The sequence below is a fragment of the Clarias gariepinus genome, chromosome 23, assembly GCF_024256425.1.
Source record: "Clarias gariepinus isolate MV-2021 ecotype Netherlands chromosome 23, CGAR_prim_01v2, whole genome shotgun sequence".
NCBI classification, from domain to species: domain Eukaryota; kingdom Metazoa; phylum Chordata; class Actinopteri; order Siluriformes; family Clariidae; genus Clarias; species Clarias gariepinus.
Window position 1 is genome coordinate 15,051,402 of NC_071122.1, and position 144,179 is coordinate 15,195,580.

The following is a 144,179-nucleotide window of genomic DNA, read 5'->3' on the forward strand; positions in this document are numbered from 1 at the left end:
GAGAAATTTTATTATTTTGTCCACTAAATGTCTCAAAAAGTTGGAAAGGGCAACAAAAGGCTAAGAAAGCAAGAAATTGTGAGAACATCTAGTATCAGTATCCAACATGATGCAATCCAACATGATTGGCTATAAAGGGGATGTCTTAGAGAGGCAAAGTCTCTCAGAAGTAATCTTTCACCTATAGAGAACATTTGATGCATCAACAAAAAATATGTCAAAGATGACCTTGGACTCTTTAGCAGGTGGAAACCTATATCAGGCAAGAATGGGACCAAATTTTAACGGCAAAAATGAAGAAAATCATAACCTAAATATCCAAAGGAGATGTTTCACCATGGTAAACATGCCCCTGTCCCAACTTTTTTGAGACCTATAGCAGGCCTCAAATTTTAAATTAGGTCATTTTTGTGCATGAAAGAGTAAAATTTTAAACATTAATGTTTAAACATTTATGTTCTCTACGTTGTATTGTGTATATAAAATCCTGCCTCATGTGATTTGAGAGTCTTTTGGTTTTCATTTTATTCAAATTTTAAAAAACGTCCCAACTTTTCCAGAATTCGGGTTGTATATTTTATAGGAGTTAAATACAGACAGGAATCAGTCTAATGTGCTTTCCAAAAAAAAAAAAAAAAAGAATTTTTATTGCTACATGTGCTCCCTGATCCACTAGGAAATGTGTTGAAGATTTGTTTTACTTACTGAATCCCAACTCAACTATTGAACATCTGCAGCTCAATTAAGTCCAAATGAACTAATGACCTCATCATTCAGCTAATACAATTGCAATTCTGGCAGACATACAAACATTCTTTCAGACCAAGTAATGCTTTCTCTGGTAACTACCTTACAGCTACTTCTCCATGTACAGATGACAAATTTACCCATGGAACTTTGCCTTAATACATATAAGCCTAAGGTAAATTACCAAATCTTCACCAAATGTCACCCCATTCATAAGGGTTGAGTGAAATGGGTTATCAGTATGTGGATGTGTATCTCTAAAGGGACCAGCAAAACATGTAAACAATCAACAAGAACATTAGTGGTCATTTTGAGCTAATCTGTACTTAACCAAACCAGTATTGTGAGCCCATAATGAGAATCACACATACTAAGAAAGATCTGAGGCATAAGTGGTTAGCAATGTGGCCGTTTGTGGGGATCTCAGCTGAAAGAAGGCTATAATTTTCAGCTGCTCAGGCTTTTCTAGCAGTGATAAAGCTGCCTGTCACATTTTTGTCCCTGACTACAGCAGCTCCCATTCACACCCCAGACCCAAGTGAGCCCTAAACTGCTTCACAGCCACCCTTTTCTGGCCTTATTTCCATTCAAATGTGCAAAAAACCAAAAGGTGACTTTCTCTTGCAGCTGGGTGGAAAACTGGATTAAGCTGAAGTGACTGAATCCTGCCAGCAGGATGTTGTGCATGAGTGTGCACTTGTGTGAGAGAGATAGAGGCCTTTCTGAGTGTTTGCAAAAACTTGCCTTTCAGCTTTCAGTTCTTAGTGGCTGACTGCTGATGGCAGTGATCTTTTCTTTTTCTCCTAATGTATCCCCTAAACTTGCAGCAGGCTTATTTTCTCATAATTGACACACGTCGAAGAACTGTACTGTATTATGGGTCTTTGCTTTTTGTTTATCAACATCAGTTTCTTTTAGTAAAGTTATATGGTTAGCATTTTATCATTTATATACTATTCGGTTACTGTGAAACATTTGTATGTATCTTGCTTTCTCTTTCCTTTTTAACAATGTGACTACTGTAACAGATTGGAAAAAAAAAACGTTAAATCTCAAGCCCTTAAGGTTTTTTTATTTTTATTATTTTAATTGTCCCCTCAGAGGAACTCATGAAGGTTTTATGTAGAACCCTTCAGCAAAGTTTTTCTCCATCACAAAGAATTAGAACCCTTTCTCATTTGATGTGGTTCACTTAGACAGGCAGAAACATAGCAATAACACTTGGGTGTGGATCAAATCTACCTGTCCAAGACTGCCTGAATGAGGTGATATCAGTCAGGTTTTAAGTGAACCATAGTGTGAATTAATTGCAGTCTGAATATAGAATTTGGGTAATCGCAGGAAGTGAATATAATGAATATAATTCAGACATGACTCTTATGCTCATACTCACAAGTTGATGAAATCCTGTTTACACAGCTGCACATTTTGACTATAAATGTATAGTATAAATTTATAAAAAGGGAAATGATTTTCATCAAAATATCCTGTGCCACCCTGTGAGGAGGACAGATTACATTTTGAGTCGGGATATTGTCAATGTTTCTTAGTAATAATACAAAACTTTTAGTAAAACTGCTTTGCAACAATGTCTATTGTTTTATTGCTATACAAATGAAATACAAATAACATTTTCTTTGTCAGGGGTTTGATCATTAGGGAGCCAGCAATAAATGAAAAAAATATTTTTTGAATTGAAATTCACCTCTAAAGGTGTTTTATGACAATGTTCATTGTTACAAGCACTATACAAATAAAATTACATTGAATAAAATCTAATTCTAATCTTTTTTTCATAAACAAGTGCTTCACCACTAATATGTAGAAATAGTTTTTCTTAGCTACATAAATTATGTCACCTGTGCCCTGTTTAGCCTTTTTTTTGGCATATCAGTTTAATCTTTACAACAGTTAGTTTTATCGAAGTAATCTGATTGGATGAGAGGCGTCCCACGAGTGGTGATAATGTATGGTAATACTACTGGGATGTTTAACTGTATGTATCACTCCACATCCCTGGGGTCCTGTAATAGATAATTACACGGTCGCAGCATGGCTGAAATAGGTTGGTATGGACCACACTATACTACCGCGGTGAAGTTGGTTTTATATTGGACATTCGCCACACATTCAAGATTATCTCATCTGTTTATAAAGAAATAAATACCCAAAAACGACAATTCGCATATTTTCTTACTTTCTTAGTAGACAGAGAAGCTATTACAAATAAATGTATTTTTATATCCTCTCCTGTTACAGCCTGCTGGACTTAAATATTTCAGAAACGCTGCTTACCGCCGCTTTATAGCGATGGAGTCACTAAGGGACCGTCTAAAAAGTGCATGACCAAGACCCAACCGTACAAAGGAATACACAAAATTACACAGAAATACCTCACAGGACATCAAACATATTACACTGTTAGGCTATAGTATGGATTATTTGTATATTTATTTATTTGTTTGTTTAATTGATTAATAATTATTTTAAGGTACATTATGAAACAAATGATTATACAGACAATTCCTGTGCCAAAAAAGAGATTTTGTTAAATGAGAGTCGGGTGTGATTTATTATAAAAATAATAATAATAATAATTAAAAAGGTGTGTATGAAAATGAATGCACTTTGGTACAGTCTAATATGAGTTGCAAAAAATGACAATTAAATGAAAAAAATTCAATAACTTTTTTGCTATAAAAATTTCACATGTAAAATTAACTGTACTATAATCCACTCTATCATTGCTAATAACTACAACCATCCCCTTTGCAATATTCAGTTTAATAATTTTTTTATTAATTTTTTACATAAAAAATATGAATTTTCAATAGCTTTTTCGTTAAATGGATTACACATGTAAAAACAGTTGTACTATAATCCACCCTATCAATGCTAATAACTACAACCATCCTCTTTGCAATATTCAGTTTAAAAAAAAATAATAATTTTTTCCTATAATGTATATTAATTTTCATTTTAAAAAAATTATGAATTTTCAATAGCTTTTTCGTTAAGTGGGCTACACATGTAAAACCAATTGTACTATAATCCACCCTATCATTGCTAATAACTACAACCATCCCCTTTGCAATATTCAGTTTGATAATTTTTTTATTAATTTTTTACATAAAAAATATGAATTTTCAATAGCTTTTTCGTTAAATGGATTACACATGTAAAAACAGTTGTACTATAATCCACCCTATCAATGCTAATAACTACAACCATCCTCTTTGCAATATTCGGTTTAAAAAAAAATTTATTAATTTTTTCCTATAATGTATATTAATTTTCATTTAAAAAAAATTATGAATTTTCAATAGCTTTTTCGTTAAGTGGGCTACACATGTAAAACCAATTGTACTATAATCCACCCTATCATTGCTAATAACTACAACCATCCCCTTTGCAATATTCAGTTTGATAATTTTTTAATTAATTTTTTACATAAAAAATATGAATTTTCAATAGCTTTTTCATTAAATGGATTAACCATGTAAAAACAGTTGTACTATAATCCACCCTATCAATGCTAATAACTACAACCATCCTGTTTGCAATATTCAGTTTTAAAAAAAAATTATGAATTTTTTCCTATAATGTATATTAATTTTCATTTTAAAAAATTATGAATTTTCAATAGCTTTTTCGTTAAATAGATTACACATGTAAAAACAGTTGTACTATAATTCACCCTATCATTGCTAATAACTACAACCATCCTCTTCGCAATATTCAGTTAAATATTTTTTTTATTAATTTTTTACAAAAAAATTATGAATTTTCAATAGCTTTTTCGTTAAGTGGGTTACACATGTAAAACCAATTGTACTATAATCCACCCTATCACTGCTAATAACTACAACCATCCCCTTCGCAATATTCAGTTTAATATTTTTTTATTAATTTTTTATAATGTAATTAATTTTTTATTTTTAAAATTTATTAATTTTCGAAAGCTTTTTCGTTATGTGGATTACACTTGTAAAATCAATGGTTGTAGTTATTAGCAATGATAGGGTGGATTATAATACAATTGGTTTTACATGTGTAATCAACATAATGAAAAAGCTATTGAAAATTCATAGTTTTTTAAATAAAAAATTTATTTAAAAAATATTAAACTGAATATCGTAAAACGAATGGTTGTAGTTATTGGCAATAATGGAGTGGATTATAGTACAACTGGTTTTACATGTGTAACCCACTTAACGAAAAAGCTATTGAAAATTCATAGTTTTTTTTAATAAAAAATTTATTAAAAAATTATCAAACTGAATATTGCAAAGGGGATGGTTGTAGTTATTAGCAATGATAGGGTGGATTATAGTACAACTGTTTTTACATGTGTAACCCACTTAACGAAAAAGATATTGAAAATTAATATTTTTTTGGAGAAAAAAAAATAATATTTTTTTTTTAAACTGAATATTGCAAAGGGATTGGTTGTAGTTATTAGCAATAATAGGGTGGATTATAGTACAATTGGTTTTACATGTGTAATCCATTTAACGAAAAAGCTATTGAAAATTCATATTTTTTATGTAAAAAATTAATAAAAAAATTATCAAACTGAATATTGCAAAGGGGATGGTTGTAGTTATTAGCAATGATAGGGTGGATTATAGTACAATTGGTTTTACATGTGTAGCCCACTTAACGAAAAAGCTATTGAAAATTCATAATTTTTTTAAATGAAAATTAATATACATTATAGGAAAAAAATTATAATTTTTTTTTTAAACTGAATATTGCAAAGAGGATGGTTGTAGTTATTAGCATTGATAGGGTGGATTATAGTACAACTGTTTTTACATGTGTAATCCATTTAACGAAAAAGCTATTGAAAATTCATATTTTTTATGTAAAAAATTAATAAAAAAATTATCAAACTGAATATTGCAAAGGGGATGGTTGTAGTTATTAGCAATGATAGGGTGGATTATAGTACAATTGGTTTTACATGTGTAGCCCACTTAACGAAAAAGCTATTGAAAATTAATAATTTTTTTAAATGAAAATTAATATACATTATAGGAAAAAAATATTTTTTTTTTAACTGAATATTGCAATGATGATGGTTGTAGTTATTAGCAATGATAGGGTGGATTATAGTACAACTGTTTTTACATGTGTAACCCACTTAACGAAAAAGCTATTGAAAATTCATAATTTTTTTGTAAAAAATTAATTAAAAAATTATCAAACTGAATATTGCAAAGGGGATGGTTGTAGTTATTAGCAATGATAGGGTGGATTATAGTACAATTGGTTTTACATGTGTAGCCCACTTAACGAAAAAGCTATTGAAAATTCATAATTTTTTAAAATGAAAATTAATATACATTATTGGAAAAAATTAATAAAAAATTTTTTAAACTGAATATTGCAAAGAGGATGGTTGTAGTTATTAGCATTGATAGGGTGGATTATAGTACAACTGTTTTTACATGTGTAATCCATTTAACGAAAAAGCTATTGAAAATTCATATTTTTTATGTAAAAAATTAATAAAAAAATTATCAAACTGAATATTGCAAAGGGGATGGTTGTAGTTATTAGCAATGATAGGGTGGATTATAGTACAATTGGTTTTACATGTGTAGCCCACTTAACGAAAAAGCTATTGAAAATTCATAATTTTTTTGTAAAAAATTAATTAAAAAATTATCAAACTGAATATTGCAAAGGGGATGGTTGTAGTTATTAGCAATGATAGGGTGGATTATAGTACAATTGGTTTTACATGTGTAGCCCACTTAACGAAAAAGCTATTGAAAATTCATAATTTTTTTAAATGAAAATTAATATACATTATAGGAAAAAATTAATAAAAATTTTTTTAAACTGAATATTGCAAAGAGGATGGTTGTAGTTATTAGCATTGATAGGGTGGATTATAGTACAACTGTTTTTACATGTGTAATCCATTTAACGAAAAAGCTATTGAAAATTCATATTTTTTATGTAAAAAATTAATAAAAAAATTATCAAACTGAATATTGCAAAGGGGATGGTTGTAGTTATTAGCAATGATAGGGTGGATTATAGTACAATTGGTTTTACATGTGTAGCCCACTTAACGAAAAAGCTATTGAAAATTCATAATTTTTTTAAATGAAAATTAATATACATTATAGGAAAAAAATAATTTTTTTTAAACTGAATATTGCAATGATGATGGTTGTAGTTATTAGCAATGATAGGGTGGATTATAGTACAACTGTTTTTACATGTGTAATCCATTTAACAAAAAAGCTATTGAAAATTAATATTTTTTTTGTAAAAAATTAATTAAAAAAAATATTAAACTGAATATTGCGAAGAGGATGGTTGTAGTTATTAGCAATGATAGAGTGGATTATAGTACAGTTGATTTTACATGTGAAATTTCTATAGCAAAAAAGTTATTGAATTTTTTTCATTTAATTGTCATTTTTTACAACTCATATTAGACTGTACCAAAGTGCATTCATTTTGATACATACCTTTCCAATTATTATTATTATTATTATTTTTATGATAAAACCCACCCAACTCTCGTTTAACAAAATCTCTTGGCACAGAAATTGTCTGTATAATCATTTGTTTCATAACAAGTACCTTAAAATAATTATTAATCAATTAAACAAACAAATAAATAAATATACAAAAATCCATACTATAGCCTAACAGTGTAATATGTTTGATGTCCTGTGAGGTATTTCTGTGTAACTTTGTATTCTTCTGTACGGTTGGGTCTTGGACATGCACTTTTTAGACGGTCCCTTAGTGACTCCATCGCTATAAAGCGGCGGTAAGCAGCGTTTCTGAAATATTTAAGTCCAGCAGGCTGTAACAGGAGAGGATATAAAAATACATTTATTTGTAATAGCTTCTCTGTCTACTAAGAAAGTAAGAAAATATGCGAATTGTCGTTTTTGGGTATTTATTTCTTTATAAACAGATGAGATAATCTTGAATGTGTGGCGAATGTCCAATATAAAACCAACTTCACCGCGGTCACTATACTGAAGACAGCAGTTACATGCCAAAATGCACTTTAAAACGACTTACGGTCGTTCCAAATTGTCTCCGTGTTGTTATTGTTTATTTATGCCCAAACTGAGCAAACTAGCTTTTAACACAAGGCTGAAACTCAAATCCCTTTATAAACCCTAATTAAGTGCATACTTGGTATGTTAAGCAAGATATTGTGCACCCTAGTGTAATAGCATTTCATGCTAGCACTGTTTGGGATTCAGCCCTGGACCACAACATGAGTTGATATTTTAAAGCGGAACAAGTGGTTTTATAAAGATTAAATGACGAGACGTACAGAACAGGAATAAACCGCCATGGTTTATTCTCCTCACCTTTTTGCTCTTTTGTACTAGTAAAAAAAAAACTGTCGGTTACAATTCCGGTTATTTTGTTTCGCCAGTCGCTAAAGGATATGTGTTGGTGGAGCGAAATACCTGGTTAAATAAACAAACAAATCATAATCTGTTTATAATAAATGGTGTATTTAAAACTTTTCCAAAATGAAAAAAAGGAATTAATTAATTAATTAATTAATTAATTATTTTACTTTGTCTGCTGACAAAATAGATCAGTTTGTGTGTGAGAGAGAGCATTTACGTGCCCCTGGATGTGGATTACATGACCTCTCTGTTAAACAGACAAGTGTTGAAGTGGGGTACTGCTTTTTGGGACCATGTACACCATGGGACCATGTATATATACATGTATTTCCATTAACTGATAAAAAGGTGTTAAGACACATTTAGTGGACTTCTCAGGCTATTAAATGATCTCCAGAACCCACAAATGAAAAGGCGGTTTCCTTGCCAACAAATATATTAAATAGTAATTAGGTATATATATATATATATATATATATATATATATATATATATATATATACCTATATGCTAGGTCAACAAAGTATATACTTGTACTCACACTCAACTAATTAAAATTTACCTCCAGTTTTAATCAGCTCAGTAAGTGAAGAACATGACCCAGAAAGTTCAAAATGTAGAAATGCCTTGGAGCCTGAATAAACCCCACAGAAGAGCCTGGGGAAACAGAACAATAGGAAGTAGGGTCTTTGAAAGAGAGGAAGGAGTGAGGAAAAGCAAAAGGACAAGGATTAGAGGAGAAAGGACAAGGAGGAGAGAAGATAATTGGAAGAGGTAAAAGAGAGGGAAAATAGGCAGAGGATAGATAATAGGAAGAGGAAAAAAAGAAAGCAGAGGCAGAAATGGGTGGAGGGGTAAACAGACAAAGAAAATGGATCTCAAAAGAGATTAGATGCAAGCCACTCTTACTGACCATGTCCTGAACCTTGACAAGGGCAATTTCATGGGACCATACACAACAGTTCCCCCTACATTTTCCCCACTGAATTGATTAGTGATATCCTAATGTAACAAAACCAGGGCCAGAAACAACCGAATTCTGTTGAAGACGTCTCTTCCAAGAGATTGAAAGTATACACCAGTAGCTCACATGAAAATTTCAACAGCCTATGGATGCTTGAGAAAGTGTTTAGTGTTTTTACACCACAGACATGGGTACACCATTTTTCCTTGAGAAAACCTATTGTGTGATCAGGAAATCCAGCTTAACAGAGATCAAACAAATCCAAGTTAAGATAACTTGTCTAGTCTTGTAATTTATCTATTTAGCCAGGCATGCATTTTATAAACATTTAAAGTTCAAATAATTTTAATTGGCAAACTAATCTTCTGTTAAAAAATAAAGTGCCACTATGGGTAGCTTAGTGGTTAAGGCATTGGACTACGGTTCGGAAGATCCCAGGTTCAAACCTCACAACCACCAAGTTGCCACTGTTGGGCCCTTGAGCAAGGCCCTTAACCCTCAATTGCTCAGATGTATAATGAGATAAAAATGTAAGTCGCTCTGGATAAGAGCGTCTGCCAAATGCCTAAATGTAAATGTAAATGGCACAGTTTGGGAACAGTTTTTTGGGAACATCATCATCACCAGTTCTTGAATTTGATGAAAAAGATAGAACTACCTACCGTACTCCAAATAAAATATCAAATTTGGTTAATTGAAGATTTGCTTCGGAAATGCTAGAGAAAGGGCTACATACTCTCGTTAAGTACTCTAGTAGGTACTTTTGGTAAGTACTGCTTACTGCACATCCTTCTACATAATTTCAGAGATTACAGTATAAGGTGATTTCATGACAACAAATTCTTGCAAACAGTTGTAAACAGTAGATGAAAAACAAATGAGAAATTTCCGTATACAGTCGTTGATAATTGGTGCGTTGGGGTGTTCTACAATTCTTCTGTCCCAGTGTCACTTTGACATGAGGCTCAGGACCAAGAGTGCCATCTGCAGGCTCTGATGATAACCATCCTGCACAACTCTACTAAGGATGTTTAGAATGCTTTACTTTGTGCTTTACTTCGTTCTTTACTTTGATTTTCAAGATCATATAGAAATTCATAAAGAAAAATCTGATGAAAGATCTATTTTGATCCTGAGTATACGGGCATGTCCATGCAAAGACCTGAGTTATCAAAATAAAATGTTTCATTCACACTGTATTAAAAGATATTTAAAGGGGTTCTATTTGCAGGCTAAGTATTGGACATCCTAAATGTATATTGCAGGTTATAACATATACGTTTATCTTTTGATGGCATTCTCCTTCCTAATAATCATTTAGCATGCACCATTTTCGAATTTAGCAGTTCAAGTTTGTGTAAAGTTGATCCACAGGATTTTGGAATAAATTTGACAGCATTTCTAAATTTCTTTGGGGTTAAAATAAAGAAGTAATAACATGCAATTAAGGATTACCAACAGATTTTTTTCTTGACTCTGTCAGTTTGGGGAAATTCTTAGTAATTGAGGGACTATCAGATTGTTGAAATCAGCTGTGTTTACCACCACCTTACAGACAGTAGAAGGTATTATAACATGAACTAACATCAAATCTTCACAGTCCTATGGCTCCACATGTTTCAGGAATAAGCAAGTGTTTGTATTTTTCTCAAAGGATTTGATTTGAAAGGTAACACGGTGGCTTAGTGGTTAGCACTGTCGCCTTGCACCTCCTGGTTCTGGGTTTGATTCCCACCTTAGGTCTGTGTGCATGGAGTTTTTATGTGCTCCCTGGGCTTGGTGGGTTTCCTTCAGGTGCTCCGGTTTTCTCCCACAGTCCAAAGACATCACAGATTAGGCTTTTCAGAATTGCCTGTAGTGTGTGAATATGTGTGTGGTTGTGTGCTCTGCGATGGATTGGCACCCGGTCCAGAGTGTAACCTGCCTCATGCCCTAAGTTTCTTGGGATAGGCTTCAGGCCCCGCGATCCTGTATACAAGATAATGGGGTATAGACGACGACGATGATGATGATGCCGATTTGATTTGAAATATGCAACAGATATTAAAACTGTTTATCAAAACGCATTTAATGTGGTACATTGGTTTTTATACAGAAAGGGACTTTGTAGGTCCCTAATACTACTATCAATACACTAATGGTGTCTACTAGATATCTGTTTAAGCAAACCACATGCCTGTGCCAGTCTAATGCCACCTGCCTTCTCTGAAACTTAACAGACACACAACCAGCATTCAAACCTATACATCATACTGTATTCAGCAATCATGGAGAATGATCTTCTATAAATATGAACAAGGCATATATAAAATAATAACACTAAAAAGAAATAATGGTGTTCTATTACGAGAGACATAAAACTACAGAATCTCATCCTGGACAGGTCATTAATCCTCTTTCCACAATAAACAAGAGCTGAAACTCAACTTTCAATATAATTAGCTTGGCATCTACCCAGAGGAGATATTTGCATGGTTTGAGTGCTCAAATAACCAACATTATTACAATTAAGCTTAGAAACTGAGAGATAGGGATTAGCAGGGATAAGCAGAAATGCCAAGAAAACATTCATTCGGTTTTTCTAAAAGCAGTGATTAAAACTGGTGTTTGATTGTTGATTGAAGGGTGTTTTCTTTTTCTTTTAAATTAACAATAGTGTACCAAAACCCATGAAAACATCAGAGAAGATTCTTTTAATGCAAATTCACCTTAAATGCCTGCATTGCATCCAGGTAAACTAGTACAGATATTATCTATGTTGATATAGAGGATTGTTTATATAATCATTCATTTACTTTTGACATCTAACTGGCAGCAAAATATCCTGACAGCTAAGAAAAATGTCAGTGGATTACATGTTCAGGCCCCAAATCTGCCCGCCATCTCAGTGAAGTTTTCAAGGAAAAGTCTACACCTTCACCTACAGCCAATTTCTGAGCAGGTATATTGAGAGCTGTTTCAACAGATTGTAGGAATCCTTGGCTAATATGATGACTCTGAGTCACATGAGTCATTGCTAATATAATATATTTCTATGGTTTTGATGAAAACATTCAAACATATTCTTTGTCAGTTTTAATTTTATCACAATTTTATTGAACTATTCATCCACACAGATGATGTAATGTTGCAGCCTTTTAGAGCCTTTTATACTTATCATCATTATCATCATTATCATGTATTCAGAAATGAAAACCTAGATTACCAGATTCCCATGAACCTGAGAGCAAATAAACCAGCAGATTTTTTTTTCTTTTAGAGTTGCAGAATGCCATTGATATTCAAACAAAACTGTGGCCCTACAGCGGGAACGCCATTATCAACAAATTAGGTTGTTCTGGGAGAGGACCACAAGACAACAGGCAACCTGGAAAATGACAAGGGGAAAATATACTTTATTATTTTATTATTTTATTTTTTTCCACGGTATTTTTCTGCCAAATTGTTCACCTGCCAATTTCCATCCTTCAACTTCTCCTCCAACTTCTCATACTGTACATGAGCTCATACACGCCCATGAATACGCCCATGTTTCTGTGACTGACTGTAACCTTGACATCTTGGTATGCATGCCTATAGCATTTGTGATATTTAATATGGATCCTAGTTTTAATTCAATGATATGAGAAAAGAAACAGTCCTTCATTGTGACCAGTGCCCTCATTGCTAATGACTGTCCAGGATTCCCTCTGGACTTTGGTTGGCATGTCGATAGCCATGCATTAAAGGAGGCTATGCCAGGGAATTATCTTGGAAGCACTGAACTACAGCTCCAATTAGCCACCACTGGTCACATGTCACTGCGGTCATGAGTACACTTGAGTCTCACTACTTAAGTATTTCAGTTTGTATTTGTCATGTTTATTATCTGTTGTGTTTTGTGAGTTAGTATACAATCTTTGTTTAAAGCACATGTTCACAGTTCTTGCTTTGTGTGCTACTACTGTCAGAATTGGGATTCCTCACTCGTACTCGCCTCTGAATACTGGAAAAGAAAGCTAGACTGACCAATGAATGCAGTGGAAATGATCCAGAAGATCTAAATGGGAAAGTGGTGCTTCCAAACTCTTACCCTGCCAAGGCTTTTTGGTAGCTCTCTCTTTTCCTAGTGTCAGTCAGAGTGAGGCTGCCCAGAAGCCACAGTGGTATACCAGTAATCTTCAAACCAAAGGCCAAAAACCAGAGGCTTATGTTTGTAGAAGTATATGTTTGTCTAGTATCTGTTGTGTTTAGTAAGATCACAAGTTGTTGATGTTCACAGCCCTTATTTTCAGTTCACAGTCATGCTTTGTGTGTTAGTATTGTTTGTTTTGCAAGTATCCACGATAATGAATGATTCCTCACTTATGCCCACCCTGTCAGTTTATTAAATCTACATTTTTGTGACTATCATTAGAAAGCTATATCATCTTACATTACCGGCAACTTAAAATTTGTGAAATGTGATTGATTTCAAATAATTACTATGAAATAATTACAATAAGCTACTGTATGGTGCATTTGCAATAATAACCGTGTTAATGTTTTTACAGTGTAAGTTGCTGAATTCTTTATTGTTTGTTTTATTTGTTTGTGTCTTTATTGGTTGATCAACTACATTCGTTTGTTGTTGTAAAAAGCTGAATTTTTTAAGATTCAAGATTCAAAGAAATGTATTAATCCCAGAGGGAAATTGCTTTAGTGCCTTCTGTTTGACAATGACTTATGACCTAGATACAAATCAATGATTTAAAGAGACAATTAAACATCAATTTTAGTATTGCACAAAGTATTGATTAAACATCAGCATAAGTATTATATAAAAAATAAGAAAAAATATTTAGGACATTTTATTTATGTAATTGGGAATACAAAATATAATATATTTTTACTATAAATATATTTCAATTAATTTTGGCAGCATTAAAAAAATGCAATTGCTTCTCCCATTTTTCTGCTGTAAGCAAAAAAGGTTTTGTATGTGACTAACTGGCTGAGAGAAACAAGAGGAAGTAGGAGACAAGACAATATTTGCTAAGAGAAATGGAGATCTTAATTAAGCAGCACAGTCAACACAGATCAGTGAAGGAGTGGCATCTCAGAATCTCTGCCCCTGATGCTGAAAGACTAATGGTGCTAACTTGAACTTCCCAGATGGTATGGTTTGTCCATCAACAGCCCAGGTAAAAGCCTAAAGACGGGACACCTGAGAAGCACCGCTCCATGTAGCAGAGCTCATTAGGAAACCCTGATAACTGCACTGTTGTCAGGGGTTGTTCATGGTACCAGTGTCATGTACACTCTGGGTGTCAATGGATAAATATACACCTAGTGTTAGCAGTTCAGTACTTATCAGATAGTTCTAATGGCAAACAATGTGGATTGTGTGTGTAGGAATTTAATCCAAAACTAATATATGGTAAAATGGTAAAAACAAGAACAACAAACCAGATGCATTTATTGATGGGTAAGAAAGATAATTAACATAGTTGTAAACATATATTACTTATAAATACTTTTGACATTGAGTGCGGTAAAAAAATACACATTGATTAAACTCAGATTATTGTACTAAAATTGCACACTCGTTTCCCTATTTCTTTTTTTTTTTTTAACTGTAAAGCTGCTTTGTGATAATGTCAATGTTATATAAATAAAATTTAATGAAGTTGAATTATTCAATGTTTGCCATTAAAAAAGGATCTGCATTTCAATGGGAAGGTGCATTCCTACAGAAACAAAGCTTCACCATATAACCTCTATTCCAACCCTGGAAATTCACTCACTCAGTCACATATTTTCTATAATGTTTATATTCTGTACAGGGTCATGGAAGGCCTGGAGCCTATCCCCAGGGATGTGGGGCACAAGCCAGGATACATGAATGGGCATGGATGGGGTGCCACTCCATTGCAGGCACACAGTCACATACTCTAAGCAATTTTGAAATACCAGTCCAAATACCCTAATCTGCATGTCTTTGGACTACCGGAGGAAACCAGAGCAGCTGGAGGAAACCCACCAAGCATGGGAAAAACATGCAAACTCCTCACACACAGACCCAAAGGCAGAACCCCTGAACCTGGAGGTGTGAGGCCAGAGTGTTAATCATTACGTCTCCTGGAAATTTACTGCAAAACATATTTACAGAAATAAACATTCTGTATATAATTGAAAAATGAATACTTTTTTCGATTTAGCAGTTTGTCCCTAATGATCAAGCTGGAAGAAAAAAACTCCCTGAAATGAAACAGGGAAGGAACCTTGAGAGGAAGCAGACTCAAAAGGCAACCCATGTGATACTAGACAGCATAAAGAAATGGTCAACCTTGTTTTAAACTGTAAACTTGTTCTACCATATGGGCAGTTTGAAGTATATATCGGTACATTAGACTGTACATTATTTTGCCATTTATTATTATTATTATTATTATTATTATCACTTAGTTCTAAAAACCACTTTAGCCAGACAAAAGGGTTAAAATCTTTAGAATTAAAAACATATACTGTAGAAACCATGGGTTATAGTATATTGAACACACTCATTATTAAAAATACACATGAAGTAATGGAATGAACTGGTCAATCTGTAGATAAGCTGTAGAAAAAAAAACCTCTGACAGAGGGAAACAGGAGGAGAGGTGTTGTGATGTTAGCTTAACACACCTTGAAGAAAAATATTTAGCCCTGTATTTTCCACTGCACCTTTTCAGCTGTTCATTAATAGCTGTGCCTCTTAATATTCCACTATTCCACACTAAGCACTGCATCAACAATGAATGCACTTTTTCTCTAATGTGATGTGGATTCTGTACCTGTAAGAATAAGGTGCTCCCATTGCAGTTTACTCCTGTTGTGGATTTTGGCACGTTTGGAAAACCCCAATTATCTCCTTAACATGGACTGCCTGAAGCCAGTTACACTTTTCAGTTAGTATTTTGACAACTTTTTGTTTTTGATCAAAGTGAGATTGGAATTTGGGGAAATTTTAGGAAATTTAAAGAAACATAAAACCATTGACCACAAACACAAAGAATCCTATTTGAAATGAGCCAGAACTTCAAAGCAACTGTGGTTCCTTGATGGAAGTTGAACCTATCCTGTGCTCGTAGCTAATTATGTCTTCAGAAGCACAATCAGTTCCGACAAACAGGAAAATTAGCAAGTAGTCAGAATGACCCTGGAGGCTGCGTTTAGACAGCTGCCGGAGTTGTGAGTCTATCTCTGACCAACATATTGATGTTGGTAAAACTAGTATTAACGTAATGCCTGCAATGTAAGAGTCTCTTGTTATAGTACTAGTTAAGAGCAAAAGAGACAGTAAACGATAAGATTACACTACAAAATCAGAAATGATACACACTTGAGAGGCAGATCAATTTTCGGCTTTGTCTACACAATTTTCTAGTACAATTTCTCCACTCAAGGGTATTCTAGCTAAATTAGACTTTGTCAGGCTTTCTGATTTCACTGAGAGAGGGAGCGGGTTCATTCCTTTTCTTCTAAGGTATCTTTCCTATGTTATTTCAGAGAGTTTTGTTTTGTTACCCTAACCTCGGGTTTGCTTATTAATAATCTACATATAAGTCTTTATCTGAGTTTCTGTGCAGCTGCTTTTTGTCAATGTATATTGTTAAAATTGCTATACAAATAAAAGTCATTGAAAATAAACTGGTTGTACAGTAGCTGAAAACAATGTACTTCTTGATGAATTCAACTTATTAATTGATATTTTATGTCTTTGATTACAAAATTGATTTTGTATTTTTGTATTTTTCATTATTTATTTGATTTTTGTCTAAAAAAAAAAATCTGATCCCGAAATGTTCTGGTAGTTTAATAGAATGAGCCACATTACTTTCATTTTTGCATGGCTGAATGAATGAATACTGAGGCAGGACCACTTAAACATAATAATAGGGGGCAATGGCAGCATTCGACAGGTCTGGTTAATATCTATGTTCAGGAAGTTCAACACCTGGTCCAGGTCGCTTGCTGTCCACATTGACAGTCTGTGTATGTGCATGCTGTCTTCCCAAATTATCATGTCTTTGTTACCCGACTCCTTATGATTGATCTTATGTTCATATGTCATTATCCTATCAGCTATCCATCTCTACTGAGAGATATTAATTGGTTTAATTTTGCTTTAATTATAGATCATAATGTGCTGCTAATGAAAGGGCAGGTCTGTTTGCTTTGAAGAGAGATTGCTGTCACCTGGGAGATGAATAAGCTTTGATCCTGCAGTTGGGGTTGCGTTGCTTAACATGATTCATTTTAACTGTAACCTGCACCCACGTTGGATGGTTATCATTTATAAAGCAAATATTTGGAGTCGAAGATGGCTTCAAAAAGTAAATTTATGTTGTGTACAAATGGATGAATTATCTTTTGCCCTCAGAATTGTACTGTTCCTGTTACAGACCAGGAAGATGAATATACTTCCCCCAAAAAATCCCCAAATAATAAACAAGATTAGTTTTTTTAAAGAGACTATCTACATCTCCAATAGTGAGGTCAGAACTTTTTTTTTCCAACATTTTCCTTCCTAGGGACTTTCCTTGTCCACTACACTGTACAACCAACAAGATACTAATACTCCAAGCAGCTCAGACACTGATCTTTAGCTAGATCAGATTAAGATCAGTACCAGCAATGAAACAATGTAGCCTTTATCTTTTTCTTAGTGATGGGGATACACAAGTGTCTGTCAGTGGACCCCCCCTCCCTTTCCAAAATGGCCTGCAGTCATGCAGACCTACAGGTCACTCTCTCTCTTTCACTCTCTTTCTACCTCTCTCTCTCAGGTGAGTCTCACCTGCTACTGAACTTTCCATTACCTCCCTCTATTTTCTCTCCATTCTCGGTCTTTCTGTCTTACTCCACAAAACAAACGGAGAATTCCAGCACCATGCCTCTGGGCTCTCATTCTTCCACTGCCTAATATGTTTCTACATGAAGTTTTTAATCAAGATTGTTCTCCTCACAGTCCAATATCTAGGAAGGGATTAGACTACAAAATGTATGTGTGCACAATTGATAAGAGGATGTAAGGCTTCCTCTGGGGAAGTGCACAATAATCATGATGTTGGGCTTAACATGGATTAATTATTGTCCTACATTTATTGCAATTTAAAACTACATTTTAGTTAAGTAAGCCTAAAATAGCTCTGCAACAAATGTTCTCTAAACAGAGAGAACAGAACTGAAGGATAGAATTAATATATAATGTAACATCCTCTAAAAGTGTCCTACATGTAGGTCCTTCAAATTGACGTTTTAATATTTATTTATTAAAAGCAGGATGTATATCCTTACTGGGATTGATCTTTCATCTGATGACAGCTATTTTTCCAGTCTGCCAAGAGTCTGTCAAATTTGCCACTGATTAATGATCCGTGGCATTTGTAGCACAGATCTCCTTTGATGTTGATTTATCAATGGAAAGCTTCCAGTTAATTGGCTATGACAATCACATTTCATTTGATTCATTTTACAAACTCTTTGATCTGAATTGACAGAGAATAAAAAAATAAATAAATAAAACAGCTCAGTACTTAAGGTTTAAGGGACGTCCTTAAAGGCCTTCTGTCAGTATTGAGTTTCAACCTCACATTTTTTTCCCATCGTTGATTGGGATTCACTCTGTCTAGGATTAAGCAGGAAGTTAACATATATGGCAACATACTATAAAAGCTATATAAACAAGCTATAAAAACTTTCTACATATTTTTAAAACCTAATACTGTAAAATATCTAAACACCTTTATACTCTCGGTTTGTGCAAGATTAAAGAAACCACCTGGGTGAACGTTCTTGGTCATGGCAAAGGAATGAACACTGAAAATGAGCAAATGTGAAAACAAATTAGTTCACCTCAAAGCAATGCCATTAATCTGTGCCAAGTATAAGGATAACAGTTTATTGCATTTTATTGTTTTACTGCCCTTATAGAAAAATCTCAGACATGATTATACATGATTATACAATTTACATGATCATACAATTTTTTTGTTAACAACAATATGATCTTGTGAGAATAAATTATTCACATGAGAAAATTACATGTGGAAAACATATTAACAATAAACAGGTGAAAATAAATTAGTCACGTAAGAAATAAAGTGAAAATAAAGGAATATAAATAAATATATATCAATTATATATAATAAATAAAATCAAGAAAACACACACACACACACACACACACACACACACATATATATATAAGAATAAAGTTTTTGTGATGTTTTTATATATATATATATATATATATATATATATATATATATATATATATATATATATATATATATATATATATATATATATATATCATGAACTTTCATGTATGAGGTTCAAAACTTTCATGTATGAGGTTCATCTAAATTTTTAGCAAGGGCTTGAAAACCTTAACATGTCTCTTTCACATGCAGGAGTGTCATCAAACCAGTGTGTTTATTATGATATGAATGATGATGTGATTCCTAGTAGCTGAACAAGGCCTAAATAATTCCTCCGATTTGGAGAATGTGATTGATATGCGCAAACGGATGATTTAACTGAAATGCTTAGTGTTGATGTCTTTAATGCCAAAGGGTACTGTTTAGAGGGAGTTGCTTTTTACCAGTGAAGGCACGACCGAGGTGAAATTCCTGAGTCGCATTGTGTAGGACTGTTAAGTCTTCAGTAAAAACAGAGTGGGAGAGTGTGTGTTGTACTGAGGTATCTTTCAGAAGCATGCATGCATGCGCACACACATACAGGTTATAGTGTAAAGTGGTGATGCATCCAGACGGATCTGTCACCAGCTGTTTAGTGAGTTCCTCAGCTGTTGATGGCTACCGCTGTTATGCTTTGTATTCCCACCAGCAAACATATAGACCTCACATTTAGGACTTTCTCAGTCTGAAATAGTCAAAAATCTCTCCTTTTGATAAAAAAATATGCCTATTCCTGATAAAACTGCAGCATTTAAGACATGCACCATTGAGAGTGGAGTGAGGGTGGACACTTGAGTCTAATGACTTAATATTACAAGAGTGAATAGTTATCTTACTCATTGCTCAGGCTGAAGAACACTACAAGTGTTTATTTAACATTGCAAGCCTTTCTACTTCCCCGCTGAGAGCATACAGTGTAAATCACCCAGAAGAAGACAACCTTCCTCCTGTAACTCTCCCCAAGTTTGGCTTTTCTTACAAAACGTGTTGTGGCACAGTCCACAACTCTATGCTGATTCCACCTAGCAGGAGAAAAATATCTTTTGTAATAACAAATGCTCAGAGTAGACTTGCTGCCCTAGCCACAATGTTTCTTTGGAGGCATGCCCCAACGCTTCAGTATCATTATGAAACGTGTGCTTCCATTGCAGCAGCTCTGGAGAATTTATTACCCCAAATCCATTTTCAGACTGACATGCATTCCATGGCTGATTTGTGAGTGAGGGCAGTGGTAAATGGGCTGGGGTTTTCAGGAATGCTTCTAACAGACTGAAGAGAGATATGAGGAGGTGTCTCTGAGACCAGAGGAAGTGGGACAGTGTTGGTGAAGGTACAACAAATCTAATATATTAGATGTTAGTTAGTCAATTTGTTGCCCGCAAGCCATTTGTTCTTTCCATTTAAAAAAAGGGATAATAATTGATTGTAGTAATATGGATATTAATAATAATCACTTACTCGTGCATGGTCTATACCACATTATCCTGTATAAAGAGTCGCAGGAGGCCTGGAGCCTGGACGACAAGCCAATTAATTACCACTTTATTATTATGTCAACACAGTGACACTCAAAACATTGCTTATTATTTCATTTTATTGTTTGTTTTGTTATTGTTGATGTTATTATTAATTTAAATGCATATTTAAAATGAAACTTTACATTTAGGATACATGATAAAATTAATTGGTATTGCATGTATTACATTTTACAGTACTTTGTTTTTTCAGGAATTTTAATGCAATTGACATCAGCTAATTTAAAAAAACACAGTTCCCCACTCATCAATCAATATTTCTGTGATTTGATAATATATAATAATAATAATAATAATAATAATAATAATAGTGATATAATAATAATAATAATAATAATAATAATAATAATAATAATTAATATTATTATTATTATTATTATTATTATTATTATTATTATTATTATCTTGTTGGCTAGATATTTTCTGTGGGAATAAACCTGACAGTGGGAACTAGAGCAAGGGAGCAAGCTTTCTCAGAGCCACAAACAGGCAGGCTGGACATGCCACACAGAGAGAGCACAGCATCGTCCATCAACACCACCATTATCCTTTGTTGTAGCCAGACTCACCTAAGTCAGGTGATGAAAGTCTGGGTTAAAGTGCATTCGTCTGAACCAGCTCATGCTACTCTCCAATTTCCCTAATCCCCAAATTAATTCCCTCTTATAAAGACTCAGCAAAGCAAAGGATATTTTTGTATTGATTACAAAGCTGCATGTTTTCCTTAAACAATTGCAGCACCAATGACCTTGAGAAAGAAACTTTTTTTTTTTTTTTACAAAGTGAGTCAGCAGAGGGATGGATTTCAGACATTTTTTTCCCAAGGAGGAAAGTGACTGCAGACCTGCAGACACCTAAGACTCTTCATTAAAGAATTAACATTGCTTCCGCTTAAATATATAGGAAATGGAAATGAGAATATTAAAAAATTATGAAGTATAAATAACCATTTTTAATTGGGATCGAATAGTATGACATTTAACTTACGTATAAATAAGCCACATTAATGACTGTCTGCCAATTCATGTCAATTTGCCTCCTTAGAATACAATTATTGCACTTAGCTTATGCATAACTAGTAAGAAAACAGTTGTAATAAACCAATAATATGCAGGTCCACAGACAAACAGAACTATATTTTTATTAAAATAACCGAGCCAAATGCTGAATATATGTTGAATATACACACACTGCTTTTACTCAAATGCAAATATTTAAATACATAAGGAAAATACAGTTGATCTCAATATATTCAACCACACCTATTCATGAACACTAACTTTTTTTTTTCCAGTCCTTACCTTGGTTTTGCTCAACACATCACAAAAAAAGTTTTTGAAACTCATTAATTCCTTGTAAATGGTCACAGTCAACTGAACAACTACGAAGATTTAATTTTTCATCAAGCATATTAACCACAATATCTCAGAAGGCCACCCAGAATTATGGCTTTTCATAACACAGTTCCCATTTCTGCTGATAAGCTTAGAGCCAAGGTAAATAAGAACATGCTTCTCTGCCTGGCCCAAAGCTCCAGTGTAAATAGTGCAAACATGCGCAAAGAGATTGGTCAACATCTTCAATCTGATGTCTGGCTCACCAAAGCCGGATATCACAGTTTTACGATTAGTAGCTTTATAACTGCTGCTACCTCCCAACACCACTCACATTATGTAATTGGAAGAAGTTAGGGTACACTGATTTCAGCCATGTGTCGTCTGAGGATGCTGTGGTACCTGACATGCTAACGGTTTATGTACTGAAGTATTTAGCTGCCACATTTAATTTGACTCCCCATTAAACAGGAAATTGCTTAGCTCGATTTAGTTTTAAGCAAAACTTGGACTAAACCTTTTTAAAGATTTGTCAATTCAGGTACTGTAGCATCTGCCAGAAGTCTAAGCATTGTAGTCTAAGCATTAATTAGGATTTATTCATTAATTTTTTTTTTGTATTTACACAGGTGTACAAAACTGTGACTCTGATTTAAGTACAAACAATTTCAGCATATTTTTATTAACATATAATTTTAATGATGCCTTTAACTGGGATACAGCAGCAATTTATCTGTTTTGCTGTGTATTAGATTTGATTCAAGTTTATTCTCACTGCACATGTAGGTACAAGGCAATGAAATACAGGTAGCATCCAACCATAAGTGTATTTTCACAGTGCAGAATAATTTGCAGTAAATAATAAGTAAATTTGAGGTAAATAATATACAATATACTGTATATACAATATTTTATATATATTTTTTATATAATAATTGAGATATAATTTTCTTGTCACATTCAGGCTGAATATTTGCTTTTTAAAAATGTAATTAAATTTAAAGACACATCAATAAGTTTTTTTGTTTTAGACGGATTACGTTTCTATGTAAACAGCTACTGGCAAAATAAAAAGAGCCACGTTATAAGATATTTTAACAGGTTTCTTTTTATTCTTATTATTAATCATTCATTTGATTTTATAATTTTTCTTCATCACCCACTTGTTGATTAGCTCAACAAAGTACTTTAACCTTATGTTGTATACTACTATCTGGTATCATCATTATTGGTATCTTTTACAAGTACAAATATGAGTATGAAAATGTGTGTGCTATCGATATGTGGCATCGAATACGAGTATCAGAACAAGTACTGATCTTTCCATTTAAAACCTTGTTAATCACCAATACTCCTAATGATCCAAATAATTAAATGAGCAAACATAACAACATAAATAATTAAATTTATTGAAGTGCATTGATGTTTATTGAGCTTAATTCATGTAGCATCTCAGTATCCTCTCTGGGTGAGACATCATTTGTCTACTCAACTTCAGACACTGCAGCCTTCCCTGATGTGCTAATGGCTCTGACATGAAATGCATTCTTTAACGCCTGCTGTGGCTTTATTAAACAGAGAAACGGACGCCTGCCACTCACATCTTAAAGGTGGGAAAATCTTTGGGACTCTCTTTTAAGAGGGAGCAGTGACGGAGTTTGTGTCGACAGACAGCTCATGGAACGGAATCAGCAGTTGGCTTTGTTGTCTGGTCAGGTGTCATCCAGTCATTCGATTCAACATTGAGCAGCTCAGAACAATAATCTTGATGTGCACTTTGGTTTGGTTCTTTTAAAAAACGATTATTTGTTTAAATATAAACCCATATATACATATACATTTAGGAACCTCTGTAGTCCAACTAGGGACCATAGAGTCCAATGATGAAGCTTGTACAACCATGGTAGGACTGTGGGAGAAAACTTGAGAACCTTGGGGAAACCCACCAAGCACAAGGAGAACATGCAAACTTTATGTACACGGACCAGACGCAGAAATAGAACTCAGGACCTACAGTGTGTGTGTGTGTGTGTGTGTATAGAAGATATAACAAACCATGACTACAGGAATATACAGTATTGGCATAATATGGCATACTTTTGTGGGAAGAAATATTATTCCGCCTATATCTTGGGTTCAAGAGCTTCCATGGTATACACTTTGTGATGTCTGGACAGCTGGAAAGATGTAGGAGGCACATGGCACAGTTCCATCATGAAGTAAACAGACTTGCAACCATCAATCACACAAATCTTGGTCTTACAACTTCTGCTAACAAAATGTTTTAAATATATATTTGCTTACATATGAATATAAGGGAGATTAATTTGATAAAGTGTTTTAAGAAACACCACTTACACAATGGTAAGACAAATTGGTGTAAACTGAATTGCAAAAAAACTAACACCTCATTCTAGAGAAGTGTTACTTGGTATTACCTGCAACACTTACTTCCCGCATTGCATCATTCTGTGCAAACATTCCTGTAGGATTTCCTTTCGCAGAAGTTTAACCTGCAGCAACACATCCATGCAAATGAAGGTGTTTGAGTTCTAACAGAAGTAAACATATCATTACAATGAGAAGTAACCACTTCAGGTAGGTCTTACCGGGGCCTCATTCAGCTCTATGTCACTGTGGTAGATCTTAAGTTAGACAATGTGGTCTTTCAGTCTTAGCCAAGTTGGTAATTTGGAGATAGTGAGCTGCTGAGTACCTGAACTAAGCTAATGGTGCAGCTACTGAGCAGTTTTGAGCTTAAAACTCCCCCATGATTAGTGCTGCATGTACCAAGTGAACACTGGAAGCTGGAAACCCAATCTTCCCTGCAGCTTTCTTTGTGTGAAGGCCTACAAGATTAATTTCAAGGTTTGTGCCAATTATCGTGTAGGAACATAATAAATTTGGGTGTTATTGAACATTAAAAAATAAAATAAAATAAATGACCCGTTAGTAGTAATGTCTTGTGGATTAGGAGGATTGAAAAGCACAAATTGTGGGGAAAAACATAATAATTCAGATTTTCAGAGAAAGATTTGATTTAATGAAGTTCATTTTCCATAAACTATGTAAAAGGATCAGGCATTATTCACAGACCTCGAAAATAAAATATAAAAATTAAAGTTAAAAATAAAATAACTATACAACAAAAATACACAATATAGAATATATATGAAGAATATATGGAAAAAAAATAGAACAATAAGAGCAGCTGTACGAGTAGGTATATATTCATGTAATTTTTGTGAGAGTTAGAATAAATGGTAATAAAAGAATGGTAATGTCCAGGATTGTGCAATCCACATATTTAAAGTGTATTGTGCAGTGCAAATATGCTTAAAAGTGATTTATTTAAAGTGACTTGTGATGGAGTGATTTGATGACCACGAAGTGTAGTTGTGCAGTGTACACTAGTGTAATCGAATGTCCAGAATGTCCAGAATGTCCAGTGTGTGTGTAAAAACCATATGTGTTGGTCATGGTGGAGTGATTGAGAGATCGTATTGCCTGCGGGAAAAATATTAACTAAAAATGTCATAGTTCACTTTTGCTAAATACCATATGCAACAAGTACAATATTGTTATACAGGTTATGTTGTTCTAAATGTTTTATTTTGTATATTTATTCTCATATTTTAACACTGATTTTAAAAATAAGCATACAAAGTACATATACTGTATCGTTAATAATTACATTGTTTTTCTCTTATTAAAAATTAATAAATCTGTGTGTTGTCAGACTAGCTATCTATGCATCGATTATTCTGAAAGTTGTGATAATTGTGGTATTAACTGTAATTTTCTCCACATTTTTAGATTCCTTTGGACTAGTTAATCACCCCCCTTTGCTTTTTTTCAGCTACATAATAAGCTGGGGAGGGTAAAGATAATAATATGTCTTTCTTTTGCTTCCTGGCCACAGATTGCACTTTTGCGAATTGAACCTGCGATCTGCCAACAACAGGGCAACTCTTGCAACACTCTGATGTGCCACATTGGAGCCATAATAACAGCATGTGATACCAAGATGGACCAAGATATTATCTATATAAAAGAAATGTGCCTAGTTTTTGCAAAATGTCCTACAGTATATACATGTGCATGACTGCTATTTCGTATTCGAACAATAATAGTTGTTTCTCTTCACACAGAGGTTTGTAATGTAACAGGCACATGTGTATTAAAGAAAAAAACCCATACAATTGCACCATTTAGAAAAGAAGGAGTTAAACTATTTAGCAATCAAGTGAGGCTGAATGACTGTCCAATGGTCTGTATACTTAGAAACCAATGTGTTGAAGAGTCTAGGAGGAAACCTGACCCTAAAAAGACCATTCTTCATCCCATTGTGCTTCCCCTTCAACGTGTGTATCAATGATGTGTGCACTGCTCAAATTTGAACATTCCCCAAGTTTTTTCCTCTTGTGTACATAACACGCCTTGGGCAAGAAATCAGACGACAAATGAGACATGCTTGATCAGACTCGGGCAGATACATAGAGCTATGAGTGAAGTGTTGAGGTTATCACTGCAGTGGAAATCCCCTTTGTGATTTCTACTGAACTCTTAACATATCACCTGCAAATGAAGGCTGGATAATTAAAGTAAAATCAACATCTGGGGGGCTTTTACACAAAGCTGAATGAGCCTGAATAGCTCTAATCAATCATTATTATGAAATGTTCAGGTGTTGTGTATGAGCTTAAGCTGTGGGTTATGAAATGTTTTCTTGTGGGTGCATTAGGGTGGAATGTGGCCCAGACAGCACAAAATGCTATAAATAAAACTATAATTCTAAGATATTTTAGGTGCCTTGTATGTTCTTTAATTTTATTTCAGCAAAGAATTCCAATTTCACTTGGGTTGCAATCTAAAACAAACAAAACCAAGGCAATCCTTGAAAGAACCAAGCATCAGCGAATCATAAGGTTTTTACACACCCACCCACACCCACACACACACACATGCACGTATACACACGCGTATACACACACATGCACGCATGCACACAAACACACACTTAAAACGTGCACGAGCTATTAGATAACAAGCCATATCCTCTGCCACATGTAATGGTGCAATGCTGCTGTGATCTCAGTGAAAACTCTCGTCAGTGCATTTCAAAACAAAGCATATAGATCCCTGGAAAACATACATTATCCGCACCCAAAAAACAAACATCTCACTCTTTTATCTATAGCTGTCTTAAATTTCTTGCCCCTTATCGTCTTCAAAACATGGAATCCATGGATAATTATTATAGGGTTGTCTGTGAGAAAAATGTCACATTTTGACCATTATCAGTCAACAACATGTAACACAATCCTTTCAGATCTTCCTCCAGTAGTATTTGTAAATGTGGTTTCTTTTGATGATCCGGTCCCCCACACATCATGCACACACGTCAGGGCTTGAATCTCTTTGCTTTGAGAAACATATTGGTGCAATTTTGCCATCTTTCTCAAAGATGCACTGCACTGTGACTGGAGAGGATGGGAGTCCTGTGTTATTACCACTTTGACTTCAAATCTGTTGCACTGTTCTTTTTTCTGCACTGTGTTTTCAGGTTACAACAAATGACACAATATGAGGAAAACAGGTGGATGAAATTATCCACCTGATTAACTTCCTTTGAACTGTGCTAATTTAAATAAAGTGGAGTTGGAAATCCAACAACACCAATACTCATGTACTGTACATGAAGTACTCTGTGTAGTGACACTTATTATCCTGTAGGTCTACATGCACTGAAATTCTATGGCTGGATTCTCAAAGACCTCAGGCTGGTCAGTACAAGTATATTTTGAATAGACCCATTCCTGGAATAAGCACCGAAAAGTCTTTATGATTACATCAGCAGCTCTTAGTTAAATGTCAACAGTATCTGTCCTCGTGGATCCGTGACCATCATGCCCATATGTGCTTTTTAAACATTCCTTTTCAGATTTATTCCTTTCTCTTTGTTGTTTCAGTTATCTCCAGTTTTTGATGAAGGCTTTTCTCTAAATTTCAGAACGTTACTCTGGGGATCAGCCCATTCTTACCTTGGCAAACCATGTCTACATGGGCCTTGTCCCGCTGCAACAAACACTGCCCTGCTGAAATATGTTTCTATCCAGTGAATGGACATTTTAATGCTACAGCATACTAACACATGCTATATAATTATGTGCTTTGTGCCAATAGATATCACAGTATGAATGTGACCATCATGTGTCCACAAATCTTTGTCTATATAGTATAAGTAATTTGTAGCATTCTATGCTAAATTTCACTTGAAGTCAAAGTACTGTGGATTAAATAGGGGTAATATGGTGTAATATTATCATAATTTCTGGTTTTAATAAGCAGTCAGGCTGCTACAATCTAGAATAATTCGAAGCAAGGTAGAGGAACAAGGTACAACAGGTAGGGGTAACAAAATATTATTTTACATGAATTTTTCAGCTTAGCTTAATACATTCTGTTTGGAGGCCAAAAATGGGTCATTTACTGACTGCACGACCAATAAAACTCACCACCTGGACTTAAATAAGCAAATAGGTAAAAAGCGTCCATTAGATAATTATTGCAGTGATTAATATAATTTAGAAATGAGTAGGGGCACAGTGGTAAAGTGCTCGCCCTATCATCCGGAGATCGCTGGTTCGGTTCCCGGGTGATGCTGTAACCTCTCGCAGCCGGATGTCTAGAGAGAGCTGATTGGCCGAGCTCTCTCAGAGGGGAGGGATGAGCTGTACATTGTGCTTCCTCATTAATTACGCCTCTACAGCCAATTAGGGGCGTCTGTGAGCTCACGCAAGTGGAAGGAGCGAATAGCGCTGTCCTCCGAGTGTGTTACGCCACTTCCAACAGTACAGAGCGAGCAGTTCAAAAAGATGCGGTCAGCTGGCGTCACATGGTTCGGAGGAAACATGGTATAGTCTTTGGCCCTCCCGACTGAGTGGTAGTAGTAGCCCTAATCGGGGAGCCCCCTAGTGATGGGGAGGAATTGGACACGACTAAATTAGGGAGAAAATCGGGAAAAAATCCCCCCAAAAAAAGAGAAAGAAATGAGTAGCTTCTAATTTTTTAAACAACCATGTTAAAAGATATATCCTGTGCTTATGGTAAAGATGTGACTCTGTTTTAGAAAGAACGAAATATTGTCCTGCACCAAGCAAAGAAAGCAATTTAGGAGGTTCCTGAAAGAACTGGATTAATAATCCAACTGATTGTTTTAAGAAGAAGAATATTCAATTATTTGTCACATGTACTTTACAGCAAAGTGAAATGTCTTCTTCGCATATCCTAATTAGGGTCAGAGTGCAGGGTCAGCCAGCTTACAGCGCCCCTGGAGCATATAGGGTTAAGCCTTGCTCAAGGGCTCAACAGTGGCAACTTGGCGATGCTGAGGCCCGGACCCCCGACCTTCCAATCAGTAACCCACAGCCTTAACCAACTGAGCCACCACTGCCCCTTTGAAACAATTATCATGATGGGAGATCACTAAAATATTTGGTGAAATCCAATCCTGAAAAAGAAGGAGAACATATTTTCAGTTTAACAGGGAAAGTAAGAGCACTTCCACATGACCAGTGTAAAGATAACTCTTGGAACTAAATAGCTATGTAGCTTTAAGAAAACCACTTACCAGTTATCAGAAACCACTTATCAGTGACGCTGATGCTTCAAAATGTTTTTAAAATACTTTAATTTGCTAGGGAACATAAATAGTGGTCTATGGGGCAATGAAAAAAGGTCTTGTGGTCTGATGGGGTTAAATTTACCCTGTTCCAAAGTGATGGCCGCATTAAGGTAGGTGGATGGAGTGATGCACCCATCATGCCTAGTGACTATGGTTTAAACATGAGGTGAGCTGACTACCTAAATATTTTAAATGACCAATACTTTTCCCATCAATGCATTTTTCCTCCCTAATGGCATGGGTATATATTACGATGACAATGCCAGGATTTATCGGACTTAGGGAGCATAAGAAATCATTTTCACACATGGATTGGCCACCACAGAGTCCAAACCTTAACCCCGTTAAGAATCTTTGGACATGCTGGAGAAGACTTCACACAGTGGTTCAACTCTCCCGTAATCAATTCAAGGTGTTGGAAAAAAATGAATGGGACTCATGCATAAGCTTATTGTAATGATGCCATGATACCATAATCAAAGCAAAATGCATTCAAACAAAATATTATTGCTTGACTTTTTTGATTTGGCAGTGCACTTTTTACCAGTTGTTTTACTTCTGTGATGATATCTAAATATTAACTGTAAGGAATATTTACAACTGATATGAACTGTACTGCAAGTTTGAAATGCACCTTTGTGCACCTGAGTGCCTGACTTTACTGGGATCCTAGAGCTTAAGGGGAGTTTATACACTTACTCTATAGTTTGACAGCTGACAAGGGTTGAGGTCAGGACTTTAAATTAGTGGTTTGATAACTGCTAGTTTAAAAGATTTAGATACATAACTTGTAATAAGGGAGTATTTAATTATTTTTATTCTGGAAGTATTTGTTCAATAAAATGAGAAGGTATTAGACCTAATACAAATTACAAGAGGAAGTCAGTGAACTGATACACTTGCAAATACACTCTGGTGGTTTGTGGTGAAGGATTCTAATTGCTCTGCTGATGAGGTTTTATGTTTCACTGCATAACTATGTGCTAGACTGTCTGACATCACTTCATTGATGTTTGCGAGGTCAAAGAGAAAAAATATCAATGTTAATAAAGTTGTTAAAGCTGGATACTGCAACGATTGTACATTTAATCCAGTGCATATATTATGATGAAGGTGCATTTTAAATTAAATGACTTGTGAGGAGTGTAGAAATGTATGTACCTATAGTATGTTTTCATACTCCTACAGTATAAGCCCTCAACCCATCCATTTTGGTTACAAGTATTCTTGATTTTTTTTTTTTTACAAAATATACATTCCACAGTACATAAAGCATTGATGGAACTTACTCTATGACAAAAAAAAAGTCTCTTTCAGAATGGTCGAATTCCTGGCCTGCATCAAGCAAAAAAAAAAAAAAGTAAGAAAAATTGTAAGGACTGAAAGTGGGTTATGAACTGCAAACGTTATCAATTTTGATAAAGAAATGTATGGGATGAGATTGTCCGAAATAAGGATTAATCCACTGTGTGGCCAACCGAAAACAACTTGTTATTGAAGTTAATCAGGAAAAGAGGCTTCATTTTGCTACAGAGCATAAAGAATGAACTTCGTAGAATTGGACAAATGGAAGTGTTCTGATGAGTACAGATTGACCCTATTATAGTGTGATGGGCATGTCAGGAAGGGAAGAAAGGAAGCGCATGAAGAGTTGCACTCATCATGCATAGTTATGAGCTGGGGTTGCTTCAATTGGTTGGTTCTAGGCTCACAACACTATGTGGGAATAAAATTAACTCAACTGATTGTGTGAATATACTGAATGACCAGACTATTCTATCAATCAACCTTTTTTGTGGCCTGATGGTATATTCCAGGACTCAAATTGTGAAGGAGTGGGAGCATAAAAAACCATTTACACAATAAACAGTGATGGTGCAAGCATGATCAAACACTGCAAGTAAAATTTTTATCTCCTATTTTATTATGTTATTTGATACATATTACAAAGTATTGTTAATGTGATTGCATTAAGTATGTAACTAAACGTTTGTTCTGATTAGGGTCAAACATAAAATTAAACTTAATACAAAAGTAACAAAATGGATAGGGGACAAAATCAGACCAAATTAGATTCAGGACAACATAGAGTGCCTGGGAGTTCTTGAACAGCAACAGAGAGACAACTGTAGATGGAAATCAGAGTCACTCAACCCTGCCTGGTATCAGGGCCTTTCCGCTCACTGTGCTACAGAAGATCAGGTTGATAGAGCACATAGGCAGCCCACAGCACATGCAGAGATAGGCCAGAGATTGCACAAGCAAAAAACAAATCTGCAACCTGAGCTTAATGCAAAGGTGGAGTGTAATATAGACAGTTACAGTAGCTGGCCCAAATTATGCATCTATAGTTTTTAAGGTAGTACAAAATTGTTATGCAGATTGAACTTAAACTATGTACGAAAAAAAATAAAATTCCACATGTGTTCAAATGTATATATATGGAGATAGCGATATACAGTCAAATACAAATTTATAAACTTTCAGAAAAAACAAAGTAGTATGATGTATATTATATTAATATAATAATGATTGTCATATAATTATCAGAATATTATCATATACAGTATATCAATATATAAATATAGCAATGTTTAGAAAATGTATTTTAATATTTATACAAATGTTCTTTCCCTGAAGTGTGTATAAATTTAAAGTAAAAACTACTTTTATTTCTCTTTTTAATATCATAGTCCTTTGTTACAGTAATGCACTTATCAGAGAATTTCAGTATTGCCATGATACCATGAAGTGCCATCATAGATACCATCATACCATCTCTCTGTCTTTCTGTGTATGTGTGTGTGTGTGTGTGTGTGTGTGTGTGTGTGTGTGTAAGGGAGAGAGAGAGTGATTCACACACACACACACACACACACACACACACACACACATACACACACACACACACACACATTCTTTGTCCCCTAAGGCGTTCCCTGGCTGTTGCATGGGGTGGCATGGGGCTGTGTCAGGAGAAAATACCTCCACTCCACTCCACAGTGGGCATTCAAAACAAGATTACCTACAACATGAAAATTTAAGGTCAGTTTTGGGGGTGGAACCTGGGGTAGCATGGGTATCACCTTGTGCAAAGGACATGGGCTCATGCCTGATTTTTGGTCTATACCATTGTTTTGTTTGTTTAGAGCTTGTGACAATGGCACTGCACTTACATCCATAAATAGCTTTTACATGTCCAGCATCATGAGCAAAGCCACTCCTGCTGGGTGGCGGATTTTCCACAAGCCCGATCCTGCTTTGGAACAGTAGCGTTGCAAAAGCCTGGGGAAAAAATACATGAATTTACGGAAAAAGTCTGTTCACCCATGGGGATTCACACTAGCAGCCCACAGCTTTTGTTTTTCCACACAACCTATCAGGTATGAGCTCAGATGTATCTTGCTGCCATTGGCAGCTGTCTGCTAGGGATGGGCCGATTGATAGCCTACACCTTTTAAAATCTGGACGTCTTTAAGTGGTTGCTTGGGTTATCCCTCTGAGGGAACCCTTAAAAGTTCTTTGATATTTAATAGACCACTCAACAGAATATTTCACTCTGAAAGAGGCTCAAAACTACAATTATGTTAGACAGTTAAGTATCCTTATAGAGAAGACATTAAGGTACTCTTAACTCACTCCTTTAGTCACACATTTCTACTGTGAACAAGGACTTATTAGCAGCTTCTGGTTTGACAAACAGACAGAAAAAAAAACCCAGAGACATATATTTGATTGGACAAAAGCTGTATAAAAATATAGTTGGTCCAACCAGAAATAGTTTTTTTTTTTTTTTCAAATTCAATATATGAGAGTTTGTTTTCCTGTCAATGTCTGAAGTGTGTTATTAGAGAAACCACTGGAATCTTTTTCGAATTGTTTTGTCAATCTGTCTGAGTTTATCCAATATTACAGAAGAAAGTTCTCAACTCGATGATGATAATCTCTGCATGGGGAAACAAACATAGTCATAGTTTCATGTAGTGGCTAGTTTTTAACAGTTTTTTGGGTTTTGTCTTAGTTAAACAGACAAGATATCTGTCTGTTTCTGTGAGTAAAAGCTTCAGTTACTAGAACGAGCGATTGAAGTTGTGCGTGTCAGTACGTCCATCTAGTGGTGGCGTTGAGCAACTGCAGCTTTTTCTATGCGTTTACTGCTTTCCGTTATTCAATTACTCTAGAGTACATAACGCGTTGTGCAGGTACTGTATTTGAAAGAATCATTTATATATATAAATACAAAAAAAAAGATACTTAACAAGCCAATAGCACTAGATTAGGTTTATAAAGCGCATAAAACATACAGCCAATTATAAAAGCACCAAGACTTGATAACTTTCCTTCCAAGTTCTATAAACACTTCTGGTTTGCACTTCTGATTTACTCCAGACACATAAAAACCACCCCAGATCAGCAGTTTCTGAATGCCTTAAACTAGCCTTTTTTGTTATGATGTTTGAGATAAAAAGAAAAATGGAAAAATGTTTCCCCATAATTTTGTGTATTGTGCTGGTACTAAACGATTGCTGGTTGTATAATTGCATGATTAAGCAGGTGTGCAGATATTCCTAATAAAGCAACTAATAAGTGTATATTTCTATCTTAATCAAAGAATAAACAAAATATTATAGGAACACTAAGTGTCACATCTTTTCTTTTGATCTCAAAATTATATTTTAATTTCATTGTTATTATAGGATAAATAAAATACTAGTGAGTTAGGATGAGATTTCATCTGAGAAAGGGTGTTTTGGTCTCACAAAGGGGTGTTTACTGCTTAATGTAGTGAAAAAAAAGTAAAATTCGAAAGCTTTGGATAGGGTGCTGTAACGAACCTCGCCCTAAAACGGCTTCCTATCTAGGGTTGGACAGGGATCCAGGACAATTCATTAATATGATTCAAACCACAGTTATCAACTCAGATAATTAGCTAAGCAAATAATAATAATAAATAATAATAATAAATGACCTGCTACTTCATTGCCACATAGGGCTGCTGGGTAATATTCTGCTCGCCTGTGGTTCTTTATTTTACATGTACATTATGGTTTTATGGCAAATATACTGTAGGTAGAAAGTATTACACAACCTAGAGATACACAGCACATGTTGAAATCAGACTATATTCATACATTTGACCAGAATCGTAATAGTGGGATAGGAGCAATGAGTAGCAATGTTCATATGGCATTTCTCAGGGTTTTCTAGTTTACTACCTCTGGGGTTGGCAACTTTAATATCCCAAGAGATATAAAGGAGAGTTTAGATGAGTATACGTATTTTGCCACGTGATAGTCAGCCAAGGCAGCCAGTGTTCCTGGGATAGGCTTTCCATTTGTTTGATTAAAAAGCGTAATGAAGACAGTTTTCTTTGAGCATGATAACCTCTTAAATGCCAAAGTATACTGCCAAGCGGGTATGTCAAATGATGAACTCTCAATAGACTGGCATGACTGATGATCATCCAAAATTGTAATCACTTAAAGGATGAGTGCCTTCCAAGCTTTTTATTTTATTTTATTTTTTAAATATAGTTCTGTAAAAAGACTTAGGGACAATGTTGTTTTTGTACAAACTTTGTTGTACATATTAATGTTATGACCAAAAAAAAAAAACCTGGAAAACACCTGTAGGCCAGAAAAGAAAGCAACATATTTTGTAAAAGACCACTTTTCAGACAAAAAAAAAAGGCTTCTGGGTTTTGCATGTATGAAAAAAGAAGCAGGTGTGAGAACTTTCTTGAGAACAGAATGACTGTCATTGTATTGTAACACATTATTGTATTTACTGTATGATCACATTTATCTGCTAAGGGTTAACCCATGGAGCCAAAACTGTAAATGGGATTGAGTTGATACTTATGTTATTAGGATTTATGTATTTGGAGAGATTTCAAAATGTAAAAAGTTCGCAAAGCCTGAATATTAACAAAGATTGTCATATGACAATCAAAATGAACTATGGCTGGTTAAATATGTTATTCATCATCAAATTCCTGTTTTATTTTTCCTGTAACAAAATATTTTTTCCATTTATTCCTGAAATGCAAAGCATCCTACAGCTGCTCCTTTGGTTGATGTTTTTAAACTGCCATTTCCAACTTTTCCAATATTTTATTTAATTTTTTTAAATAATGTAAATCATTCTGCAGATGTTGTATACAAAGGGCAGTGAATAAATCTGCATCGTTTTCATTACTTTCTGTCACTTTCTATGACAAAGAGCTTTGAGTTTATTTTACCTTTGCCTAATTATATTTTTGCTGTACATAACACCTTTCTTAGACCATAAATCAAAACAGATAAGTACAAATTTATGCAACTGAAATATGTTGTTGTTTTCATGCTAATAAATAAAGTTTTAGTATATTTTACCTAACAACAAGTTATGGAAGATGTGCATGTCTTAACAATGTGGACTTCCTGTTCACTAAAATGCAAGTTCTGGTTGATCTCACTGTCTAGATATTTTACATTTATTTAAATCTGGAATTTCTATTTTTATAAAGTTGTTTTACAACTTTCCACTGCTAAATAAATAAATTGAATTAAATTGAATTGCCGAATTCATACTTCCATGTCTAGATGACTATTAAATACCTTAGCACTCTAAGTGAATATAAGTGAACTAATAATTATTAAGGATGACTAGCCTAATTAGTGCTATCCTGGTTTGTGTGCTCACGAAATCTGGGCATGAATCCACCTGTTTATGGACTTTTGCGACCTTTATTGCACCAAACCCAGCGGGTAAAACAATGACTATGACATGATGGAGATTGATGATAAAAACCCAGCTCATACTGTAGGTACCATAAAATCTGTCCGCCACAACCTTGTACTGTATGAGTTTTTTTTAAGACCTTTTCTGAGGGTGTCAAATTGGTGGCTAGAACTAATTTGTAATGTTAAAGTTAGCTGCACCGAAAGTAAAAGAACACACAATACTATAATATCTTCTGTCGTCATGGTGTGAAGCCAACAACCTAAAAAAGAATGTACGGAAAACTGGGGAGATGGTAATTGATTATAGGCAAACACACTCCCCTTGGAAAAACGTAGTTCTGCAGTCAGCAAAGTTCTCTCTCCAATTCCTAGGAAGTCTGTTAACAAGCCCTAAAATTGATTAACAACACTCCCATAATGAGCAATGCTGCACTTTCTGTGACATCTCAAGAAGTTTGGGTTGTCACAAATACTGTACTGCACAGCTGGTTCAATTTGCCTCAGCTATCAGAGAATTCATACAAAACATATTCATTTAGCATGTTGAAGCACATTAGCACAGATAAACTTGGACTGACAAACCTCCCTACTCACAGACCTGTCCTCCTTCAGAGTGAGAGAGAACTCAGGAACATCATTTTTGTTTTGTTTCCCCCAATTGCGGCCTCGGGGTCTGTGTGCGTGTAGTTTGCACACAGACCTCTGCATTCTCACCCTGTTTAATGGGTTTCCTCAGGCTGCTTTAGTTTCCTCCTATATACTCCATAGACATGCAGATTCGGCTAATTGGGGTTCCCAAATTGCCTCGTCTAGGCGTTCCCAAATTGCACATGGCTAATGTACGCCTGTATACAGGATAAAACAATATACAGTAGAGGAGGATGAGTGGTGAGTGATAAGAGTTATTGATGTTAACTGGAAATTAACTTTACTGCTATTAACTGTATATCATGAATATTATAGCATATATTTATTGTTCTGTTGTTCCAGCATAAATACAAGTTGCTTATTTATTTTGTATCTTATTCAAATCTTTGTAAACAAATGATTTCCAAAATGTACACATACACACACACACACTCATGCACACACACGCACACACACGTACACACATGCATGCAAACAGCACGATATGTAACTGCAATATTGCACTCAATCAACATTCACAAAATTATTACACTCATCTCTTGTGCAATAATTGCTTTCATTTGCACAATGATGTTTTCCTTCCACTTTTTTGATCTATTAAACTATACTCCAAGAATATTGTTTCATTTAATTGATTACCATTACTTACTGCTACATGGAGAGAGAGAGAGAGAGAGAGAGAGAGAGGCAGACAGAGAGATCGTACAGTATACAAGGCAGCACTCAATGTTTGTGCAAAAGCCCCTATCACTTGCAATCAGCTTTAGAAGAGAAAATGAGATTATGATTAATTGAATATGTCATATGTCAAAGCAAGGTTTAATGAGACGGCTAAATAACTGTGTTTAATGAAAAGCAAGTGGATGAAGTGGGTGTCATGCATAAGGAGGCTATTATTACATAGCTGTTTTTCTACAAGAACAAGCAAATTCATCAGTCCAACCAAGGGAGCAATGATCTGGAATTCAGCTGGGAGGTTTTCGCTTATTTCTTGATGGCTTCTTGTTATAATTAAAGCACTGAATGATGGCTCTTACAGGAAAAGCATGTAAAATCAATCTTAATGATGCTTTAATTCACCTCTGCTAATAATGTTGTACCTTTTCCCAGCTGATTTTATTACAATTTGGACATGAGACCGTTGGGAATTATCTGTTCTCTGGCTGATTTACTGTTTTGTTTTGAAGTATGTTCTCTGTAATTTTGGCCCTTGTTTGGTCTTTTGGCTTCCCTGAGTTTTATGGTTTTGATTTCATTGCCCCTGCTGGCTGATTTTGTGGATACCATTAAACCTTTTCCTTTAAATCACCCTGCATTTGTTTCTGCAGGTTTCTCCTACCCTGACATTATCACTTAGCCCTGGGGTTACCAGGGTAGTGGTAACAATTTGCATATCTACAAATGGCGCTGTAAAACACACATTGCTTTGTGGTTTATTAATTTATTTTACAAATCAAATGTTTTTTTGATTATTTCTTCTTCTTATTTATTTATTTATTTTTTACAATTTTTTAAATTATTTTACAAATTAATCAATAAATATATTACAAATATCTTTAAAAAATATAATCTTTAAAAAAAAATTTAAGTTTTTAAAATCATTGGGAGTTGCAATCAAACATTCCAGGGCCACACATGCATGGCATGAGGGAAGACGTAAGACATTTATTGAAAATCAAGCATAAATACAAAACTAGGAACCAAACTAGAAAAAGAGTGCTCCCTATTCCATGCACCCAGTTAAGGGAACTTCCTTCGACAACCTTCCTCCATTCGAGACACCCTGCGAAATCACAAGCACAGACATCATTTTATTCGTGCATTACCAAGGTAATGTAAGCATCTCGGATACGTCTTGCTGATACTGTGGAAATTTCACATTATTGAAACTAAACGTTCAATATATTTATAAAAAAAACCATTATAATCATTACAAAATGTGTACTTTTGAAATGTGTGTAACTTAATTAACAAGATATATGCACCAATATATGTATTGTTGTGCAGTTTTAGCCTATGTAAATATACATATACAGTACTGTGCAAAAGTCTTAAATACCATATTATATGCTGTACCAATTTTGTTATATATGTTTATCATGTCTGCATATTTATGTACAAAATCATTTAGTATTTCCATATATAACCTAAAAATTAATTAATAAATAACATTACTGGAGAATATATGCATGGCTGTAAAGAAAGAAATATAGACAGGAAGTGTCTTTATAATAACATCAACACAGAAAGATATAGCACAGACTGGTCAGTGATCATACTATCTGGTAGCACCCAAATGAGGATGGGTTCCCTGATAAGTTCCTCTCCTAGTTTCCTTCTCTTGTCATCCCAGGAAAGTTTAACTTTCCACTTTATCAGATAGAAACTGAGAATTCTAACTATAATTTATGCATATTTCTTTCCTATTATTATTATTATTATTATTATTATTATTATTATCCATAATTTTGTAATTCTGTACATCTGCGTTGAGACAATCACAATACAAATAAAATTGAATTGAATGAAATATAGAAATCCCCTTTCGAGTGCCAGCATTATCTGCATGGCAGTAGGGTGCAATGACACATGGGAAATTTAGCATGTTTACTTCTCTACAACGTTTACAGTTACCTTTGAAATCATTGCAGTTTGGAATCGTACTTAACATGAATAAATACACTGTGAAGTCTCTACAACTACTCAATCTAAATGCGGAAAAAGACACTGAAAACCTAAGGCTTTAAATAATAAAGCACTTGTGAAGCACGAGACAGTGAGACATATTATAAATATTATAAATCTTATAATATTTATCCTTAATATGAGCTTTTTAGATTTTTACTTGAACAACGAGCAAGTCTTGATTTGCAAGTGCAGAGTATCATGTATCACGTATGCACTTCTTGTTTTGACGCCGAGCGTCACATGATCACAACTGAGTTAAGGTTTTATCTCTCCTGTGCTGCGATATTGTGGGTAATCATCTCCCCTGCTGGGTCTTAGTGCGCATCTTATACTGGTATAATCAACATCCGTGCACACGTGTACTGTTTACTATAACACTGTGACCACGTGTGTGTGCGTAAAACATATTTAATTTTGTGTGTGTGTGTGTCTCTCTTTCTAATGGAAACACTGCTCTGTCGTGATTCTCTTTAAAGGTCAAGTGCAGGTTACTTTGTTTTATTTTTACTTTACAGCAATGATTCCGTTAGTATGCGCTCACGCAAGTGTCATTAGAGAGATTTCTTGTTTATTTTCCCAATAAAACAGTGTTTCCATTAGTGCATGTGCGTGTAACTCAAATAGAAGGAAAGGAAGAGTTACTGTGTGAGACGAGAAAAGGGAGAGAGGAAAGGCTGATTACCCCTCTCCTCTTACTTAAGCTATACACACACACACACACACACACACAGCGCCTGCACACACAAATGGAAACACTTATTTGTCAAGATTTTTACTTTTTTTAAAGGTATAGTGCAGGTTAATTTGTATAATTTTTACTTCATATTTCGTATTATTTGGATGTATTTATTTTTTTTGACTGTAAAACAAATAATTAAATTTTCCGGTATTTATTATGGGGAAATTTGCTTTAATTTATGAGTGTTGATGTCCAAGGTTCCACTGTATATATATGTACTATTTTAGCGTGTTATTGAATAATAAGTTTGTTAATAATGAGTTTTCCTATTACAGCTTATGTATAATAATACATTAACTTTTTCATGTGGCTATTAAAGTAACATTTTAAACTAAATTCTTTTGAGTGAAAAATTTTAAGAGATGCTTTTCAACATTGCTGCGCATAAACTCACTGAATTTAACAGTTCAGCTTGGAAACCTGATGGGTGAAGATGTTTAGGCTTTACATAAATTAAACAGTAAGGATGTGAGCAGTGTTGCTGCTTCTGTATGCAAGTCAGTTAAGTATTAAACAAAACCCTGCATTTTCCTAAAACAAGCCTTTAAGTCGCTGCAACAAAAATTCCGTTGGTTTTTAGTTTTTTACACATATGTATGTTACCATTAAAAAATATTTTAATGCTAGACTAGTGTTAAATTATATATATACCGTACACTTCCAATTAAATGTTTGTGATCACTTTCTAACATGGTTGTTTACGATTTTTATTTCTTTCTACGTTGTAAAGCAAGGCAATAATCTCATATGAACAGTTAATATTGAGATGTATCTGCTCATAATCTGAGCATAATTTGTTTCGGAACACTCACCGAATAGAGACTCTCACACAAGCGCATGCACACACACACACACACACACACACATGGATTACGATTGCGATTCCCTAATTGGTGATATATATCATATATACAGTGCAACCTTGGATTGTGAGCAAATTCATTTTAGATGCGGGCTCATATTTCAAAACACTTGTAAATAAAATTTAATCTTCTAATAAGCAATAGTGGAAAATCTAATTGCTTCACAGCTCTTAGTTCCACAGCCCAAAAAAGAAATATATAAAAATAATTAATACAAAATATAAAGTAAAAATTAAACAAATCAACCTGCACTTTACCTTAAAAAAAAAAGTCAAAATAAATTCCGACAGATAAGTGTTTCCGTTTGTGCGTGCAGGTGCTGTATGTGTGTTTGTGTATGTGTGTAAAGCTAAAGTAAGAGGGGAGGGGAAATCAGACCTTCCCCTCTCCCTCTTCTTGTCTTATTTAAATTTTAAACACACGCACTAAAGGAAACATTTTATAGAGAAAATAAACAAGAAATCTCTTTAATAACACTAGAGACACACTGATGCAATCACTGCTGTAAAGTAAAAATAAAACAAATTAACCTGCACTTTACCTTTGAAATCCAGACAGAGCAATGTTTCCATTAGAGAGAGAGAGAGAGAGAAAGTGTGTGTGTGTGTTTAGGCGAGAGGAGAAGGTGTGTGTGTGTGTGTGTGTGTGTGTGTGTGTAAAGGCGAGAGAAAGAGGGGTGTGTGTGTGAAGGCAAGAGGAGGAGGGGTGTGTGTGAAGGGGTACGGTGTCCAATGACGCGCGCACACACAAAGTGCAGGCTTATGCAGAGAGGGAGAGAGAAAATAAATCTTTAACCTTTCTAATGAGACTTGCTTTTGCTTTACACACGCATACACGTGTGTTATAATAAACAGTACATGTGCGCTGTACACACACACATACAAACACAAAATAAAAGGTTTTTTACGTGCACACACGTGGCTACAGTGTTATAGTAAACAGTACACGGATGTTGATAACAGTGAGGGACTGAGCAGGGGAGACGATTACCCACAATTCCACAGTGTGCACGAGAGAAATATCGTTGGCTCAGTTGTGATCACGTGTCACTCGGTGTCAAAACAAGAAGCACATGCGTGCTACATGATACTCGTAAACACGTGCCTTGTAGACCAAGATTTTCTAGTTTTTCAAGTCAAAATTTATTAAAAATTTTTGCTCGTCTTGCAGAACATTTGCAAACGGCATTACTCGCAATCCAAAGTTCCACTGTATTTACAGTACATAGGGTTGGGCTTGCAGAAGTTTAAAAATAGGCAGAACGTTTAAGGAACCCTGACTTCACTATTTGCACTGCATACCTACTGTATACCCAGTTAGACATGCATGGTTATTTGCATAATTATCATAAGATTTTGTTTTGTAATTTTGAAGAAAACTGTCGATTTTGAGTGTGTCAAAGCTGTGTCAGGTCTACTGTTTTATAAGTTTATAGGAGCAACATTTACTGTACATAAATGTATGATTGCTGCTTGATGTGTGTAAATCTGTGCCGAGACATCTTTGTCAGTGACGCATCAGAAATGTACTGAAGAACAAGGGATCATGTCAGTGTAGAGTCCAGTGCTAGTAATTGAAAGATTCGAAGTTCGGTCCACATGAACGCTTTAAACCACTGAACGCTTTAAACCAAAGTGAGATTGCTCTGCCCTGGTTTAAAGCCATCCTGTGGATTGAACTTTAAATCTTCCAATTACTTACTAGCACTAGGATTGATTTCTGTCTGTTTCACTGGAGTAAAGTCACCAGTTTCAATTAAAGCTATACACAGTGACCTTTTTTTTTTTTTTTTACCTTGATGCCAACCTCAAGTACTTAAAAAAAAAAACTTGTCATTGATATTGGAACATAAGACTCTTTTGATGTGGGTGGGCACAGACTGAGAGATCTGTGTTGAAGTGTTATAATAAAAGAAAAGGAGATTTTTACCCTGACTTTAATGTTAAGGTTTAGAGCATGAGAGGGTTAAATTTCCAGATTTGCCGCCCTGTCCAAAAGCGTTTGAAGTGGAATGCCAACGATCCATCCAAAGGCACTGTTCACTGATGAAAGCCTTGTCGACTTGACCCTGTACACAGTGCAAGGTAATGATCATTCTCCTTTTAACTTCAAGTTCCCATTCATGATCAAAGGGTAGTAGAGCACTGAGATAAAGACTGCATGGGTGCCAGCTCCCTACACACTGGCGCATGAGGTTCAGAGCACTGTGTGCCAGCCTAGTTTTATTACATTTAATTATTACCTTCTTTATGCTTTATTAATCAAACTAGGAGGATTTGCCTAGTACAGTGAAAGAGGATGCTGACTTGTAATAAGAAAAATCAGGATTCTTGGGAACACCGGCAATAATTGTCTATTATAAAAGTAAAAATTGGAAGTTATAATAATAATAATAATAATAATAATAATAAAATGAAATATATATAACGTGCTCCGAGTTGTGCAGTGGTAAAGTACTCGCTCTGTCATCCGGAGACCGTGAGTTCGATTCCCTGGTGATGCTGTAACCTCTTGCAGCCGGAGGTCTAAAGAGAGCTGATTGGCTGACCTCTCTCAGAGGGGAGGGATGAGAGGTACTTAGAGCTCCCACATTATTCATGGCTCTACAGCCAATTAATCAGTAAACTCACGAAAGCAGAAGGAGCGGATAGCGCTGTTCTCCGAGTGTGTTATGCTGTGATAATCTTCGGTGCTCCTAACTGAGTGGTAGTAGTAGCTTAATGTAGGAGCCCCCTAGTGACAGAGCAGAATTGGACATGACTAAATTAGTAAGAAAACTGTGGACAAATAGCCCCCCCCAAATTAGTTGTCTCAAAATATATAAATCATATACTCAATCACTCATCTTATACAATACACTGATTCATCCTGTATTCAGGGTCGCGGGGACCTGAAGCCTATACCAGGATGGCTTAGGACACGAGGCAGGGTACACCTTGGACAGGGGGCCATTCCATCACAGGGCACACACACACACACACACTTATTTACACACACTAAGGTCACTTACACACACTAAGGTCATTTGTGAACGCCAATTAGCCTAACCTGCATATCTTTGGACTGTGGGAGGAAACCGGAGTAAACCCACCAAGCACGGGGAGAACATGCAAACTTGAGGTGCAAGGACCCTAGAGGTGCAAGGCGACAGTGCTAACCACTAAATCACTGTGCCGCCTAAAATCATATACTTGCATTTGTTCTAATTGCATAAATGAGTAACATAATATTAGAGCTTTAGTATCAAAGCTTTAGCACCACTGCACATTAAATATTTACAACACTAAGGCTATAAATTTATTTTATAAACCAAATCTAAAGGTTATACATATTATATACAGTGTATTTCTTGATCAAGAAATAGATAGCCATTTTATTCAAATAAACAGATAAATAAAAAATAGACAGTCAGCTAAGATCCTACATTTATCTCCTTCCAGTTTGAGCTGCATCACAGATTATCCTCAGGGAATAAAAAATCCCAGTGATATAATAAAAAAATGTACCCTTAAAATATCTGACTACCAAGTGCATTAATTCGTGATGTGTCCACTAACGCCATAACCGCCAGGTCAGTTTTATCTGAAGATTCATAATTTCCTGCTAGTATCTTTATCACAAGAATGAGCGCTTGCCTTCCTGGAAAATAGTCATGTATATTTAGCCGTACTGATAAAGAGCACTCGGGGAAAGACGATAATCAGTCAAAGACTGCACACTCCTACACACGTGTAGAACACCACCTAAATGACAGGAAGTGGCTTAAGGTACAATTTTGTTGATATGGAGGGAAAAAAGTCCATCCCTAAGACATGGTATAATGGAACATGCTGTGTTAATCCTATTGATAACTGAAGCTAAACTCAATGTTTTATGTTACACCTAGAAGAATCGTCTAAGATATTGTGAATTTGTTCCACAATCAAAACAAAATGAGAGCTATTTTCTATTTACTTTAGTAGGACTTAGTATTATACTAAGTATAATTTCCTATATTGCTATTACACTGACTTGGCATCTCTTATCCTACTTAAGGCAGCAGTCTGAGGTTATCTGAGGTGCTGTGGAACTCACACAGCTGTACACCCTTTTCCGATACCCACACAATGGGCGGGAAGGTTGAGTGGCCTCTAGGGTGGACCAGTACATGATAGCGCATGAGCTGATGAGGATTTCATCAAGGAGCGGGCCTACACAACCCTTCGTTTGGAAGGCAGGTCCAGTAAGCTAAAAACAGACTGCTTTTCCACAATGCGATAAGCAGAGATTGTTTGAGCTTCAGGGTTGATGAGGTACAAATCTGCCAAAATTCTATTTAGTCGACGACCTGGACATGACCTTAAGAATTAGATCTACATTTTGTAATTTTGTTGGCCAGAACAGACAAGAAAAACATTATCATAGCACCAAAGTAGACAATGCAGTTTTGCTTTTTGACCAGCAGGTGGTGGTGTTTACCTACTGTTCCAAAGCTTTACAAAAACTAATTGAGACAAATAATTTTTAAAGAAAAAAAAAAAAATTACTTCAACTTTATAAATCCGCATTGTGGGTCCGTTATTTATTGTTTATTTATTAAACCAGTGGTGATTTAAACTTAGACATTGTTTGAAGAAATGAGCTGATACTTTTACCCTGAGAGGATTGGATAATATACAGAAATAGATATAGAAAGAAAGAAAGGAAAAAAAACCCTCCACATAAAAACGTTTAAACATTTCATGTCCTCAGTGCTGTATTGTAGCTCACACACACTCTAAGTGTGACTGTCAAATGTGCCTTGCATTAACAGATACAAATGAAACAAGCAAAGTACAAATATTACAAAATATTATACATCCTTTCAGTTGCAAAATATGAATCACAGTGATTACAGATGTTGAAGAGAAGTGCTGTCGATGTACTCATTAGGAGTACATACACTGATGCAGCTAATTATATTTTAGAGTACAATAAGTACAATAATTGTTCCTTAACTGTCTAAGACGTTTAGTAGCTAAAATAAAGGGATACAGCACTTATGTGAGGAACGATTAAGGATCCATGTTATTTTCCATTCCATCCTTCCCACTGTTTTGCTTTGCCAGGAAGCATGCTTTGTACAAATAATGACACAGTACAGAAAAAGTTGAGAAAAAAAACAAACTGTTAAAAAAAAAAAAAAAAAAAAAAATCTGGCAATTGAGAAATGTAGATGGAAATCAAAATATTTCTGTCTTTCTATTTCAAATCATTACAGAACACAAGCTGTTGGATTTGGAAAAAAGAAAAAAAAAGCACAATCAAACCTTTTTGGGACAAGCGTCTTTTGAAAATCTGTTCAGCAATGCGGATAATGAGATATTCTGACAACCCCCTCATGAACTTAGCTCCCTATGAAAGCAAGATGTGAGGCAACACGAGGTGTCATCACATGGATTGCACTATGATGAAGACGTAGATGCGGGTAAGGAATGTGGTGACTGTGCCCTGGCGCAGCAACTTCATCTCCACGTCGATGAGGAAATCACGCGGGCCATGAGGCTGTCGCTGCAGGTACACGGCTCCGGTAAAGCTGTTGAGCCTGCGCGTGCTAAAGTAACCTTCTTCATTGCCACGCGGGATGCTAATGATGATGCTATCACCCGAGTAGGCTGGAGAGGGGCCGATGCGGAAGATCTGCGCCGGGGTGACGGTGTTAGTCTGGAAGCTTAGCTGGTAATAGGTGATATGGACTGGGATGTTCTGGCACTGGGAGCCGAAGCAGCCTATCCTCTCACAGCGTCTATAAAATATAAGGGAGGTTAATAAACATGTGGAAGGATATGTTTGATAATTTGCATTACTTTTGTGTATTATCAACAATCATTTCAAAATACCCTTAAATTAGAGAGAAGTAATCTTAGAGCTCAATCAATTTTAATAACAATATACTGTGGTAGGCAGTAATAACTGTGTGTGTGTCCAAATATTATATTACTGTACATACAGTTCAGTCTGTAAGTATCTATACCACTTTGTCCTATATACAGGGGCCTGGAGCCTATCCCAGGACACTTAGACGCAGGTACACCCTGGACAGGGTGCAAATTAACTGTTTCGTAATTACAGCTATTTATTTTACAAGATCAAAAGTAACCAGATTGACTGAACCGACTGCTAAGAAACACCCTGACGAGGTGTTCCCTCGTCCCTTATTATTTAATGACAACTTTAACCAATAAAAGGTCATCTTTGCCAATCTGTTCCCTATTACCTATTCCTCCCATTAAACCATGACAGCTACTAATTCTAAAAGATAAATGTGCATACACCCAGCTGTCAAATCTTTTTAGCCTGTCATTTATACGTGCTGAACTATTTTACTTTGTGTGACAATCATAATCAGCTGCCCAGAAAGGAGAGGAAAAAAAAAGCTTTTTACAAAGCCAGGCCAATCATACACCCAGATATGAAATTAATGCAGTTTGCAGTCTCACTAAGATACGTAGCTTTGCCACACAGACGAGCGTATTGATGTGCTACCTTTGCAGAATCAAACCTCATTAATTATTCTGCATCATACCACAGTGCTGTTGAATTGTTAAATCTAATTGGACAGAAGGTGTTTCATTCTGCAGCAGCTCTGACAGCAGTGCTGGTGTTCTGACAAATCGTCCTACTTATTGAAAAATCCTACCAAGTTATTCTGTTACATTGCAGCTGCTTATACCTGACAGATATTGGGCATCAGGGATCTTCTATCCTACCTGCAAAGAGCCAGTGTGGCTACAGGCTTCATTCAAAGCACATAGGGAGCACACCTGATAGTTGATTGGAAACCAAGAGGAACTGATTTAATGGGTTTGTCTGGCTGAAATGAAATGCTGAAGCCACACCGGCCCTGTGCAAATAAGATTAAAGTGCCCTGTTCTTCATAATCTAAAAAGAAATGGACCGTCTTATTCAACGCAGTAAATTGTCTTAATCATTATCATGATGAAGCTTTCTATAATTTGAACAGTAAAAGCAAGATCATCCTGACCAGACTCTTTTTTTTTTTTTAAGTTAATAAGACCAGAATGAATAATGAAACATTCTCTGTTCTAATACCAATCCTGTGGTGAAAGACACACTGATCATTACTGAAGATAAATACTGAAAACTCCTCTATTAAAGGACATCCATTATTTCATTAATTCTTTTTTTTTTATTTAATGTGTAAATTTAGACATTTATAGACATGAGCCTGTGTTTTATCCTTTTTTATTCGCTGGGATTTTAAACAAGACAATTAGATTTTTCCCCCAATATGACCTCATAAGAAGATACCCTCATACAGAGTAAAGGCTTTCAGTCTGGGTTGGATCTGTTTTCTGTTGTCGTCCTATTTGTGTTCGGGTTTGTAAAGTGCACTAAGCAACTGAATGCAAGCCTGACGCTTGGCTGAAATCCTGCCTCCGAAGTATTTCTCCGCACCTTTACACACCAAGGATCTGCAGCAGTATTTTCCTTCTGATCTCAAGACCAGATACACATACATACATCAGGAGGTGCAATGTAAGATATTATCATTGTTTCAATGGTGTGGCTGCAAATTATGCTTGTAATGTGTCTGAAATTAACATTCAATTTCATAACTCTGTGGCTCATCACCCAAACTGTGCCTGGAATTGCCTACTAAATGCACCCTGCGTGAAGTGCAAATTGCATTTTAAGGCCACTGTGAAATGTAAAAACAGTTAACAAAAAAGCACTCAAAAGGCTCAGGACCAAAGAGGAAATGGAACTTTGATAACAAAGATAATGTGTTAATAAATACATTTCTTATTAAATAGTCTTCTGGATAATAAGGAAACAGCAGGGCATTAATACGGCTAATATGCGATTTGGTCACTAATGGGTTTTAATTAAAGCCTGTTGTTTACATAATGGGCTGCTGCATATAAAAGTGTAGGATTAATATTTACTCCATTTTCTTGTGGTTGACTGCCTCCATAATGCCGGCAGCATCACAAAACCCAAATTACTGTAGTGAAATTCTTTATTTTGAGTTGTTTCACCAGGGTTCCAAAATAGACATTTAGTCCATCAGTTAGTTCCGACCGACTAATATGATTGGACGAGAAGCAGTCCACAAGTGGTGATAATAAATGGTCACAGCACTTTGTTGTTAAACTGTATATGTATTACTCCGCATCCTAGGTGTTCTAATAACTGTTAATCACACTAACAATCATTTGCCCACATGGCTGTAAATGGGTCAGTATGGTACGCAAAAAAAAAATACATCTCATAATGTTATGTCATCTTAAACAATTTATCTCTCTAATAATAGCTTCTAAGTCATTCGGAATTGCCTTCAAGTTGTTTTATTCATGTATAAGCTGAGCTATGAAGCTAACTACCTTTTAACACAAGACTGAATCCCCAAATCCCCAATCACAGTCAAACCCCTAATCAAGGGCATTACTTGCTGTGGGGAACAAGTGATTAGCGCACCAACTTTCCATTTAATGCTATTTGGGACTTAATTCTGCAACCATTTCAGAAGAGGAAGATCCCAAAAGAGCTATGGTTTAGGAGTTGCACTCCTCCAGTCTTCTAACAATGACAATTTGGCCCTCATCAAAGTCCTCACGTTTGTCCATTTTTTTCTGATTTCAATGCTCCAACTTCAGGGTCAAAATTTTTACTTGCTGCCTAATATATCTCAGCCACAATATAGCTCAGTATGTAATGTAGACGCGTGTTTGTGACTATGTATGTCTCATTTTGGCCCATCCAGCAGAAGCTGTACATAGATTGGACATGTGTGTGTAAAATAAGCACTTTTTGATCAGAGACAGGCTTCTTCATTTCTCAGGCTAATGGAAAGCGTGCTTGCCAAGGGGGTGGGCAAAGTAAACCTGTCAGCAACATGGATTTCCTTATTTATCCAGTGTGTTCCATTGCTGGAACACACTGGCCCAGAGGGACATACAATAACCCTTGCCCGTTGGTTTGTATGTGTGTTTGTATGTGTACTGGTGCCTTTAAATCAAGGCCAACATTTGCTTTTTTCAATAATTTGTGCTGCATCGGCTTTTCTGTGCTCTCGGACCAGGCTGGGCTTTGGTCCCCATGGGCATGTGTGAGCCATGGGTGCTTATGATCCTGTCACTAGTTTGCTGGTGTATAGTTGGTGATTAATGTTATTCCATTGACCTGACGGTGGTGTTAAAGTTATGGCTGATCGGTGACAGCATCAATTCTTCAAGGTGCACTTGCAGAAATAATAATAATAAAAAAAACTCCAGTTTGGCCACTTGTTCCAAACATGTTGGTGATATCTAACCACAGATCATTTATGGTTAAGTGCTGCCTTGAATCCTTCTGTCTCTTCACGTCATCCCAGACAGAGGAAATCATGTTGACATTAGGGCTCTGGAGGAGCCAAATCATAATTTCTAGGACTCCTTGTATGTTTGTGGTCATGTCCTGCTGCAGAATAAATTTGCGGCCGATCACATGCCTCTCTGATGGCATTGCATGATTTTGCAAGGAACATCCACCATGTTTTATTGTAGCCTAAGGACACTCATTATTGCACGACTCTCCTGCAAACAACCTGCCTCCTACTACAGTCTAAATGTTTTAAGTTTTCAGTCCAAAGCACCATGTCTTGATTTTGTGCGTATTTGAGTCACTTAGCCTTGGCTTCTTCTTTCAGGAAGATCCCTTCTGGCCAGACCTCTCCTAACAATAGATGGGTGTACCTGGGTCCCACTGGTTTCTGCCAGTTCTTAAATTATGGCACTGCTGAAGATCTTCCGATGTCCGAGGGAGTAATAATTTATCTCCTACAATAAGTTTCCTTGGCTGACCACTGCATCTACAGTCCTCAACATTGCCTATTCTTTAAAAAAGCTTGAATAGCATATCTTGAAACCCCAGCCTAATTTGAAATATTGCCCGGGAGAGACCTTGCTGATGCAGTATAACTACTTAGTTCCTTGATGCTGTGTTGAGTCTTGCCATCCATCACCTTACCTTAGAAGCAGAGTGTGGCTGTTTCTCACTTTTAAGCCTCCTACACAGCTGATTCTGTTTCAGTTAATAACTGTGTTTCAACCAGCATTTGAATTTTGATGGTCATTAGCACCGCCTTGGTATATTTGGTTAATCATACACTAGACTCTGATCCTACAAAAGTCCTGACTTTGTTAACTCCTTTTCGATTAAAGCTTAAAGCTTTTCAGTCACATCTTGATCACGTCACTTTAGACCCATTGTAGTGGTGTACACAGGCAAAATTATGCAAAAACTTATTGACTTGCCTGCTAATGCATCATTTAAATACCCATCTTTTATTTGGCATTAGCAGAAGTATTTCAGCTTCTTATCTTGAATGTAAATGAACAGAACTGTAATTAATTTTGAAATTTAAATATACAGTGAAACCGCTGTTTGCGAGTGTTCCGCAAGACGAGCAAAGATTTTTAATAAATTTTGACTTGAAAAACGAGCAAGTCTTGGTTTACGAGTACCAAGTAACATGTATCACGCATGCGCTTCTTGTTTTAACGCCGAGAATCACGTGATCACAAATTCTCTCTTTTGCGCTGTGGAATTGTGGGTAATCGTCTTCCCTGCTGGTTCTTAGTGCGCATCCTTCACTGGTATATTTAACATCCCTTTTACGCTTGTACTGTTTACTATAACACTGTGAACACGTGTGTGCACGTAAAACATATTTTATTTTATGTTTGTAAGTGCGTGTGTACAGCGCGCGTGTAAAGCAAAAGAAAGTCTCGTTAAAGAGGTTAAAAATCCACAGCTTGCCCCTTCACAAAACACTCTCGCCTTTACACCTCCCCCCACCCACTCTCAGCTTCAGACACACATGCACACACACACATATACACTATCTGCTCTACACAGAAACACTGCTCTGTCACGTCTTTCTGTTAATGTTTTGAAATACAAGCCCACTCCCAGGAACGAATTGTGCTCGTAATCCAAGGTTCCACTGTAATTAAGATTTTAATTAATATCACTCACGTGTCCGACACTTTCTTGTAGTTCTCAGGGCATGTAAAGGACATGCAGCGAAATCCTCCCTGGATGTTGTAGCACGTCTGGGTTGCTGAGCAGTTGTGTGTTCCTGCTGCACACTCGTCAATATCTGAAGCACACAAAATGTCCATGTCAGCTGAAAAATCTCTGAAGATTACAAACGTTGTTCTTCAAAAATGTGATTTTATTCCTATTTTAATGCATAACATTTGACTGTTACTATAGTTGTTATGGTTATTATTTAGAATCATAATAACATCAATTTTAATCCAACTGCGATTCCTTATACAGCTACAGTAACTAAAACTATATATATATATATATATATATATATATATACAGAAAACAACATGACTCTAAAAAAGAGGACGTATTATTTTATATTAATTTATGCAAATTAACACTCGATGCATATCATGTGACACAATCTTTTTGTATGTTTTATTACTTGTATATTTTTGTATTTTTCAAAAATCTTCAAAATCTAAAAAGTCCTTATATCCGCCTCTTTCCTCACTGTAAGAAGACTTAAGTTAAATGTGGTAGGTGCTGTGCTGGTCTTCTTTTTGCCACGAGCCGGTAACCGCTGCAGCAGCTGTAATTAATTATAAACCCCATTCTACGGATGCGAAGAACTCGTTACAGCTCGCCAGCTTCAATCCACACACCATTACACTGAGTGAGTGCTCATGCTAACCTGAGGGAATCAGAGCTCCTTCCTCCCACATCGTTCTCTATATCTCCTTCTGTCAATCTTTCCATCTCCATCCTGACAATCACAAGGAAAGGTGTGCCCTCTGCCCATGGGTGTGAGAAACATTACATGCCACTTCACTAAGGTCAAGCTTATATTTCAAGTTCCACATGCTTGCAGATTAAAGAAGAGATTCAGCAGCCTGTTTGTTTGACTCTGATCGGGAGCTCAGATCGGGAGCCAGGAGGAGTGTAATATCTCCACATAATATTTAAGTAGTCAATACAATAAGTGGTTCCAAAGTATTTCTCGGTGTTAATCTAATTGCTGCCATGAAACTATTGCTGTTTACATTGTTATTGTTATTAGTTGCAGAGTACAAGTGGTTCTAGTGCCACAGTGTAATTTTAAAAACCAGTACATAGCAGGTCTCAGCAGGAACAAATCTAAAAACAAGCACTGAAGCCTTTTGGTACAGTGCAGAACTGCTTCATATAGATGTTGAGAGGGTGTACAGTTTATGTTACACATTACAGTTTACACTATATTTTGGATAATGGATACACTGACTGATTGGACTAGTGATTGGAAGGTACCAGGTGCGAACCCCACCACCACCAAGTTGCCACTGTTGGGTCTTGAACAAGAAGCTTAACCCTTTGCATATGGATAAAGATAAGAATAATGGTGTCTGCTAAACATGTAAACACAATAAATATACGAAGGCAAGTAATACAGTACATGCTTTGTTTCTGTGTCAAGCGCCAATTAATTGGAAGGGCTCGTTAGAAGAAATACATTACTCCTTTTTGGGAAATCAAGTCCAACAACAAGGCTAAGCCCTTCTCTATTCTCCATTCAATTGACTAATTACAATTCCAGTAGCAATTCCTTTCAAATCCAGCTCCCCTAGACGCCTTGGTGCAGGGGGGAATACGGTATCTCCTGTCTGCGGACCTGGTGAAGCAACTATAGGCTCCCATTAATTCACTACAATCCCCCATCACTGTTCGTGTCATAGATGGCAAACCCATCAGGTGGAGATCCTTCACCCATTTCACAGATCCCCTTCTTCTGAAAGTATATCAAAGTGCAATTCTATTTATAGTGAACAGGTAGTTACACCTTGTGACCCCGGCTGATCATGTACAGCACATGACATCCAGCGTGTACGATCATGCAGAACTTGTGCTACATGTCACGTTGTACTTATCTGCTGGATATACTGTACTACTTGCGCGTCCTGTACCTTTCTGAGGGATTTACCACCATTATAGTTGTTCTGCACATATTTCCAATGCTTGTTGGCTACTGCTCTTAAGGATTTGAGATTCAGATTTTAACCATTGTTTCATTCTGAATAATAATTTCTTTTTTTTTTTTTTTTTAACTCCTGCCTGTTTGACAGATTTGTGGGCTGCAAGGAATGTTTGGAAAATACTACATCATTGGCAAATTCTGAATGTCACATGAATGTCTGAATAAAAACAAAATTGTACAGTATACGGGCCAAACAATTTATCCATGCATCAGTGCATGCTTGTGTTGTGACAAAATATAACTTAAAGCAGGTATTAAAATAAACTGATGTATTAAAAGCATAAACTGTTAACTTAAATATTTTTTATTTATAAAAGGATACACAAATCCCCTTCACACACCTGATAAAATTCTAGGCAGGTGATGTGCACAGGTCCGAGTGCAAATGAGTTATGAGGAATATGGGACAGTAAATAAAAATTAATTATTTTATTTATTTTATATTTTGGTGGATATATTTTGGTGGATTTATATATATATAATTTGGGAACACCAAGTAGCCTAATCTGCATGTCTTTGGACAGTGGGAGGAAACAGGAGCACCCTAAAGAGACCCACCAAGCATGGGAAGAACATGCAAACTCCATGCAAACAGAGGTGGGAAGGCAACAGTGCCAACCACTAAGCTACTGTGCTGCCTCTGTGTGATATACATTTTTTTTTTTTTAAAGAAAAAAAGGAAAAAAAACAGCTCTTCACAATGCATTGGAGAAATTGAAAATCATATATAAAGTTACCTTGACATGTGCGTCCATTGGCTGACATTGAATAGCCATGAAGGGGGCAGGCACACTGGTAGCTGCCTTGAACATTCACACACTGAAAGGCGCACATGTTCCCCATACTTTGAGAGCACTCATCAATATCTACAGGCCAAAAAAAAAAAAAAAAAGACATGTTAGTCATGAGTGGAGCGATAAGAGCTGTTGATAAATACAGCACTGTGAGCACTTACGGAAGCAGGAAGAAGTTAATGAAAGAATGTGTGCATTTCGACATTAAAAACATATGCCACCTTCCGTAAGGAACAATGACATCTGTCATAGCAGACAAGATAAAACGAATCCCATCGCATTCTTATTGATCTGGTGTGTCTTCATTCTTAGCTTTAATCAATATGCGGCAAATTACTATTTGCGTCCTTTGCTTCTTTTCACATCTTGTATAGATTGTTCTCATGAAAAAGTGAGTAGCAGAGCTGTTAAATAAATAATATGTCACCTATATTGATTTATTAAAATACATCCTCTCTGGAAAGCCACTCATCTTTATGACAGCAGTGACCGTAAGTCAGAGTATAATAGCATTTAAACAAATGTGACTCACCTTCACAGGTGTGGCCATCCTCCTTTAGATAATATCCCACACGGCAATAGCACTGGTAGGAGCCATAGATGTTGGCACACTCCTGACTGCAGGGATTGTTGTCACATTCATTAACATCTGCAAATTACAGGGGACAATAGTGACAAAGAACTTATGAATCATGGTGTTATACTGGTGGATAACAATTAAGGCTGCACTAAAACAACAACAAAGAAGCGATATAAGCAAATGTTACAATGTTTCTTCATGCTGATGTAATATAACAGCATAACATTACTCATTAAACATTCTTCATAGCATAATGAGTACAATGTGTACAAAACACCATTTTTAAGATACAGTACCCACACATAAACACCAGGCATCATTTTATCTAACTGTACAGCCTCTAGGTGGTGCTATCATACATCAGCACAATCATAACTTTGGTCATTCATTTCCAGATGTAATAAATGACAGCAATCCTGTTAAATTCTGCAGGCACGGATTTCCTCCTTAAACCGAATGCCAGCTTTGCCATGTTATATCAAAAAAATTGGTGTTTTCAGGTCAAGATGTGTGCATTGTTTTGGTTCCTGTGTGGTCTCCGTCTATGTACTGTTACTGGTTGTCTCACTACTGTGTCAAGATCCCTTGTACTTTTTTTTTTTGTTTACCCCCTGAACATTTTTGCACATCAGGTACTTGTGTTACTTTGTTCTGGGTGAAGTATGAGTTCTCCGTGTTGTTTGTCTGACCTTGTTTGACCTGTTTTGTTTTCTTTTAACATGTCCAGTTTGCACGTGCATCCTCCGTCCTTTTTCGACATGCACCATTTTTAAGTTGTGTGTTTATAAATATCAAGAACATTCAATGTTGGCCCTGTTACACAGTGGACCATGGGTGCTTTTTAATTTCTATTTTTATGAGGCTATGCTATTAATTTGGTGCTGCTGCATAAGGTGACATCCTGAATAGCACCGTGGGCCACCACTGACCAGCCAAGTCCTTGAAAACGGCAACCTTAATGCCACTGCCAGTGTAATGTGACTAGGGAAGTCATCACGCTTGATTAAGGTCCTTAAAGACCTCTACAAAATCATGCACTCCCCGACTCAATCTTCTGGTTTCACTCCTTGTCTCTGTCCTTCTCTCTCATGCTCTATTACTCTTCTCTCTGTCACTTTCCCTCTTCACTCCTTCTTCGTCTAACACTCAGAGACTCTCACTGTCATTCTCAGTCATGCTTACTTCTCAAACTGTTGTCGTCTACCTCGCTCTCATTTTCTTTCATCTCTTATGATTAGTTTTTAATGACCAAACCTAACACCACCTACCAGGCGTGTAATAGTCCATGTACTGTATGCATACAGGACCATCCGGTCTGTTTGATCTGAGTGAATAAAGCTTAGATTAACTAGTGGTGGGTGATTTTCCTCATTAAGTTGGTTTAAAAATTGTTTTAACATGTTTTTAATGCCTATAGAAAAGCAAGTATTTATTAGTATTTATTTTTATTTATTATTATTATTTATTTATGTTTATTTTTAAAGAAAGAAAGGTATGGTTCAGTTTACAAGCCTGAACACGATTACATGTTTCTAAATAAAATTCTTAATAAAAAAAATTTCATGTCTTTTTTATTACTTTAACACCCCTAAAACATGCTATGTTGTGACTTTAAAATTGAGGGAACACCTCTTTTAAAAACTTTTTTTTTTTAAACCCAGAAAGAAAATCACTAAATTCCTGCACTTACTGTATAAAAAATACCTCAGGGGTAACAGAATGGGTCATGACTGCAGTTTAATAAAAGAATAAAAAATTCACACCTTCACAATTCTTGCCATCAGACGCAAGGGAGAAGCCTGTGGTGCAGGAGCACTTATAAGAGCCCACGGTGTTCTCACATGTCTGAGAACAAAGACGCCCTGGGTAGCGCCAGCACTCATTCACATCTGCCGAGGAACAGAGAGGCTTAACACTCGTTCCAATTGTCATGGAAGCATATGTGTTGGCTGAGCAAAATAAAATAGTTAAATAATAATAAAAAAAAAACTAATCAGGATCTCTTGATAATAAACAACTTGCAGAACTAACACATTTGAGTTTGTGCTGTTATACTAAATATCAGCACAGCTGTGATCCCTTGAACTCATCTATTGTCCCTACAACAGAATCACAGGGGTGCTGATATTCAGTACAACGGCACTCTCTCATGTGATATTGTTTAATATTCTGACAATACAACTATTTTGTTAACTAATTGTTTTTTTACTAAATTTAGGTTTTGTTTTTACTTTAACTCACAGAATGCAAAGATATAAATTGCATTTAATATTAATCTGTTAATATATGCATAACTGTGTACTTGGCAACTAAATAATAATAATTTTTAAAATCTAAACTTAAGAACACTACATATAGTAGGCCTACGGTTTCTGGACACATAAGCATCACATTTGTTTTAATATTAGTTTTTTTAATGGACCACTTTAACATTTATTCCCCTCCATTCTTCTTGGAAGGCTTATGGCTGTGGGAATGTGCTCTTTCAGCCACAAGAGCATTTCTAAAGTATGGCACTAATGTTTGGAGAGGGGGTGCAGTGAGCATTCCAATTCATTCCGCTACATTAATTGGGCTTTATTAAGTCAGGGCTTCGTGCAGGATGCTTGTGTTTGTGCACGGAGCAATATTGGGCAAGTCTTCAACAAGTGCAGGTGTGTGTAAAACTTACCAATGCAAAGACGGCGAATGGCATCATACTGGTAGCCTGACTGACATTCACATCGGTAACTGCCAGGGAGATTGTGGCAGATCTGTCCCTCAGAACAGCGGTGCGTTCCAGTTACACACTCATCCACATCTGCATACAGAGCAGGACACAGTCAAACATATCAGACCTGCTACTCCTCACACACCATTTAACATCACTGCAATATTGCCGGAAGCACACAGATACTTGGACGATTACATCATGGCCAGTACTATGACCATTGGCTCCATCAACTGCAACTCAATGCATATTAAAATAACAGTTAAGATAAGTATTATAGTAATGAAGAAAAAAGTATAAGGAAGTATAATAAGTAAAAAGCAGGTTGACCAAAGCTGTAAAATATGTAGCTGAAATTTGCACTATTTGTATTATTTTTTTATTCGAATTCAGAGAATCACTTGCGTTAACCAATAGCTATTCCATCCATGAGTTAAAATGAGTAATGTCATAATAAATGCACATGCATCTGTGCATTGAGTACACATATAGTCATTGAGACTCATACTGTATAGTCATCACTATATGCTTAAGAAAGAAAATGTATGCTACAGTAATTAATACAAGTTAAATGTGTACAGTAGTGCACCCTAATTTCTTTATATTTTGCTACCAAAAGCTAGACTTTCTTGTATTTTTAACGTAGTCATGATGAGGAATAGTTCTCCATACTTCCTTTGGCTCTCATTTTCAGTCTACTCCCCATACCTGAGCAGCGGACGGCGTGTGTTTGTTAAGCCGCATAGTGACCTATGAATCAGTTAAATTCAAACATTAAAACAAATCTATCTTAAGGCATGAACCAGTGAGAAACAGGTGCAGATGATGAGAGATGATCAGGCTGGTGATTAGTATACTGGTGATGCTGAATGCTGAGTGGTTGGAACAGATGAGAGGGGAAATGAGGTCGCTGCCGAGGTTGTTATATAAACAACAAATTTGTAAATCTATCTTACTGCAGTAAAACATTTTTCACATTTCTTTAAATGAATCTACATAATGAAACTAAATGAAATGAAATAAAAAAATAATTTAATATAAAGAAGCTTTATAAAGGTTTTATATAAGCTTTTAAGTTTTTACTTTGTTACTATTACTTTTACTTAACGGCATGTTAACATTAACTGATACAAAAAAAAACAATGTTAGTTAAAAACATTTAGTGTTGCCTTAAAATAACGACTTTAAATATTTAAATCTATATCAAATATTCAGGAGTACTACTTCTAAAAATAAACAACAACAACAAATATAATACTACATAGCACATAGTTTCTGCTGTATGTGCAAAAAAAAAAAAACAGTAACCAGCTGTAACATTAATATAAAATGTAAGAATAAATTGATTCCATTACCTGAGGTATGAGAACTTATTTTATTACCTAAACCATCTGTGTGTGTGTGTGTGTGTGTGTGTGTGTGTGTGTGTATGCTCACCGACACAGCGTGAACCATCAGGGCTGGAGTGATATCCTCGGCTGCATAATATAATCTTGCGCTGGCAGGTATAGGAGCCCACAGTGTTTACGCAGTTAAAACCCTCCGTACACGGCTCTTTCACAACTCTGCACTCATCAACGTCTGAAAGACAGCCAGTGGTAAGATATAATAAAATGGAAATGAAAACTTTAAAATGACATTTCGATTTACAACATTTAACTGCTGCCATTATGAATATAAAATTTCAGAAGTGCTTTGTAGTCTTAAAAACATCCCAACACTAGTGCACAGAATGCTGTTAGAGATTCAATGATGAAAATTTTTATTTTTTTTATGTAGTTAAATATGGAAGTACTTGGTGAAAAGTTAGGTCTTGTTTAAAGAGTTTTTAACCGATACATGTTTTCCGATTATCTTAAAAGACAGAGGGTCAGGTTTAGCCTTGCTAGAGGCTTGAAAGGAGCCTGGTGCGGAGTGGGATATGATAAGTGTCATGGGCACATGATAAAATAGGTGGGCACAGGTCAATTTTTGACTTTTGCGGCCAAGCCCTAAAGTTTTAAATCTGTAGAGAGCCCCTGGAAATCAGTGGAGGAAACACATGAATAGGATGGTCTGAGTGAACATGGGGAGGTTACTGGGGTAACTAAAGGGGCCGATATGCCAGAAAAGAATTGCATCAGTAAGGTACTGAACAAGCACCTGAATTCCCTCTATGGATAGAAATGTCTGGATCCTTATCATATTGTTAAAGAAAAACCTGCATGAGTCAATGTGAAGTATGAAATATAGTCTAGGACAACCCCCAATGCTCCTGACATGTGATTGATTGTGACCTTAGAATAATCCTGGGTAAATGTTTCAACTTACCTACCGTTATTTGTTTTGTAGCTAGTGTAGGTCATGTATACAAGAACTAAGCTCAGGCTGGGTGGAAAGGCTATATCATCCAATTACAAACCTTCTTTATCCTTTCTGTGTATCAATAAATCGACGCATTTATGACCAGATCATTCAAGGGTGAGATATAAATAAACTAACATAAGGGATTATAGACTAAAAAACTGAAAAAAAAATAATAATAAAGTATATAGAAAAAAGGCTGAGCAGAAGGCAGGGAGTAGACAGGAGTGGAGTCCTAGAGACTGAGAGGCTAAAACTCTTATGATGTTTGGTTGAAGGTGACGGAGGTGGTGGGACTAAGGTATGGTTTTTTACAATATTCTTTGACCATGCATTTGTAAGCACTTGAAGAAGTCACCCCAACATGCATAGTTTGTCAAAACATGACAGCATACCCTGGTCGGAGATGGCAGTGTCACCTGAAACCTGATGCCACAAACAATCTCTATGCACATTTTAAAGAACAACATGATGCAACGTCTCGGTGATATGGGTGTCATTGTGTGCTTCAAGACACCATCATCTACGTGCCAAAGAAACCGTCCAACCATACTTGGCTCAACGACTTCTGTTTAGTATTTTGAGCAGCTAGTCATGTAACATACTGTATAAAGATCAGTCTTCCTACCACACTGGACCCATTTCAGTGATACTACCATCCTAACCACTCTGCTGCCACCTACCTGTCTCTGATGAGCTGGACAAAAAGATGACAGTTAAGTGACATTTAACTTCAGCTCAGCATTTGTTACAATTCCACAAACAGTTCAACACAATCATTCCACAACAACTTGTTGTTGGTCCAAAAAAGCTAGGTGTAATCATCCTCTCACTTTGCAACAGGATCATGGACTCTCTGACTGGTATCGTTCCTTTGCGCTCAGTCCACTGGGGTTTACACTGTCCACTCCCAGATGTGCTGTAAAGTATTCTTGCTTCAACTACAGCTTGACCTTTACTGGACCCTCCAGTACTAATACTAATCGCCAAGCCAAGAAGGCCCAGCAGGATCTCAATTTCCAGCAGATGAATGAAGAGCAACAAACTGCCCTCTCCCAACCTCCACATCTTTTACAGAGGGGCAGGAAAAAAGCCATACTCACTGTCTGGTATGGGAACTGCATATTTTCAGGCAATAGGACCTGGTGAGGAAAGTTGCCCGACTTTAGGGTCTTTCTACCCGCAATAGACACCTCTTTTAGAAAGTACTGCATCTCCAAAACCACCAGCACTGTGGATGATCCCTCCCAGGCCTTGTGTGGATTTTTTTACCCTCCTGCCACCTGGTAGAAGGGTAAACAGGACAGTGCATCTGTACTGCCCAGGCATCTGCACTCCCATGAACACCACTATTTAAAAAACTGCCAACATTCCAAAGGACTAATCAGATCCTCCATCTATCATGCCACATGTGCACTTTATAATGCTGCTATTAGATGCGTTATTATTACGACTCTCAGCTTACTGTTATTCATGCCACTTCAACCCACTGCTCTGAAAACATTTCAGTATTTAAATCACTTTGAACTGCTCTGTTATCCTTTCTAATTGCCTTGTGTATTTATAATTTGTATTTTGACTTGACTAACATTATATCTTATATGAAGCAAACAGAGAATGAGATACGAGATGTGAGAAGACAAAGAAACTTCCTGTCTTTCTTTCATACTCACTCACTCGTTTGCTCACTCACAAACATTTGCTCACTCATTCCGCATCTCTCTCACCGATGCAGTTGCCGTGGGGGTCTTGAGAGAATCCGGTAAGGCAGGGCTGCTGCTTCGGGCTACAGCGGAATGAGCCGTGTGTGTTCTGGCACTGGAATCCCAAACCACAATCATGGCTCCGCGCAGCACATTCATCAATATCTGAGGAGACAGAGCAGAGCAGGTGTTAGTGCAGCCTGGAGGCCTACAGGTCCGCAAAGCTGACTGCCAGAAATCATCATTAAAGTCAACTGATTTGTCTAGACACTGACGTTAATGAGGTATGAGTGCATGATTGATAATTCGTTTGATGGAGATCTGTGAACTTGAGCGAAGCACCTGATTAACGAACACGCAAACGCAATGAACAGTAGGTGGCACTGTGGTTCAATGTTAATGCACAGAGCCTGCATACAGTATCACACCTCATCACATTGGCCAACTCTTTTTCTGCTGGTTTGGATTTTTGTTCAAAATAAAAATAATAATAATAGTTTGTGTTTTAGTTAGACTAACATGAGTACAGCATAGCAGAGCAGCCTGATGAGAATAAACACCAGCAATGGTGAAGTGTTATGGGATATTCCAACATCTCTAAGCTTTAGTGCTGGTAATTCTCTACCTCTCTTTCAAGCACATAATTAGTTCACTCTCATGTTTTCCCCTTTGCCAATAATTATCTTAATTCTCTGTATACACTTCTTGCGCTATCCAACACTCAGTACTTACATAAAGGAAATAAATTAGATAACCTTTCTCCGAGCATGAGTGTGTCTATCATTACTTGATGGATTTACATAATAATTAACGTATCTGGTGTCCCATAAATGCTGGATAATGTACAAAAGCAGGCCCACTGCAACTAACTTTAATCAGTATAGCACTATAATATCTTTTTCAAAGCATGTTAGATGATGAACAAGGCCCATGAGAGATGTAAGGTAGAAGTCAGAGGATGCAGTTCGTTCAGTGTGTGCATTTACGTTGCCTGGCCCAATTTTATAGCTGCATCTCAGACTTGGAAGCTGGAATGCTGCCATGCTGCTGATAACATAGAAGATGGACCACTCCAATGAAGTGTTTTCATAAATCCGCTCAACACTTTAAGGCAACGGCAGCAAATGCTAAAATTCGGTTTGCGCTTATTCGTTTGGCAGACATGCTTTCCCAAAGTGACATAATTGCGACAGTATACAACCCAAGAATACCACTGAGCAGCTAAGACTTATAAGGATACCACTATTTTTATGATATATATTTTAAATCTTAACCCTTATTTTAGCCCTTAATCTGTAGCATGCATGTGATTACTACTAACAAAAATGCCAGAACAGCAAAAACTTTTTACTTACACTCGCTTAAAATTGAAGTCTAAGGTCGGGGCAGTCACACAACTATATTTAGCTGGAATATTAAAAAATGCTTCTGTATTTCTGTATCTTAGCACTTACATTACAGATGTGCTGAACATAGATCAGGTTAAAAATACACTTATCTTTTGTAATACACAGTCACGATTAACATTTTCAAAAAATCATGTTAAATAACAATCATAAGAAACCGATGTAGAGCCTAAAAAGGACAGGAAAGCAAGAATTTCCACTATTTCAGAGTAGATTAGGGTATAATAATGATAATATGCTGCATTTGACATTCCATGGAAGTTTAGGAAATCTTTTATTAGGAGTCTTAAATTATTTAAATTTTGTTATTTTTGACCTCTGTGTGATTGAGCTACAAAGCCAGAAAAGGAACAACATAAATCTTAATGTTTTGTTAGCAACAAACTAGTCAGCCAAATCTAAAGAGTGATCACAAACACACACGTACGCACGCACAGTATATACAGTGTGTATATATATATATATATATAGAGAGAGAGAGAGAGAGAGAGAGAGAAAGAGAGAGACAAAGAGAGAGAGAGTATACACAGTATATATTTATTTATTTATTTACAGTGTATACAGTATATATCCTTTTCAAAACATCTACCTGTACAGTCAGTATTATTGTAAAAATGTATCTGTATGTTAATCAATCTAAGTAAATACTTATATATTGTGTTATAATGTTTATTTTTTTTTCCTGTTCAGAAAATATGAGTTATGACTTTTAGTAAAATGCAGCATTATCAGAAATCATTAGTAGAACTGACTAGAGTGGCAATCATAAAACAAGAACCAGCTGGATGGTAGATTTTAATCTATACACACACACACACACACACACACACACACACACACACACACACACACACACACATGGATATGTATTTTTTCCGCAATTCTAAAAGTGAAACTCCCATATTCTACATTCATTAAGTGAAAAAGAAATCTATATTCTTGTGAAATAATTTCTATGATTATGGCTTATAGCTCATGAAAATCAAAACTGCTCTTTCCTAAGATCAATCATGAAATGATTTACAATACAAAAATGTCCAACTTCTGAAAAGCATGTATGGCTCTTTTAGAATGACTTACAGCAGCAATGTGGCATGGGATAGAAGCACCCCGTCTCTGTCAAAGCTCCACTACCTGTCAAAAGTTTGGACACACCTTTCTGATTTTGATTTCTTTCTACACTGTAAAACGATGCTGAAAGCATGCAAAATATGTTAAATCTTCTTTGAACAGTTGATTTTGAGTTGTGTCTGCTACTTATGCTCTGTAAATCCTAAAACGGCTTTAATCTACAATTAAGAGTTTACTGGTGATATCTGAGGCAGGAGGGTAACTCTTAATGAACTTCTCCTCTGCAGCCCCCGAGGGAAGTTTTGGTCTTGCTTTCCTGTGATGATCTTCATGAGAGAGAGAAAGTTTCATCATGATGAGTTTTGCAAATGCACTTTACAATACTGTTCTTGCAAGAACCTTCATGTCTTTAAAATAACAACCGACTGTTCTTCTAATGCCGTATGTGTTATTTCCAGTCATAAATCCAGTATTGTTCTGGAATGTAGAAAATAAATCAAAACTTTTGACTGGCATTGTTTGGTATATAAAATACCACTGGTTATCATGGGAATGTAATATCACGTAGAGACGATTTAAAGTTACACAACCCAAAAAGACAACCAGAGTATCCCATTAAGGATCTTGCACAAGGGCTCAAGAATGGCTTTCTGGTCTTTTTTGTGGCTTTGAACCTTAACTGTAGAGCTACCTTTGTTCTGAGCTCCTAGATAAAAAGTAAAGACAATTTTCAATCCCTGACAACGTAGTACTAAGGAGAACACTATTGCGAAGGGATTTTTCTGGATTTAAATCATTTTCTTTGTATTTCTTATCGCATACTAAGAAACACAGGCACAAGACAGTTAATTCACTTACAGTGTCATTGAAATCAATGAATTATGAACTGCAAGGATGGTGCATGGACATTTGCACACTATAGTGTGGAGAATTACAACCAAAGAGTGCATTAGGGTTGGATGAGGGAGGGAGAAATAAAAAGAGAAAGAATTACATTCACACTCACCAAATCCTCAGTTTTGAGGCATAGAAGAGGAAATGAAAGAGCAGAGAGTGCAAGTAAGTGTCAAAGAAACAATGAAGGAAAGTGAGATAAAAAAAAAGAAAAGGAAACAAAAAAAGAATGGAATGCCTACCTTCACACACCCCATTCCTCAGCTGGTATCCACTCGAACAAGAAATCTGCCTCTCACACATGAAAGCCCCCACTGTGTTCACACAGCGCTCGTTGGACTGGCAGGTGTGTGTGTTTGTGACACACTCGTTCACATCTGGAGACCAAAAAGGGAAGTATGTTTTACTCAACACAGTGAACCTTCTGAGTATACAGCCTGAGATGGGATGAAGGCATGGCTATGGAAGGCTTCTTTGGCACCTAAACAGACTAGAGCATTTCCATCATGATTGAGCATGTGGAGCTGCAACCAGATGGCACCAGCACAAACAAACACAAATACAAACATATAAAGACCTATAAAGTATCACAAGTAAAGCGATACTGACAAATTGTTGGTCATTAGCCTTAAAAGTGCCACATCCACCATGTGGCTCTGGTGTTCTAAAGTTCTGCTTTAAAACTGTAACTATGGCCACGAACATCTGTTTATTAAGTTTTTTTTTTTATTATTATAAAAATTATGCGGACATGGCAGCTGATAAATGATTCGAAACTTGGAAAATTTGCATTAGAGTGAGATGGGAGAGAAAGCTGAAGGTAATTATTTCAAGCTTAGACAATGACAGGTGGCTGAGCCAAAAAAAGGAGGATTCACTGTGATGTTGTTGCCAGGAAAGAAAAAAAAGAAATGGTTGTGCGTTTGGAAAGGATGGCGCTTGTTAGGGTGTTTGTGCTGTCTCTTGGCCGTGGCTACTGCTGAGAGAAAAAGCATGAGGTGCCTTATCAGTGGCACACAACGACGGATAACAGCATCACAAGAAATACATCGATTCACAACACGAGTGTTTACGTGCCTGAGGGGTGAGACACACCTTATTGTGCCTGAGCTCAAATCTCCTACCATGGCATCATTAGAAAAAGGTCACAAAACAGCCGATCCTGGGATAAAACAGCTATTGTACAGTATGTAGTGTATTTGTATGTTCGACCTGTCGGCTGTCATTTTGTGCTGAAGTTCACCCTGGGTGTTAGGCTGACCACTAAGACATGGATAAAGTCAACGGGGATCATTCGGCAAAGCTGAACTACTCATTAGAGTAATTACAGGAAGAAATTCGACAGATATACAGCACCTTCACTTAACACCCCCCCACCTCAGGACATGCTTAAAGAATTTGGGGGCCACCAGGCTGCTTGGAGGGTCTACTTTCCTGTTTAGACCACATCAACACGTATTGCTTTGGGGTGATGGATATGGATACTATAATCTAATGAATATGGATACTAATAATCTAATATTTTACTTGGGTGGGCAGATAAACAGGAAAACAGAGCTGTGTGTGTGTCGCAGACAAACGGACAGACAGACAGGGTTGACAGAGATAGACCGACAGACCGACATACAGTACAGACAGACAGAGAAGTCGGGTGTAGCTGCTCATCATATTCACACTTTCCCCTCTTTGCTTGACTTAAATGTAAAGTTTTAACCTTGAGAGGTAAGTTAACAAGTCAACTTCTACCAAAGAAGTGAAGACATCCCTCACTCAAATAAAGACGCCTTCTGATGGAAGCAAAATGAAGCAGGGCCTTTACAAATTAAGACCATATGCTGCTCCTTGCATCGCATTTCAGGCACAAAAGAGAGAACTTCAGGTCATATTTAGTCTCATGACTGACAAAACTTTACCTCTGCTTTCTGCAGAATCCACACAGTCACCAGTGATGGACATGTTTATTTTGGGGTTGCCAGAGCGATGGCTTTTGGATTACGCGACTCTGGGGGACTGCGCTATTTCCGATGAGTCATAAAAGTGGGGACGTGCTGGGGAAACGCCTCTCATCCTCCTGTCTTTTAGCCCAGTTTCGCTCGTTCTCTGTCTCTCCTTCTTTCTCAAAACACATTTTGTCCCAGGTGGCAAGCAGAGCATTCCCTCATTAGGAACTAAAAGAACATCTTTAACTGCCATTTCCCAACTGCACCGTTCCTAACATAAAGAAGCTAGAGCATGTTTTGTGTGATAATAGGTTACCTTTGCCACTCTGAAATTGCTTTGGAAGACATGCATGTTATAAATAATGTATTTCTGTGACCAGGCAGAAGCTTGAGAGAGCCTCTTAGCGATAGATGGCATGACTGAAGAGCATGCAATGAGGATTTTGGGGCCGTGAACATGATTTCTTTGTGAGACGCAACCCCAGCCTGAAGGGGGACTTCAAGGAGGTACTAATGCTGGTTTGCCAGTCGGTACATGCCTGTAATTGTTTCCCTTTGAGAATAGGCAGAATAAACACGCTTGGTTATAGATGAACAGCTGAGTGAACAGCTTATTATGTGCAAAGTATAAACTTCAATAACTTCAATAAAACTAAACTCACATTTTAAAATATCCGACATACTTTTCGTGCTTTTCTATAAAGAAATGTGTGCATGTTTGCTGTTTGACTTATGGCCCAGTCTCAAGCACACAGCGGGATTTTAATAAACTATGGCATTTGTGTGCATCCACAAAGCCCTCAAGACTAGTGTTTTAAGTTTTGATGGAAGTAATGAAAACAAAACCACTCAGCCCTCCCAGTTTTTGGGAGGCTTTGTGGGCTTTGGACTTCCTCGGTGAGTGTGTGTGTGTGTGTGTTCGTATTCATCTGTGTATATGTGGAAATAAAGTCTGGCAAACCAGCAGTGCAATATAGTGATGAAATGGCTAAGCCATCTTACCCACGCAATCTCTATTCTGGTTGTGTATAAAGCCCACGTCGCACCTGTCATTCAGAAGCACACACTGGTAGGAACCTTCCAAGTTCATACACATCTCTTTGGGAGAGCAAGTGTGTGTGGCCCTGCTGCACTCATCCACATCTATGGTACACACAGTAGATGGGTGGAGGATACACACACACAGACACACACACACACAGATGTTTCCACATTTCACATGGAATTTTTGACTCCTTATTATGTTCTTTTATGTTTGAGAAGGTAAACATACATAACGGTATAATTACATAACTAAGCAGTTAACATATCGTTTACATTGAAATCGCTTGAGTCTGTAATATTTATGGATTTGTTACATATAATTTCCAGCATGTGACTATGAGTTTATAAGAAGAACCAGATGCCTTGCGATGGGAGGATAACAATGGCCAATAGATAGGATCTACATTGTGTCATTGTCTTCCCTCCGGTCTAATAATGAAGTTTCTCAGACATTACCTCAAATTGTATGAAATGTAATATCGGTATATGGCAGATAAAGCATCTATTTCCTGTTTCCTCGAGTGTGACAAACATATTTGGCTCTACTACCAGGATATCTAAACCTGCTGTTTGTTTTACTCAAACCAAATCAAGCTCTCGGCCCACCCATACACGGACATATGGGAGCAATTCCGAGAGCGAGAGAGAGTAAGGAAAAGTGTCCTTTGCATGAATACAGCCTTTTCAGCAGAATCCATCCAGATTCATTATGTCTAAAGCTTACACAGATCCTTCGCATACATGAAAACAAAAAAACACAAGTTGTTCTTTATTCAAACACATACCCTGCAGTGAATTAAGACTAGTCTGTGACTGTGAATAGCTGGATCAGATCCCACAACACTGAAAGCCATGCCATTATACACTGCAAACACACTTAGTCATTTTGAAGACCTTAATCTCTTTGTATTTACCTGAAATTGTGTGCAGGGCAGCTCCACTCATTACAGATTGTAAAGTGGCTGTACAATATCAGACCGAAACCTGAGCTGCTGCAGTACCGACAGCAAAATACTGTACTGCTGGATCGGTTTACACCCCAAACCAACAGTAGGCAGGTAATTTATTAGCACCTTCCTAATGTGCTGTAAAACTTGGCATGTAAAAGATTTCAAACGGCTTTCCGTGAAAGTTAACTTCACCACTAAGAAGGCCATTTCTCCATCACTACTCCAGTCTTAAACTCCCTGTAATATAAAAATCTGTACAAACCTGTATTAGACAGGATCACACACTAAAGCTAAAGTCACTTTTTTTATTATTAGAGCCAAAGAAGTTGAGTTAACAGGATATGGCTCACTGAAGCCGAAAGCTTCTTGTGTGAAATGTGAACGGTTTCCGGTTATGAAAAGCCTCTACACTATAATGCTCTGCTTCTCAATGATGACCTGCATCCAATGAAAATGTGGCCTAGAAGATATCACTGTACTAATGCATGGCATTTAAGCTTACAGTTCTCTGGGTATGCATGTCTATGCAGTGTTTCAGACACCATTTTACTGAAAGCAGGTAGTATTTGGATTAGCTCTATTGCCAATTCACCTTCGCACGTCCGTCCGTCAGAATTCAGCGAGAATCCTGGAAAACAGGAACAGCGGGCCAGTCCATTCACAGCTGAGCATTGCTGAGAGCATGGGCCATTACCTACAGAAAACAAAACAGCACTGATTATTTCACAGTTTACCTGGATGTCAGAGGAAAATAATAATACTTGGGATAAACAGAAAACAATAATGAGTGCAGGAGCAAAATCACGATTTAGGTTTTCTTTCTGTAGTAATGGCATAATGGCATTTCCTCATGCTATCAGAATTTAATAGAATACTGCCATGGTGCATTAGAGAAAAAAATACCATCACAGACTTTATAAGCACTAAAAACATTTGAAAGGGGTAAAAACATGACTAAGAAGTTCAATTTGAAAGGGAAAGCGGAAAAAAACGTGACCAATACTAACAAACATCTATTTCATAAGGCATAGTCTTGGATGGCATAGATGAGGCTGGTTTTGGGTTTAGGAAGATGATGTGTTGGCCAGATGAGGTGGGAGAGGGATCAAGAGAGACAGCCTGGGCCACTGGAGACCCTGCTCAGCCGCAGACGTGACACACGCACCCATTAAACCTTCAGGCCTTTGAACAGCTGCCATTGGTCTTTTACCCAGATGTACATTAAACCCAGTTGCACCAGGACTTCAGGAAGAAGCTTGTCTAATGCAAACTATACATCTTATCTTTTGGATAGGGAAAGATATAGGACCGATGTGGTGTTTCCTTGACTGAAAATGTTGGCAGCTTATGAAAATCGATAAGGAGTAAGAAAGCCATTTGTATTATGACATCTTATAATATAAAATTGATATGTAATGCATACTGAGAAAAATGGCAGCATGAATGCAAATTTGATATGGGCTAAATAGAAATGGCTTATATTTGGTCTGAATATCTGCCAGTTATCTCCAGGATAAAAAAAACAGCTATTAAACCTTGGAAATCCCTTTAGCCCAGGCCATGAGTTTAAGGCAATACAAGCTGTAAAACATTTTTTTATTGGGAAATAACATAAATATACTGTTTTTATTGGGTAAGTATTAACACTATGAATTGTTTTTACTGATCAGCCATAGTATTAAACCATAAACAGACTGATTATCAGGTTGATTGATTACCACTGAAAACGTTGATTATCATCATGATGGCCACATGATGGTCAAAAAAGGGGCATACTGTATGTTAGACCGCCAGTAAACAGTCAGTTCTCGAAGCTGAGGTATTTGAAGAAAAAAAAAGTGGGCAAGCATCTGAGATCTGACCTTTACAAAGGCCAAATTAGTTTGCCTAGATGACTGGGTCAGAGCATCTCAAAAACAGCAGTTTTTGTGGAATGTTCCCAAGATGTAGTTGTTAGTATTTAAGTAAAGTGGCCAAGGAAGGACAGCTCTTAAATTTGTAACAGGGTCATGTGAACCCAGGTTTATTGATGCTCATGGGGAGCAAAGGCTAGCTCTTCTGCTCCGATCCCACAGAAGAAAAGGTTTATACTAGCTGTGGTAGAAAAATGTCAGAATACACAACTTATTACAACAAACCAGTCACAGTGGTCATGCTGATCCTTTTCTACTGCCCAAAGCACCTACAATGGGCACTTGAGAAAGTGGGCTGGTTTGATAAATCACATTTTCTTTTACACCATGTGAATGGCCGGGTGCGTTGAGTCATCTACCCAGGGAAGAGAGATCACCAGGATGCATTATACAAGAAAAGGCAGGCCGACAGAAGCAGTGTGATGCTTTGGGTAAAATCCTGCTGGGAAACCTTTAGTCATGTGGATTCATGTGCATTTACTTTAACTCATACAACCTACCTTAACACTGTTGCAAGCCCAGTATGCCTTTTCATGGCAACTGTATTCCCTAACTGCTCAGGAATTAGAATAATTCAGGGTGTTGGCTTGGCCTCTAAATGCTCTAGATCTTAGTTTGAGTAAGCATGTATGACACCATGTAAACATTGACTTCAATCCTCAGAAGACGGAACTCACAAATTATAGGACTTTAGGGATGCCGCTGCTAAATGTCTTTATGTTAGAAATATAAAAGGTCTTTTCATAAACATATCCCTATTACTTTCAAAAGGCTTTGGAATTAGGGAATTTGTGCCATTATTCTCATTACAAGGCTTGTCGATTGCTGCTTGTCGTGGGTTTAGAATATGCTGTTACAGACCTCTGGACCAACTGGACCATTGCTCAGTGGTCCTCTTTCAAATTTAAGTAAATTTTGCAGTTCATTTGGAAATCAAGGTTCCAGAGTCTGGAGGAAGGGTGAATCCAAGTTGCCATACAGAATCCATGTTGCTTGTCCAGTGTGAAGGATCTACAGTCAATGATTCGGGGTGCCATGTAAGCTGCTGGTGCTGGGACACTATGGTTACTTTTCGGACATGTCTTTTTGCAAATCCTTTTCTGATTGATCTCGGGAAATGATCAATCAGAATGATGTTTGATTGTTTTTTAAGCTGTAATCATCAAAATTAAATCAAAACCAAAAAAAGGCAAAAAATATGCTGTATATGTAATAGTTCTACAATGATTCTTCAATTTTTTTAAAATTAAAGAATGAACTTTTTGTTTCTTAATTTATATTGTATTTTTTGATAGTTTTATTGTTTAACATGCACTGTACTGTATATAAGAAACAATGTTGCATCATCATACCTTCACACGGATCTTGTAAGTAGATTTGGGTCGTCTCTTGAGGTGGTGTGGTCAAAGTAAACACGTTTTCTTCCTCTGTCACTCTGTTGTCCTCCTCAGCGTTCTCTGTAAGATGAAAGATGAACAAGCGGGAAATTTCATAACAGCTGTGCTGATTGTTATAATTTAGGAAATGATCCCTCCAGCGTGCTATCACATCTCCACGGAGGCAAAAACAACCCCGACAACTTATGATAACTCCATCACACATAGACTTTGTTTATTTTTAGATTTACTGCAAACGGAACAGGGACAAATAAGGACAAAATCCTGTCAGTGGATAAAGTAGAATACTTTACCAAGTTTATAATTTTTTTGCTAGTTATTTGTGTATTTCATAATGAGCACAAGCTCGAAAAATTTTAAGGCAGGAAGGCGCAAACTCAACCATAGTGAATATCATAAACACAGACAGAAAGTCATATCTAAAATCGGAAATCAATTCCGTCCCTAAGAAATAAAATAAATTGAAAAGCATTCACAGCATGCTGTTTATAACAAACATAGACATTTATGTTTCTTGAAAGCATTTAGCCCAGGCATTTCATCAACATGTAGACATGCATTTCAAACAGAACACCTCCCTCAGGCATTCAAAGTATTACATATGGTGAGTTAAATCTCTCAGTGCTTCACAGCTGACACTGTTCCATATAGGCAGGATTTAAACTGCTTAGGAAATATTCCTCTATAATGCAAAGGTGTTATGATGTACTTTCACTTGCGGTAAGCGGGACCATGAAAACATATCATGTCCTTCATATGAAGCTTGAAGATCTTATTATCGGCACTGTTTCCATTTTTGTAACAACAGAAACTGAGGACATACACACTGAAATATGTTTAGAAGTAGTACATCATGGTGACCCAAGTTGTCACATAATGTCTAAGTTCTATAATATGGAAACTATTTTAAGCCTTATTTAATGTGCTTTATTATAAATGAGAAATCCCCTAATGTTTTACAAATGACCCCAAATGGACAACTTTTTTTGACCTCAAGCTTTGACCACCTTACATGCTTTTTAAATCTTAGATTTGGTATTCAGGACATTTGAACATGTTATTACATCAGTAAAATGTGCATTATACAGTAAGTGATTAAAAAGCCAAGCAAATATTCCTAGCACTGAATTACCCATCTGTTGGGAAGGGTGAGCCTTTAAAAACTCTGGAAGGGGGCGCACTATAGACTTTGTTGTTGTAAGAATATAATTCCTGCTGGGAAAGTGTGGCAAAGCCCAATATGAAGCCAGGTCTAGTTTATAGTTATAGCATGGCTTCGGTTGCAGAAGCAACACAAGTGCCATTGTTCATACACTCGTCTGCATACTATAAGTACATGTGGATTATTAAATGTGACATTTGTCAGGTTTCCAAGTCGAAATGTAAAATTAGAAATTTTATGCACAGCGATGTTGAACAGACTGACAAGCTGTTCTGTTGGTCCTTAAAACCACCTGCCATTACTGTGACTATTGCCATAAGCTGTGTCTCTGACCTTACATTCATAATTTAATGAATCCAAGAGTAGTACACTAAACAGACCTTTTGGTAGGTTTAGTAATAAAAAAAAAAATCATAATCATAACCAGTTAGAATCCATTAATAGTATATACCGTAATAGTGCATGCATATTGTATGCAGTTTGTTTAGCAGAATGCCAGGATAGTTAAAAGAACATAAACAGCATGACGGTTCTTCGTCGCTCGAGTCTGTGACGTCACATGGCTTAATCTTCTATAAATTAGCTACGCATTAGCCATGAAATGTTACAATGCACACACTAATTACTTACTGTAAAATTTGCTTTCAACTCTGCTACAGACCATGCCAAATACAGTATATGCCAAACCGTGACCACTAGATCACTTCCTGCACAACACCCTGAGCGATCCAGACAGAGAGCAAGAGCTAGGGCCACAGCACAACTACAGTAGTGGAGTTCAGAACCCACCTAGCAAGAAGTTCAAGAAGTGGTAACAGCAGTCAGAGCGAGTTCTGCTCCAGGCCCCAGTCAAGTACTTTATAAGGTGCACAAGCGCTGCCCAGGACTTCTTCAAATCCTCTGGAAGATTCTCAGAGTGATTTGGCGAAAAGGGATCATCGCAGAACAGTGGAGGAATTTGGAGATTTAGCTGTGCTTTGGCTGGACCCTGCCAATGCATATGGGTCAATCCCCCCAAGCTGGTTGAGACGGCTATATACCTCGTAAGATCAAGGATCTCATTCTGGATTATTACACTAACTTCAGGCTGAGAGTTACATTAGGGAGCATTACATCAAATGGACACCGATTAGAGAAAGGGATCATTACTGGCTGTACAATTCCTGTGATCCTTTGTTGCTCTCGCAATGAATATGCCGGTTAAGGCTCCTAAATGGAGTGTAGAGGCCCCATGTCCAAGTCTGGGATCCAGCAGCCCTCTATCAGAGTCTTTATGGACGACTTGACAGTCACCACTACCTCAGTGCCTGGGTGCAGGTGGATTCTTCAGGGCCTGATTAAGCTCATAACTTGGGATAGAATGAGCTTCAAGCAACAAAATCCAGGTCTATGGTATTGAAGAGCGGGAAAGTGGTAGACAAGTTTCGCTTCTCAGTGGATGGCATAGTAATACCATCAGTCAATGAGAAACCAGTCACTAGCCTAGGTAAGGTTTTTGACTGCAGCCTCCCAGACACTGCGTCAGTCCAGACAACGATTAAGAAACTTGAAGATTGGTTGTTGGCAATAGACAAGTCTGGTTTACCTGGCAGATTCAAGGCATGGATATACCAGCATGGCATCTTGCCACGGATCCTTTGGCCACTGTTGGTGTAGACCCTGGAGAGTATGGTCAGCTGCCACCACTGGAGATGGCTTGACCTGCCTCGCAGTCTAACTAGTGTAGCACTGTATGGCAGGAGCAATAAGCCTCAGCTTTCCATTAGCAGCCTGGAGGAGGAGTTCAGGGTTTTTTCGTACAAGAGATGCACTAGTCTACCAAGGCTCTGGAGATTTCAGAGTAACAGCAGTAGGCATTAAAATGCGAACGGGAAGGAAGTAGAGAGCACAAGAGAGACTGGAGTTGGCAGAGTCACGGCTGAGACACAAGGCACTTACTGTATGGGCACAGTGGCAACGGGGTATGCAGGACTGGGAGCAATCCCAAAGCCACAGTACAACAAGGCTCAGGGCAAGGCGAGACGTGACTTAGTCCTAGAGGAGGTTCGAGCAGGTTTGAGGAGGTCAGGGGGCATGGAAGAGGAAGGTCATCTGCTGATGCTCATCGGCATCAGACTGGGAGATGTGGGTTGACCCAGGCAGGCAGCTCTGGGCTATCAACTGCTTTGAGACCCGATATGGTTCTAACATCTGCATCTTCCAAGCAAGTTTTTTTGTAACTGACAGTCCCAGGGAAGGACCGCATGGAAAAGGCAAATAAGTGAAAGCTTGCTGTGAGCCCAGAGAAGTAGGGTGCAGAGGCTTTGCCGCTCGCTCCCTGTGCAAGATCTTTGCCAGGGATGAAATCATAAGAACTGCAAAAAGGAGAGCCATCAAGTCCATCACAGAAGGTGATTTGGATCAAGAGGTCTGCAAAGTGGGCCAAAGCTGCTGGGACACAAGTTGGGGCTTGATCAACCCCGGCTGGGTCACCTCAGAGAGGGTGTCTGATGTTGTGAAACCTGAAACACCTGATGATCTCAGGAAACATTACTGATGATGTGTCCCAGAGCATCCAGTGATGCATCTATGTACTGCACCTTTTTTTTTATTGTGAAGTGCAAATTAGTCAACCAGATCAAGTTTAGCATTTAAAATAAAGAAATTTTTTTTTTTTTTACACAAAATCAGTGTTAAGAAAGTTAAAATCTGTAGATAATAAAACATTTGAAACCCTGAATTACTGCTAGGCAAATCAGTGACCTGAATAAAAATCTTTAAAATAACTAAACCCAATATTTAAAAATCTATGATAAGAAGATTAGCATACCAAGTTCACATGTGTGTCCATCCTGCATCAGGGTAAATCCAGGGTGGCATGTACACTTGTAGGATCCCAAAGTGTTGATGCAGATGTGAAGGCAGCGTTGTCCCTCAAATCTCTCACACTCATCTACATCCTCCAGGTTCTCCACAGCGTTAGATGCGTGCTCAGAATCCGTAATGAAAAGAGACTGCTTAGGGAACAGTCTGTCAACCACTGAGGGGGAAAAAGATAAATATTCAAGTAACACTCACTTCTAAGTCAAGGCCATTTTTTTTACTGTTACACCTCTAGCAAAATCAATTTGACTAATATATAGTAATTAGTGGGATAATTTTATTATTATGCTAGCATGTGTTATTTAGCTAACTAACATTAGTCTATCACAATGATTAAAATTAGCTTTCGAATTTAGCAAGGCTCAATTCTTCCTCTTAATACCCAACTACCTAGAAGGAAACGATAAAGACTAAGATATGTGCAAATAAAACATGTGCCTTAAAAAATAGTCTCTGCCTAATTTATATTATTGTCCTACATACAGTACTGTCATACAAAAATAATGCCGGATGGTTAAGGGGGACAGTCTAAAACAGGTACTGGGCTCATAATTTTTAATGTAATGTTACAAAAAAATACAGTATACTGCATTTATGTTTAGAAGACAAGATTGAAATTTTTTCAAGGCATTTTTGCGTGTTGCTGTGACAAAATCGGCAGACAGACATACAGACATACAAATTGAAATTTTTCGGAGACTAGTTTTGAGTCCTCCAATATATAAAATGTAAAGATATCTTTGAAAGAGCAAGTTCTGACCAATGTACAGACGAAACCTTTTTTTTTAATTTACTGGATTCATATAATGTAAAGCTCTACTGAGAATGATTGCAATTTTTTCCTTACCTGTGTTCTTAATGTAATTAATTCTAAATTTGGAATAAGATTATGGGTTTAATGTGATACCCAGGTCATTCAGTACATTCGGGTCATCACCCGACTTCATCTGTCACATAACCACATGATCCCTTACTGTACATACCATTGTTTGAAAGTCCAATTTTTATGCTCTCTTACAAAATAAAGTTGTTGTTTTTTATGATTAGCCTCACTCTTTTATTAGCCACACACAGTTATTCAGTCCAGTTCACATTACATTGTGTGCAAATGGAAATGTTTTTATTTTCACTATTAAACATAGCTATGGTTTTGACTATTTATTTTTTAACCAAGTGTTTAAATGATCTCCAATAATGTTTTTCTTTTTCCCAACCACATTTTTTTCCACAAAGTTGACAGCTCAGCACTATCCTTCCAGGTTTTTATAATGTGTTGAGGGGTTCTTAACCCCATTCCGGTAATTTCAAATCTCCTTGGTTGTTTCCTTGGCTTGATGCAGGTTAATAATTTGACACTTTTGAAGTGTTGACTCTTTTTGGCCGAGGCGGGGTTTGGCCATGGGTACTGAGCTGCATATACTGTAATCTAGTTATACTATTTTCAAAATGGCAACCTACTGATATCACCAAACTGTTCCCTTTTGTTTTGTGATGCTTTGCCAGGCTTGGACCAAAGCTTTATTTATCTGTTTTGGCAGTTTCTCCTTTCAGTCTTTTGCTTAAAAGGCATGCTCAATTGGCTCAAGTGATGGTGATTGAGTTGACCAGTCTAAAGCGTTCCACTATCCCCCTGATGAAGTCATTTGTTGTGTTATCAGTGTTTTTGGGTCATTCTCTTACTCCAGTTAGCTTGGATGTATTTCTCTTTGAATTGGCAAACAGTTTTTTTGGCTAAACTTCATTCTGTTTATACTTTACTCACAGCTCGCAATATTTTCACCATTAAATACTGTTCTTAATGTCCTACTGTATATGATCTGAATTTTTTTTTTAAATAAAACATTCTGTAGAATCTGATAGTCAATAAATGGATTGCGCCATGGATTTCAATGTATTTTCTTTTCAATAATAATTGCGCCTAGGCACACTTAATAATAATAATAATAGTTGCAAGTAACGATGAGCGGGCCCAAGCACCTGCGCCATCGGCTCCCGGGTCCACCACACAACCTGTGTGACTTTAATGTTAATATATATTTAAATGGGACATACCATTCTATTATGACATAATTGTAGAATTGGGGGAATTTTATGTTAAGACCTCCAAAAAGCCACGAATGCTGGGAAAAAAAGCATCACACTACGATGCTGCTCAATGTGATGTCACTCAATATGATGTTCCTCAATGTGATGTTACTCAAAATAATGTCACACAGAAATTTATGAATCACTTTTCGGCATAAGTTTAAGACATCATTACGGCTGACCTGTTTGAGATATCAAAAATCCCTCCGATATTTTGCATCCTCAATGTCTTGAGATCTCGTAGGCCTGGTTTGGTGGCACTCGTAAAAAATCCACTAGGAGGAGTATATCAAATTACATCGGCTGCGTTTTGCAAACAACCTAAAATAACTGACTTTCTGTTGAGTAGAGTCCATGAGATGTTCAGCTTAATGAGATTTAAATGTGTTCTGGGCTTCGTATGTATAGCTGTATGTGTGTATGAGCTATGCATTAAAATCTTGTGCTGCTTAGGTGTTCTAATGGCATGCTGGTGTCCTAGAGTCATAGGACTCTATAATAATTCTTTCTGTGTTGCCTATTATCAAACAATCCACAGCCCAGAACAGGTCCACGGTCAAGGTGTTGGGTCCCAATGGTTTAATACATGTACTAGATGTATGTATCAGGAAATGGAAGACGGAATTCAGATTTTTTTGTCTCATCTATCTTTTGACCTCAAACCAAAACTACTGCCATTTCAATAAGCCTTAACTTCAGAGAGGACTGTATGCCCGTGCAGAAAATATTACATATAAGCTGTAAGACGTAAGATGACAGAGTAAAATGACTGAGTACTGATGTAAATGAACACGTAGCATAACAACAGGCTTGTATGTAACCATAGACATTTATGACAGATTTTTGTATCCACTACTCTCTTGCATGAAACATTAGCTTAAAATAACTAATGAACACAAACCCCATTTACCAAAGGACACACAGCCACTCATCAGACAGAACTGGCATGTGATAATTAAGGTGCTTTATATGCCAGACACTCATTAAACTCAACCTTGCCGCTCAACATCTGCAGCCCCACCTCCTACAGCTGTCAATGCCACACCTCTCCCCTCAGTTCATGCCAATCATGGTGGCACTGTTCTGGATACATATTGCCTCAACGCTAATGGAAATACAGTTGGAGCTGAAGAACATCCAGCTGGCACTGCACATGAGTCTGGCAAAGCTCTACTCACTCCATTAGCACTTGCCTGAGCATAATAAACAAGCGTGGGCTCGTGTTGCATGGCATAGCAGTTTAAAGTAAATATTCCTCACAGTCATTACCTGAATGTAAATGTGGCGTGGTGAGAGATTAAATGTTTCTGCTATAATTAATCACAGTTCTCCTGGTGTGAGAAGGCAGCGGGGATGAGAAGGCATCCCTCACGGATATAATTACCTCTCAACTGTTTTCCTAGCACTTAACTCCTTAAGAATAGAGGTTATGGTTATGTAGATTGTGCTACACTCGTATTTTAAAGAAATGATAGAGGAAGCACCTTTGCAGTTTTCCTCCAGAAAAATAAGTAGTTTTAGCAGACCATCATCAAGATTTTTGTGCATCAAAGAGGGGAAGCAAAAACATCCTGAACATACTGACTGAACCTCAAAAAGAAATTTCATGTTTTGTTCAGAATATCACAACAAAGTAAATATCACAACATGCTCCCGAAAGAAACTGAGGGGGTCGCTACAGTGGGTCATCCAATCCGCACACAACTTGGCACAGGTTTTACGCCAGATGCTCCCCCATTTCTACAGGCTTGGGACCGGCACTGCATCCAGTGGCTGGGTATTAGCGATTTGTTATAGTGCACTTATTTTTTTTTTGACAAGCTGCATTTTTTCAAGGAAGAAAAAGATTGAGGTTAGTGATAGAATGAATGTTTGAAAATATTGTTACTTTTGTAACAGTAACTACGCTTTACACAAACAGATCATTTATTATTTTTCTAAAAACTATTAACTCTTTTTATATATATTTATTTTTGTTGCAAAAACAAACAAACAAATAAATGAAAATTATATTCCTGCAAGAATGGAACGTTTCTTGCAAGCATTCAAAAGAAAATCAGGGTAAATCTCAGCTACAGAAGCTCATTAAGCTTCTCTGGTCCTAGCCGGTGTTTTCAGAAGAAAAAACAGGCAAAAAGAATGTGCTGTATAAGGAATATAGAAAGGTCATGTCTGGGTTTCCTTTGTACCTCCGAGCCTACTGGCCGGGAGCCTTGCAGTTGCTTGAGCTGGATGCAAAACTGGGTCAGCCACATCAAGTCACACGATCAAGCAGTGCAGATTGACATTCAGTCAGCCATAACAGTCACACTCTGAAACTTGATCTTGAGACTTGAAAGATATGATCGGAGAAATACAGCACCTGGGATAGCAGTTAGTCAAAATAAAATCCCACTTGACAGCACACAGAATCCATTACTCAAGTGTATTTTACAACTGTGTCCCCTAAACTAACTGACCAGAGTGCAAAGGATGTGTTTAGAATGTTTGGCAAATCTCAGCGGCTTAAAAGAAATTATGTGATGCATCCAAGTGAGTATTTCCTGACAAAATGTCTCTGGAATGAATTGATGGCGAGGAGAAAGTTTGCTCGCTGCTCAGCCATCTGCCACAGATTCAGCTCAGCTCACAGGCAGCTTCATGCACTATCCCGAATGGCAGTTTGACAACTGATAAATCAGATTATATTTGTTTTTTTGCTATTTATCTGAGCTTTGCACATTTACCACTACTTTTACCTGGGTCAACACCCAAAATCAAAAAACTGATCCAACTTGAACACTATGATCCCTATGAATATGCAGTGGTACTTCAGCATAAAAATGCCTCGCCTTGCGAATTTTATCTTTAAGAACTAATATTTTGCAAGAAATTTATCTCGGCATGCAAAGCATTCCCAGTATACAAGCGACCATACTTCCGATTGTGTGTACTTCCAGGAGCATGTACATGCGGTTGCGAGCCACTTTCAGTTTCGTTTTTAAAGCAGGCTATGCTAAGAGGGATCATAAATTAAGGTTAAGTGAGGTTTAATGTCTATTTATTTCATGTTTTACTTTACTTACATGTCTTTGCGAAATTTTGTAATTCAAAACGCACTTTGACATAGAAAACAATGTAGATGCAGATAATCCGTTCCAGCCACCTAAAAAAATATTACTACTGTAATATAATCATATATATATGAACAAAACATAACATATATAATCTATATATATATATATATATATATGCTTATAAAGTATGCTTGATGTCTTTGTGTTATGTTTAACGTGTTTATCCTTAACTTAGGAAGTGTACTCAACATGTACAACCCCTTTCTATAGATATTGAATAAAATTTAGTTTTATTATAAGTTAGTTCAATAATTTCTTGTTTCTTTATAAAGAACTGTTGTCTTGGTCACGTATTTTAAAGTTTAAACATTTGCCCAGATCTTACGTTACCTTATATTTGATACATACCCGATTTGTATTATCATTGTTTGCCACATGATAAACAGAATTGGTAAGATACTCTAAATTGTGCTAAACACTGGATGACTAAATGATAAAGTGTATGTTTTGTATAAGTGTAAATTTTAATCAGTTTAATAAAATCAACCCAAATCCTTAAAGTTTCGATTCACCTCTGACAAGGAGCTGAAAACCTAAATTTCTCACATTAAATTTAAAAAGTAAAGTCTGCAGATAGTGGATACTTCCCTATTACCCACTGTGCACAGAAAAGCAATTAAAATGGATTACTGCACTACAGGCCCTATTGCATAGCAGTTTTTGTTAGTTTGAAATTTAAACTAAGATACCAGAGCGCCAAACCCACAATGTGCAGTAAAGTAATTGTCCAAAAATGTAACACTTCCAAAGTACATCTGTGACCATTTGGTCATATATAAACACTGTGGGTGTTAATTCAACACTAGGAATTTTGCTGTGTGAACTGTATATAAAAATGAAATAACTATATTCACATGTTATGGAGCTCTTGGAGAAGCTAGTGCTGTATCATCATGGACCTCATGTCAGCATTTTATTCTGGAGCCACTGCTAAAGGAAGGTGTGGACCATGCAGTCATCTACTGCTTAAATCCCACTCCCATCTGGAGTACAACACCACCACCACAGTGTGAATTACTTTTTTGGAAGTATTGAGCACATTTAATGCCAACAAAACTTTCCTGCTGAGAGACAAGCTGAGAAGCATGTCCACAATCTGGGTCATTGACTACCTGCAGTAGTGGTCAGGTCGTACAAGTACCTTTCTGTCTGAATGCTTGCTGAACACCACAGTGCACCATGCTTTCCCCTTCCTCTTCACCCAGTGCAGACTTCCAGTACAGGTCAAATCCTTGCCACCTTCAGAAACATCTGACAACTTTGTGGTGCATCAATAACTTTCATGCAAGAAGAACCACTGGCCCTCAACGTGGCCAAGACCAAGGGGATGGTGGTGAACTACAGGGCGAAAAGTACCCATGTCCATCATAGGTCAGGATGTTAAGCAGGTAGACACCTATAAATACCTTGGTGTCCATTTTAACAACAGACCAGACTGGAAGGTAAACAAAGAGGCTGGACTGTTATTCTGGGCAGTAAACAGCAATAACCTTCTGGTTAAACAGACAGCTCCTCTCGTAAAAGACTTTTTCAGCTTTGCTCTAGAAAGAAGCCATACAGCAGGTTGTTTGTAACACCGCAATCACACAGTACAATGGCTCATCATTGTGTGGAGAGCCAGCCTTAGGATAACTCATCGAGCAATAGTTTAACTTGAATAGTTCAACTGCCACCACCCACTGTTTATTTCCACCACACTCCCACTGTTTATTTTCACACTGTTTCCGAAGTTTACACTCTCGACAATGTTGCACTTCACTGCCACTTTAATTCTACTGAAGTCTGTTGCTTGTGTCTACAATATTTATGCCCCACTGTACTAGCACAATCCTCTTTAAAAAACGTTTCCATTTAACTATAGATTTAACACTAAAATGATTAATATTTATGAAAGTAAAAATGAGTTATTTTTAATATAGTTCCTTTGTTGTTATAATAATTGATTTTTCCTCTGGTATGAATAAAGTGATCCATCTATTTATCTATCTATCTATTTTAATGTAATGTAGCATCATTTAATACTGTGTATGTTGTGAGAAATAGACAGGAATCAACATTTTTTCATTTAATCTGTACTAATAGTGAGTTAAGTCAATTTACTGCTGTACATATTAAGGCTTCCCTATGCTCATCTCCACTCTCCTATATGCAACACGACATGTTTACAATATGTGGGCCAGGGGTAGCTCAGTGGTTAAGATGTTGGACTACTGATTAGAAAATCCCAGCTTCAAACCCCAGTACCACCAAGTTGCCCCGTTGAGCCTTTGAGCAAGACCCTTAACCCTCAAGTGCTCAAACATGTAATGAGATAAAATACAAGTCTCTCTGGATAAAGGCATCTGCCAAATGCTATAAACATAAATGCAATGTAAATGTTTGACAAAACACATTCAAAGTACTGTCTCACTTAACAGTATACATTTGTATTAAAGTGTAATGATTTACACTTTCACTATCACTTTCACAATCATCGATGCAGATGGCTTCTCTTTTGAGTCTGTGTCCTTTTAAGCTTTCTCCTTCATGTGATCTCAGGGGAAATTGTACTTCCCATTGTTGCTCCTGGCTTGCTGATTAGAGATCGAAATCTACATCCAGATTTTTTAAAAGTTGCTTTGACTGTTTTTTTTAATTTTTATTAAAACACACAATAAAACAGTGGGCATGCTCCAAACCAAATACAGCTCACAAAAGCATTCATTAAAAGTAATGAAGTACTGAAGACCATTCATTCACTCATCATCTATACCCCTTTATCCAGTATACAGGGCTGAAGGAGGCCTGGAGCTTATCCCAGGAGACTTAGGGCACGAGGCGGTGTACACCCTGGACAGGGTGCCAATCCATCACAGGGTACACACTACGGACTATCTAAGAAACACCCAATTTGCATGTCTTTGTACTGTGGAAGGAAACGGGAGTACCCGGAGGAAACCCACATAGCACAGGGAGAACATGCAAACTCCATGCACATAGAGCGGAAATCGAACCTGGGCGGGAATTGAGATGCAAGGTGACAATGCTAACTAAGCACTAAGCTACTGTGCCGCCCTAATAAAAAACTGTCATGGTTTAATTGGACCAAAGTAATTGACAGTGCTGTTATTAGGCCTAGGCCTCAACCTAGACATAACTCATATAAATCATAAAAATTTATGAAAATAATCATTTTCATAAGCATGTCAATAATTATCACAGCACTAATGTTTTTAAGAAAAGTCTTGTATTCTTGAGTACTTTCTTTTTTTCTTTTTATTGGATGACACACACACACTCACACGCAGGGTATATTCTGGACAGGGTGCCAATCTATTGCAGTGTGCATGCACACACACACACACACACACACACACACAAACGCTCATTATATATATATCTGTGTATGTGTTTTTTCTGGCACCTTTTTTTGGCAGGGTGGTAGGTCTAGGTCTCTCCTTTCTCTTTAGTACAGGTGTGCTATAGCCTTCCTCTTCTTCCTCACAGCAGGTGAGAGAAACATGTCCACAAGTGTCACTAAGGTGTTGAAGTGCGACACAGCTTATTCCCTCCTGTCGAATACGCAATCCAAGTGCACAACAGCTGCAGCACTCCTATTCAAAAGAAACGCACACCGCAGAGTCACACGATATTAAACACTTAATATTAACACTGATGATCAATTATATAAAAGTAAATCAGTGTCAGGATCATGGGAACCAAGTCTCATCTGTGTCTGTGGGGACTAAAGGCCAGTCTGTCTGGTCCGATCCCACAGAAAAGCTAATGTACTGTACGTACTGTAGCACAAATTGCTGAAAAAAAGTTAATGCTGTCCGTGATAGAAAGGTATCAGAACACCCAGTGCATCACGGCTTGCCGTGTATAAGGCCCAGCGGGCAATAAGCTTAAATTTGTTGATCTGGCCTCCAAATTCGAGCATCCTTGGGGGCCCCACCTTGCAACTTACAGCACTTAGAGCTTTTTCACATTAGACAAAATTGATCTGCACCGGGCTCCGGAACAATTGCTCCCCCCCTCCACACTCATTTACATTTACATTTACATTTAGGCATTTGGCAGACGCTCTTATCCAGAGCGACTTACAAAAAGTGCTTTAATGTTTACAACATTGGATACATACTTACACTGGGTTAACTAGGTTAATAACTAAGTACCATTAGTCCAACACATCTGAGAAGAGGTTGTTTTTTTTGTTTTTTTTTGGGGGGGGGGGGGGGTTAGTCCAAGTACTGGAGAAACAGATGTCTTAAGTCGTCGTTTAAAGATAGTCAAAGTCTCTGATGTACGGACATATAGAGGAAGTTCATTCCACCATCTAGGTGCCAGAACAGAAAAGAGCCTGGATACTCCCCCACTGGCTAGCATGTTATTTGCACTCCTTCCTCTGGTACCTACCTGGTTTGTGAGAAGCCATTAAATACAAGTAAAGAAAAGATAGAGGAGGTAGACCAACATATTATGTCTAATATTATTGATATTTCAGGAAAATGTCAAAGGTAATGCTTTCGCGTGCCTTCGTAATTTATCAGCTATGGCTGTGTAGGTCAGAGGGTGAGATTGCATGGTGTGATCGATGGCACTGATGACGATGCATCGTAACGGCAATCTAATTCCGTTCTCGGGTACGATCGGCGTCCATATCTAATTCGATTCATGCCCGAGTACACTGTATCTTTCTCAAGATCACCTTTTCCAGGGGACACAGGCACGGTTCCCAGATGAGAAATGATCCCCCAATGTTCTCACTGATCAAAATTAACCAGATTTTGATGTCAAGTGTTCTCGGAAACGCCCTAATGTAAAAATGCCCTTAAAGGATCTGCTACTCTGTTCTGGTGCCAGAGAACACAACACACTACAGCCCAGAACTGTGTTGGTTGCTCAAAGGGAACCTACATAATACTGGGCTAAATGTTTTAAGGTTTTAATATAGTTGTTGATCGATGTACACATTTTTCACCCTGGTATGGCTGAGAGAACACAGTAGAAAAAAAAAAAAATGCATCTTGGGATCAACAACCCATTAAGAGTGCATTACATTCCTTCATCTGGGTGGGATTGCAGAAGGTTAAAAGTGCAGACAGGCCAATGTTTTCACTATGAAGAACAGATTTGCTATTATGGCCAAAAGAGCAGTGACTTTCTTTAGAGCTTGGCTCATGGGAGCAAAACATTATATTGAGGATCTGTAAAATAAATAGAGGGAGTATACTGCACTGATATCATGTATCTCAGTTATACAGTAAGCCACTCAACCATGTCATTCTGAAATGCCCAGTTTCATTGGAAAATAAAGCCCTTCAGCACATATTGCTCCACACAATTCCTCATACAAGCAGTACCAAAGGTCAGTGGAATATTTCCATCTATATACTTTGTTTTCATTATCCCTGATGTTCAAAATTAATACGGGCTTTTTTAGACTCAAGTTTTTTTTTTCCTTTTAAAATTAAACTATAGCCAAGGCAAACACGTTCAATATGTCAAAAAAAAGTCCACATGTGCCTTCATTCACTGAAGTGATCCTAAATAGTTTAAACTAAACTGGAATCAGACTTCCCAACACTGTTGCCAGGAACTCTATACACTGCACATCAATGTCTCTGTGTACTGCCCGTAGCATTTCACTGGAACCAAGAGGCCCAAACTTGTTCTATCATGACAATGTCCCTATGCACAAATGAAGACACTGTTTACAATTGGTTGTTGTGGAAGACCCCAAGTGGCTTTTAAGAAGCACTGACGTTGACTGTATTCCAGGACTCCTTGTCTGACATCAATGAACAACATCACCAATGCTAAATGGAAAAATCTCCACAGTCACACTTTAAAATCTAGTGCTAATCCTTTTCAGAAGACTGGAGATATTATACCAGGAAAGGGGGACTAAATCTGGAATGAAATGCTCAACAAGCAACTTGGCACAGGTTTTACGCCGGATGCCCATTCTGACACAACCCTCCCATATTGTCCAGTGGCTGGGGGGTTTGGGGCACTTACCACTAAGCCACCAGCGCCCAATGCACATACCCATACTAATATACAATAATGGTTGTTTTTAATTTGCCATTATAAAATTTCGATTCACTTACTTTATTAAAAAATAAAGTAAAGGTCAAAGAAAGATACTAACATAGATATCGACAATTGAAAAGTCATTATAAAATTGTGTCTATTTGGGATTGTGTGTGTATACTGTGTGCATAATACCTTTTGGGTATCCTCTCCGCAGTGTGGGTTGGTGTTTTCTTCACACACCTCACCAGCTCTGGCAGCATACATGCCAGTTAAACACTTGCTCTCTTTCAGTGCACCTGCACAACATTGTTCCTGAACACCCCTAAAACACACACACATACACACACACACACACACACACACACACACACACACACACACACACGCACACACACGCACACACACAGGCACACATTTTATGTTTAGCAGCTACAGTATTCTGTGTATCACTGTAATATACTCTGTACAAGTTATTATGGAAGGATGAACAGATCTGATGTATTTCTGATGTAAATCAAGCAGATAAGAAAAAGCATGATCACAACGTACAGGAATTTCATCAAGTTTGCCTGCACTGAGGAAAAAAGTGAAAATCTGTTATTGTGAATGTAATCCACTCATAATGAGCAAATGAATGTCTCATGAAATATTTATTTTTGAATAGAACTTTCTTGTAAACTGATATAACAACAATCATGTGTAAAAATCCTCTGATCGCCTCAGACAAACAACAGCATATAATTTTTTATTTACTGCGCCATTAACTATACTAAGCCAAAAAGAAAAGAAAAAAAAAACATAATGGCAATATTAAGTACCCTCATAATTATAAGTAATAGCATGGGAACGACCTTCAGCAGCAATAACTTGAAGTAATTGTTTCCTGTATGACTTCATCAGTCTCTTACACTTTATCAGTCTCTGGATTGAGGTCTGGACTTTGACTGGGCCATTCCAAAACCTTAATTCTTTATTTTTCAGCCATTCTGATGTAGATTTACTGGATTGCTTTGGATCACTGTCCTGTTGCATGATGCAATTTCGACCAAAATTTGCCTCTAGAATATTCATACTGTACATGTAGGCACTGTGGCAAAGTTCTATGTTGTTGTCCATCTGAGGGAGTATTTGCCTAATACCAAGTCTCGGCTACAAGCAGATGATTTTAATTATGTTTTTACAGAAAAACACAAAAAAATTTGAAAAAGCGATTTAAACTTTCACACGACTGTGTATATACTGAAACTATATAAATAAGAACGTACTTCTCTATATTAAAGTATGATAACAATCTATATAAATAAAAGAAAGGTTTTATCTGTACATTGGTTAGAACTCGCTCTTTTAATGATACAGTATCTTTAGATTGCGTACATTGGAAGACCTGAAACTTCCAGACACGAAATCTGAAACTTTCTGTCTGTATGTCTGTATGTACTGGGAAAGTTTCATTAAATTCTGTTCAGCCAGTTTTGCGTGATGCTGTGACAAACTCTGGCTGGACAGAACTTCATGAAACTTTGCCAGTCCTTAGGTTTTTGCCTGAAGTTAAACTTGCATCATAAATAAAATCAAAATGTTGAGGAGAAGGAATGTTATAAGCACTTTTGTGTTTAAAATAAGATACTAATAAGTTAATTGCTTAATGTAAACAAACACTAACTGCACTAATAAATATTAATTAGAAAAGTTTGATTCACTTTCCCATTACCGAAACTTTGAGTGTAATTGGCTGTCGACGAAAGAAGTACAACTTAGCATACTGTAGGACACACAACTTTACAGAAGAGAAGGACAGGCACGTACAGAAAGGCAGGCAAACATGTACGAAATAATAATATCACTGTTTACGAAGACGCTGATAAGCTTATTTTTAGCTTTAACTCTTTCTACAAATTCTTTATCCTTCAATGATGGGTACTAATATCCCAGGACCCCTGTGACCCAATACAGGATGAGCTGGTTGTGCAAGGCAACAGTGAACCACAATGCCACTTTAAATAAAAATACCATTTTACTACTGACTGATCATGCACCCTGACCCAAGCTTTGTTACTGTTTAAAAACATAAATTGCTCCTGCATATTATTTAATTATCTTACAATCAGAAACTGAAGGTGCATGTGAGACTTACCCACAGAATGATTCGTCTTTTAACACAGGAGTCAGATGGTTGCAGTTCTGGTTCACTGAGGCCCATTTCTTCCCAGCTTCACAACAGATATCCACTACGTCCATAGCAGTCATTCCTGTTAACACCAAAAACAATTCGATTATACAGTACCAGCTTCTGCAAGGCCGGGCTGCAGTCAACAATGTTCATATTAACACTTAGAACTTGGAGCCATCCACAGAAAACTTAAAAAAAAAAAATAAAATAAAAAAAAAACTAAGTGTTTTGATGTGTGCGCACCATGAGTCATACTGAGCGACGATCTTACTGAATGCTGACTGACGTCAACCGCACAGCCGTAAGCTCGGTAATTATTAAAACTGAATTGGATTTAATTTTCTCTGAGCATATCTTTCCCAACCTTTTCATTAAACTGAATGAAATCAGGAAAAAGAGAGAAAAATTTGGTAAAGACTTGTACTTACTCAAATATCTTTTTGAATAATTTAGCTCTTTCTTTAGAAGTGACAAGGATTGAATCATATTGAATATTATTATAGTGACAAACACTGCTTGTTGGAAAGGAGGGTAAGAAAACCCATCAAATAGAAATCCAAAAACCTGGGTTTTTGCACATGACTAAGTGTGACTTTTGCTGTTCCTTTCTGTAAAAGGAAGGAAGTGTACATCTTCACCTTGATTCTCGCTGACATTTTTCTATCACACAGAACTCCCGACACCTTTCTCCACCCATCCCAACCTGCCTGCACTCGCTTCTTTACCTCCTTCCCACACTCTCCATTACCCTGGACTATTGACCCCAAGTATTCACCTCTTCACCTCTTTACTCTGTAATCTTACTGTTCCACCTCCCTCCCTTTCATTGTAGAACTGTTATGTAGCAGGTTGTTCAAAATTAGTATACATGTGACAAGTTCTGGCGAATCAGAATATGGTATTTTGTCAGGTTTTTTTAATGCCATGGTAAAATGGTTCATGTTTTTAGTTACATGTTGAAATGTTGCCCTATTTATTCCTGTTTTAATGTTTTTCTTAAATTTAATTCTTACATTTCTTTTGTATTTTGAAAGCACTACACAATAAAACTGTTTTAAACTTGAATGCATGATTGTGCAACATATTATCCCTTTTTTCTGCATTACCCCAGACTAGTATACTAGTCTCAGTATAAATCTCATACTAATATACCTTCCGAAACCTATATATTAATAACGCAACAAATGTCCATTAGATGTTAATTTAATTAATAGAAGAATAGTAAATTAATTTTAAATGCATGTGCAGACATTATGTTCTTTTAGGTTTGTCACGTCATTTTGAAAAATTGTCAAATTTCATCCAAATACAGAAAAGAAAACTGTTGTAAATTGTGCAAGGTGTTGCGGTAAAGAAAGAAATCAATCAAAATTTAAAATATAAAATGTTAAATAAAAAATTAATATTATTTTAGAAGTTCAAGTAACTGTGCACGACTATTAATAATCCATTTTTAAAAATGTGAAATGCATTTGCTTTTCGAACAGTGTTGATGTTTCCAGAGTGTTACAGTAATGAACTATTTTAGGACTTATTTTGAAAATTGTGTTGAAAAAGGTGTTTAATGTAAAGTTTACGTTTGTAGATTAATATTCTCAAATACTCCAGACTTTTTTGCTAATTTCTGGGGAAAAAAAGTTTTAAAATACTTAAAAAATTTAAGTATACGCTAAATACCCCGCTTTTTAAATTGAGCCATCTAGCAAAAGGATAAACAAGTAATCAGCAGTTACATGTTAGACTATTATCGCTTATTTAGTTCAGAATAGAAAGAGCCAGTTCATGGACTGTAATTAATTGAGCTGTTGCTAGCTAGTTAAGACACTTCTACATATTCATGACTTTATATTTTCATGTGAACAATCAATACCTTTAAACAATATTAAAATGGGATCTTTGAAAGTCATTAATATGCAAGACACACTTTCTCCGGCATGACAGCCAATGAAGGTGCATGTTATCATATACCGTACTTCTCCATCTAGTTCTGCTGCCAATCTAGTGGTGAAGACTGTGGACATTTATAATGATCCATCAAAGCATAGGAGACATAAGCCACTGTCCCTGTCTCCAAACTCTCAAAAGATGAGCATGCATGAACTCACACATGTTTAAGCGTGCAAGATGCACTTTTTTCACACGCGTGACTTTAGACAGTGATGTACAGTAACACCATAGTATCAGTGTATTGGGGTGAACGGAAAATGGGTATACGCAGTGCTGACTGACAAATAAGTAGGTATATGTACAGTATATGTATTGTATATACTGTATATACCTTGCACTACACAGCTGGTTTGATTAAATAAAATAATTTACACTCTAATTACCATAGAGTAGGACAGTCTTTCTTAAAGTGATTAGTAAAAAACAGAGACAAACCTTGTTGCTTCATCTCAGTCTCAGATCTTCTTTCTCTTTTGTACATGTATCGTACATCAACAGTATAACAAGTTGCAGACTTTTGAACATTTACACTTACTAGGTAGCCACACTGTATGTATGCACTTTTGTAAAACTATTTCCAAAGTTGTTGTTTGTTTGTTTTTTCAAGTCATTTTTTTCTCAAAGAAACTTTCCATGCAAAGGGGTTACAATACATCTTCAAATGTTAACAGCATACTCTGCCTGACAAGTAAACATACTTGCCCAATGGCATTTAAAACGCCTTTTCCTGGCTCTTGAGTGTAGAAGGTACTTTAAAAACAATCATGCTGAAGTCAGAATCTTGGAAAAGAAGTAGTGAATCCAAAACTCATGTCACAAAATGAGACTTGAGAAGAAAGACTGCACATGGTATCCAGAAAGCTCTTCTAGTCTGGCTGTTTGTTATATTTCATAACCATGTAGCAAGATTGACGCGCTTCTTCTCAGACTGCCAACGGGTTCTTGATTTGTGTATCTGCACAAAAATGTCTATGAATATGTGACTGTATAGATATTTGTTTAAAATATATCTAATAAAAGCTGCTAGAAGCCTCATGCTTGCTTATGATTTTTTTTTTTTTTATATTCATGAGTAATGTTTAGGTCGAACCTTAAGGGTTGATAATTTCCTAATAACAGCACAGTCAAGTACTTTAGACCAATTACACCATAACCCTAATATTTATTATTAGGGTGTCACGGTGGCTTAGAGGTTGGTACTTTCACCTTGCACCTCCAGGGTCTGGGTTCAATTCCCATCTGGGTTCAATTGCCACCTCTACAGTATGTGCATGGAGTTTGCATGTTCTCTTCGGGTACTCCGGTTTCCTCCCACACTCCATAGACATGCAGAATAAGCTTATTGGCATTATCAAAATTGCCCATAGTGTGCGCTTTACAACGTAGTGGCACCCCTTCCAGTGTGTACCCCACCTCAAGTCCTAAGTCTTCTGGGATAGGCTCCAGGCCCCCTGTGACCTAGGGTGCTAGCTTACAGGATTAAGGCTCTGATTTACTAGCCAGAAGGTAAAAGTTTCCAGCAGCATCTCCAACAAGCTCTACCAGCTATTGGGCCCTTGAGCAAGGCCCTTCACCCTATCTGCTCCAGGGGTGCTGTATTATGACTGACAATGCACTCTGATCCTAGGAATATAATACAAGTAATAATGAAAATAATACAAAATGTAAACTAATAGTTCCTGTTGTCACTAATGTTACAGCAGCCTTTAAATAGTCATCTCACCAGCATCTCTTATACAGTCGAAAAGTTTATATGAAAAAGTCTCCATTCAAAAAAGCAAAATACATGTTTCACCAGGTCCCCTCTACTTATTCGATTGGACTGGCCGGGTTTCCAAGAGTGCCGATAGTTTAGCAGCATTGCCATATTTCACTTGTCTGTGTTTTTTATGTGCAACATAAAATTCCAATTCTAGCGACAGTTCATTACACTGAAACCATTACACTTATGTCAGGCTGTCTATCCAGCTGTGGCCATCTTGGGAACTTTTTTATATTAAATTAAATTTTAAATAATAATAATATGAATATATGAACAATATCTCACTAGCGGTCATGCTGTTTAACTGAATATCAGCCTTACTGTGATTTCATTTGGCTGAACCACAGCTGTGCTAATACTCAGCAGAACAGTGCTCATGCTCTTGAGATACTGCTTAAATGTGCGGCTTTCACTATAGCAAGCAGTGTGTTAGAGATGATGACAATCTCATTAACGGAAAGGGATCTGACTTAAAGCACCCCAATTATAGTGCTTTAATAGAAGTTAATATAATTCTAGTAGCATTTCAAAATGAGGTTATGCATTATGGCATGCTTGGTGTTCTTTCTTGTGTTTCTTGCTTTCTTTCTTTTTTTTTTTGTCATTTCAGTGTCTGTAGTTTCAAAAAAATGATTTATTGCAGCATTTCTAGTGTTGTAGTACGTAATAATCACTGTTCCGATTTATCCTTATCCTTTAGTATTGCGGCAGGCAAATTGACGGACAGTTGCTCCACAGGTTTCCAGTCAGGCAGGCCCACGGCTACCCTCACGTGCAGTTGCTAGACAACGCCACCATGATGGCCATCAAGGGGATGTACGACACCTGGATGCATGTCTACAGTATATAGACTCCCAACACAAAGCAACAGACGTGTGGACATTTAGGTAGCGCCAGGTTTAGGAGCATTGCTCTGGTATAGAGAAAAGAAAAGATAAAAGTGATAAGAAAAAAGTTTTTTTTTTTTTAAAAAGGAAAAAAATCCAAAGAAAAGAGAAAAATGAAAAGAAAAGAGAAAAGAAAATAGAAACGAAAAAAGTGAAAAGAAAAGAGAAAAGTGAAATGAAAAAAAGATAAAAGTAAAAAGAAAAGATGAAAGTAAAAAAAGAGAAAATAAAAGAAAGGAGAAAATAAATAAATTGAAAAGAAAAGTGAAAAGATAAAGCTAAAAAGACAATAGAGAAGGATTAACCCTGTCTCGAGGGGACATTTTGGTTATGTTTATGTTGGATGTTTGTCTTTTGTTTTGTTAGCGATCTGGTGTTCAATTAATAAACCCACATTATCCCTGAACGGGAAGGCCTCCCAAAAGTGTGCACAATCGCTCCCACTGCTAACACACACACACACGGCCTCCCCTCCGACCACCCTGCATCGGGGCTCTGTATAAAAACACCCAGGCGCGCTAACACCACTCCACACCATAACAATCGCTTGCTTGTTCAATCACAAATGATACTATTGTAACTGGGGTTAATAAGGTATAAAAATGGTTATAGAGACGGGGAAGAAGGGGAAAGTCTAAGCTTTCTAATGGAAGATTGTGTTACCATATTGCTTAATAATAAAGTGAACTGAAAGAAAGTGGGCCCATATGAACATACAGTAGGTGACTATTAAGACGTTAAAAGCTAGAAGTACTTTTTAGGGAAATCCCAAATACACATTGGGATTTGTGTAGTTCTGATCACAGGGATGCCAGAGAAAAGCAGAAAGTACAAGAATTCATTGTTATTATTGTTGTTGTTGTTTTTTATTTCTTTTTCAAAAGTCTTTTTTTAAACCAATCCTTGACGGAAAAAGAGTTTAATAGTAGAAATGGTTAAAAGGATTAAACCTGAAAATAAGCTGATCAGCTTTGATGTGATCAGTGATATTATTATTACAGGTTGAAGCCCACGTACTGTACAGTACATTCCTGCCCTGTCTTTCTGTACAGCAGAACTCTCTGTAGAGAAATAAGAAATAACATTTTGTAAGGTTGAGTATCCTACACCTTGTTTACATCAAGTTGTACTTCTTCAAACTTCAGCCAAGGTGGTGAGATTATTAGTAAAATAACCAGTAAAAATATATAGTTTAGCTTATCTAATTATATATCTATTTATACAGATGTTTGTTTACATTGAGCAAGTAGCTTATTATAAGTTGTTTTTTTTAAGTAGTTTTTAAATCTGGCACATAACATCACTTTTATTCCCACATTTTGATGTCACTTATGGTGCAGGTTAGATATATTGTGCGTGATGCTGTGACAAAATCTGGCTGGACAAACAAAAATAGAAAATATTTTATTTCGGGTCGTCCAATGTGTGAAATGTGAAAATATCATTGAAAGGGTGAGTTCTGACCACCCTTTCCTTTCCTTTCTTTCTTTATTTTTCAGCAATTTGTCTCCCTAATTTAGCCGTGTCCAATTCCCACCCATCACTAGGGGACTCCCACATTAAGGCTGCTAGTACTACCACTCAGAAAGGGCTGAAGAACCACATGACGCCAGCCGACCCCATCTTTTCGAACTGCTAACTCACGCACAGTTGGGTGCGGTGTGACACACTCAGAGGATAGCGCAATCCACTTGCATGAGCTCACATACGCACGTGATTGGCTGTGGAGCCGTTATTGATGTGAGAGCGCTAAGTGCCTCCCATCCCACCCCGCTGAGAGAGCTCGGTCAATCAGCTTTCTGTAGGCCCCCAGAATCGAGCGAGCGATCTCTGGATGACAGAGCGAGCACTTTACCACTGCGCCACTCCTTTATTTATATAGATTACATAAAAAACAACAATGCACATCCTAAGACCTTTAATGTTAGCCTGGAATCGTTTTAGATTAGAAGTTGTGTTATATTGACATGTGTTTTGAGTAAACATTTATTGACATTTAATATTTAATTCAACTGCCTTTGTGGATTTTTCCATAAATTGGTTTTCAGCAATCTTCTATTTATTGCAAAGAAATGTCAAAATTTACAAGTTTGTGATATCTGCACAAAAGACACAGATGCGAAAAATAAAGATGACAAATGGCGAGCATTTCATTAGATCATGAACGCAAACATTATACCAAACCGTATGTCTTAGTGATGTAAAAGCACCTGTATTGTGGCATGTTCATACTGTAAGTAATATTTCAATATTAGTTCATTTGCATTATAGTAGTATAGCGCTTAACAAGATGCAATGTCACATACAAGGTTATCAGAAATCCGGATTTAGATCTGAATTCCTAATGAGTGTGTGAAAAATCTACAAGCAAAACAAAATAAAAAAACAAACTTTTAATTTATTTCTAGTATTAACATGCGCCTCCCGTGATCAGATCACAAGTGGTCAGTCGTGATGGATAGCCATTCACACCTATCATCAATTTCTTCCGTCTCAATTGGGTCTTCAGTGACCACTTATGCTTGCATTTCGTGACTGGAAAAAAGGTTGCCAAAGCCTCCAAGGCTTAAAGAAAATAGCTTATGTGCGGCGTTATATCAGTATGCTGCACACAAATCAATGCGGGAAGAATGTCTCACGCAGAGTCTCCCACTCAGTCAGCTGCAACATACATAGGGAGCATATTTTCACAACATATAATAGATTTTTCTGTGTGTTTGCAGTCAGTTCGCACACTGCCGGTTCCTTATTCCAAAGGGAGGTATTGTAAAGGTTTTGTCATCTTTGGACTACAAAGTTGTGACCCACCGCGGACCCCATGCAGGTAGGCTTCTGCAGCATGACAACCCTATTCACAAAACACACTGACTAGTACAGTCCAAAATACACAGAGCCTGTTCCAGTGGGTGGAGGAAAGCAAACTTATTTCATCAGTGTAAATTGTTGGAAAGCCCTTCTTTGGATTCTTTCGAGCCAGTGTCCCATAAGCACTGCACTGAATGAGTGATTCTTCAACCAACAGATGTTGAGATATCCGTGTCTCGTGTGGATTCTCTCACACATTTCAGAGTTCTGCTTTGACATAACACATACAGAATGATGTTTAATGGTGACATGGATGAATGAACATTTCCAGTTCTCTTGAATTGGTTTATGTCTCGAGGACGTCATCTGTAAAGCAGATGGTAGCAAAACACTTAAGAAAAAAAAAAATGGTTGAATGATACAGATTCGGTCTTATAATCCATAACTAGAGATCCAACAGCTGCATGAGCTAAAAGAAAAGGACTGAAAAGGCTAAGAATATCTGAAGATATTTTTGTACTTGTGAGATATGATACTGATTTCCAATCATCACAGTAATAATAAAAATAGAAATGACATAATGAGACATCACGAGATAAATTTTATGTGACATGTGGAGTTAGGAGCGATGGCTGCAAACCTGTGCAAAAGTTGTTGTGTTGGTCATAGGAGCAGCTGAAAATCCAACAACTACAGGTAGAGATGATGTAAAAAAAAAATGTTACTAATTTTGTCATTGAAATTATTAATTAGAATTGTAATTATTTTATTGTTTTAGGTCTATTGAAGGCAGGACTTTGCACCTCCAGGTGTCGGGTTCGATTCCGGCCAGGCTTGATTCCTGTCTCTGCGTGCATAGGGTTTGCATGTTCTCCCCGTGCCTGGTGGGTTTCCTCCGGGTACTCCAGTTGTCTCCCAAAGACCAGCAGATTAGGCTAATTTGCGTTCCCAACTTGCCTTTATTGTGTGAATGAGTGTGTGTATGTGCCCTGCGATAAATTGACACCATGTCCAGTGTGTTCCCTGCCTCGTGCCCTAAGCCGTCTGGGATAGGCTCCAAGCCTTCTATGACCCTGAATACAGCATAAAGTGGTATAGAAGATGAGTGAGGTCATATTGACTATTTAGAGTAAAAAAAAAAAAAAAAGAGCAGACCATGATATAAGTGTGGAGCTAAAATATTTACACTGACTGAACTTGAGCAATCAAAAAATACTGAATGAGGTACATGGAATGTGTGACTAAACCACACACAGTTAGTGACTCTAGCTTCCGAAACACAAATTATTGCAGCTACTGTAGTTGATTTTGTGTGCAGAATTTATGCAAATTATTTATCTAAAGGCAGCTCATTAGGGAAAGTATTTCACAGACTTTCATTTCAAAGATTCATCCTCTCTTGTCTAATTAAGGAATTGACAATGGAGCTTGTTAAATAAGAAAAAAAAACAATGATAGAAACAGAAAGCTTCAACTTCCAAACAGATGGCTTGTTTTGTCCATGACACTAGTTAAAAATATTAACCTGAAGCACTAGTGCATAACAAAACACACAGAACCATAACAGCTATGCATTAAGGGACAACTACAGTCACCACTGTACTACATCAGACTCAATAGTTTTACACTCTCACGCTGAGACAGAGACGCTGCTTTTTTCCGAGACCAATTTTCCAACTTTTTCGTCCTCTTACGAAGTAAGTATTTTAAGTGTTTTATTATATGTTCACTCGCCTGTTATATTGTTAATTTTTAATTGTTTAGCAGCACACTGATTCTAGTCGGCTATCCCATTAGCATTGCTAGCCCGTTAGCACGGCTATCACAAGTTTGCCTACACTTTTTTACACTGATTATCTCCGTTTTGAAACACTATGTCAGTTGTGTGTCTGCCTCTGAGTGCGGGAGGTGAGGATACACTGGAGCTGCACTCGGTGGATCTGAAGCTGGAGGCCATGGAGAAGCAGATCCGCAACCTACTGGTGGACCTGGCCCAGCTACAGCAGCGGAAAGCATCCCATACACATAAACTCAGACTCCAGTACATCTATCCTAAATGGGAACTATGCTAATTCTTTTCACCTGTTCTGTATTTTTACTAACCCTCCCGAGGCATCTGGAGATTGTGCCAGCTTCGGAAGACAAAGGCCAACCCTGCGAGGATCCTGAGGCATCCAGAGAAGGACCAGCTCCAGCTGATTTCTGCTTCATGATGGTTGGAGCTACACATGCTGCTTCTGAGCTCACATATATTTATATATATATAATTTTATTTCCATTTTATTGAATATCAGAGTCTGCAGAGTGATTTATTTAAAAAAATAATCAGATCATCTTCCATTTGTTTCTGTCTGCACATCGCAATATGTAATTCACATACTCCAAGGCCGCTCTCTACAGTGTATAATAAATGTGGCCTTAAAAGTGGAAACAAGCTCCTGGCTCACACTAATTCTGTGGTATGGTGTTATATTTATTATGCTTTATTACAGACGCGTGATGACCAGTCCATGGAAAACTGTCTTACATAAAACTGGCCATTTGCTTACCTGGACGAATTGTTAGACAAAATGTTAGACTTTTGGTAAGGTTTCAGAGAAAAAGCAGAAAGAGCGTTCCAAAACTAGGAAGAATCTGTGCTCTAGGGATGATGGCAATTGTCAAATCTCATCCTTAATGCTGAAAAATAGAAAAGTGTAATCTAGGAAAGCCTATTACACTAAACAAACTTTCTGCATGTCAATCTGGCTATAAGAGCCCTAAAGGCTTTTAACACTACTTTAATTCCCAAGCTCAATTTAGCAACAGAGTCAATATGCATTTTTGCCTCCTTTTTTTTTAAATTTATTTTTTTTATAAACCATATGGATGAGCCTTCATTTAATAAACAATACCTATCACTTAAGCGCCTCTGTGAATGAAAGCCGGAGGTTTTTATAATTTCAAACAGGTGAGCCAAATTGTCCTCCTCTCAAGAATAAAAAACATTTTTTTTTTTTACAAACGTGGAGCCGCTTCGATATGAAGCCATCTGAGAAAATGAAAAGAGGGAAATCACTTTTCCTCAGCACAGCGGGAAGATATTTAAAGCAAATGCGCGGCAGTGGAACGAGAAAGATAAGGGATTAACTTGCGCTTCAGAGGAATGATAAAGCTTCATATGGGACAACAGAAAGCACAATGATATACATGAGTATCTCATAGACAACGGGTCATGTCTCTTGTGATACTATCTTGTACTTGATTATTTTTGGTGGCTTTAACTCTCACCCCATTAAAGGAGCTGTCGATCATGCCGCTTTCATCCATTTTTAATATATATATATATATATATATTTTTTTTTTTTATCACTGGTGGCTTCCTACTATACCAATGTTAAGTGGAAAGCAAAGAACCAAATAAGTGGGATTGTTGGATCCAAATCCATTTTTATGGTTCTAGGCTTTTCACTTTCACTTTTAAATAAAAAGCTTTACATTCATCAAAGTAGGAAATCGTCTAGGAATTGCTGAAATCCCAACTGTCTTAATTAAGAAAACAAAAAAATGCATCAGTGCTAATTAAGACCAATATATTAGACATTTCTCCAGACAATGAGCTCCCTGACTGTGCTGTTTTAACACATTTTCTTTGTTTATCAAGTCTCATCTCGCTCATTGACCCACATTGCCCTCAAGCCTGTAATGTCACAACACCTGACTAAAAGGCCAATCTAACAGCAAGACTGTGGAAATCAATATCCATTATTGGACTGCATGGAATGCAGCTCTGCTGATGAAGAAAAGAGCTGCATAGTTTATTTGCCTGCCCTAGATTCTTATTACCTACTGTTACTATTTAACGTCAATAACTTTTAAAACAAATCTTGTCATTATATACAGTATGTATTATCTATAATAACAGACATGACGATTTATCTGTGCCATGTACTCTATGTATCTTCTCATGAATTTATTTTGGATGTGAAGCTTTTTTAAAATGTATTGATGCAAGGCTTCTTCTAACTGCACACACACACAAGCATAGATATTGCCTGGCCAAAGAAAAGAGTTGCACACTTTCATATTTCCTTTCGCTTTGATTGCAGCGCACAACGTGGCGGTCAATTCATGATGATGTGAAAATGATTCCTCATGTTCCCAGAACCATTCTTTCACAACACAGTAGTTTTTTTTTAAGAATAATGAATTGGCCAACACAGAGTCCTACCTTCACCCTCTTTGAATGGGTTTGCTTGAGTAGAATGTACTCGCTTAAAAGACAGAAATGTACAGTAGATACTGTAGACCAATAGATAGACATTAGATAAATAATAGAAGTGGCAAGCTACGAAATACAAATACTTTGTTACTGCACTTAAGTATTTTTGTTTATCTGTACTCTTCACATATTTTTCATATGTGATTCTTCTTACTTGTACTCATTACTTTTTTTGATGAAAACTTACTATATTTGAAATAGAGACTTTTCAGATAGCGATCACACAAAAGTGCTTGGGTTTTCTAATCTACAGTAAACATCACACCATACCGTGGTGTAAGCTAGTCTATGTTAGAAGTACATAAACAAAACAATTTCACCAATACTAGTTTACAGAAATGACTGTGAACGTGATTGACAGTTCCCAGAGCAATAGGTGCGGTTCACTTTGTCTCTGGTGCTGCAGATTCCCCTGGCTCCTTTTTTAAATGTCTTGGTAAGTTAAGACATTTTGTGACAAACTTCCATGACCATCCATCCCAGTGGTACAACAGAAACACATTTTATCTCTATTTTTTAATAAAAGCAGGAGTGCACTCCCACATCACGCATTGCACCTCCAGCCAATCGTATGCCTCTGCCCTTATTCCTTATGTAGCGGTCCAGGACGCTTATGACTCAGATGTAGCATGTGATAGTCTTCACACTCCCTGTTGAATTTTCCTGTCTCAGGAATACTGTACAAAAAAAGGTTCCCACCAGTAACCTGGATAAAAAAAGTCCTGTAACTTTAAAAAAAAAGAAAAGGAAAATGACCATAAAAAAACAACAAGCCTATTTATGTTCTAAGAAAGGAATGCTATTGCAAACATCAGAAAAAAGTTTACTTGCAAAACGTGACAGTTTCTGGGTGTACCCGAACTTTTGACCTGTAAGATTTTTTAAGGGTTTGCATTTTTTTTTTTCTCAGTTTTGAGAAAAATATTTTTAAAGCAAAAAGTATTGCCCAATCAGATTGGGATCTGGGAAGGTTTAGTCATCGGCCTTGGGCTACTTGTCTGCTTGGCCCTCCATGTGTGTCCGGCTGTGGTGCACTGTATGTTCTGTTACATCTCTTTTATTTTCAACAAGCTGTGCTGTATTAATATATACCCTAAAATATATATAGAGTATATATCGAACCCAGACCCTGGTGCAAGGCCACAGTGCTAATACGTCACAGCATCGTATATATATATATATATATATATATATATATATATATATATATATATATATATATATATATATTATGTCATTTTCGGGCATCAATAAGCCCCTGTCAATATGTGAAATATTAAAATCGCGTTTGAATTCGCGCTTGTTTTTTACTTTTATTTCGCGCGATCGCGTGAACTGTGTATATAGAGAGCGGCAGTACTGATTGGTCAGTGGGGGATTTAATTGCGCACCAATTCCTCTGACATCATCTTATCACTCATTAGCTTACTATTTAAACGTGACAAGTGAAATCTTTCGCTGCAAGCTCAAACATGTAATAGAGGTTGATTGCGCAGAGAAATTAAAAAAGTTACGTGTGTCCGTGTGTAAAATTTTACGCGGGTATTTTATTTCTGCTGAGACAAATAATACAGGTCAGGGTGAAGAAGGCACAGCCAAACAAAAGATTACCACAAAGCGAAAACGTTATGACAAATCAGACATGAGGCAAAAAGAAAGCGCAGCTTTTTGGTTTCATGGACAAAAGAGCTTCTGTGGCTGGAATATGACAAGCTAAATAACAATGTTCTGCCGGGTGTGTCATGAGTTTCCCTCGAATTTCTGACTCCTTTGTTACTGGGACTAATAATTTTAGGGAAGACCTCATCAGAACCCATGAGAATTCTCTGCATCATAAGACGTGCTTTGGTGCTCAGTCTGCAGCATCTTTCCCAGAACAAATACCAGTTGCAAAAAACAAACTGAAAATAAATCAAGCACAATGAAGTCCTGAAAAATCTGTTTAGAACAGCGTACGATGTTGCACAGAGTGAACTCCCATTAGCAAAATTTAGCAGTCTTTGCAAACTTCAAAAAGCAACGTTGAGTGGCATCTGTGACTTTACAATGGAAAGGAAATTTCAGCTTCAGAATCTGCCAAAGACTGATTCATGTTCTACAGAGTTCTTACAAGTTCATAGGAATTTCTGTTTAATTAGAACCAAATATTTGAGTTGATGATGATTTTAAATTTTTATAAAGTTGTTGTAATTTGTATTTTACCTATTTTTTGATTGTTTTTTTTTTTGTTTGTTTTCTTTACAATATTATACATTAAAAAATATATATTTTTTAATTTGGGCTACTTAAATTTATTTTGGGCTACCAAAAACTAAAGAGTGCCTGCCCGAAGAGCTACCGGGGATTTTGACATTGTGTGCGCCCTGGTACCACAACCTTTTTTTGACATGATTGTGTCACAACAGACTTACACTAAATTCCTCAAGTCAGTTTATTAAAAAATAAAGAAAATAAAAATTATTGATTTGACAAAAATCCTCATTGCTAACTGCCAGGTCTCAAATTTAACACTTACTTAGTCATGTTATATACTGTTCTTGCTAAAATCCATCGGTTTCAGTATTACAAACCAACCTTTCATTTTTAAGACATCCTCTTTTATATTATGTAAAAATTTGCTGTCGACTCTGTCCTACTAATCAACTGTTTTGTCACCATATACTTCGACCTACTGTACCTTACCCATCATTCTAAAGCCACTACTTCAGACTCTTTGACTGGGCTCTCTGGAAGTTCACCAACGAAATCGCTTGGGCTAAGCTACAAAGCAGACTCAACCTCTGGACAGATGAAGACCTATGAAATACTAACAATAAACCACAAGCTCCTGTTGAGATGCTTCATGTCAAGCTGCTGTTGATGTAAAAACATGCACTATAAATCTGCTGACTGGCATTCCTCAACTCAACAACTGCATGTCTACCTAGCTACAATAAATCAAGCGGTTCTACCGCACATGTGTCTTACTGACTAGAAGCAGGCTGATGTAAAGTACTTAAAGAAATATTTGAAACATGACATACTGCACGTAGAGTATATCAGCTAAAATACATCTTGCACTGCTTCTTTCTCTTTCTTCCTGTCCTACTCTGTTCTTTAATGGACTTAGTAGACATATCTTCCCTGCCATTGTTTTGCATGTTTGTGAAAGATCTTTATCTTAATTAGTCTCGAAAATAGCAATGTGGTGTCTGCAATCACCCGCCTGTAGGGGAAAAGTGCACTCTATTGGCAGTTACTGTACAGCTCTTGATGAATGACTTCCAATTATATTTTTCTAAACCAGCATCCACACCAAGTAAAACAGGAGCTCCAGACAGTAGCGATAGTTATCAGTGCTGATCTGGTTTCCTAGAGCAACTTTAAAAGCAGCTTGAGTGTGGTGTTGTTAACGAAAGCGAGAAAAACTTTAAAAACTCAACATGGCAACCATAGTTCTTAATGGAGATTGAAAACAAAAGAAGGAAAGCCTCAAGCATGCTCATTTAGCCAACTGGACAGAAAGATAAGCCGAGAGACTACATTGAGCTCAGGGATGGTGGAAAAACCATCTAATTGTAGGATGAAATTTGCCTAGTTTATGAGACTGTGTTCACACTGTACATTATACAACAGCAGCTGTGAAAATATTACCAGCTGTAATTTTAATCACATGTTTATATTATTAATGCACATATCCTAATACATGATTATTTCATTCACAAAGGTTATAGCAGATGTTCCACATTATCCAAGATGATAAAAATAATGAATGGATTTAAAAAAGAGGGGGTTATTTCACAAGCGCTTACATAAACAGAAGCTTTCCATAAGGAGCCTTTAACGAAAAAAAGTCTTTTCATTTTCTCTGTAGTTGCTTGTTGTGTATAACTGTATTAACATCATAGAGAAAAAACAGACCCACGGTGAGGGAAGGAGTGAAGAAGAAACCGACTTGTCTCATAGACATCCCACGATGTTGAAACATAATTCAAAAAAGTAAAAAAATAAAAAAACATTATGTATGATTCATTAATATATTAATAGTTGTATGTATAGGCAAAGTGAGCGAGGTAAAACAACAGCTACAGTATAACAGCACATCCCGACTATAGATTTTAGCAGAGGTTAAATTTTGTGATTGTGGTCATCACACCATGTGACCCCTAGCATTGATGTGTGCGGATTGGAAAACATCTAGCTTGAACATCAAAGACTTAAAGAACACATGCAGTTGCATTAGCAGAAACCCTAGAGATTTAAACGTACTGTAATGAGGATGTAATGCAGATGTAACATAATGTAATATTAATTTAGAAACTTTCACAGACCTGTTAGCAGATACACTTAACACTCTCAAAAGAGAACAATATTTAAGTGATTGTACTTTTTAATCCACTTAAGTATTATTTTGGAAACATTGTACTACTCGGTGGCACGGTGGTGTAGTGGTTAGCACTGTCGCCTTGCACCTCCAGCATCCAGGTTTGATTCCCGTTTCTGTGTGCAAGGAGTTTGCATGTTCTCCCCACCGCTTGGTGGGTTTCCCTCCACAGTCCAAAGGCATGTGGGTTAGGTTGATTGGCGTTCCCAAATCGCTTGTAGTGTGTAAGTGAGTGTATGTGTGTGTGCCCTGCGATGTTTTGGCACCCTGTCCAGGGTGTACCCTGCCCCGTGCCCTAAGCCTCCTGGGTTAGGCTCCAGGCCCCAGTGACCCTAATACAGGATAAAGTGGTATAGAAGATGAGTGAGTGTACTGTACAATTATTATTGAAATAGAACAATCTGATTTAAGTTGATAACTTTTCCCATCTTACAATTTCATCTCACATTTAAAAATACTCTATATAAATGTCAAATCCCATGATGTTTTTCCTCTTTTTTTTTTATCTTTATACAATATTACAGATTCATACAGGGTAAGATTTTCCTTTGCTTTACATATAAAATAATTGAGGACTTTGGATTGTGCAGAATAACAGAAAATATCTTTGAGAGTGAAGCTACCTACTAATGTAGTATCATGACAGGCGTCCTGAGTAAACCTTTTTTCTCAGTAGAATCTAAACACCCACAATTATTCATGAACACCATTTGCACAGCACAGAAACCTCGGCTGAGTGTTATTGCCATATCCCACGTACGGTCCTGAACTCTCACCAAGCCATTTCTACAAGTTTGGGGCATTAAAGGAGTTCCTGGTAGGCCAGGATTTCAGACTTGAAACATGTAGTCTGATCATGGTTCCGGTATACTGAGAAAATTTTCTACTTTTCTGTAAATTTTCAAATTTTTACTGGGATAAGTACGTTAGTGTGCAAAAGAGATTATAGAAAATAATACATTAAGTTTTTACACTCATAACTGTGTTGTGTTATTCAGCACATCCCGAGGTTACGGGTTGACTTGAACACCCATCGTGAAAAGTTTAGTAAACTAGCTAGTTCAAACTTTCAGTAATTTAGCTAGTTTAATTCATTTTGTAAATTAACTTGTTGCATTATATGTTTTTCCTCTTTTTAAAATCTTAGTGTTCTTTTCAGTAAGGTTTAAACATTAGCTAACCAGCAAGCCCATTCGCAGGTTTGTTTCGGTTCGAGTTAGAATAATATTTTCCGTACCACTGATTGTTAACAGACTAGCTATTCATGCCCAGTCAAGCATGAGGAATTTGTGGTTAGCTATTTTCAACAGTCTTACTTACTTTTTACTCTTTAAACTGCATATGGAATAATTGAGTTTAAACGTAGACACTTTTTGACCTCCACTCAAGTAGATATTTGGTTCCTTACTTGATTAAGCTTTTGACACATAATCAGTAACTTCTACTTCTAGATTTTGTCTATTCTTTTTTCAACCCTGATTACGCAAGCCGGTCTGGTGCCTTGAGCACGAACATTTTGGTCAGACATTATTCTTACTTTTTTTTACTGTTTCTAACTTGTGTGAAATTATGCAAACCACTGTTGTCTAAATGTATTATTCAGCAATGTTTTTGAAAGTTTGTAAAAAAGACAAGAAAAAACTTAATTAGAAATGTTATCAATAATAATCAATAAATATTCTTTATATGTACAACATGGAAAACACTAAATCAGTTCAACTGCAACAGTTCAGCTAGTTACATGAGCTACTTAAACAACGCCCTAATTAGGCCCATTCATTCCTGTCTCCTATTCTGCTGTCAGATGAACCACAAGAATTATTCTGCAGACATTTATTTAAGAAGAAAGAAAGAAAGAAGAAGAGAATAGAGACAAAAATGCAGACGTGGGTTAACTACACCTCAAGGGCGATACAAGGCTACGGCCTGCTGGCTTAAAACCAAACACACCATCATAGATTCAATATTTCCCTTGGCCTTGCCTCATGTGTTGAAAGAGAACCAACAACGTTTTCGTGAGCAAAGGGCAAGAATAATCATTTTCTATTTTATTACATCGGTGTCCAGTCTAGGAACAGAATAATTTCTTAGAAGGACACCTTGAGGTACTCGGGTATGAATCTGCTGCTAGTGATTATAATCAGGCAGTGTGTTCATGATCAGGTTTTCATGGCCCTGTGGGTACTGATGGCATCCCAGCTCAGGGAGGACACAATCATGTACACTTATTTACATATGAAACAATGTTTATAGAGGTGACCTATTGGAAACCCCGTCAACCTGTGCTACCTTGTTTTGGCATAAAACTAAAAACAACACATTATCAACCCAGGTGTTTCTAAGGGGACGGCACAGTGGTGTAGTGGTTAGTACTGTTGCCCTTGCACCTCCAGGGTCCGGGATCGATACCCGGCCAGGCTCGATTCCTGTATCTGTGTGCTTGGAGTTTTCATGTTCTCCCCGTGCTTGGGGGGTTTCCTTTGGATACTCTGGTTTCCTCCCACATTTCAAAGACATGTATAAGGGTTAATTGACGTTCCTCAATTGCCCGTAGTGAGTGTATGTATGTGTGCGCCCTGCGATGGATTGGCACCCTGTCCAGGATGTACCCTGTCTTGTGCCCTAAGTCTCCTGAGATAAGTGTTCCTAAGGGTGAACTTTATATATACAGTATCAATGTAAATGTCAACTCCTGCCGAAGTGGCTTCGAGTCCATTGCAGTCATTCCAATAGAAATTCAGTGAGTGGAACACCTGATCGTGGAAAATTAATGGATAACTTGTACCCAACTTGTGGAGGAGGCACATCCGTCTGTAAGAACTTTAGACACAATCATTCATGAACACCACTTGCACATTACAGGACCTCAGTTGGGAGTTATTGCCACATCCCTTGTACAGTCCTGACCTCGCTCCAAGCCATTCCCATGTGTTTTGTCTTTAAAGGAGTTCCTGGAAGGCCAGGGTTTCAGACATAAACCATGCAGTTCAATCATAGGTATACTGAGAAAACTTTCTACCTTGATGGCATCCAGCACTAGTGAAATGCTGGTATAAGTGCATTATTGTAGCAGAAATAAAGGGAGTTATCCTGCACAATCAAAAGTCCCAGTTTGACTTGAACGCCCCTTAGAAGTTTGCACCTGTCTTTTTTTCATCCTACAGTAGATGTTGAACAGGCTTAACTAATATGGCAACTCAACTCCTCATATGAAAAATCCTGTCAGTGTGCTAGACGTATAATTCTACAATCAGACGAATCTACAAAAGGGATAGGTTTGCTTTTTTGTCTGGTTGCTCTGAAAGTTTATTTGTCATGTTGACAGGAAGTTTTCTTTTTCAATGTCAGATCTGGCTTGCACATTATGGATCAAAACTTTTATCTGGATTTCTGTAAATCTGCTTTGTAACAATGTCTATTGTCAAAAGCACTATACAAATAAAATGAAATTGAAAACATTATGATGTGTTTCTTATTATGACATAATGCAATGTAGCATTACAGAACCCAGAGTGCATCGGGGGAATTTTCTAGCCTTGGCTGAACTGCTCTTCCCACCCTTTTTAAATAGAGTGGAACAGTCACTTTTGATCCGTCCAGTTTCAACAATTAATGGTGAAAATCCCAAAATACTCTAGCCTCGACCCTTATGAGGCCAAACAACAAGGCGAGACCAAGATAATGTTTGACATTATTGCACTGTTTACCAAAGGCAAAGAATCAAAACACATAGAACAGTGACTTGCATGTGTTGGGTTAACTGCATATGTTTCTCATAGTGTGTGTTTTTTTGTTCAGAGGGACAGTGCTTTTGCATGCCATGCTGATGGATATAACGAATGCGGCTGGGGCCTACATAGTTTCTTTTAAAGCTCTTAAGGGGAATATTCTCTCATTCATTTCTATATCACTTATCCTGTAGAAGGTCATGGAAGTCCTGGGTGGGGTACATCTCGGACAGGGTGCAAATCCAACACAGGGCACAAATGCACACACTACAGAAAATTTGGGAATACCAATTAGCCTACTCTGCAGAGGAAACCCACCAAGGGAAACATAAAAACTCCAGGCACACAAACCCGAGGCAGGAATCCAGGCATTGACACTGAAAGTGTCAGGCCACAGGACTAACCACTATGTCAACATGCTACAGAGCATATTTTTCTATTTATACACTTGCTCTAGTGCATCCTGAATACAGTATGAGGTCCTGCATACACCAAATTTACTGAACAAGACTTGGAAGGACTGGTCTGAATGGACTAGCCCTGCTGATAAAAAACCCATACAGGTCCCAACTCCATCTATTACATCCATCAGCAGGGCACGCAACTGCACTGTCCCTCCAGTAAAAGCACAACATGTACTGTAGAAGAAAAACTATGTTGAGAGACATAAGTACACTTTCCTTAACTGATCCTGTCACCTTCACAGGTCCCTAATCAGTTCTTTAATGGCATACATTATCTAACTGCGGAAGCAGCAAATTGGCCCACAAATTGACCACAGACCACAAAAGTACTATGATGACAGATAATGAGGAAATGCACAGATTTGCTGCATTGATACCAATTAGCCACAACAACAAAACCTTAAAACATTATGTCCTATATTATGTAGCTTCCCTTTGGGCCACCAAAACAGCTCTGATTCCTCAAAGCATGACCCCTTAAGGTGTGCTGTAGCGGCTGGAACCCTTTATAGGATCTTTTAAGTGGTTGATTTGCATGGTGCCTCCATGAATCAGACTTGTTTGTCCAACACATTCCATGCATGCTCGATCAGACTGAGATCTAGGGAATTTGGAGGCCAGATCAGCAATCTTGAACTTTGTTGAAAAGGCATCCATCCCACTCGGGAAGGTGCTGCTCTCATTTCCTGTAGTATAGCTAATAGTCTCAGAAGAGGCCTAGTTAATCGGTGACAATCCAGAGCCCGGCCCAGGGAGCAGAAAGACAGGCTAAACCAACCGTCTGCTAGCTGCATAGAGTCGTCACTCAGGGTTACCTATATTGGGACTGTGTCTGTTCCCCGAGCTAATCACAAATTTAGAAAGACTCAGAAAGTCTGTTTTAGTAACTTAATTAACATAAAGACCACAAACTCGAATCATACTGAATGCGCAGCCGGCACCTCTGATCTGAAGCTAGGACTGTTAAATATAAGATCTCTCGCATCTAAACTGAAACCTGAATTAAACAGGACGAGTATGTAGCTTTAAATGAAGCTAGTCCTCCTGGATACAGCTACATACACCAGCCTCGGTTAACTGGTAGAGGAGGAGGCGCCGCAATTATTTACAATGATATTATACAACATCTGACTATTATAAAAAAACATGGACACAAATTAAACTCATTTGAAGTTCTCTATACTACAAGTGTAGCTACAAATATGAAGTCAGCTCAGTCGATCCCGATAATCGTCATTTACAGACCTCAAGGGCCGTATTCTGAAATTCTTTGTGAATTTGCAGATTTTCTTTCAAACCTTGTCGTTTCTGTAGAAAAGCGTTAATTGCTGAAGATTTAAATATTTATTTTGAGAATTCAGAAGACCCTCTGCGTAGAGCATTCATGTCCATCCTGGACTCAGTAGGAGTAAATCAGTGTGTAATAGGACCCACTCATAAAGAAATTTATTCACAACTCCACTGTCTGAAGTTATATCAGATCACTATCTTGTCTCAATTAAAGTGTGTTATAGTGATAATGTATGCGCAGCACCATGCTACCGCACTAAACGTACATTCACATCAACTACCACACAGAGTTTTATCAGCAATCTCCCAGAGTTAACAACTTTGATTGGATTACCGTCTGATCCCACAGAACTCGATCTGACTGAATATTTAGAGTCAACGTTCCATTATACCTTAGATAATGTAGCTCCAGTTAAAAGAAAAATTATTAGAGATAAGAAATTTGCTCCCTGGTATAACGATCACACACGTACTTTAAAACAGACACCTCGAAAATTAGAACGTAAATGACGTCAAACTAAATTGTTAGTATTTCAAATAGCATGGAAGGAGATCATCCTGAACTATAGAAAAGCTCTTAGTGTAGCTAGATCAATGTATCTCTCCACTCTTTTAGAAAATAACAAAAATAATCCTAGATTTTTATTCAATACCGTAGCCAAATTAACTAGAAATAAGACCACTTCAGAAATCTCCACGATAACATAGTACAATAGTAAGAACTTTATGAACTTTTTTAATAATAAAATTGTAAATATCAGGCATAAAATTGAGGCTTAGAAACCGGACAATGCGATTGATGCAGATATTAAACTAACTATGTCAAATCGGTACCTAGAAATTTACTCCCCTCAAAGAGAATGAACTAATTTCACTCATCTCTTCTGCAAATTCATTAACCTGTATATTAGATCCTGTACCGACACATTTTCTTAAACAGATAACAGCAATAACAGAACCCCTGTTGAGAATAATTCATTCCTCACTTAGCATTAGTTATGTTCCAAAATCTTTTAAATTAGCAGTTATTAAACCGATTATTAAGAAACCTGACCTCGACCCCTGTCAGCTCTCCAATTACAGGCTAATATCAAACCTTTCGTTCATCTCTAAGATTCTCAAAAAGGTAGTAGCGGAGCAGCTATGCTTATATCTACATAGAAATAGCATACATGAACTGTATCAGTCAGGATTCAGGCCTTATCACAGCACAGAGACAGCACTCATTAAAGTGGCAAATGACCTCCTATTGGCCACTGATCAGGGTTGTGTAACTATGCTTGTATTACTCGACCTCAGTGCAGCGTTTGACACCATTGATCATGGGATTCTTCTACACAGATTAGAAAATGTAGTAGGAATTAAGGGTATATCCCTCTCCTGGCTCAGATCCTATTTGACCGATCGTTATCAGTATGTAGACTTAAATGGTGATTGTTCTGCATGCTCTCTAGTGAAGTTTGGTATTCCACAAGGTTCAGTTTTAGGCCCACTGCTTTTTTTTTCCTATACATGCTTCCTCTTAGCAACATAATCTGTAAACATGGTATTAGTTTTCATTGTTATGCTGATGACACACAGTTATATGTCTCAGCAAAACCAGATGAGAAAAACCAGCTTACTAAAGTTGAGCAATGTGTGCAGGACATAAGAGATTGAATGCTAATTAACTTCCTTTTGCCTAATCATGATAAGACAGAAGTTCTTGTCATAGGACCGCTAGAAGTAAGATTTTAGATCACACTAACTTTAGATGGCCTTTCTGTTTCATCGAGTGCAACAGTAAAAGACCTCGGTGTGATTATAGATTCCAGCCTTTCATTTAAAGCACATATAGATAATATTACCAGAATAGCATTCTTTCATCTCAGAAATATTACCAAGATAAGGAAAATACTGTCGCTAAACGATGCAGAACTACTTCGATCAAAGGATGCAGGCTGCTTGTCAGTACCGCGTATTATGGAAACTACAGCTGGGGGCAGAGCTTTTTCTTACAAAGCCCCAAAGTTATGGAATAGTCTTCCAAATAGTGTTCGGGACTCAGACACAGTCTTAGTGTTTAAGTCCAGGCTAAAAACCTATTTATTTAATCAAGCGTTTTTAGAAATAGATTTGTCTTGGGTAAAGAAGCAGATCTGGGGGACTCATGGACGTAGAGTATTATGGTGAACTGGTATGTTTAGATGCTGTCTTCCTCACTCTCATTGATCACTCAGGTTTGCTGACGGTGAGGTGATTGTTTGCTTTACATCTCAGGGAGCCCTCGTGTTTGTGTTTCCTTCTGGCTCTCCCTTTTAGTTATGCTGTTATAGTTAGTCCTGCCGAAGTCTCTGCTTGCACTCTGCACTAAATATCCATTCACATTATACATTATTTGACTGCAACCATACCTAACTGTTATCTCTCCTTTTCTGCTCTCCCCTCTCCTGTTCTCTCTCCCCCTCTCTCTTCCCTATTTCCCTCTCTCTCTTTTCCCTCTCTCTGTCAAGCTACACATGTCGTTCCTGAGCTGCCAGTTATCCAGACTCCCTCTGCCCTCCGGACCTGTCTGACCCATCCTTGTGCCCCGCTTCTGGTTGGAGATATCATCGCATAGATGCCCCGTGTGTCTCTTTGAAATGCGTCTGGTGTCTGGGGATGGTTTCACTTTACCATAAAGACAGTTCTGGCCTCAACTGGTGTTGACAGCTGCTTCTTTGAGGACTTGACTTGGCTGAGGTTGCTCAATAGTTCAATATTGCAATTGTCTTCAATAACTACCTGTTCTCCATATTTACATCAATTAACATCAACTGTTATAGCTGAACCGCCTGCCACCTAACACACTGTATAAATGCAGATCAATTCCTGCTTTCTGTTTCACCCAAATAAGGATGGGTTCCCTGTTGAGTCTGGTTCCTCTCAAGGTTTCTTTCTTTTACCATCTCAGGGAGTTTTTCCTTACCACTGTCACCCGCGGCTTGCTCACCAGGGACGATTAATGCACACTTACATTCCATACAGACTTAAATAATTCTTTTGACTGTGTAAAGCTGCTTTGCGACAATGACAATTGTTAAAAGCGCTATTATATATAGCAATATAGAATATTGATTTCACAGCTCCCTTGACATTTAAAAAAAATCTGGGCTTGGTTTGTCCCAAAACTTAAGCTTGGTAGTAAGTACTAAATGAGATATAATTGCGTTCCAACATAGTATAAGCTCACGCATGTTTGGCAGCCTGGGAAAACCTTTTACACAATCAACTTTTGACATTTTCAAATTAAACTACATGCCTAAACTGAAATATGTAGCTCTTTGAAGTAGGTTTTTCTTTGCAGATGTTTCAACCATGACAAAAGGAAATTATTTAAAAATATACAGTTACCCCCAAAAATGGAAAAAGGGAGGCGTAACATTTGCATTTAATGATTTCATTCTGACCATGCAGGACTACCAGACATTTTGACATCCAGGATGTGATTTCAAACTCAATAAATAAGGCTTATGCTAGTTTCTCCATGACACAGCAATCTAACAACTTGAAAACCTGACATTCGCTGAGGAAGGAAAACACCCTTAGTTAGAAAGGTTTTAGACATCTTTAGACAAACAGATTGCTGGCAGGGGTGGCTCAAAGTTAAAGTTTCTGGATTACTGATTAAAAGGTTGGGGGTTCAAGCCATAGCACTACCAAGCTGCCACTTGGGACCTTGAGCAAGCCTCTTAACCAGGAGCATTGTGTCATGACTGACCTGTGCTCTGACCCAGGGTCAAAAAGCTAGAATATGCAAAGACTAAGAAATTTATTGTGCTGTATTGGATAGGGGACAAAATACAGGTTTCTTTAGCAAAGCAGTTTATAAAGAATGAAATACCTTAAAAATCCCTTTAAATTCTATACACATTTCCAACCAGTGGTACACACACAATGATGCGTTATCCGCATAAAAAACAGTTCTCCTTTTTCCCTTGCCATCTCATATAGGAAGAAAAACTACCGATTTAAATCTCCAAGTGTTCCTATTCTGAGAGAGTGACTCATGTTGAGCTGTTTCCAACTAGCACTTAACAAGATAACTAATTCCTCGGCTTATCTAGCTAGACATGAGCAGCATGAAGAAACCACTCAACAAGGACTTCTGTCTTCTTCTCTAACATAAGAAAATATATATACATAAATTTTAACGAACAAGGTATGCACTGCTGATCTTTAATGAATGCGTATAAGTTCCACATGCATTAAGAAAGAGATAATGTTTGTCTAATTGCTTTAAGAGGTCTTTGCACAATTAGCTGACCTTTTCATCCTGCTGAGATGGATGGCTGCACAGGGTAAATGCTTAAATAATGAGATGGTTGTGTCAGTGTCAGTGAAATGGCAAATATAAAACCAGAACACTGATTGAATTATTCGACTTACCGACTAGCTCCATACTAGTAAAAGCCTGAAATTCACTAAATAATGGATTATATAAGTGAGTGCTTATACACTGTGATAGCAGGATATTGGATATTATACGGTAAGGCTAAATTCTAATATCTATCACTAGCAATTAAACTATAACGTGACATTATCGTTATGCACTGGGAAAACCTTAAGCGTACTCTACATTTGAGAACATACTGTAGATGATAAAATGACCTTTATATCCTTGTTGCCATTTTAAACACTAATTATGCTCTCTTGAATGTCCCAGCATATATTTGTCCTATATAATGCAGAATAGACAGAAAACAGAACTAGATCCAAATCCTAGATCAGCAGAGATCATGTAGCAATCCCCCCTTATCTACCCACTTTGGAAAGCAGATTTCTGAACATTTGTCTTTGGTGTTTGAAAAAACACTGTTTGGCTGGATAGAAAGGCAAAATGAATTTACTCAGTCCATGTTGGTGTGATCTAAGAATTAACATTGTGCGTACTCACCCTCTGTGACTTCTGTAATGGAACCGAGTATGTTGTCTTTCTCTTCCTTTCCCTCAGTCAGTTCTTCTTCCCTCTCTGCAACTTCAAACAGACTCTCCGAATGTTTATTTACAAGCTGTCCGTCTTCACTGTTCACCCTTAAAAGTGACTGGGTGGTTGGGCTGAATATCACAGGAGGATTTGTATACATTTCTGGTTGTACCATTGGTTTGGTTTCATTCTCTACTAAAGGTCTGTATGTTACTGCGGAAGATGTATGCTCACTGCTTGAGGTGCTTTGTGAACCAGTAAAAGTGTATATTTCATGTTTCTCAACAATTTCATCCATCTCATGATTTTTATCGACCTCTGTGACATTGTTTAATGAGACGTCTTGGTCTTTTATGGTCACCTCTTCCTTTTGGGTGCTGTATAATTCTGTAGTTTCTGGTGTGCTAGAGTAAAATTGATCTGGTGAAAAACTGCCTCCAGTAGTCTGCCAAGCTGTTGTCATCTGTGTCTTCTCTGTAGTTTGAGGCACAGGTGGAACTTCAGTTACTGGAGAGTCAGTGACTATTTCACTGTATGTGCTGTCTTCGTATGAATTAAACTCATTACTATTGGTGGTTTCTTTCGTTTCTTCCGACAGCATCGTCGGGGTGGCTGTGTCACTATGTTCAGGAATCTCGGTGTTGCTATTGTCTTCATTTTGACCCAAACTCTCATTTACAGTAATGTCTCTAAAAATAGAGAACTGTTCTTCATGGGTGATATCTCTATGGATGGGGATTTTCTCTTTGTCGGCACCAGCTTTATGAATGTTAATTCGTGGCTCTCTAATATTGTGTTCAGAATCTTCTAAAGGGTCTTTTATAGAGTTCACTTTATGACGACTATGTTTTGTCCTATCTGCCCTCTCTTTATGGAAGGGAAACCATGGTCTTTCTGTTGTTGCTTCATGAACACCAATTCTATCTTTAAGCTCTTGTTTGGTTTCTCTGGCTTGGTGGGGGGGATTGCTTTCCAGATCAGAAACTGAAATAACATAGGATTCCATTAAAGAAGTTAGGTCAGGCTGAGATTGCGTCGAGGAGTCTGGAGTATGGTAGTCGTAGTCCTCCTCCTCCTCCTCTTCTTCTTCATCCATATCAATCGGAGTAGGTTTAAATGGAGACATACTGTCAATGTATGACTGTGGAAAAGGTTTGGAGAAAGGACTTCTTGAGGCTTGATGGTTGAACAGATTTTTTATTTTATTTTGACGTTTCCATGGTGTGTTTTCCTCTGTTGTACTTGCAAGTATGGGTTTATGTACTTGCCTTAGATCACATTCTGGGATCGGAGAACACATTAACTTCCCACCATTATTAGGGCAGTGGCAGACTTGGCAGACTTCTTCCATGCGGAATGAATGGCCAGCCTCATACTTTTGCCCTTCATACACGCAGCCTATCCGCTCACACTGAATACACCCATCCATTGGCTCAGACATTTCGATGCAGTTAGAGGGAAGCTCAGGACATGGAATAAAATGGCAACTGATCCGACCACCACCCTGTGGGCAAGAGCACTCTGTGCTTCCAAAATCCACCAAGTAAGATTCTCCCTCTGGCACTCGGCCAGATCTGAAACCAGCATTAAGACAGTCGTAGTACTGGTAGCCTTCACATGTGCACCCAGTTTGTAGACAAGTAGCACAACAGGCTCCATTTTCCAAAACTTCCTCAATGCAGTTATTAAGCAGGGGGCACTCCACCCCAGTGCAGTCTTTCTGGCAGAGACTTTCGTTCGCACAGAGCAAAAGCAGCACCAACAACAGCCTCATTATGACAAAGAAGGCTGCCAGTTATTCAAATATAAGTTTATGCCAGTTTAAATATAGCAGACAAGCTGAGTACTGGTTTCCCAAGCGTTAACTGTCAGCATCCAGTGAAACCTAGAAGAAAGTGCAGGAGATGGAGGGTGAGGAAGTGAAAGCATGTTAGGGAGTGTGCAGCAGATTTCCTTTGGAACTTTTTCAATTAGAATGAAGTCACTGCTACATAATCAAGCTCAGTCTTCCAAGTTCTTTAAACAAATGGTTCTGTAGTCATTGGGCTTCATGCATAAGATTAAGTTAAAAGCTGTTTCATACCAATCAGGTACAATGCTATTTGTATCATTATAATTATAATATATTTTAAATTTGTACCGGTAGTTAGTTTGGTATTAATTCTAAAGATAAAGGCAATTTTCTATCGAGCACATTGTATAACATTTTTTAAACAGTAGCATTTGTTCATTAAGCACAAAAATATTTTAATTGTGAAAAAGTCTGTTGTGAAAATATTGATGTGTAGACTGTCATTTTAATAGCAATATTTAAAACCTTATTTTTTAAAAAGGAAGTTAAGATTAACACCCAACAAATGCATTAATTTCAGAAAAAGTACTATTAAGCAAAACTTTAATCTCTAACGAAATATACAGTGTAAATTAATTTAGGTTCTCAATTTAGTGTTTTTTACCTTCCTTTAAAAAACAATCTGTGTAGTTTTTTTTTCCCTGCATGGGCCTTATGTGGGTCACTTGTGTGGCATGGGAAATTTGTTAATGAGGTGTTAACTAGTTTGAAGGAATAATACCACTATAAACATTATATACTAGAACAAATAATAAAACAGTGCCTTTTTCTGGAAAATTGTCAAGGATGGCAAGTGAAGCTTTGGACCACCATTGCAAATGCAAAAAAAAAAAAAAAGCAGCTTTTGCCAGTGTTTGATTAAGTTGCTTTTGCATGGAGCAGCTTTGCCCTGAGACTCATCTGGGGAACAGATTTTGTTTTTTCTGGAGACTTTTCAAGCCCAAAGGATCCGACCTTTCAGATTTCTGTCCAGATGAAGAAAAACAGTGTTAGTGTTCCTAAAGCAATGCATTTAGAAATAAGAGTCTGGACTACCGAAAAGTTTACACAAAGATATTAGGCATGAAAGAACAAGCTTTTTTTTTTTTTTTTTTTTTGTAACTTTGGCAGAATGATGTATGTCTATACACACTAACTAGTGCATGTCTGGGGAAATGATGTTTGAATCATTCATACTGTATCTTGCACGAAAATGATGTTACGTTAAACATCAACAACATGAGCAACATGACCAGTATTGAGAAGAAAAAAAAAAGATAAACACTAAAGCGATTTAAGTCTTGCCCAGCCTACATAGACATATATTTTCCTCAGGATAATGGCTTTTACTCAGCATGCACTTTTAACCATGTCACAAGTGCTGCAATGTTTGCAGTAATGTGTGCAATAGAAATCTGCGCTTTTTTCTCTCTCTTACTGCAGTTGTGAGTTGTGTATGGGGAGGTGTGTGAGTTAGGTGTGGCATAATGTGTGTTTAATGTGATTTTTAAAATAATTATGTTTTAAGCATCAATCTAAGTTCAATACGACGAACCCCTGGTTACTCACAAACTCATACAGTAAAAGGGAGAAACTTCCATCGCATCGATAACCCCAGGTGTCGAAAGGTACGCTGATGCATTCATTTATCCCGTATCCAGATGTGTTAAAGCAGGCAAACAGAGCACAGGCAACAGACTAAAGTTTTCACCTACCGAGTAAGAGGGAGCTCGCGCGCGCTGCCAGTCTCGTGCCAAAGTTCCGAATAGCGTGTTCATGTGTGTGTGTCTGCGTGTGTGTGTGCAGAGCTCCAGCTTCCACACAGCTGCAAACCACCACCACCCCGCTAACTAACACATTATGTAGGGGAGGGACACGAGCTAAAGGCCATTCCCTATACCATAGCGTCTTAGTCAAAGGGGGGAAAACTTTATTTTTTGGGGGGGCAGCCGGTTTTATCACTTGCTAACGTGCTAACATCTTTTCCCTTAACACATTTTCAGTGAACGCTCATTATAACTACCATGTAAAAGTTTGAACACGTCAACTCCTTCACAGCTTTTTCTTTATTTCTTTTTTACTCCTGTACCAATACTAAAGAAAACTTTGAAATAACATATGAAATTACAATACTGTGGAAAATTCTTGAGACATCCCTCATTTCTTCATACTGTATTTTGCTTCCAAAGAGCCAGACTTTCTTATATTTGCAGAAGTTCCTTGGCTTTTATTTTTGCCTCTTATTTTCAGTCCAGGGCGCCATGGTGGCTTTGTGGTTAGCACTGTCGCCCTAGACCTTCAGGGTCCAGGTTCCATTCCTGCCTTGATGCTGTCCGCATAAAGTTTGCATGTTCTCCCTGTGCTTGGTGGTTTCCTCCTGGTGTTCCGGTTCCGGTTCCCTTCCACAGCCCAAAGACATGAAGGTTACTTAACCCAGTTATATTGTAAATAGTGTGAGAATGAGCATGTATGTGTGTGCCCTGTGTACCATGTCTCATGGTCTAAGTCTTCTCGGATAGGCTCCAGGCCCTCTGCGATAAAGCAGTATAGACGATAAGTGTGTGATTGTTTTAGTCCAGTCACTGTACCTGAAGAATGTTTTTATTTGTTAAGCCAGACAGTGATCTTTCAATCATTTAAATATATGACAACTAACTTAAACTCACTCATCACCTATGAGATTCGCTAAAATAGAGTCGGGAATTGAACCCGGACCGTAGAGGTGCAAGTTGACAGTGCTAACCATTTAGCCACCATGGCGCGTATACCGGTGAGGCCAAATGCAGAGTGGTTGGAATAGACGAGAGGGGAAATGAGGCTGCTGCTGATTTTGTTACATAATAACCAATAAAACATTTGTTCCTATTTCCTATTTCATAATTCATTTAATATAAAGAAATGAAGGGTGGCTCTAGATTTTTGCACAGTATTTATGTAATAACCAGAAAAAGTAGAAAGAGCTAAAAAAAAATTGTATTTGTATTGGTGATGGAAGAGTAAATCCAGTCAATAATCTATTCTCCAGCAAGTTCAACAGTGGTTAAAGTTTTTGGTGAGCAGTACATGTGTGAAAATGATTACTCATGCTCCCAGAACCACTTATTAACAAAATATGTCTGATGAAACTTGGCTCTTGGAATATGCCTGTGCCCTCAGGAAATAATGAAAAAAGCATTGATGTGATAACCTGGTACACTGACGTAGTTAGCTGACTTAATTTTATTTGCCATATAATGAATTTTTCCTTGCCACCACTTCCTCTGGCTTGCTCACTGGGGAGAAATCTTGGCAACAGTATGCTGGCAAACCTGTCATCATGGTATATGGTGGCTTCATGGAAGAATCTAACACCTATCACAGGTAGGACACCGTCAGAAATACAGACTTTTAACAGCCTATAAATGTTTACATCCCAGACATCTCCAGGACTAATTTCCAACAGTCCTTATACTAACAATCTATTTAGGATGACAAAAGATTTAAACAGATGCCATGATAGATTTTCTACAGATGAGATGATGCACAAAAAAGTATCCATCCTCCTTTAGTTGTCTGTAGGCCTGTGTGTGTGCTAACACTGCCTCTTTAGGTAAGCACCTTGTAAACAGACACCACAATAAACTTAACTTTTGTTGTTGTCTGAGGAACTTTCACATTGCCTTCCTCTTGGGGGTAAAGGTTATAACCTTGTCTAAACAAATGCCTTGTGCTCTTCAGAATGACTTAGTTAAGCCACTGTTAGCCCGTATGCTGCCAGGTAAGTCTCACATTTTTAGCAAACACAAAAAGAAATTTTATTTGCTGGTATTGTTATACATTTAAAAAATAATAATTTTGCACTTCCAAATTTTTTTGCATGGATGCTCTGATATGCTCTCCAGCTGTACTGATCTGGTATTAGCAATTCAGTACTTTTATCTGAATAACGAATTTGCACAACTAGTTAAATATCTAAATTCAAAACTCTGTGTAAACATTGTTATGTCCTGGAATCACGATACTGCTTGTATAGAACAAAACACTTCCAACACAATCACACCAGAAATTTCTGGATCATGATGGAGTATCATCATAACTTAGTGTTGTGTACATACAGTACGTGTCTTTGGGATGGGCTTCGTAAAGAATGAAGGGAATGAAATTAATGTGATAAGAATTGCCAACATATATACACTCACTCATTCATTCTCTATACTGCTTATCCTGTTCAGGATCAAGGGAGGCCTGGAGCTTATCCCAGGGCACTCTGGGAATGAGGCAGTGAACCCCCTTGGGGGGCGGGGTGGTGGCAGTAAATCGCAGGGTACTAGCATGCACTCAATCACGCACTCACTCGCGATTTGGAAATGCCAGTTAGGCTAACATGCATCTGCTTGGATTGTGTCAGGAAACACACTAAACCCTGAAGGGCAAGGCCACAGTTCTGCAGTGCCGCCTAACAAACAATGTCGCTTTAAACTGGTGCTCCCAACCTTAGAGAAAGTTTATTTTTCTTGATTTATTGTAAATGTGATATTTTGAAAGTCACTTATACATAACTTTGGCTAAAAGATTAAATTTATTTAATCGTTATCTGTTTGTGTGTAATCATTTGAGTCTTTAAGAGCTTACATACCTGTCTTGTGTTACAGATACGTGTGTGTGTGTGTGTGTGTGCATAAATTCTTAGACAGAAATCAGTTAATTAATTCAGAGGAGCGCGCATTTACTTTTGGCATGAGCTGTTTTCCCGATGTTTGGCATAGGGACAATGAGGAAATTGTGTTTCTATGGAAAAGAGGTGCATAAGACTAAAGTCTGTTTCTATGCACCTTCTAATGCCAATATGTACAACAGCACAAATCACTTTCATCACATCCTGGAGACTGTTTATCTTAATAAGCATAGTCTCATGCTAATACATGATTATATTTCCAGGACATGTTGGCTTGGCCAGACATTCCTCACTGTTTTAACTGCATGCCTTTCCTATTTGTTTCTTGTAATCTTCAATGTATTTTATTTGAAGTTGCTTATCTGATGATCAAGAATTTAAATGGGGAAATTGTGTCTTGGACAAGTGACCTAGATTCTGACACTTATGTTAAATGAGGCTTGTCTAACAGCGTGGTTTCAGGAATCCAGAAAAGGCTGACTCCCGAAAAGATAAATGAACATTACTGTGATCCCTGTAACTCACATTTCACTAAGACTAAACTTTCTCTTTCTAGCAGACCATGCATTTGGCAGATGAGCAAAAGAAACAAACACGTCCCCAAATGCATTTGGATTACAAATGCAACAATAAAAAAATCAACTCAAGTGTCAAAAATGTCAAATTCTTGCGGCAAACTCCAAAGCTGTGAACAAGAGATGTGTGCCAGGCCTAAGATAATATATTAATTAGCAACTTACAGTGGAAAGGCAATAACAAATACTGTAGTATGTTTATGGGTTGATGTTAGATAATTACACCACCCACATAGTTGAGATCAGTGCTTATGGAGCTAGGAGTGTGCATGCTGGAGCGTCTCCCTGTATAATACTGTACTGTCAAGCATGACCACAGGCAAAAAGGTGAGATTTGTGGAATCCCAGTGTGCTCTGGAAATGGTTATTCTACACACATGGTCTTTTAGAAGAAGACAGCAGAGACATGGAGATTTTGGGAATTCTGAGCTGTGCACAGCTTTTGATCTGTTTCCTGTAGTGAACAAAATGCATGTAATGTGGGGGCAAATGTGAGACACATGAGGATAAGGCTTATAACAATCATATTAAATCTTTCACTGGACAGGACTTGAATTCAACCTTTGTTCAGTCTTTAAGAAAATGTTTCATTTCAGGCAGTACGCAGGCATTTCCTGCCTGTACCCATTTCCCCATTTGTGGATGGATGAATATCATATATTCTGCATTTTAGTTCTACAGATAGAGCACTTTGCCATAATGTTTGATTTAAATGCCAGTGCTAAGCCTGGGTAATCCATTTTTAAAACTATTCTACAGAGGATAAAAGAGCATGAAAAGGAACTCTGGAAGTAATTGCACTCGACAGAGTAATATTAGATACAATTTGGCCATGAATAAGAATCGATTACAAGAAAAAAAAATGTTTTTGATAATTGCTCTGAAATGTTCAATGCATCACCTGTAGTGAGGTCAGTGGCTAAGAGATCGAGAAATTTTATTGAGTATGTTGGTTGTTTCCAGGCATATGATTCTAATCAACATGAAAATCTTACTAAGTCACTTGATACACCCGGAATGCTCGTTGCACCATGTTGTTATTAAATCCATGTGCTGAGTAACTCAATTTCTGTAACTCAATTTTATTAAATAAATGTTTTCTATAATTTTGGGAGGTTTTTCGCTAGTGCCTGGTGAAAAGTTTATTCCACTTTTAAAACAGACTTATTTAGAAGGATTTGCTAATCTCCAAAATTGGCATAATTAGTCAAATACAGACATGTCAACAATTAGAGTGAAAAAAAAAGGTGTTGTAGAGTAGCCACTTTAAACGCCACCGTGAACACACACACAAATTTACACATTAGCCAGTAAATGTGTTTGGGAGATGAGAAGAAACCACCAGAGAGCCTGAAGCAAGCCCACTAGAAAGAGGAAGAACATCCAGAACCCCTGACTGGCAGTAATCTAAGCTCGGGATCATACCAGGGATCCCGGAGCTGTGAGGCAAGACTTCTACTATAGCGCCATCCTTAGGGCAGGGGCATTCATGAATGGTTTTGATGGTTAATGCAGATGGCATCAGATCTCAATCCAGCTGAACATCTATGAAAAATTGTGTTAGACAGTGCAACTTCTTAAAAACACCAAATCTTTTTAGAAGAAAGTTGCTTTATCCTTCCAATACAGTTGCCGAATCCATGCCAATGTGCACTGAAGCATCACAGTTTATGTATGTTTTTCATTTGCTTTGTTATTGCCTTTATTGTCTTTATTACTCCCTGTTCTTAGGAACATGTATTAAGGCGTTTGAGTTTTCAAGTAGGGAACAAACTAAATTCAGAAAAACATTTGGTTACTATTGAGTTGCACCATATGCTGTGGATTCTTTTTTGTTTAGTTTTTTAACAAAAAGTTAAAAATCTGTAAAAAAGGTGAACAGTTCTATCCTCTCGAAGTCACATCGTTGTCAAATAGGTATCAGGTGGGGTGTCTCACTTTGTTTCATGACATTACTGTATATGGGAAAAAGCAGGGAATTCCAGAATGAGAGGAAGTGGGTGCAGCATGAGGGTATGGAATATCCATCAAGTGCTCCATCAAACACAGCAGGCAGTCACTAATCTGTTGTAAATCTGTCGTCACAACTTTATGACAATAGACACAGGAAACTGGGAGTGGCTCAGATATATACACAATCAGATCTTTTTTGATATGCACCCACCCTGTTTTTAACTGTTTAAATTTACCACACGTTTTAAAGAAACGAATTAAAACATGTATTTTGTTTCATCAACTCTACTTATTGATTTCTGTTACAGTGCAGAGACAGTGCCACCATATACTGTACATACAGTATTAGTGTACACGGAAATATTTTTTAAAACACATCTAGATACGTATCTGAAGAACCAATTAGCCTTACTAAGTGATTAACATATAAGTATATAAGTATGGATGTACTGTGAAAAGTGGCATTCAAGCCAAGCCAGGACTTTTGATTGTCCAGAATAACAGAACACATTTATTAGAGTAAAAACAAACTTAATCAGCTCGCCTGTTCCACATCTGAAACCCTAGCCTTCCAAGAACTCCTTTAATCTTCCAAACATGTGGAAATTGCCTGGAGCAAAGTCAGCCCTGTACAGGAGATGTGGCAAAAACACCCTGCCAAGTCAAGTGGCATACACAATCAGATCTTTTTTAATATGCACCCACCCTTGTGAATGATTGAGAATACAGTTCCCACGGACAGACGCACCTCTCCTACAAGCTGGCTAAAAGTTATTCATGAATTTTCAGGGACCAGGCGTTCCATTCGCTGAATGTTTATAGGAACGACTGCCCTGGGCTCCAAACCACCTTGGGCGGGATCATCATTCATAGATGTACAGTACAGTCTTTTTGAAAATGTTTGCACAATTCAAATGTTTAGCTGCAGTTAAGGGTCTTTTGAAATCTTCTGTAAATATCACTTGGTTTGTATGTCTTCATTTAAGTCCCAGTTTGACTTGAACACCTCTTGTATATAGAAAACATTTAGCATAATAATTTATTAATAAATTTGTACAGTATTTTGAGTTTGATTTTTGCATTCGCAAGTGTGTGTGTATGATAGAGGGACAGAAAGATGGAACTCCAAAAATACTTGCATTAAGTGTACATTGAGGAGACAACTGCACATGATCGTCTCTAAATCCCGGCTCATCGGCTCCCTCCAGTCTGTCAGCTGTAATGATCAGAACAAGAGAAGCTATTTGTGTTTGTCTGCCAATAGTAGGAAATGCACTTGCCAAAAATCGCAATCTGTCTTAGTCATTCAATTACCACTAATAAGGACAATCAAACAGTACCAGACAGATGAAATTCGTTTCAGTGGAAACTGTGGGTCGTTTCAGATGGTTGTTGTCATATGTCATACATGCAAAGTGTCAAGCTTGTTTTCATACTTAAAGTCTGTTTTTTTTTTCTTCCATCTAACATGTATAGTCTGGTTTGCTAGATAAATAGACAATACATTATAGAATTTTTTTGTGTCAGTGAATTGTCTACACAGTTGACTTCATTATTTACCTTGACTTAACTTTACCTTCTCCAGACTTGAGACAGAGCTTTAACAAACAAATCAAGAGCAACAGTAGTGAGCAAGCTGGCATACAGTAAGTAAGAAACCTTGAAACGGAGAAATGGCAAGAAATGTATTTATGTGAGATCTATTTTTAATGTCTGTACCCTCCACTTTCTGGCAAACAGGATACCTTTACATTTTACTCATGTCATTGACTCAGTATTTAATAATTGTATCATGTGTTATAAAGATGGGAAAACTGATATTGCATATTTATCTTGCTAGCTTGTCACATACTCTATAAACTCAATTATGTCAAATAGACAGCAGGATAGGATAAGTATAAGTACAGTGGCATAGTGGTTGGCGCTGCTTAGACTGTGGTCTGTGTGCATGGAGTTTGCATGTTCCCCCCATGCTTGGCGGTTTCCTCTGCATATTTTGGTTTCCTCCCACATGCAGTCCTAAGACATGCAGATTAGGCTTATGGGGATTTCTAAATTTAAAGTATTGTGTGAGTGAGTTTGTGGTCTGTGATGAATTGGAACCCCGTCTAGGATGCACCTCACTTAGTGCCTTGAGTACCCTGGGATAGGCTCCTGGCTTTCCATGACCCTTTACTGGATACACAGATGATGGAAATTGAAAATGAGTGAGAGGGACAGCAATATATTTAGTGGTTAGCCTGTTTAAAGTCAGTTTAATCGTACCTTCGATCTCAGTCATATTAATGTTAAAGAATTCAATTAATTACATTTAATGGCATTCAAAAGGAATTTATAAATTCATTGGCGCTCTTTTTTTTGTGCATATTTTGTAATTTTGGTAGCATTGGCCGGCCACTCCTGGGAAGGTATACCACTGTTCCTAGTTTTCTCCATTTGTTGATAATGATGGATTGGCCTTGTAACCCTTTTCAGACTGATACATTTTAATTACTTTGTTTCTCATTTGTTTTTAAATTTCTTCAGATCGTGGCATGATGTGATGCTTTTAGAAAAGTCACTTTTGGACAGGTTCTATTTAAGTCATTTCTTGATTCACCATGTTTGGCAGTAATCAGGCCTGGGTCTGGCAAGTAGAATTTGATTTAAGATTTTCTAAAAATGTGATTAATCACAGGTATTTCATGATTTAGCAGCGGTGGGGGAATTACTTTTTTAGATAGAGCCAGACAGTTTGGAATTTTAAATTCTTTATTATTAAATTAAAAAAGATTTTGTTGTTGAAATTATTAAATAAAATTAAACAATTTGTTTGATGATCTAAATCATTTAATTGTAACGAATATAGAAGAAAAAAAGGCACTGTTTTTCACAGCACTGTAAGCTCAGCAAATCATTTGGCTATCATGCTGCCCCTGTTTTAATGTATTGTACATCACACTTTTGTTCACTGTGTGCTCTGGTGCTCTGTTCATCAGTCTCACATGTTTACATGTGTGTGGGAGTGTCCAGGTACTGTATGTGTGAATACAGACTGGCGTTCAGAGTTTTCATGCAACATGCCATTGACAGTACATTCCATAGTGCATAGATTATATTAAACAGATGATTACAGTAACAGCCGATTTAAGTGATTTCCCTGAAAATAATTAAACAAAAACAGGAATGTAATGCATGAAGAGAGATCACAGGTTATTACAGAGTGGACAGAAAAAGCAGCCACATTGATCGAGAGCTACTGATATGATCAGAGCCGGTGAACATTCGGTAGATTTTTAAGGATGCGTGACAGCTTTTAGATTTTGTCCTAATTATCCCTTATCCCTTAAATCCCTTATCAGTGCAGACTCCAATTACACCTTCACAGTTGCAGTTTTAAAGCGGTAGATGCAAAGTCCCAAAAAGAATATCTAAATGTAAAGTGATTAAGTCAGAATTTCTCTCCAAGATGAGGACGGTGATGATGCCCGGGGGTCGTTAAGGAGGAGGAACGGCATTTTGGAAAAAATTTAACTTTGGTTCTTCTTTGTTGATGCAGTACTTTGGCTAATGTTTACATGCTGAAACGCTTTATGCAAAGGGATCAATACTCAAGTAAAGTCGTTGTGGTCTTTTAACCTAATCAGTGTTTGATGGCATGAAATATTCATTCCTTACCTGGAGGCTTTCCATTCAGCATGGGGCTTTGGACTGGAACTGTGTGTGTGTGTTTGGGTGTTTTTGTAAGACAGACAGACAGAGACACAGAGAGATTTTATGAAAGATTTTAAAACGCATTGAAACAAAGGATGAGATAAGGAAGGAAGATGCAGAATGACTAGGAGAAATATTCGTACACAGCAAACAATAAGCTGTGAAGTCCACTGCAGTTGCACAAAAAGTGCAATATACTGTACTGTATTCACACGATTACAGCATTTACACACGATTCCAAGAACTCCAAACCCACAATACAGAGAGAATCATGATGCACTTCTGCAAATGGCACTGGGGTATTACACATTGAAAGTGTCATGCTACTCAGACCAGCTCTGTCAAAGAATTGAGGGATGAAAAGATGGCATGGGGAACAGAAGCGTATCTGTGCAAAGTATCTGTACACTGTGGATATATTGAGCTATCTGTTGGCAGTTGAGTCACCTTACTGAAATATTCTTTGGCTGACTGGCTGTGAAATCTCACATACAGTAGTGTGCAAAAGTCTTGAGCCAGGTCTTATTTCTTCTCATTTTGCTTCCAAGGACTCAGTCTTTCTTGTCGTTTTAATGTAGTCTTGAGAAATACTTCTCTAGGCTTCCTGAAAAACTATTGGCTCTCATTTTTGGCTTATTTTCAGTCCAAGCCCTGATCCTAGCCAGTTTCAGAGTAATGTTTGACCTACACATATTGCTCCTGAGCTCCCAATGATCCAGACCCCGCTCTGTCCTCTACACCTGATGACTCTCCCCTGTGCTGAACTGGACTCCACTACACCTAGAACAATTTCTGTTTTACTGAACTTCCAGCAGCCTAACACACATGATGTCATTATAAAATTCCAAATTACCAATTCCATCACCCAAATGAAGTTGGATTCCCTGTTGAGTCTGGTTCTTCTCAAGGTTTCTTCCTATTGCCATCTCAGGGAGTTTTTCCTTGCCACCATCACTGACACCCTTGGCGTGCTCATCAGGGACATCTCATTATTATCTAAAGACATTTTTTTCTCACTTCCATAAATTTTCTTTTCATTTTGTGATGCTGCTTTGAGACAATGACTATTGTTAAAAGTGCTACTGTATATAAATAAAATTTAACTTAATTGAATTAAGTGTGTTGCAGGCGTTTTTCGCTGACAATAGCAGTAGGATGGATCATCAACAACTGCTGTTTAGATCGGGCGGAGCCATGAGTAACTGTTGTTGTTAGTTTGTCGTTAGTTCGGATTTGGATTGCATCCAGTGGCTGGGCTTTGGTCATTGGCTAAAAAATAATCCATAAATATAAAACAAAAATTTAGTTTGGCCTAGCGAGTGGCCAGTGTTCCTTAATTTGTAACAGTAGGTTTTATTTTAATAATATATCTGCTGAAACATTGGAGTGATGAAGTGCAGCTATGTAACCACACTCCATTCGCAGGTAATAGTAGCACGCAGGCATCCGCGGGTACCCTCTAATTGCTTATAAAACTGGTTATTGAATACGTTCTTATCTTGTTCTGTTTTTCTGCTATGTAATACACCAATGCACAAGGTGAAGCCATATGAGTTGATATAATATGTGTCATGCTGTTGCCTGAAACAAGTACAAGATGTTCCAGAAAATTATACACCTAACAGAATATGCATTTCATAAGATTTATACTGTATATTCATGCTCCACGGGTGTATCTATAGACTGTAGCTGATGGTCATTTAATTCTGCTCTGACTCATGTAATTATTGCATTAAAAACCACATGACCATTTTAAATCGTATTCAAATCGCATGAAGATAAAAGCATTGGTTTTCTTTCACACTTTATTGAAGGAGACATACATGGAGCAAAATACTGTAGCATAGGAAATATTACAAAAACTTAATCTTGTAAGCCAAAAACTGAATCTGTGAAGAAGTTGGATTTTTTTTTAATCCCAACTTCAAACACGTAGCCAGAATACGTCTATAAGGTTTTTTTTGCATGATCTTCTTACTTAAAGTAGCTCTTAACCTAATACAGTATAAGATATAATATAATATTAATCAAAGGTTGTTGACCAAAGCAGGTGACATGTAGTGTGACTTTTTAAAGCATAAAACATACTGTAGTGACATACATGCTAGCATTCTTAGTTACAACTTTTTTATGTATAGGCTAACCATTATTGCCACATTTCTGCCACAAATCCTGTCTTTTGGAAACCCAAACTGATGTTAAATATGTTTTGCACCATGTAATAAATGAATAAATAAATAAATAAGTAAATAAATAAATAAATGTGTCTGCTTCTTATACAGTAAACCATCTGCCCTAATTCATTAAACTGTTAGCTAGGAAACGGAACTTTCAGCTGCCTGCAGTCAGTAGCTTCACAGCTGCTTATTACAATAGCATTCATTGCTTTTCTGTTGGATTCAAACATGTTTTGACACTAATGTAATTGTCACATGCATTCATAATGATAGTTTTAAATTCTTTAAAACCTTTAAATGTCACATTTCCCTCCCAGAACTTACAATGTATGGGGTAAAACATAACTATAAAAAACTTAGCAGGAGACAAGGGATGATCCATGCTGAAGATTAAACCAACGGATGCCATACTGACACTAAGTGAACTTTCCAGAGTTCATATTTCAAAATGTCAGCAAAAGTCAAACAGAATGGTCAGCAGCTTCTCCTGTAATGCATCAAATCGTGCGAGGCATTATAATGCACAATGCCATGCCTCTTATACTACTCATTCTCATGGAGAAACCTCATTATTGCCTGCTGACAAAAACATTGCTGAACTTATATTTTTTATCTGAAGAATTTAAAATGAAAATAACAAATATACAGTATTAAACCACGATGCTGAAAGTGTAGAGCCGATTGGCATTAACAGAATACTCCATTCACAGTACAGTGATGAAACTTGCAGTAACCTGCAGTAAAATATTTAAATGATGTAAATATTTAAAGAAGTCCATACATCTGTAAATGACGATCCCGGTTAAAGTGGCTTAGAGCCCACTGGAGTAATTTACATGAATATTCAATAAGTGGACCCTCTGATCCTTAAAAATCGACGTATAACTTGTCTCCTACTTCATTTACAAACACCACTTGCGCATTACAGGAACTTGGCTGGAAGTTATTGCAACACCCCTCAATACCGACTTCACTCAAAGCAATTTCCACATGTTTGGGACATTGAGTTCCTGGGAGGTCAGCATTTCAGAGGTGAATCATAGTTCCTGTGTACTGAGAAAGTTTTCCACATTAAGTAAAAAGTAAGTAGGGGTAAAAAAATGTTAAATAATCATCACTTGTGCTATAACCCTGTACCCATACCACAAAAAAGGTTATTTTTGACATTTAAGCACTGCTCTAGTAGCCTGGCCATCACGCCGACCATGGGGTGCAGGAGCAGCTTACGGCCGTTTTGATTTCTTGCTTAGGTTCTATGTTATTATGGTAACAGTTTCTTACTTAGCTTTTATCTGGATATACTGTATACCATCTGCTCTTTCATATCTTGTGATCATAGAACCATTGTAAACCTTTAATTTTACTTTCAGTGGGAAGTGTGTTTTGGGTGGGGTTGCACCTATTGAAGCTGACAGTTGATAGGTTTATGCTTCTCTGTCCTTTTCTAATACCACTCAACACTAAACTATGAACAGACCACACCCGAATAAATGTTCTTCTGAATCACAGAGGCTGATATTTCACTTGTGCTGCCAGACACTGGTGCTTGACTTAATACAGCTCCTCACGCAAACCACTATTTCCTTGTGTGTTTACTAAGTGTCAGAAGCGTGCATAACTAAGATACTCCTTTTTTTCATGCAAATTCTTGCACAATTGTTAAAGTAGTGTATTTAATTTTTAATCTAATTTGTCAATAATAATAATAATAATAATAATAATAATAATGGCACAGTAGGCCCACTTATGAGGTAATTTTAGAAAAGGGGGAACTTTATCTTAAGATCGCCAAAAAAACCCAGATGATGGGGAAAAAAGCATCACGCATGATGTCACTCAATGTGATCAATGTAATATGATTAGCCACTTTTTGGTATAAGTTTAAGACTAAACCCCTCAGGCTTTTGCTCAGGCTTCCTAATAGCCGCAGGTTCCAACTTAAGTGCTGACTTTTTGAGAATATTAAGACCTCCTAAAAGCCTTAGATGCTGGTAAGAAATTATAATCCTTAGAAGAAGTTTTATCTCAACATTGAGGGTTAAGGGCCTTGCTCAAGAGCCCAACAGGGACAACTTGTTGGTTGTGGGATTTGTACCTGTGACCTTCCGAACCGTAGTCCAATGCCTTAACCATTATAATAATAAAGGATTTCCCATATGAATTTTAATAGAATGGAATTATAGTGTGGGTCATAATAAATTGTTATATAAATTGTTTTATGTATATACAATAAATTGTCTAATATGTACCTCACAATAATCTGTTTGTGAATGCTGACCAGAGGTCCCACTACATTCATGGTCAATGGGAATAAAAACAATGGTATTCACTATTAACGATCTCTACAGAAGTTCTTAGATGGATGGACAGAATACTTCACAATGGCCGGAAACCAAATTCCGTGCTACTCTTTTCAAAGAGGAAAGTGTGGTAATAAAACCAGGCAAGAGAATGATTTTGTGATTTTACACTGGTTGTTTTTTCTGCATTTCCTGTGTCTTGATAGCTTCATGATGCTCTTTAGCTAGGAGATTACAGGGGTATCCACATCTGTGATGAGGTAATCCACTTCTTTCTTATTATTATGGGAAGTCTTTGCAAGTGTGTCAGAAAGAGCAGTAGGAGACTAATGCCCTGCTCCATTACTGTTGCCTCATCGTGTTTAGGCGAAAACATCTTTTGATGAAAAGGAGCTCGAGAATGGTGTGATCTCACTGCACGTGGTGTGATCACACTGCTAAACACCTCAAACACTATCTTGTACACACCACTGCATTATGTATAGCACAGAAGTTTTATAAATCTCTGTCTGAAAAGAAAGGTCATAAATCTGTTTTTCTTTTTTTTGGGGAATTAATTTCCAAGTTCCAGCTGTTGGACAGAATATTGTTACACTGCGTAGCAGGAGATTTTTGTGTATCAGGACCAGATGTTGTGAGCGTTGCGAAATGATTTGTAATGGATCAAAGCTATTTGGCATTTTAAAGTAAACAGTAATATGATAATAATGTAAGTAAATATACAGTATTCCACACTATAAGGATAATCTGTATCTTGTAGACCACCTTATAAAGACTTTAGTGCTTTAATAAGAATGCAAAGCCTAAGACACATTGCCTCTATTTGAGTGTGAGGTTCCTATGAGTTCATAATTATGATCATAAATGTTAATTGCTATTTTTATTGTTACAGTATATGTTTTAATCATTTGTTGTAGGCTATGTACATGTTAAAGGCTAAGACTGACTGTACATACTATATATAACTGAACAAAAAAAAAAACGCTCAAGTTGCAAAGTTTACTGAATAAAGAAATTGCAGTGTTACTGGTGTAAGGTTATTACTGTTAGAGTGCCATGGTGGTTTATTGGTTAGGGTTGGAAAACTGGAATCTTGCTTCCGGCCTGGTGTGAAAATGACTCCTTGGGCAGTTTCCAGAAACACACTTTCATAATTTAAGTCTCAGAATAAGTCATCAAGGAAAAAAAAAAAGTCATTAGATAACTTGGTCATTCACTACATTAAGATCATCAGCTGAATTCATTTTATTGCCCCATGACATTGTTGAAACCAGACCTGTCCAAATTAAGCAACCCCAGATCATACCACTGTCTCCAGGGGTTGTACAGTGGGCATGAGAGCATTGCTACATATGCTTCCTTTCTTACTCTGATGCACCTTTTACTCTGGTTTCCTCCCATAGTCCAAAGACCTGCAGGTTAGGCTAAGTGGTATTCCCAGATTGCCTGTACTTTGTAAATGTAAGTATGTGTGTGTGCCCTGTGATGGATTGGCACCCTGTCCAGGGTGTACCCTGCCTCATGCCCTAAGCCTCCTGGTACAGTACCTGTGACCCTGAATACAGAATAAATCGGTATAAAGTATAAGTAATATCTTCAAGCTTTTGCTTATGATTTTAAGCATGGGTGCAGTTGCATCTGCATTTAAAAGCTAAATTTATCAGATTTTTCATGTTTTCTTTCAAGACTAGTGTAAATCATGCACATCTGAAGAAAGTGAATAAAAGTATTTTTAAAAAATAAGTGACCTCATTGATAAGCACTAATGTCTAATGAAAAACTTGTCTGACATCTTGCACAAATTGTAGAATCTGGGGTCTCGCAAAAAGCGTGTGTGTGTGTGTGTGTGTGTGTGAGGGAGAGAAAGAGAGAGAGAGAGAGAGAGAGAGACGATCGGTCACAGATGGTTGGCATCTAGATAGATTTTTGTAATTACTTAATCTTAATCTTAAACTCTTCTATCTCTCACATGCATGCCCTCACTGGTTGATTTATAACATTTCACACAACCTTAGTTCATCTAGTTGGAGATTTAGGTTTTGGCCGGGAATATCTATCAAAAATAGAACTTCATACAGGATTGGTGCCTGAGCTCCAGTTAATATTCAGAAGTTTGTGCCCCAGTTGTAGTCAAAGACACAGCAATTTGGACACATTTGTTGTTAGTAAGTTTTAGCTAAACATTCTCTGAATAAGGACCTAAGGACATCAGTATGTAGAAGCAGCAAAGTGAAACAGAACTTTCCTGTATGTGTATAATAGTAGCAGAGCTCCAGACAATAAGAAGTTTAGTGGCAAGAACCCTAGGTGGGCCAATGAATTAAACAGGTCCTGGAGTGCTGCTTTCTCATAAGAGATGCCATTGTGTTTTTTAGTACATTTGTCAACCCCATAGTGGTTTAAAGTTTAGAAAGTATTTCCAGTCCTACTTCGCTTTCTTTAAATCGTGCAATTAAGCTACCATTGAAAAAGACAACAATGTTCCCTTGTCAAGCTTAAACTTCTTGCCCAAATGAAACAACACAATTATTCTTTCTCTCTTTGGAAACTCTTTCACAGTTAGTGAAATACATGTACTGCCGTGGTTCACACAGCAAGCTTAACTTCCTCTGGCTGGGCGAGGCTCTTCAACTCTCACACAGTGGTTTCTGGAAAGCTGAATTTGGACTGGAGTGTGATAAATAAACTATTGCAGCCCATTTTGAAACATGGCACATCTTCTAACAAGTCTCTTGTGTTGATGTGGGCATCTGGAGCTAGCCATTCCCTGAGGGATTTGCTTTAATGGATCAGTTAATTGGCCTTTGCACAGTGCTCAAGAATCCTGGTGCTTTCCACCATTCCTTAATACTGTACATTCAGACAGCCCCACAACTCCTACTGTACTCCTGCATTCCTTCTATTAGGTAACCTTCAGCATCAGGAAGGAGAATTTATTGTCTTTCTTTTTTTTTTTCATTCAAACCCAGAGTGTATGAAATGCCTGAGGAAACTAAGCTGACAAGTGGCAGAAAACATCACTCTCTTCAAAAGTAGCAATAGACAGCAAATAAAAGATTGCAAGTTTCAATCCTGATTATACCAAAGCAATCTGTTCCTGGGAGTCAAGAGAGCAAAGCTGGCTGGTCTCTGAGTGGGAGGGATGACATGAATATCTTTTTGCTGTCAATCAAACTAAAACTAAAGTAACCTGTTGTGGTTGGGTGGAGTATCTCGACAAATAAAAGAAAGGTTTTGTCTGTACATTGGTCAGAACTTGCTCTTTCAATGATATCTTAATGATAACCAGTCTCAGAATGTCTGTATGTCTGTATATCTGTATGTCTATCCAGATGAACTTGCCAGTCCTTCACTATTTCCTTGAAGTTAAATCAAATTGTTGCATAGAAGGGACGTTGTGAGCAGTTTTGTGACAGATTACGGCAGCTGTCGCTTTTTGGGACGAATGCAGCGCTTTTGTCCTCAAAGTGGGCATGGCTGTACTGTACGCACCACTCAACAGAGCCAATCAACGCAGCAGCATTACTGTAAATATGCGGAAGACACAGAAACGACCATAATGCCCCTAAGTGGCATAAGTGCCACAATCTTCACCAAACGCAAATGCACGATACAGAATGGCTCAATCAAAAAAAAAAAATTATTTTTGAAAACTGAATCTTTAAAGATGAATGGATAAATCGATGTATAAGAATAAGAATGAGTATTCCTCCTGCAGGAGATAAAACGCGTCATTAGATCCAACATATCCACAGCAGTCCGAGGTGAGAGAGTGTAAAATACCCGAACTGAGAGTGTTAGCTGCTCAAATCAAAATGTTGAGTGAAAGTGATGTTATGAACAGTTATATGTTGGATGTAATAATCTATTTTAAACAGGGAGAGTTTTTGGCTCCCAACAAGGTTTAACTTAATGTAAACAAAAAATGTTACCAAATTTTATTTCTTCGTATTAATAAGAGAGTTTTCTCGTATAGAAAGACAGGCAGACATGTAGTGTATGTGGGCTTCTACCTGAAATAATAATATTACTGATTAGCTTATGTACATCACTCTGTAAGTAGTGGAAAGTTCCAGTTCAAATGAAGATAATTATTTTAAAAAGTGCAAGGTGCTTGATAAAAAATAACCTAAGGGTTTTGGTCCGAAGAATGGGGTCTTTTGTCTGTGTTTGTCTTGGCTGGTCAGATGTAGGACAGATTATTATTTGGGTTTGGTCCAGAGATCTGGCCAGCTGCCCGGATATGATAGGCTTGCGATGATGAAAGTGCAGGCATCCCTTCTGTGGCCTTTGTAGCTGTATACTTTCTTGCTGCTGTGTTTTCTGTGTATGCAACACTTTTATTAATCTGTGTCGCATTTTCCGCAATCCCCCCCCCCCCCACACACACACATATAACACTGTCTTTTTAAATATGCTTGTATTGTTGTTATGTTTTTGCTTCAATGCAGAACTGCGACTAACAGCAATGATATAAAACAAAAATGCATGATGGTGTAGTAACTCACCTTTCGAATTTAAACATGCTAAAGCGTACACTTTGCATGTTATTTATTGCCAATAATGCATTTAGTGTAGTTGTAATTTAATCCTTATTATTATTATTTTTATATTTATTATTATTATCTTATTACTTTGGATCAGTTCCAAGGACAAATAATTTATCAACATTATTGCACCAATTATGTGAAATTATACAAGTCAGCTTTCTAACAGAGAAACATTTTTTTTTTATCTGCACAATTAAAACATTTTTAAGATAAAACATTTTTAAGATAAAACATTTTTCTTTTATCTGCACAAAGCTACTTTGTGATGATCTAGCCAGATGAACTGTACACATATCTATAGTGTTTAGACCAGTCCAGTCCCACATGATCCATCTGCAGCCCCCTGCTGGTCCACTGCACATATTGCAGGTCCAATGAATAACATAACCATCTAGGATAACTGGCTATAGAATATAATATTTTTTAAATACAAGTCAAACAATAAATGTATTTAATATACAGCATCATTTACAACCACAATTTACTAAGAGCTTGACCTTTTTTTTTTTTATTAAAAATAAAATAAATTATAAATGATAAATATGATGACGAGTGATGATAATCAGTGATGATGAAGCAGCAACGCAAGCATGTGACCATTCTTTTGTGCCTAAAGGTGCAGCTCTTACTGTAACTGGATGTAAAACCAAGGCTTAAAGCCGTTTCTCTATCCTTCATTTCCTTTCACACTGAGCCAGTCCCATCAATAATGTAAAATTTGGCTGAAATGGAATAAAGGCAAACACTCCAGTAGTTTTAATATAAATCTAGGTGCAAGACAGACAATACCCATATTCCCTCAGCTTACACATACTGTACAAGGATAATATCACTGATAAGTTCATAAAACACATATTGTTTAACAGTGGGTGTTAATTTCTTTGCTTGTTATATGAGGTGTATTGTTTTCATGAAAAGAGCTCTTTGCCAGAAACACATCATCGGGAACAATCTAAATGTCTTCAAAAGAGAGAAAACTGAATTCCTCAAGCAATACACTGTTTCAAGATCCACAATATTCATGTTGTGGGAAAACATAAAGTGTTTTTTTTAATAATTGTAGTTTAATCTGATTTCTGCACCCTTGCCGCATCTTATTTCTGACAGAACGTAAGACCACAAAGAAGTTACTGTATGAGCTCCGAGCCAGAGGGTCCTGTGCCTTGGTCTCTGACTCTGATGAAAACTCTGATAAGTCTTTGCTCCATCACCCTGCCCTCGTGACAATGTCACTCTGCCTTGTTCTTCCATTATGTCCCAATGAAAACACTGCCCAGCTAGTAATGTTCCTCTTCCACACTGCCTCACTAAAAACATCCACTCTGCCACCTGGCCCTGCAGAGAAGACACTCTGGTGGCACGGAAAACTTTGCCTCTTTCATATGCCTCATGAAGGACGTTGCTTCTTTTGCTTACCGTGCAAGGAAGAGCGCTCTTGTCTGAAGACTGTCCAGGACCGTGCCTGACTTTGGTTTGCAAAGTAAGTTGTGTGAGACAAAACTTCGAGGGGGGGGATGGGGGGGCTGTCTTGGCACTGCCATGGAGACAGTGGATATCAGCATCCATCAACCATGCTGATTATTTGCACAGGTTTTGAGTTTGCTCCTGATTGTTTTACCCAAGTCTTGCTTAAAATGACTTTTGTTCCAACTTTCAGTCCTTATCATAGGTATTAGGGGCACCATTGGCAGAAGATGTGGGACTTATACATACTGTATAACATTCGGCCAGGTCTTCCAAGTGCAATGGAATGCAACTAATGCCGAAAAAAACATTTGTTTTATGAGGACTGTTTGGTACCCATGCCAAACTACAGTACATTGCTTGCTTTCCTGACGCCTAGCTTGCTTATTGTTGGTTATATCAGAAAAAGAAGACAGGCCATTCCAAGTGGTTGAACAACTCTACTACTTGGTAAAAATCATGTTGATCAAAAATAATTTACATCTTCAAAATAGCCCTGAAATTAAAGGTGAAAAAATGACTCAATTTGTAAAGTGGACACACTAAAAAAAATGCTTTTGGACTATTTGGAGAAATTTCCTTTCTTGCACACAAATTTTAAATATACACACACGCAAGTCCCTGATATCACAAGCAAAAACAAGCTTCCTGTAGAAACAAGACATTTTCAGCAGTTTGCTTAGGAAAACCATTAGACCCCTAATTCACAGTTTTTCCAGGAGATGTATCTAGTTACGCGTACTGTATTAATTGTGCTCATTTTTGTTGGCTGTTGTATGATGTTTAGTAAAATGGAGTCTGCGCCTGTATACTAATATACTAATATACAAATATACAGTGGCAAGAAATAGTATGGGAACCTTTTGGAATTTCATGGTTTTCTGCATTAATTTATCATAAAATGTTCATCAAGTCATGACTATTGGCAAATTTAATGTGGCTAAAATAATAACACAAAAAAATCTGATCTTTCATGTCTTTGTTGAGAACCACCATAAATACTTTATAGTTCTAGTGGGAAAAGTATGTAAATTCTTAGGTTAATGATCTCAAAAAAGCTAATTGTTAAGAAAATGAGTTTTGAGGTGTGGACTACAGCTACTATGACCAATAAAAACCAATCAAACTTTCTGAGTTTGCTCCACATAGAAAGAATATTCTTATGTAAGCCATGTCTCCCCACAAAGAGCTTTCAAATGATCTTTGATCAAGAATTGATTGATTTACATACAGTAGAGCTGGAAAGAGTTACAAAGTGATTTTAAAGACTTTAGATGTGACTAAATTCCTAAATTCAAAGACTAGAATGCACCAGTCTACAGTTAGGCAAATGGAGACACTTTGGGACTGTTGCTACTCTACCAAAAAGTGAGCAACTGGTCAAAACAAAGACTCAGCAGCAAGTTAAAAAAAAAACCCCAAGTAGCAGCCAAAGTTTTAAAGACATCATTGGAACTAGCTAACATCTATGTTCATGAGTCTATAGTAAATAAAACATTGAACAAGCAGGGTATCCGTGGCAGGACACCACAAAGGAAGCAGCTGCTTACTAAAAAAAACATTGCTGGATGCCTGAAGTTTGTGAAAGAACATAGATACTCCACAGCGGTTTTGGCAAAATGTTTTGTGCATTAATAAAAATAAAAAATGAACTATTCAGAAAGAACATGCAGCACTTCATCTGACATAAAAAGGGCACTGCTTATTATCATGAAAACATCATCCCAACCGTAATGTATGGTGAAGGAAACATCATGATTTGGCCCTGCTTTGCTGCTTCAGGATCTGGCCAGTGTGCAGTCATTGAGGGGAGGATGAATTTCCAAGTGCTTCAAAAAATTCTTCATGATAATGTAAGAATGTCTGCATGTCAGCTAAAACTCTGTAGAAGCTGGGTGACGCACCAGGACAATGACTCAAAACATCAGAACAATTCCACAAAAGAATGACTTCAGATAAACACGACCTCAACCCAATAGAGATGTTATGGAATGATGTACACATGAGACATAAAGAATATAACAGAGCTAAAGCAGAAAGATTTCTTCTGAACAATGTGCAGGTCTGATCCACAGCTACAGGAAGCAGCTAGGTTCACTTACTTTTTCCACTACCATTTTGAACTTTGAATGAGTGTGCTCAGTAAAGACATGAAAGATAAGATTTTTTTTGTTATTAATTTACACACATTATATATACTGCCAATACTGGCGGCACGGTGTTAAGTTACTGGCGGCTTACTGGTTAGCACTGTCTCCTTGCACCTCTAGGGTCCGGGTTAAATTCCTGGCCAGGTTCGATTCCCGCCTGTATGTGCATGTTCTCCCTGTGCTTTTCTGGTTTCCTTCCACAGTCCGAAAACATGCGGATTAGACTAATTCCCATTCCCAAATTGCCTCTAGTGTGTGAATGAGTGTGTTTACAGTATGTGTGTGCCCTGTAATCGGGGGGCACCCTGTTGAGGGTTTACCCTGCCTACTATGCATTTAATGACAAATTAATGCAGAAAACCATAAAATTGCAAAGGGTTCACATACTTTTTCCTGCCATTTTGTAACTATTGTACATGGATACAAAAAATAAGGTGTCATTGTTAAACGAATATACAAATAAATAAAAATCAACTAACTGGCTAAATACATAAATATTAATGTTGGACAATGGCTGTGATAGAAATAAATCACTTTGTGATATGCTGTTAGCGGAAGACCACCTTACCCTGTATTAATTTCATAAAAGATATGCCTATTCAGGGTGTCCTTGCATCTTCTGGGTGCATGGAAGGTCTGAGCCGTGTTTAGAGTAGTCCTGCACATACTGTGGGGACAGTGAAACCAGTTGTATTCTGGTTCTTCTGTGGTATTACATAATTTGAAAGGAATGCTGCCCGAGCCAGTGATGTGTCACTATCCGAGCTGTTGTCTTGCTTGCAGTAAATTTACTTTGACAGGATTTTAATAACAGCTCCTGTGGTTGGACTCCCATGCAGCAAAGGTGGCCCTCATTGTGGGTGACTTGCTGTTTTCAAAGAAATAATGCATCTGGCTAAAGCCAAGCTGTTCAAGCCTATTCCTCAGCTGTCTACATTGCTTAAACAAGGTCAGAGCTTTTGAGTGAAATGTCAGAATTTTAAGGATGGTAGAAAATCTGCTCAGAAGTGTTAAAAGAAATGAAACAGTTGAAGCACTGATAAATAGTACCAGGATATTACTCAATCGCTCAATGACTGTTATGATGATAACAGTATCTACATTCCATCAGACCCTGCATTAGTAATGAGTGTGGTATTTAGATTTTAGCTGGTGAGACTTCTAACGTCTTTGCAGTGGTATGAGGCTGTGCATAGAAAAAAAGGCTTGAGAAATGCCTTTGAAGATGAGCAATAGCACTTTAATGAAAGGGCCCATTTCAAAATGGATGAGCACAATCAGAAATGTATTCAGATTCAAAAAAATATATTACTTCAAGATAGTGTTTACCTGTAACAAGAAACTAAATCTAAACAATAAATAATGCACCTGCTGCCTTCCTGAAACAGTCATAAGAAGGAACAGGATACCTACTGGCTTAGTCTGAACTGGAAATGAGAGAAATAATAAGGGAGTCTAATCTCATTTCCATCTATATTACATTGCCATTACAGCACTATGCACTTTTCAAGGTGGTCCCCACCATACCAACAGATGATCTCAGAGGCAGTTTGCAGGCATATAACGAAAGGGCAGCTTTTTTAATTAGGTCAGCTCAGACTATGTGGAAAATGGGAACCGCTAAATGCTTTAATTTTGTGATGGATGA

General features: G+C 37.3%; 1 protein-coding gene across 5 annotated transcripts; it reads right to left on the minus strand.

The window, feature by feature from the left end:
- Positions 1 to 46,073: 46,073 nt before the first annotated feature.
- On the minus strand, positions 46,074 to 120,859 carry fbln2 (fibulin 2). Of its 5 annotated transcripts, none has more exons than XM_053483940.1 (18): positions 120,731 to 120,859; positions 117,155 to 119,069; positions 90,697 to 90,811; positions 88,755 to 88,884; positions 85,945 to 86,134; positions 77,288 to 77,497; positions 73,272 to 73,376; positions 70,599 to 70,700; positions 69,015 to 69,155; positions 66,315 to 66,449; positions 62,726 to 62,866; positions 60,093 to 60,236; positions 58,617 to 58,745; positions 57,709 to 57,834; positions 55,898 to 56,014; positions 55,309 to 55,437; positions 52,543 to 52,666; positions 46,074 to 47,305 (listed from the first exon to the last, which is right to left on the minus strand). In XM_053483940.1, exons 2-18 carry the CDS (start codon positions 118,956 to 118,958, stop codon positions 46,951 to 46,953), a joined length of 4,197 nt encoding a protein of 1,398 aa, XP_053339915.1. In that variant the 5' UTR covers positions 118,959 to 119,069; positions 120,731 to 120,859; the 3' UTR covers positions 46,074 to 46,950. The 5 variants fall into 5 exon arrangements, with proteins under 5 accessions (XP_053339915.1, XP_053339918.1, XP_053339916.1 ...); XM_053483943.1 differs by lacking the exon at positions 120,731 to 120,859 and adding an exon at positions 120,595 to 120,613; XM_053483941.1 differs by lacking the exon at positions 120,731 to 120,859 and adding an exon at positions 120,585 to 120,600.
- Positions 120,860 to 144,179: the final 23,320 nt, after the last annotated feature.

Excerpts from the sequence above, each read along its gene's own strand:
- fbln2 (XM_053483940.1), bottom strand. The coding sequence starts at position 118,958 with ATGAGGCTGTTGTTGGTGCTGCTTTTGCTCTGTGCGAACGAAAGTCTC. Across the intron at positions 86,135-88,754 it reads GCGGAGAGGATACCCAAAAG|GAGTGCTGCAGCTGTTGTGC; the intron begins GTATTATGCACA and ends TCTTTTGAATAG. Across the intron at positions 47,306-52,542 it reads TACAAGAAAGTGTCGGACAC|ACGCTGTGAGAGGATAGGCT; the intron begins GTGAGTGATATT and ends TATATTTTATAG.